The following is a 144,179-nucleotide window of genomic DNA, read 5'->3' on the forward strand; positions in this document are numbered from 1 at the left end:
TCTCTAGGGGGGGGGGGGGGGGAAGTTTTGTATGATGTGATAGAAGAGGAAAAAGGAGTCGATTAAGAAGAGATAGGGGACCCAGTAATAGAATCAGAATTTAAGAGAGCGTTGGAGGACTTAAGATCAAATAAAGCAGAAAGGATAGACAATATTCCATCAGGATTTCTAAAATCATTGGGGGAAATGGCAATAAAACGACTATTCACGTTGGTGTATGAATCTGGCTACATACCATCTGACTTTCGAAAGACTGTCATCCACACAATTCTGAAGACTGCAAGAGCTGACAATTTTGTGAATTACCCCACAATCAGCTTAACGCCTCATACATATAAATTGCTGACAAGAATAGTATACAGAAGAATGGGAAACAAAACTGAGGGTGTGTTATATGACGATCTGTTTGGCTTAAGGAAAGGTAAAGGCACCAGAGAGGCAATTCTGACGTTGCGGTTGATAACGGAAGACTCGAGAAAATTCAGAATACGTTCATAGGATTTGTCGACCTAGAAGAAGCGTTTGATGATGTAAAATAGTGCAAGATTCTCGACATTCTGAGGAAAATAAGGGTAAGCTATAGGCAGAGACGGTTAATGTACAATATGTACAAGAGCCAAGAGGGAATAATAAGAGTGGACGACCAAGAACAGAGTGCACGGATTAGAAAGTGTGTAAGAGTGGGATGTAGTCTTTCGTTCCTATTGTTTAATCAGTACATAGAAGAAGTAATGATGGAAATAAAAGAGAGGTTCAGGAATGGAATTAAAATTCAAGGCGAAAGCATATCAGTGATACAATTCGCTGATGACATTGATATCCTGAGTGAAAGTGAAGAAGAGTTACATGATCTGCTAAGTGAATGAACCGTGTAATGAGTACACAATGTGGTTTGAGAGTAAATCGAAGGAAGACGAAAGTAATGAGAAGTAGCAGAAATGAAAACAGCGAGAAACTTAAAGTCAGGATTGATGGTCACGAAGTAGATGAAGTTCAGGAATTCCGCTTCCTAGTCAGCAGAATAACCAATGACAGACGGAGGAAGGAGGACATCAAAAGCAGACTAGCACTGGCAAAAAGGGCATTCCTGGCCGAGAGAAGTCTATTACTAACAAACATAGTCCTCATTTTGAAGAAGAAATTTCTGAGAATGTACGTTTGGAGCATAGCATCGTGTCTGATAATGAAACATGGACTTGACTGTGGGAAAACCGGAACAGAAGGAAATCGAAGCATTTGAGATGTGGTGCGACAGATGAATGTTGACAATTAGATGGACTGATACGGTAAGGAATGAGGAGGTACTGCACAGAATCGGAGAGGAAAGGAGTGAGTGGAAAACGCTGACAAGGAGAAGGGACAGGATGATAGAACATCTGTTAAGACATCAGAGAATGACTTCCATGGTGCTAGAGGGAGCTATAGAGGGCAAAAATGTGGAGGAAGTCAGACTTCGGAATACATCCAACAAATGATTGAGGACGTAGGTTGTAAGTGCTACTCTGAGATGAAGAGGTTGGCACAGGAGAGGAATTCGTGGCGGGCCGCATCAAACCAGTCAGAAGACTGTTCGCGGATGATGCTGTTGTTTAATAGAAAGGGTTTAATGTCGCGAACTGTAGGAAGAAGGAAGGAAGTATGGAAGATTAGGGTTTAATGTCCCGTCGACATAGAGGCTATTAGAGACGGAGCACAAGCTCCTATTGTGTCATGGCTTTGGAAAAAAGTCGGCCGTGCTCTTTCAAAGGAACCATCACGGCATTTGTCTGGGGAGGGTTAGGGAAATTAGGGGAAAACCTATATCTGAGAGGCCGGCACGGATTTGAATCTTCGCCCTCCCGAATGCGAGTCGAGTGTGGTAATCCTGCAGGAAGACTTGCAAAGAGCCATCGTTTGGTGTAGTGACAAGTAGGTTACGCTGAAGGTAAACAAATGTAACATACTGAGTACAAAGAGTCGAAGATTTCCATCACTATTCGATTATGCTATTGGGGGCGTATCACTGGACATAGTAATAGCAATAAAATAGCGGGAGTAACCATCTGGAGCGCCCTGAAGTGGAATGACCGCATGAAACAAACAAAATGAAAAACAGGTTCCCAGCAGAGATTCATTGGAAGAATGTCAAGCAAATGTAATTCAAGCGCGAAGTAAAGTCTTAACAAACACTTGCTCGACCGCTCCTTAGGTATTGCTCATCGGTGTGAGACACTTAGCAATTTCGATTAACAGAAGAGATGGAAAGGATAGAACTAAGAGCCACCAAGAGATCGATGCAATTTTGTCATATGATATGGCTGTTATCTGAAGACAAATGTTGATGGTGTTGGGACAGCAACCAACCACAAATTCACTTTCAGTTCCTTTATTCTAAGGGTACCGTTACCGGTTTAGAATCGTTATGATTCATCTTCAGACGGTTTACATGCTTACAATATATGGTGCGTTTTTTTTTACAGATTAATTGCCATAAAATACAAATAATACATAATTATAAGCACACCACACAGATGGTGCGTTAAAGATTTTTCATTGGATGTGACTTAGGTGAAATGTCGGTTTGGAGTGTTCGTTTTCATGTCATTCGTCCAACAGATGTGAATACATTCCCACTGCATTCTTATTGTTGCACACGTAAATTTTTCTCACTGAATACCCCTCTCCTGAAAAAATGTCCAAAAATTATTTTCCACCCTTCAAAGCAAATAATATTCCTACGACTATCTGCAGATCAAGTCACAAATTTATATGTTACTATAATTATCATGATGCTAAATGTAAATAAATAATGTTACTATATGTTACTATAATTCTCATGATGTTAAATGTAAATAAATAATGTACTGTTTTACCTATACAGTACTAAAAAAAGGAACAACTTTGTAATTAATGTAACAGTATCCGCTCAAAAACTCACAAAATCATTATCTCTCTGTACTAGTGTGAAAGGCGTTTCAGTTGCATAAGTGAATATATGATCTTTTTCCAAAGATAGGACATCTTCAAATTTTACGATATATTATAGCATCTTTGACACTCATATGTTCGTAAGCACTTTGAATGTATCAAAACATGTGGTGCGTGGTAGAAATCTTTTCTGTGACAAATCTAAAGTGTTCAGTGAAAAAAATTTACGTATGCAACGATAAGAATGCAGTGGGAATGTATTTACATCTGTTGAACAAATTTTATGAAAACAAACACTCCAAACCGACATTTCACGTAAGTCACAACCAATGAAAAATCTGTAACGCAGCCATCTGTGTGGCGTGCTTATAATTATGTATTATTTATATTTTAAGACAATTAATCTGAAAAAAAAACGCACCACATGTTGTAAGGAAAGCATGTAAACCGTCTGAAGATGAATCATAACGATTCGAAACCGGTAATGGTGCCCTTTGAATAAAGGAACTGAAAGTAAAATTGTGGCTGGTTACTGTCCCAACACCATCAACATTTGTCACAAAGAGATTCTTTTGTCGGCGCGAAAGCCTTACAGAGGTGCTCAACAAACTCCGTTGGCAGACGTTACGAGGCGATGTGCGTCGTGGACACGGATACTGCTGAAATTCGGAAAGCATGTTCTGGATTCCAAAGCCGTGTATCGCATAAACGCGGCTGCCGCATTATCAGTTCGTGTGCAGGAAACTTACGTTATCTTTGCCCGCGGCAGGCTCACATATTCAATAGGCGATGTCACTCTGTGGCGGGTGTTCGCTGATAATCGATGGTTACTCAGTGCGTACGAGAACACCAGAAATAAAAATGCAGGGGCTGCCTTCAGACTGACGTCGGAAACAATAAGAATTCGAGAAGAAAAGTGATTTGGTGGATGACAGAATTGTATCGCCAAGAATGCAGTATGGAAACAGACTTATCCACGAGAAGAATTTAGAAGTGGTGGAAGGTACAATTAAATATTTTTCGGTTGTCGTTACATGATCTCAAACAATTAAACCCGATGATGGAGCCGAAAATAAAAAAAGTAGGCAGCCTATTTCGAAAAGTTTTAGCTGTGAGGGAGGGTTCTTCTCTTTTGTGCAGGAAGCCAGTAAAGATGAACCTTTCTTTTTCAATATCTGCATCTGTAGCTTCATATTCCTTCCTTCCGCGCGTCCTCGCGTGTATTTTTTACGTAATAAGCTCTGTGCTTTGGATTCCACAACACCACTTTCGCTTTGTAGAGCCCTGTCAAGGCAAGACACGCCTCGCTGCTCATTTTTTTTCCCGCGAACTATCAGCGGAGTTACCGCCTGAACTGCACGAGCACACTGCGCGGGAAGATAGAACCCCTCCACTTCAGATCGCTGCGCGGCAAGTTCGAATGCGGCAGCGGCAGCGGCGAGCGACAACATAGCATCGACTGCACGAGGCACAAGTGGAACGCAGTCGCGGACGGCTGCCGCGCTCAGTGGATACGTGGCTCAAGAAGAATCGGACAACATATTGATTCCTCCCACATGGGATTCTCGAAATGACCACGACGAGAAAATGAGGGAAATTAGAGCTTCATCTACATCCGCAAGCCAACTAACGGTGTGTGGCAGAGGGCACTTTACGCGCCACTGTCATTACCTCTCTTTCCTGTTCCAGTCGCGTGTGGTTCGCGGGAAGAACGATTGCTGGAAAGCCTCCGTGCGCGCTCGAATCTCTCTAATTTTACATTTGTGATCTCCTCGGGAGGTATAAGTATGGGGAAGCAATGTATTCGATATCTCACCCAGAAACGCACCCTTTCGAAACCTGGACAGCAAGCTACACCGCGATGTAGAGCGCCTTTCTTGCAGAGTCAGCCACTTGAGTTTGCTAAACATCTCCGTAACGCTATCACGCTTACCAAATAACCCTGTGACGAAACGCGCCGCTCTTCTTTGGATCTTCTCTATCTCCTCTGTCAACCCGTCCTGGTACGGACCCCACAATGATGTGCAATACTCAAGTATAAGTCTAACGAGTGTTTTGTAAGCCACCTCCTTTGTTGATGGACTACATTTTCTAAGGACTCTCCCAATGAATCTCAACCTGGCACCCGCCTTACCAAAAATTATTTTTATATGATCATTCCACTTCAAATCGTTCGGCTCGCATACTCCTAGATATTTTACAGAAGTAACTGCTACCATTGTTTGTTCCGCTATCATATAATCATACAATAAAGGATCCTTCTTTCTATGCACTCGCAATACATTACATTTGTCTACGTTAAGGGTTAGATGCCACTCCCTGCACCAAGTGCCTATCCTCTGCAGATCTTCCTGCATTTCGCTGCGATTTTCTAATGCTGCAACTTCTCTGTATTCTACAGCATCCTCCGCGAAAAGCCGCATGGAACTTCCGACACTATCTACTAGGTCATTTATATATATTGTGAAAAGCAATGGTCCCATAACACTTCTGAGGAGTTTTACCGACAGTCATACATTCCACGTCCCATTCGCGAATGGAAAAGAGAAATGAATAAAATATGGCACAAAAAGTACCATCCGCCACAAACCCTAAGATGGCTTGCGAAGTGTAGATGTAGATAACGAGCGTCTTGTCCGTTCTGCAGCCCGTTACCCATGTCACGTGAATCATCACCCTAACCACAGGACCATTGTTTCCACAGCACAACACCTGACTCAAACTAAATGTATGATAAGCAAGCCTCTCTCCCATAATTTGGAAAGTAAAGAGATCCATTAACATATAGAGCAGTATTTCTGTCGCTTGCAGATGGGTGTTTATGAAGGGAAAAACAAGTTCCAAGGTAAATGCAAAGATTTTTGTTCAGAAGTCAGTCCATCACTGTTATGTGCGAGCGACGTTCAATAATTAATGCAACTCATTTTTTTCTCGGCCAATTTCGGTTGAGTAAATGCAGAATTTGCTGTCGGCTTTCGTCGAATATTCCCGCTTCCGATAGGTGGCGGCACTATCCGTAGCCTTCAAAATGGCGCCTGTAACGGCCGTGCGTTCTAAGCAGAGAGCTGTCACTGAGCTCTTTTGGCGGAAAACCAGAGCATTGCAGATATTCATATGCGCTTGCAGAGTATCTACAGAGACTTGGCAGTAAACGAAAGCCGTCGGGTGGGGCGTCTGTCATCATCGGAACAAGGTCGAGCAAATCTGTCCCTTCTCCCGTGTGCCGGCCGACCGCACCCAGCCTGTGGGTCCTTCATTGTTGGAACGTGCAGATACTTTCACTGTAGGCGATCAATGGATCACAATCAAACACCTCGCTGCAAACGTGGACGTCTCTGTTGGTAGTGCTCACACGCTCGCCCACCAGCTGGTTCAAAAATGGTTCAAATGGCTCTCAGCACTATGGGACTTAACATCTTTGGTCATCAGTCCCCTAGAACTTAGAACTACTTAAACCTAACTAACCTAAGGACATCACACACATCCATGCCCGAGGCAGGATTCGAACCTGCGACCGTAGCAGTCACGCGGTTCCGGACTGAGCGCCTTAACCGCGAGACCACCGCGGCCGGCCACCAGCTGGTGTACAGGTTTGTGTCTCCTCGTTTCATCGTTGCCTAACAAAAGACCCTGAAGAGCAACGAATGACCATCTGCAGGGTGGTCCATTGATAGTGTCCGGACCAAATATCTCACGAAATAAACATCAACGAAAAAACTACAAAGAACGAAACTCGTTTAGCTTGAAGGGGGAAACCAGATGGCGCTATGGTTGGCCCGCTAGATGGCGCTGCCACAGATCAAACGGATATCAACTGCGCTTTTTTTAAAAATAGGAACCCCCATTTTTATTGAATTTTCGTGTAGTACGTAAAGAAATATGAATGTTGTAGTTGGACCACTTTAAATCGCTTTTTGTGGATGGCGCTGTAATAGTCACAAACGTATAAGTACGTGGTATCACGTAACATTCCGCCATTGTGGACGGTATTTGCTTCGGGATACATTACCCGTGTTAAAATGGACCGTTTACCAATTGCGGGAAAGATCGATATGTTGTTGATGTATGGCTATTGTGATCAAAATGCCCAACGGGCGTGTACTGTCTATGCCGCTCGGAAACCTGGACATCATCCAAGTGCCCGGACCGTTCTCCGGATAGTTACGTTATTTAAGGAAACAGGAAGTGTTCGGCCACATGTGAAACGTCAACAACGACCTGAAACAAATGATGATGCCCAAGTAGGTGTTTTAGCTACTGTCGCGGCTAATCCGTACATCAGTAGCAGACAAATTGCGCGAGAATCGGGAATCTGAAAAACGTCGGCCCTGAGAATGCTACATCAACATCGATTGCACCCGTACCATTTTTATATCCACCAGGAATTGCATGGCGACGACTTTGAACGTCATGTACAGTTCTGCCACTGGACACAAGAGAAATTACGGGACGATGACAGATTTTTTGCACGCGTTCTATTTAGCGACGAAGCGTCATTCACCAACAGCGGTAAGGCAAACTGGCATAATATGCACTATTGGGAAACGGAATATCCACGATGGCTGCGACAAGTGGAACATCAGGGACCTTGGCGGGTTAATGTATGGTGCGGCATTATGGGAAGAAGGATAATTGGCCCCCATTTTATCGATGGCAATCTAAATGGTGCAGTTTTCCTACTTAATGTTCTACCGATGTTGCTAAAAGATGTTTCACTGCATGACAGAATGGCGATGTACTTCCAACATTATGGATGTCCGGCACATAGCTCGCATGCGGTTGAAGCGGTACTGAATAGCATATTTCATGACAGGTGGATTGGTCGTCGAAGCACCAATACCATGGCCCGCACGTTCACCGGATCTGACGTCCCCGGATTTCTTGATGTGGGGAAAGTTGAAGGATATTTGCTATCGTCATCCACCAACAACGTCTGACAACATGCGTCAGCGCATTGTCAATGCATGTGCGAACATTACGGAAGGCGAACTACTCGCTGTTGAGAGGAATGTCGTTACACGTATTGTCAAATGCAGTGAGGTTGACGGGCATCATTTTGAGCATATAGCACATTGGAACAACCAAAATAAAATGTTCAAATGTACCTGAGTTCTGTATTTTAATTTGAAAAACCTACCTGTTACCAACTGTTCGTCTAAAATTGTGAGCCATATGTTTGTGACTATTACAGCGCCATCTATCACAAAGCGAAAAAAGTGGTCCAACTACAACATTCATATTTCTTTACGTACTACACGAATATGTAATAAAAAATGGGGGTTCCTATTTTTAATAAACGCAGTTGATATCCGTTTGACCTATGGCAGCGCCATCTAGCGGGCCAACCATAGCGCCGTCTGGTTTCCCCCTTCAAGCTAGACAAGTTTCGTTGTTTGTAGTTTTTTCATTTGTCGCTTATTTTGTGAGATATTTGGCCCCGTCACGATCAGTGGACTACCCTGTATATTGAATTGCTTGCGCGTTACGAGGCTGTAGTGTCAATGTTTTGTTGAACATCGTCACAGGCGATGAAACTTGGATTCACCACGTCGAACCAGAAAGAAAATGGCAATCTGTGAAGTGTAACCACACCATCTCCCCTCGGAAGAAAAGGTTCAAAGCTGCACTCTCAGCCGGTAAAGTAATGACGACTGTCATCTGGGACTCTGAAGGGGTTACTCTGTTTGATATTCTCCTCATGGTGCAACTACCAGCTCTGAAGTATTTTGTGCTGCTCCCATAAAATTGAAGAAACATCTTCAAAGTGTTCGTTGCCAAAAAATGCGAACGAACTTCTCCTTCCCTGACAACGCTAGACCTCGAAAGGGGTTCACAGAACTTCATTGGGCTGTTCTTTCCCATCCGCCCTACAGCCAAGATCTCGCACCTTCCGACTTTCACCATTTTGGCCCAATGAAGGATGCGTTTCATGTATAGAGTGTGGATGAGCAAGAGGTTATTAATTCAGCAAGACGTTGGCTCCGACGTCTATCAGTAGAGAGGCACCAAGGGGGCGTAAAGGCCCTCCCAGTAAGATGGCATAATGTCGTCCCATTGAACGGAGTTTATGTTGAAAAATAGGGTTTTGAGAGTGGGAAATAATACGGTATACCGGAATCCTGAATGAAACCAACCTGCTTTCAGAAAAAAAGTGTTGCATTACTTATTGAACTCCCCTTGCACTTTGAAGAGATGTCATGTTAAAGCTAACATCCTACTCTATGTCAGAACTTACCAGAGTACCGTAAAAAGTGAGATGAACTGTGATTTTTTCCCTTGTACTAACGCCATTCTTTGTGCAAGGGCTCCACTTCAGTCTTTAATCAAATATAATCCCTAGAAATCTATCTTACTATATTAGTGGTACTTCATAACTGCAAAGCCTTATATCGTTCGACCTGATATAATTTGTTTTGTGGAAGGAACTATTGCGGATCTTTGTGAAGAATTCTGTACATCGCTATAATTTAATGTCTTATCCATTCTATCCGTTACCCTTGATGAATTGCTCACTGCCTCATGAAAACTGTTGGTCGATACCTAAATACAAAGCAAATCGTCAGCATATTAGACGATTTTCGAAGATGGAGGAATAATTATGGTAAGCTATATACAGGGTGGTCACGTACCTGAAAAGTTACCAGTATAGAGAAATTCAGTAAGATTTGGAAGTGGCCAGAAGTTGGTTCAAATATTGACGGGCGACCCTCTAGGTAAATCAGCCCAGTGTAAATAGAAGGAAAGGGAGATCGGTTTGAACTCTTTATCAAGTTGAACTAACGGGTAAAATAAAGAGAATTTAAACAATCATTTGGGAAAATCACAGTTTTGTAAGTGGTGGACGTGACAAGGCCATCCTGCGAAACATTTCTACATGCCTTCTCTGAGACCTACTTAGGATAGCTTCTTCGGAAGCTCACTCACGATGAAAATACAGCAACAAATAAATTCGACCTTCATGGGGATACCTACACTGAAACTCGTGTCAGTGGTGATGAGGCAGTCGTCTCAACAATGATTACCAAACTGTAAAGGACAACTAAAACACTTGGGAAGATTTACGTTCAGTAAACTAGATAAAGAGGCGGAAATGTTGTATCTCGTTTAGGGACACGAAACATTTAGCTCTGGAGAGGAGTAAGTACTGTAGAAGAACTGCGGTTCAGGCCAAGAAGAATGGTTGACCATGCGCCTGATGGATATGTACCTAGTAGAACAGTTCATGATGGTACAAGCCTTACAATCACTGTAAAGAAACTTCTGAAGAACCTGAGACTACTGCATAGTAGGTGTAAAATACAGCATGGGGCTGTAGATAGAGAGATGCTGAATAAAATGCGTTTGGTTGTCAAGCGGGCAATGCGTGAAGCTGTCGAATGACTAGCGTGACAAAATATTATCGAAGGATCCCTTATGAAACCAAGGGAAATTCTAACAATGTGTACTGCTGTTAGTGGCACCAAAGGTCCAGCCACTCATGGACGAGACACAAACTGAAACTGCGGGTAGCCAAGCAAAAGCAAAAATGATGAAATCTGTTTTCAAATGCTCCTTTACAACTGAAAATCTAGGGGAGTTGCTCCAGTTTATATCGCGCACCACTGCGAAGTTGAGTGATATAAATACTATTGTCATTGCTGTTGAGGTACAGCTGAAATCGCTAAAACTGATCAAAGCTGCGGCACTCGCAAAGTATTCCCTATCAGTTTCCATACTGTATTTCCAGTGCTTTAGTCCTTGTAATCGTAAAGTACCGAAGGTACCTTGAAGGAAAAGCTGTAAATTTGTGGTAGGATCTTATGGGACCAAACTGCTTAGGTCACCGGTCCCTAAGTTTACACACTATTTAATCTAACTTAAACTAACTTACGCTATGGACAACACACACACACCCATGCCCGAGGGAGGACTTGAACCTCCGACGGGGTGAGGGAAAAGTTGTGCCCAGTGGTTGGAAGAAAGCACAGACCATCTACAAGAAGAACAGCAGAAGTGATCCACAAAACTACTGTCCAATCTCCTTGACATCCATTTGTTGTAGAATCTTAGAACATATTATGGGCTCAAATGTAATGAAGTATCCCAAACAGAATGACTTCCTGTATGCAAGCCAGCATGGATTTCGAAATCATCTGTCATGTGAAACCCAACTCGCTCTTTTATCACGTGACATTCTGAAAGCCATGAATGAAGACAGTCGCGTAGAGTCAGTATTTCTTTATTTCAGAAATACCTTTTATTCAGTATCACACCTATGCTTATTATCAAAAGTGCGATCGTATGGAGTTTCAAGCGAACTTTGTGACTGGACTGAGAATTTCCTGGTAGGAAGGATGCAGCGTATTATCTTGGATGGAGGCTCATCGACAGATGTAGAAGTAACTCTGGGTGTGTTCTTGTTGTGTATTAATGACGTTTCGGACAAAAAGGATAGTAAGCTCAGACTTTTCTCAGATGATACAGTTATCTATAACGAAGTAGGCTTACTGTCTGAAAAAAGCTGCACACACATTCGGTCAGATCTTGATAATATTTCAAAGTGGTATAAAGACCGGCAAGATGCACTAAATGTTCATAAATGCAAAACTGCGCACTGAACAAAACGAAAAAGCATAATATCCTATGACAAAAATTTTACTGACTCACAAGTGGAATCGGTCAACTCATACAAATAACAGGGTGTGGCAGTTCGTAGTTATATGAAATGAGTCACTCAGGCACGGTCGTTGGCAAGCAGCTGATAGATTTCGGTTCATACGTAGAATACAGGGAAATGCAGTCAGTATATAAAGATTACTTACAACACACTCGTGCACCTTATACAAGAATACTGCGTAAGTGGGTGAGACCTGTGCCAAATAGAACAAGCAGGAGATATCGAACGTATACAAAGAAGGCCACAGGCTCATTTGAACCGTGGTAGAGTGTCACTCACATAGACACTGAAAAAACTACAGTGGCAGGCACTTCAAAAAAGATGCAAAATCTCCCGAGAAAGCCTACCCGCAAATTTTCAAGGATTGGCTTAAATGATAAATCTAGTAATACCTGTATTCTACACCCGTCTACATACCACTCCCGCAGGAATCGCGAGGACAAATTTGACGAATTACAATGCGCTTAGGGGCGTTCACAAAGCCTTTCTTCCCTCGCTCTATAGGTGAGTGGAACGGGAAGAATCGCTACTAGCTTGTACAGTGCACCGTTCGAATAAACAGCAAAAGTCGATGAAGTGTCTAGAGTCCCAATGTATGATCATTTTCATAGGATACGGAAGCTCTATTACGACCTCTCCGCAGTATACTGATATGGCAATTTTACAGCAGAATTTGGAATTTCGTGTGGCATGGAGAAAACTTCTAAAACGCATCATATCGAAGCCTTAAAGTTGAGACCATCTTCTCAGCACATTTGTCCTTCAATAAGAGGTGCATTTATTCGGGGACAAAATAATTTACCGTTCTCAAAAATTTATCAAAACTTCCAAGATACCGCGAAAATATTTGGCTCTTATATTTTCATCTGACGGCCTGGTGTTCTTTCAAATAAACGTGTATTTCATATTTTATATTTAGCTAACCATATCAGTCCGAAGTACTTGAGCCACACACTTTATAACAGCAAATGAAACATTTAAATTGCGTGGTTAGTCTGTATCTATCTCTGTTTACTACCAAGACAGGCAGCGAATCAGTGTGCGTAGACGTTTTCAAAAATTGAAAACATGGTAGCGGAAATTTTCGGAGCGAGTAACCGTTTCTCATGAAATTTCCCAACGCGATATGTGTCTTTACTATTGATTGAAATGATTTTACACGTATTAATTACTTTGGTACTGCAGATTATTGTTCTATTTGCAGAATCGTGCCTTTATTTTGCAATATATATTTTCAGAGCCCTTACATCACCTGAAAGCAGTACTTTTTTACTTTAGCAGTTGTGTCCGATGGCTGTTGGTTGCACTGCTGATGTATGAAGACTTTGCCGGGCGCAGATGCTGCCCTCCGATTATTTGGTGGAACTATAAACAAGTTTGAAAGAAACAAAAGGCGGTGAGGCTGTAAATAGTGTGTGTGAGTGTGTTTTTTCCGTTATGGTGTTATTTGCTTAAGTCGATAATGGCCATGGGGGTGAATAAAAATCGTGTGGTGCGGAAGCATCGTTCACTAAATAATCTGACATTACTGAGTGTTGCATGTCCAGTTTGTATGGGTATTTTGATAGAACCAGTGACATTGCCTTGTAACCACGACTTGTGTTTGGAATGTTTTGAGAAGTCTGTGGAAAATAACAGCTTGACGTGCCCTATGTGCCGAAAACGAATAGGGGGTTGGCTGCGACAAGCAAAAGACAAAAGTTTAGTGAACCAGACTCTGTGGAAATTGATACAGGAGAAATTCCCGCATGAAGTTGAGGCCAAGCTGAAAGGAGACGATGACGGCGTAGCGGACAGTACGTATATAACTGCTTCTTTACGTGATATCAGTGTCGTTTTAGATAGTTTTTCTAATTTTTATTTTTCTTAATTCATCTATGTTGTGCTTGAAAGACTCACAGTCGAATAAAATTAGCCCAAATCTGCTTAGTAAATATGGTTGAACTAGCTGTAACGCATATGTCATTAAATTTATACATTTTGTGGCCTTGAGAAACGTCATTGGCTTTATTGCGCTGTACATCTACTTTCTTGGTAAATGTTTATGGAGAAACTAATAACAAAGGAGAACAAAATTGTAACTCGCCAGGGACTGGGATACTTTTTGTAGTTGCATCTTGAATGAAAGTTGTTTCGAGTTCGGAATATTGTAGAATTTGCTGATTTTCATTTATCTTGACGTTCTCAGTGGAAGACATGGCCATATTATTTGGATTAAGACATGTTTGGTAGAAGTCTTCCTTGTTTATCTCTTTTATAACTCGATTTGAAGCTGTTGAGCAACAACAGCACTAATGGATTTAAGTTTGATAGGATGAGGGTTATCTGAATAACTCTGTGTAAATGTTTTTCAACTCTATAAAGGAAATTGTTTTTGGAACACCTGTGCTGGTGTATCCTTCACTTTTGGAATAGAACTGTTTCAGAACCTGTTGTGTGAGGCTTGTTCCTGTAATTAGTAACTTGTTTTAGTGGAGAATTGGAACTTTAACTAGAATATTAGAAATAAAGATTAACCCGCAGAAGACTTGGCTTGACGTGTAATAGGACTACGCAAATAATAAGATAGTAATATAGTCCATACTTTTGGAAGACTGGAATTTTCAGGACAGTGTTTGGAATTTGGGGTTCAAATTTGCATAGTATATTGCTTGTACAAATGGCAAAGGCTATAATGACAATCACATCTGTTTTTGCTTTTGATGAATCATGAATGTCAGTGGTGACATTCTAATGGGTTTTAGGATACTGGCTTTACTCAAAAGTGTTATTTGTGTGTTTCAAAATTCTAAATGTTTTTAATAATAAATTGTTACACAAAGTTTGCACTATTCTGAATTGGACATAATTTTCAGGAATATCTGCAATGATTCCACCTGTGTCACTATCTTCTGAAGGGGAAATTCGTGAGGAATTTGCTCTTGAAGTAAAGAAATATGAAGAAGAAATAAGAAGGAAACAGGAAGAAGAACAAAATGCTAGTTTAGAGCTTATAAGAAAGTTGCAGGTATACTACACTTTATCATTTTTGTACTAAGCCTGGAAACCTAATACATGATATTAGCTGATTAATGACAACTTCACTATCGAAAATTTAATGCTTCTATATCCATGTAACATTAAGAAGTACATAGTTTTTAAAGATCAAAGTACTGTATATTTTCCTGCTGTGTGGTTATTCAGTGCCTGAAAATTCTCATCAGTAGGTCTAATGGATTGATTCCAGTTCAGAAAAAAATCACCTGCAAGCTGTAGTTGTGGGATAAAGCAAATGTTGGCAATGCCCATTTATGTTGGAGGTACCCAATTAGAGCAAACATTGATCAATAAATTTTGTGGGAGAGAATGACGACAGGGAATAGTTAACACCATCACATGCTTGTCTTGCACAGTATTGCCAAAATACGTTGCTAGTTGTGAGAGTGAACACACATGTACTTTCGGATCATTGTTATGTGTACATTGTGGTAAAGACAGCAACAGGTATTTGAAATAACCAGTCTCAGGAATATGAACAATTAACATAAGTGATGGATAATTATGGCTGTCTTTAAGGAGTGACTATTTTCTTCCATGCATTTTATCTGCTGCCTGTGTTTCGAAGATTATGGTATCCAGAAATAAGACATCCAAAATAAGGACCAAAAAGGCAGTGCATCCACAGATGTGGTTTTAATGTCGATGGTTGTGAGTGTGACAGTTCGTCTGAAACTGCCTTTCTTCCTTACATATGGTTTAATACATTTACTTCTTAAATATTACAGCTAAACTTTAGGCTTAGGGCCAGATACATGTGCACAGTATTGAGCAGTTGTTAACAGTGTGCCTGTGCCAAGTTGGAGATGGCTAATGGGAGGATAGTGTGGAGTACCCTATGTTATGTGTTAGTCAGATGATGCCTTTATGCCAGAAAATGCAAATTACTTGAACTGTGTGGATGGTGACTGTCTTTTCATAATCTTTTTTTTTTTTTTTGCCCCTTGTTGAGATTTCTGTTATTGATAAGTGTATATCACCTGTGCTCTCTTACTATTGAATCAATTATTAACGAATGTGTTTAAAGTATGGGTTTTCAGAAGTTGTAGTGGCAGATGTGCAGCTTGGGGTCTAGGTTAGATTGTAAGGGGATAGCTGCTGATTTTGTCCACCCCCTGTATGCTCAGGATGGGAAGGGGAATGATAATGTGCTTGTTAAGTCTTACTTGAAGATATTAGCCTAGATTGTGCAAGACCTTAAAGAAGAACTTTTGAAACAGAATTTTGCAGCAATAATCTAGGTACTATGAACATAAATGCAAGAGGGGGACATGTAAGTAAGAATTTTTATACTCTCACATATTTTATATAAACAAAGATGAACTCCGTTACTGTGGACCTATTTGCACCTCTAAGGGGGGTCTCAGCCATTGCCGGAAACAAATTTTTAACGTCATCCAAAATGATAATGGGTAGTAACTTAGTTTCATTTCTCTCGTGCCCTGGAAACTGTTCCCTTGTACCTCCGTTTTCATTGTAGGAAAAAGGTCACATCTGGTTTGTGCAAAACCTTGGCCAATCTATTTTTGGCCGAAACACACACACACACACACAAATCGCTATAGACTAAGAGCTTTGTCATGGTGGAGGTGCCAATATGTCGATCACTGCACTACAGGATGAGCTTTCCACAGTGCCTCATCACAGTAATTTTGTCATTTGATGGTAATAATGATTATTAACTATGGCCCACCAGGGAATAAAATAGTGGTGAACTATTTCCTTCCTGCCATTAAAATAAAGTGTCAATGTTTGTACATTGATTACTTTCCTGGATCATGATGATGGAGCAGCCCTGAGCTGCCTCTATCGTTGTTAATACCCATGGTTTTTGGTACTGATCATAAGAAACATAATCTATTGTTCTGCCTTGTGTACAGCTGGATAATCACTGAATGTATAAAACACCACTTTCAAAAAAGAGCAGTCTGACCTAATTGATGCTTTACCATAAATTTCGCATGGTCAGCTAATTGAAAATGAAGTGTTCTTTTTGCACCTAGGGGGAGAATCCATCTGTATTACATCCTTGGCTGCAGAAAAGGAATTCTCATTACTTGTCACTCCTGTATAATATTACGAAAAAAGCTGTTAATGAACGAAGCAGCGTTATAGAAATTTCCTTGAAAGATGTTGCAAATAGATTTATGCAGATAGTCACTGCCAAGGTCATACTGTTAGCAGATGGAGGGTAAGGGCAACATACTGTCGGTGGTGAAAACTACAATACAGTCGCCTTCGTGGAGTGACCCTTCTCTGCATGTATTACATCTGTGCACGACTTTTACTATGCACTTGTTTATAATATTTTTGTGTTCACATTTTAGCATACCAAATTATGACAGAGTGCATTTTATATTTCGACAAGAGGGCAGAAGCGAACTTGTGGGCACCAGACCACTATTTTAATCGAGAAAATTCCTAGTTGAGTCATGTCATTATGCCATAAACAAGTGTGTGTACTGGGCTAAAATCATGTATGTCAGTGTTGGCCAGGACACATTTCCAGTATTGCTTCTATGATTGCAAAGTGTTAAATTTGCTTAGCCAGTGGGTGGATGGTTTTAACTAAAAAGTGAGAGGAGAATAAACTGTCTGTGTTTGTTTAGTTTTGAAAGTTTGAGCTCATGAGTTTTTCATAAGTGGAGTAGCTTGAGGTTATGGTTGTGGTTGAGACAAAAGACGTTAACATAAATTCATTGTTATATAGTTGTCCTCCATACCAGCTGGTGAGATGCCATCTTACATTCCTGTGATTACATATGATCTGTCTGTGCATAAAATTGCATATAAATTATGTAGTGCAGTTACAGTCTGGGCAGATATGTGAGGGACCAGCCAGTGTTGCCTTTGTTTAGTTTTCAAGTAATGCAAGATAATGTAGATACAAAATGAGTTGTTCTGTCATACACAAACAGGCCATCTTTTCTCTGTGGTATGTTATTTCTTTTATTTTCGACATCACAAATATCAAAGTATAACAGCAGTGTTAATGTGTTGAAAATGACAATACAGATTTCATTAGTAGGCCTCTAATTTTCTGGTGCTGTTAAATGACATAACACATTCAGTGATAGCCTGCAAGACACCTCATTTGGATTGACTCTACATACTAATTATGGACTGTTGAGTCTGACATGTTGACCATTCTATGTGTGGCTTATAGATTCATTTATTTCTGTGTGAAATAAGAGACAAAAGAATTATCAGAGACTCTTAAGGAGTGTTTTTTGCATCATTCACAATTAGCTGATGTGATATGTGCTTTGCCATACATTTTAAATGAGCATTAATTGACATTAAGCACTACAGGTTATGTTATTAAAACCTAGGTTCAGAGAGGGCAAGAGTAGGGGGGAGGGGGGGCTGTTGATTTATCATTCATTATAATAAAATGCACTGTAAGTGTAAGAAGGAAGAAACTATTGCTGTACCTTGCAACTAGGCCAAAACATGTCAAAGTCCCTTGATTTAGACTCTCTTCTGCAGTCAAATATTTTTTTTTGTTTTCCCTGAAGCACTTGAAATTTCCCTCTTGAGACTTCCTTAGCATGTTGCTGCCCAAGACTGTTATCTATTGCATTTCCAGACAGTGCATTAATTTTATATTAATTTTGTGTGTGCGTATTATCTCTTCCTTCTTTGTTTAATTTTTTCCTAAACAGATCTCTGAGCCCTCTCAGGCAACTTCTTTCTCCATTTCATTTTTACTGAGAATGGGTACTCTTTAAAATTTATGTGAATGACTGTGACTTTTCTGCTTTCACATTAGTCTACCTTTACCGATGAATGTTGAAATTTGTGTATAAGGTTTGATTTTTATGCAGGAGGAAGAAGAACGGAAAAGATTAGAGGCTACGAAATTGATCACAAAAGATGAAGAGATTGCCAGGAAAGTTCAAGAATCTGTAAAACAGGTAAGCCAATTAGTTGTAAATATTACTTACTCTTTTCAGTTAGCTATTTTCTAGGAAGCATTTCTAACAGTGATTAATTTTAGAAGAGAGTACAGTTTGTTACATTAAATTGAATTTTAGGAAACATTTCTGTATCTAAGCGGGCTTATTCATCAGGTTAATGTTAGATCTGGCACCCAAAGAAAATTTTACTTACTCTTAATAGCTACCACATTAACATTGTCAGTGCATGTTTAATAAATACATGTAAGTGTGTGTGGGAAGTGCTGAGAACTGAAATGTAGCACAGAGAGTTAAAGTAGCAATGAAATTTAGTCAAGAGATTTTCATACAAACAATCAACATCTATTGTAGTTGTTGGCCCCATTGTTTTGTGTGTAAGTGTTGTGTTAGTATATAGTTCTTTGACCCAAGACAATGCTTGATTCCATTCATACCTAAACAGAACCATATGCACTGTTCCATTGATCAGGATGGCCACTATGGTAGCAGCCACCACGGCCATAGCCTGTGTATTTTGGGACAAAGATGAAATTGCAGAAAGAACCTCAAACACTGTGATGATTAATAGCTTTTTTTCCACATTGCATATGTGAGGTGATGGAACAGAGAAATATGCCAAGGAATATTCTATTTACAAATTGTATTCACGATTCTGAAGTAATACTTAGTCTTGTTGGACTGCTAATAGGGAAGGAAAATACAAATATACACAGATGCTGTACCAATGGCGACAAGTTTAGCTCTGATTTTTAATTCTTGCTGCCAGAGACCATTACCCCAATTTGAGGTCTTTATGATGCGTTGTGGGATTTTAAAATGAGGTAGAATTTCCCATACTATTTGGAAATTGTGAATGGCAAATATACGCTTAGGTGACAAAAGTCACGGGATATTTCCTAATTAAGTGTAGGACCTCCTTTTGTTGGTGTAGTGCAGCAACTTGACATGGCATGGACTCAACAAGTCGTTGAAGTCCCCTGCAGAAATATTTAGCCATGCTGCATCTATGGCCATCCATAATTACAAAAGTCTTGCCGGTGCAGGGTTTTGTGCATGAACTGAAGTCTTGATTATATCCCATAAATTTTTGATGGGATTCATTTTGGGTGATCTGAGTGGCCAAATTATTTGCTTAAATTGTCCAGAATATTCTTCAGCCTCATTACAAACAACTGTGGCCAGGTGCATTGTCATTCACAAACATTCTGGGATCATGAAGTACATGAATGGCTGCAATTGTCTCCATGTAACCAAACATAACATTTTCTAATCAGTGGTCAGTTGAGTTGGACTGACCCAGTCCATTCCATGTAAACACAGCACAGACAATTATGGAGTCACTATAAGCTTCCCTGGTGCCTTGTTGGCAACTAGAGTGCATGGCTTTGTGGAGTCTCAAGCCCTACCATCAGTTGTTAAAAACTGAAATTGTGACTCTTCTGACCAGACATGGCTTTCCAGTTGTGTAAAGTCCAACCAATATGGTCAAGAGCCCAGGAGAGGTGCTGTAGGCAATGTCATGCTGTTAGCGAAGATCCTCGTGTTGGTCGCGTGCTGCCATACCCCATTAATGCCAAATTTTGCCATACTTTTGTAACAGATACGTATATCAATGTCCCACATTTATTTCAGTAGTTTTTTAATGGGGTGTTGCATATCTGTCAGCACTGACAACTCTACGCAAATGCTGCTGCTCTTGGTTGTTAAGTGAAGCCTGTTGAGAACTGTGTTGTTTGTGGTGAAAGGTAATGCCTGGAATTTGATATTCTCAGTGCACTCTTGACACTATGGATCTTGGAATACTCCCTAATGATTTCCAAAATGAAATGTCCCATGCGTCTAGCTCCAATTACCATTCCATGTTTAAAGTCTGTTACTTCCTGTTCTGCAACCATAATCATGTTAGAAATCTTTCCACATGCGTCACCTGAAAACAAATGATAGGTCCACCAATGCACTGCCCTTTTATACCTCGTGTATGTGATACTGCCGCCATCTGTGTAGGAACGTATTGTTATCTGCTGACTTTCATCACCTCAATGAGTGGCTGTGCAGTAGTAGTACAGCAGAGGAAGCAGCTGTTTCATTTATAAATAATACAAGTTTAGCTTTCTTTCATTTGCTCTTTTTGATGAAAACAATTTATGAATCAAAGCGACTTATAAAGGAGCCAGGGCAGCATTGGCCCATCTGTCGTCTCAGAAAAATTCATCTTCAGTATGTGTTTGTCAAAAATATTAATGCAGGTGTCATATTTTGTTCAGGTTGTACTTATCTCTTAGACATTATAGGCAGTCATATTGTTTCAGTCTTTTGTTCTAATCTGCTGAATTAACCAATCACAAACAATGAAATGCCAGATGCTGTTTTATCAATTACATATGTTTCTCATTAGACCACCCGATTGTTAGAAATGTGAAAACATCTACATCTACGTCCATACTCAGCAAGCCACCTGACGGTGTGTGGCGGAGGGTACCTTGAGTACCTCTATTGGTTCTCCCTTCTATTCCAGTCTCGTATCGTTCGTGGAAAGAAGGATTGTCGGTTTGCCTCTGTGTGGGCTCTAATCTCTCTGATTTTATCCGCATGGTCTCTTCGCGAGATATACGTAGGGGGGAGCAATATACTGCTTGACTCCTCGATGAAGGTATGTTCTTGAAACTTCACCAAAATTCCGTACCAACCTACTGAGCGTCTCTCCTGCAGAGTCTTCCACTGGAGTTTATCTATCGTGTCTGTAATGCTTTCGCGATTACTAAATGATCCTGTAACGAAGCGCGCTGCTCTCCGTTGGATCTTCTCTGTCTCTTCTATCAAGCCTCTCTGGTACGGATCCCACACTGCTGAGCAGTATTCAAGCAGTGGGCCAACAAGCGTACTGTAACCTACTTCCTTTGTTTTCGCATTGCATTTCCTTAGGATTCTTCCAATGAATCTCAGTGTGGCATCTGCTTTACCGATGATCAACTTTATATGATCATTCCGTTTTAAATCACTCCTGATGCGTACTCGCAGATAATTTATGGAATTAACTGCTTCCAGTTGCTGACCTGCTATATTGTAGCTAAATGATAAGGGATCTTTCTTTCTATGTATTCGTAGCACATCACACTTGTCTACATTGAGATTCAGTTGCCATTCCCTGCACCATGCGTCAATTCGCTGCAGATCCTCCTGCATTTCAGTAACCTCTCGATAAACCACAGCATCATCCGCAAAAAGCCTCAGTGAACTTCCGATGGCATCCACCAGGTCATTTAAGTATACTGTGAATAGCAACGGTCCTATGACACTTCCCTCCGGCCCACCTGAAATCACTCTTACTTCGGAAGACTTCTCTCCATTGAGAATGACATGCTGTGTTCTGTTATCTAGGAACTCTTCAATCCAATCACACAATTGGTCTGATAGTCCATATGCTCTTACTTTGTTCATTAAACGACTGTGGGGAACAGTATCGAACACCTTGTGGAAGTCAAGAAACACTGCATCTACCTGGGAATCCATGTCTATGGCCCTCTCAGTCTCGTGGACGAATAGTGCGAGCTGGGTTTCACACAGTCGTCTTTTTCAAAACCCATGCTGATTCCTACAGAGTAGATTTCTAGTCTCCAGAAAAGTCATTATCCTCGAACATAATACCTGTTCCAAAATTCTACAACTGATCGACGTTAGAGATATAGGTCTATAGTTCTGCACATCTATTCGATGTCCCTTGTTGAAAACGGGGATGACCTGTGCCCTTTTCCAATCCTTTGGAATGCTATGCTCTTCTAGAGACCTACGGTACACCGCTGCCAGAAGGGGGCAAGTTCCTTCACATACTCTGTGTAAAATCGAACTGGTATTCCATCAGGTCCAGCGGCCTTTCCTCTTTTGAGCGATTTTAATTGTTTCTCTATCCCTCTGTCGTCTATTTCGATATCTACCATTTTGTCATCTGTGCGACAATCTAGAGAAGGAACTACAGCGCAGTCTTCCTCTGTGAAACAGCTTTGGAAAAAGACTTTTACTGTTTCGGCCTTTAGTCTGTCGTCCTCTGTTTCAGTACAATTTTGGTCACAGAGTGTCTGGACATTTTGTTTTGATCCACCTACCGCTTTGACATAAGACCAAAATTTCTTAGGATTTTCTGCCAAGTCAGTAGATAGAACTTTACTTTCGAATTCGTTGAACGCCGATCGCATAACACTCCTCACACTACATTTCGCTTCGTGTAATTTTTGTTTGTCTGCAAGGATTTGGCTATGTTTATGTTTGCTGTGGATTTCCCTTTGCTTCCGCAGCAGTTTTCTAACTTGGTTGTTGTACCACGGTGGCTCTTTTCCATCTCTTACAATCTTGCTTTGCACATACTCATCTAACGCATATTGTACGATGGTTTTGAACTTTGTCCACTGATCCTCAACACTATCTGTACTTGAGACAAAACTGTCATCTTGATCCATCAGGTACTGTATAATCTGCTTTTTGTCACTTTTGCAAAACAGAAAAATCTTCCTACCTTTTTTAATATTTCTATTTATTGCTGAAATCATCGATGCAGTAACCACTTTATGATTGCCGATTCCCTGTTCTGCTTTAACTGTTTCAAATAGTTCGGGTCTGTTTGTCACCAGAAGGTCTAATACGTTATCGCCACAAGTCGGTTCTCTATTTAACTGCTCAAGGTATTTTTCGGATAAAGCACTTTAAAAAAATTTCACTGGATTCTTTGTCCCTGACAGCTGTTATGAATGTTTGAGTCTCCCAGTCTATATCTGGCAAATTAAAATCTCCACCCAGAACTATAACACGGTGGGGAAATCTATTCGAAATATTTTCCAAATTATCCTTCAGGTGCTCAGCCACAGCAGCTGCTGAGCCAGGGGGCCTATGGAGACATCCAATTAGCATGTCTGAGCCTGCTTTAACCATAACCTTCACCCAAATTATTTCACATTTCGGATCTCCGTCAATTTCCTTTGATACTATTGCACTTTTTATCACTATAAACATGCCTCCCCTTCACTTTCCAGCCAGTCTCTGCGGTATACATTCCAGTCTGAGTTTAGAATTTCATTACTGTTTACATCAGGTTTCAGCCAACTTTATGCCCCTAGTACTATGTGGGCGTTGTGATCGTTTATTAATGAGAGCAATTCTGGGACCTTTCTATAGACGCTCCTACAGTTTACTATTACCACATTAATATTGTTATTCCCTGTTGCATTTTGCCTACTCCTACCCTGCTGCGTCTCAGGAGGCATCTTGTCGGGCCTAGGGGAGGGAGCTCTCTAACCTAAAAAACCCACATGTGTACTCCACGCGTACTGCGCTACACTTGTAGCCGCTTCCTGCGTGTAGTGCACGCCTGACCTATTCAGGGGGGGCCTACATTTCTCCACCCGATAGCGGAGGTCGAGAAATTTGCACCCCAGATCTCCGCAGAATCGTCTGAGCCTCTGGTTTAAGCCTTCCACTCAGCTCCAAACCAGAGGACCGCGATCGGTTCTGGGAATGATACTACAAATAGTTAGCTCGGATTCCACCCCACGACCGAGGCCTTCCGCCTTCACCAATTCCGCCAACTGCCTGTATATGAACTGAGGATGACCTCTGAACCTAGACGGCAGGAGTCATTGGTGTCGACATGAGCAACAATTTGCAGTCGGGTGCACCCAGTGCTCTCTATCGCCCCTGGCAGGGCCTCCTCCACATCTCGGATGAGACCCCCCGGCAAGCAGACAGAGTGAACACTGGCCTTCTTCCCCGACCTTTCTGCTATTTCCTTAAGGGGCTCCATCACCCGCCTAACGTTGGAGCTCCCAATAACTAATATACCCCTCTCCCCGTGTGCCTGCTCGGACCTTGCTGAAGGAGCAGCCACATGTCCACTCACAGACAGAGCGGGTGATGCCACTCGGCCAGCCTCCACATTGACCCTCCGCCTCGTGCGCCGCGAACGCCGCTGAACCCGCCACTCCCCTTGGGGAGAGGGTGGCCCAACCGCGCCTGGTACCCGCGAAGATGTCTCGACAGCAGGGACAGTGGATGAAGCATGTAACACCATGGGGTGTACCATGCGACGCACCAGACTCCCCACTGCCGCTACACTCCGAGGCAGCTGCCTGAAGACAGCTGACCGTGGCCATCAGCATCCGTACACAGCAGTCACACATCCTGTCCATCCTAAGAAATCAATTTACTGTAAGAGAGTTAATCTCTGCTAATTCACTAAAGGCGGCTGATAGTTGACTAAACTGTGGTTACTAGACATTTCTTGTAGAAAACAATGAAAATAGCACTACCTATCTCTGGACTGTACTCAAAACAAAAACTAGCACTACTGGCACTATTGCTGACTAAAGGGACTCTCTCTGACTGTAATCAAAACAAGCACGAAATCTATGGGACACTATTACTAGCACTCGACACTTAAAGCTTCCTAAAAGCAAAAACACACGGAAGAAGAAGTGACAAGTAAGAAAAATACAGTTAATACTTAAATTAACGTAGCTCACTGCACAGCAGATGTGAAGCAGGCAGTTACGACGACACTATATTGTAATCAGTAGTTACTCTGAGGAGAAAAGTATAATGGACGTGATGTGTACTTCCTTGAAGATTGATATCCTCCTCTTCAAAAAAGGGAGCGTCTCGTAGCTTTTAATGACAACGTCCGTGTCAGCCTGTTTTATATTATAAGTTGTCAGGAGCAAATTATGTGTGTAAATCAGAGAACATTGTACAATGAGAATCAACTGAATGATGCAGGGCAATTGTCAAGACATTGAGCCCATATTCAGGAGGGTGAAGTGTGCTCTTCCCGGCCATCCCAATTTAGGATTTGTGTGGTTCTCCTAAATCATTTCAGGCACATGCCAAGATGGTTCCTATCTGTAAAAGCATACTTCTCTATTATCTGTGTGTGTATGGTTTGAACTATTTAGTTTCATTTACGATGACAATGAAACACATATCATTGTTGGATGATCCCTGGCTGAATAAATTCAATCAAATCAACATGTAAGTGCCAGATTTTTTTATGAACAGGAGAACACTCATTATATCAATATTGTGTTAGGTGATTATTGTAAAGAAAAGATTAATTTAATGCAGTGCAGTTTTCAGATACCTCAGAAGAAAACTTCAGATTTTACAAATATGCCTTTGGTTATTGTGTGAATTTGTCCTGATATTTGAGACAGTGTTTCTTCTGTGGCAATTGGAAACAACAATCTTTTTATGACACCTACTAGCTGCTGCCTTGTAGTTTCTGAGAGATTTTCCCAGGTGGTGGAAGTGTTGGCACAAAGATAAATTTTAATGCACGTGAGAAACTGAAACTTTCGACAATGAGATGTAATAAAACAGTGCAACAAATGAAGATAGCCATATGATTATTGCATTATCTGCCTTACTGGAATGGGGAGACTCTGTTGCCTGTACATGGGGCCCATGTGCACAGATCAGAGATATGCATGGCATAGCATTCATTGCATGTGTCCGTTGCCTCTTTGCGAAACAGCTGGATGGATCTGCTGAGCTCAGAAAGTTGCAAAGATGTAAATGTATGTTAACTGGCTTGATAAGCCAAGTATCGGATAAGAGTAGGGTGAAAACTTTCCACCTCAAATATGACTTATGGCAAATCAATAACAACTGATGATTGTTTTACTTTATTTGAAGTCATTTATCAGAAAAATGGTGTAAAATGAGTTGTTAATCAAAATGGAATACAATAATTCATTTTAAAAAAGGCTGTTAAGGTATATTCACTGACAGGCAGTAACTACATATTTTGAAGGAGTTACAAACGTCTGTGTTAAGATTTTCTCAGGGCTATTGTCATGGCATGCAAAATTAAGTTACAGTGGGGAAATAGAAACAACAGTATTTGGGAAAGGATAGATTGCTAATCACTATATAGAGGAGACACTGAGTCTTAGACAGCCATAATGAAAAAAAACTCTATACATTATGTTAGACCTTGTTCTGAAGCGAAAACACACGCACATTCACAACATTCACATTTTGTGTGTGTGTGTGTGTGTGTGTGTGTTTTCTACTCCGGAAGAAGGAATTTTGTCTGAAAGCCAAAATGTAAATCAGTCTTTTCATTGTGCCTATCTGTGACTCGTTGTTTCGTCTGTATGGTGGGTAGCAATCTCTCTATTTCATAATATTGTTGTTATTCCATCCAGGGCATTTGGGGGAAATGGAGGTGGCTACCCTAACGACTGTTTGGCACAATTTGAAGAACTTCATTGTAGTGTAAGCACAAGTGAGCTTTGAGTCAGTGTATCTCTTGGCAACTCCTGTTGTGATGACTTGTGTCAGGTGTTGTTGGTGGAACCTGAAACAGAGTTTCTTCTGTTGAAGTTGCAAGCAAAACAATCTTTCTTCAAACATCTTATAGCTGAGAGACACTTCTAAGGGGAGAAAATTGTCAACCCTGACATTTCTTGAAGGTTGTATACAGTTTATGCATAAATCACTTCTTCACTTTTTGTGTTGAGACTCGAATTTTTTTTGCACTTGTGTTGTTAGCATGTGGATTTCCAGAATAGTCCCACCCTTCCTGAGCAGTTGCTCAGCATTCATTGGAGCCCCCAGGGTGTTTTCAGCAAGCCCTTAAAAACCCCATTTGTAAACAAAGTGATGCATACAACCAAAGAAATGACTTTTGAGTTCTTCCTATCATGCATTTCGTATGTAGTCTATGTAACACTCTCCACAGAATAGAATCTGAGTTTGGCATCAGTTTTTGATATCATTTCATGTCAATTCACTGATTTGTGAACTAAGTTGTTTTAAGAGTTCCAAAATGTGTTTTTTTTTTTTCAGTTTAAATTCTCATCATTATGGACACACAAGAATTTTGAAATTTCCAATCTATGTATTATTTCCTCTCCGTATGTTACACTTATCATTGGTGTAGTACACCTAGATTTTTAGAACTGAATGTACTGTGTCTTTTTAAAATTGAGGGTAAGACCATTCTCAGAAGACCAATCAATTATACTTTTGACAATATTATTTACCATTTCTTCTGTTTCTATGTGTATGCTTGTATTGATTACAATACTAGTCTATTTGTAATAAGAACTAATTCTGCTTGCTGTATATTTGATGAAAGATCATTTACATAAATGAGGAACAATAGTGGACCTAAGACTGAGCCTTGAGGAACCCCATACGTGATTTCTCTCTGGTCAAAATTACATCAGTGGGCTGTATTGGCTGAATTACTAAGTACAACTTTCTGCTTTCTTTTGGATGGGTATCCCATTATCCATTATGTTAGATGGTGGTAAGCAAGCAATTAAAGTATGTCTTTCCTAAGTACCTGAGGGCGATTATTAATTCAAATTTCCGGTTCTGTAGCAAGCAATACAGCTTCAGAGAAGGATATCAGTGATTCAACCAATTTTTAGCAACACTCAAGTTTTTACAGAGGCATTAATCATATCACTAGTTGATACTGTTTTAATAGATCTTGCAAACATATTTAACATTGTGTCTCATTATAAATTAATTGGGAAATAGCAAATATTGTTATTTACAGCAGAGTTATGCTCTTTATTTGAGGATTTCTGAAAAGACAAACCCAAACACTTAGATTAGGGAACAAATTTTGAGGTGAGATGAAATCAGGGTAATGTCAGGGGCCATTGCTCTTCCTCACTTAGCTCAAAATTCAATATGGTCCTAAAGGCAAACTTTGTACAACTTTGCTTAATTCGCTTAGAGCAGCATATTGATACTCATCCCTACATGATGTCTTAGAGGCAACACTGTTTTAAAGTTACTTCTTGTTGAATTAGTGTAGAGTTGCCACTTGTTCGTAATGTAGAGAAAATTTCTAACTATCCACACTTTTAAGGAAAAAATGGGGTGAATATTTATTTCCTGTACTGTACCGTAAAAAATTGTTAACATGGGTCTGTAGGTTCTCTTCATTTGTCTTAGAGGAATGGTACTGTTAAATACTGAGGAAGAGCCACAAGTTGAGGAAGTTGTTCAGTTTAGATTATGGGGAAGTTTGCTTCCAAATCTTTATTAGCATTCAGACTTCAGAAATGTTGTCAAGCATTACCAGATGTGGACTCGCATTCGGGAGGACGACGGTTCAATCCCGCGTCCAGCCATCCTGATTTAGGTTTTCCGTGATTTCCCTAAATCGCTCCAGGCAAATGCCAGGATGGTTCCTTTCAAAGGGCACGGCCGTCTTCCTTCCCCGTCCTTCCCTAATCCGATGAGACCGATGACCTCGCTGTCTGGTCTCCTTCCCCAAACCAACCAACCAACCAACCATTACCAGATGGGGCTGAGACTAGGTACAGATATAACTGGGCAGTGAGATTATGGCATCTAGCTGTTGGGATATTTGGAAAAAAGACATTAAAATGATAAGATGAAAAGGTACCTTCTTATGTAGAAATTGTTCTTCTAAAATACTTGATATGTTACTGGATTAAGGACTTACTTTAGAGAAACAGTTTCATTTCAGCATAAGAATCCCAGTCATTTTTTACAGAATCTTTAGTAAATCACGGTTTGGATTTTAAGAGTGTTACTCAATTGAGAATGCAATTTACACATTCACTCACCAAATGTTACAACCACTAAATAACAAAATAGCACCAGTTGGTATTTTCTGTGACCTATCTATAGTAGTTGACTGTTTGAATCATGTCTCCTGGATAAACTGAGGGTTGGAATTGATGATTTAACAAACCAATGTATAATGTCACACTTAATTAAGAGAATGCAGGAAGTTATGCTTAATATTTCAACCAGTGTAAGCAGGGGATATTCTTCTGGCTGGAGAGAAATTAATTTAAGGTTCCATAAGACTCGATCATCAGTCCAGTATTAGTCCTTGTATATGTAAACGATCTTCTGTCGAATGTACAACAAGCAGAATTAGTTACTTTTGCGGGTGACAGTGGTATTATCATCAGTTCAAACACACTTACTGCAATGGAATAAGTGGTAAATAATTGTCTTAAAATTATTGTTGAATGGTTTTCTGCAACTGATCTTACTCTCAATTTCAGAAAGCTACAACCTATTCAGGATTGCACATCTAAAGGTACTATGCCGATGACAATTGTAACACATGGAGGAAAATAACTAGAATGGAAACATCAAAAATTTTAGGTGTCCATATTGATGACAATTTAAACTGGAAAATATAGATTTTGGAACTCTTAAAACAATTTACTCCAGCCAGATTTGCACTTAGATTCATTGCAAATCTTAAGGCAGAGACAAATCAGGCAGCTGATATATCTTTTGTATTTTCACTCAATAATGTTGTGTGGAATCATGCTGTGGGGTAACTCAACTTTAAGGAGGAAGATGTTTATGGGTAAAAAAATGTGCTGTAAGTATAATATGTTTTGCTTACCCACAATTGTTTCGTATGCATATGTTTAAGGAGTTAGGCATTTCGGCTGCACAGTATATTTATTCCCTCATGAAGTTTGTTGTAAATAATCCACTGAAGTTCAGAAGGAAACCTTTCAGTACATTAAGCAATTTGACATTTCTAGGAATATCTTTTGCTAATGTCAGATTGTGGAAATTGTAGGCCTTTCCTAGACAGACTGATAGCCCATTTAGTGATGGCCATTTGGTCATGGCACATCAAAAGATTTGAAATGCTTCATATGTTGGCTTTCGCACTGGCCATCATGTCAAGACACCATCAGGGTTTTTCAGGAACAAGGCTTTGACAGCTGTCATTGTTGTCCATTGTTGATCATGTGCCCCCTAGCTAATTTTCTCCCAATACACAGTTATGTTCTCATCCTCCATCGTGTTTTCATTAGGTGGTGATAGAGAAACATACAGCATGTACGGCCTACATTACATTCCATAGTGTGATTTAATGATCATTAGCATGTGGAATTGGTTATCACAACAATCATAGTCAGCTTTACATAGCCGATGAAAGTAATTCTGGAAATAGGCATGGCACAGAGGAGTGGCTTTTTCCTTGCCTTTCTTTGTTGTGCAGTACAGCGGTAAGTTCAAAACCATGGAAAGGAGAAGTACCAACAAAGGAATGAAATGCGTGCTTCATAATCAAGTGCCTTTTCTGACTAATTTCAACTAAGATGGTGGTGTTTTTTGAGCATCAATTGAATCTTCTGTTAGTTAAAATTACCTTTTTTACATTTCCGCTCTTATCTAATGAATGCGTGATGTACGGTCTCTTTGGAGCAGTTTGACCCTTGGGAAAAGGAAGGGGAGGGGAGGGGAACTGTCAATTCTCTCGGACATAATAAGTTTTCTGGGTCTCCTACAAAAATTATTTCTTGTGACATGACATACATCCAAATTCACAGACTCAGTTATATGAAAAGTGGCAGTTGTAGATCTTTTCCCCATCTCCTCTGTTAGGTAAAGTCCTGTGGACACCCAGGGTAACAGTGACTATTGAATTCACAAAACTTCTTGAGTAAATTCAGTTGGAGAGGATTCATTTTTTGTAAGAGTTCTTTTAGTGGAACTAAATGTGGTATCCAGTTATTTTGCTGCTTGACTTACGTGGTCATTCCACATTTATAGATCCCTTTCTAAAGCAACTAAAGATCTGACATTTGTGACTGATTCCGATGACTTCCTACCCAGTTCAGTCGAACAGTAGGTGATACTCCTGTGTATTTTGAAAATGAGTTGCTATTCCTTACTCCAAGTGCTGATTATTTCTTGATTGTTTCAGAGTTTTACTAATGCTATTGTATATAGTTGTAACAACTGCCTTACTTCAATGTGATATGCTCACATATTTGATTTTGAAAGTGTCTTGGTAGATTCTGCTTTTGTTAGGAAATCCACTATTAACAACTAGTCTGTAATGTGTAAATATATATTTGGTTTGTTAAGTTGTAAGATGAGCTGAATCAAGACATTCTTGAAGTCAAGAATGATGTCAAATTGGGTGCCACTGTATGCATCCTTCTGAATCACACGAATGAATGGAGCAAGCTGAGTTTCCGGTGTTTGCTGCTCATACAGTCAGTGCTGGTTAATCAGAATTGTCAATATAAGTCTGTAGTTTCTCATGTGTACCTCATGATGCTTCTTTAACAAGTATAACTTGAGCACTGAAAGTTACCTGGATGCACTGTTACTCCAACAGCACTTGGTAAAGACTGCTGGAAAGGAGTCCTCTACTTCAACAAAATAATAAATATGTTTCATTATTAACCCAGGTTAAATTCTAGAAATAACAACATTCTGACTGAATTGTATTTTCTTTATTAGTGTGTCTGACTCGGGCTTTGTGCTGCCATTAGTTATCATAATTTTTATCGTAATTGGTATCTCCAAAATAATAAATTCAAGTGTGTGGGTGTGACAGTTTTGTGCAGCAAGTAGGTATTCATTTTATAAATTTAGCATATGAGGTATTTGTCTTCACAATTTCACATTGTCCATGTAACAGGATTCTTTCTTGTCAAAGCTTAAAAATATATGCACTATAACTTTATGCTTGCCTTTGAAACAGTATGATTGAAAAAGAAAACTTTGTCTTATTGCTCTGACTACTTACCTGTAGAATAAAGAAAGAAAGACTAATATTAGTGTCTTATTTCATAGCAAATGGTTTTTTGTCTGTGGTTTGATAACGAAGTTATTGTTATAAGGTAATGCAGTCAGTCATGTTAAAGACAGACTATCAATACAGTTTTTTGTTAATTTATAGGAAGAAATCTTGGAAATGGAGCGTCAAAAAAGGCAGCAGGCTGAGGAAGATGAAAAAATAGCGAGGCAGCTACAGGAACAAATGATGGTGGTTAGTAGTAGTTCATATTGCTTGGATTTTGAAATAAAGGATATTCTCTAGGTTATAGTACACGTTCAAAACTTGTTGTTTATGAGAAGATATATTTTTCTTTCTCAGTTTCTCCCCTGGTGTTATACGAACTGGTATCATTACCAGTGGTCCCGGAACGAATAAATAGATATTCTCTCTCTCTCTCTCTCTCTCTCTCTCTCTCTCTCTCTCTCTCTCTCTCTCTCTCTCTTTGCCCACATATAGACACAAAGTAGGACTTACAATACTCTCTAATGTTAAGCCTTGCAGGATTTCTCACTAGCTAAAGACAGTGGAGACCCTCTGGAATACAAAGAAGATAGTTGGCAGAAATACTACAACTACCGCTACTACTACTACTACGACACAATATGAATGAAACAGTGCGCAACACTGGTGTAATATTCTACAATACATATTATTTTACAAACTGGTTTTCATGTGTTACATCATTGTTGGTTCTATAGACAAATATATGGGGTTATAACATTTTATGGCATCAAAGATTTTAAACTGGTGCATTTGTGGAGTATCTCATTTGGTTTCAAAAGATGAAAGTTATTAAGGTTTGATTCAAGGTTAAAACTAAAAGAATTATTTCAGCAAAATTTGGTGTAAAAATATGTTGTTTTTGTGCTGGTAGTCTTCAGTGCAGAGATTGGTTTGATGCAGCTCTCCATGCTACTCTATCCTGTGCAATACTTCATCTCCAAGTAGCTTCTGCAACCTACATCCTTCCGAACCTGCTTAGTGTATTCATCTCTTGGTCTCCCTCAAAAATTTTTACCCTCCACGCTGCCCTCCAGTACTAAATTGGTGATCCCTTGATGCCTCATAACATGTCCTACCAACTGATTCCTTCTTCTAGTCAAGCTGTGTCACAAATTCCTCTTCTCCCCAGTTCTATTCAATACCTACTAATAGGTTATGTGATCTAATCTTCAGCATTCTTCTGTAGCACCACATTTCGAAAGCTTCTATTCTCTTATTGTCTATACTATTTATCGTCCATGTTTCACTTCCATACATGACTACACTCCATACAGATACTTTTAGAAAAAACTTCCTGACACTTAAGTCTATACTCGATGTTAACAAACTACTCTTCTTCAGAAACGCTTTCCTTGCCATAGCCAGCCTACATTTTATATCCTCTCTACTTCAACCATCATCAGTTATTTTGCTTCCTGAATAGCAAAATTCATCTACTATTTTAAGTGTCTCACTTCCTACCCTAATTCCCTCAGCATCAGCCATTTTAATTCAACTACATTACATTATCCTCATTTTGCTTTTGTTGTTGTTCATCCTATATCCTCCTTTCAAGACACTGTCCATTCCGTTCAACTGCTCTTCCAGGTCCTTTGCTGTCTCTGACAGAATTACAATGTCTTCAGCAAACCTCAAAGTTTTTATTTCATCTCCATGGATTTAATTCCTACTCCAAATTTTTCTTTTGTTTCCTTTACTGCTTGCTCAATATACAGATTGAATAACATCGGGGAACAGCTACAACCCTGTCTTACTCCTTTCCCAACCTCTGCATCCCTTTCATGCCCCTCGACTCTTATAACTGCCATCCAGTTTCTGTACAAATTGTAAAAAGCCTTTCGCTCCTTGTGTTTGACCCCTGCCACCTTCATAATTTGAAAGAGAGTATTCCAGTCAACATTGTCAAAAGCTTTCTCTGAGTCTACAAATGCTAGAAATGTAGGTTTGCCTTTCCTTAATCTATCTTCTAAGATAAGTCGTAGGGTCAGTATTGCCACACGTGTTCCAACATTTCCAAACTGGTCTTCCCCGAGGTCAGATTCCTACCAGTTTTATGTAAAATATGTACCTTACATAAAATGTAATAAATTAAATAATGAACTACATGGCAAAATACAACAGTTGTTCCGAGATGAAAAATAATTTTAATGATATGCAGAAAACTTTTGACAGATTCAAAGATTTTGACAGAACAAGGTAATCTTGTCCTTAACAGATCCAGTATTACAAATGTGTAAAATATTACAAGCAAACTAAACAGGTAAGTGAAGGTCAATATTGCCCTGCCAAAATGGCCTACATAGAATCTGCTCCAGTTGAAAGTGATTTTGTATAGTTCACTCTTTTACAAAGCTGAAGTGCTGTCTTTACCATTGAGCAAAAAGTGTCCATGAGTATTGTGCACGTAAAAATAATGTTTTAAAGTCCCTGGATTTAAGCTTTCTGACTACATACAGAGAGACTTTTCCTAAATATGGAACTGTGCACAGTTTACAAGGGAAGTCAGATCAAAATGAGACAGCTGGGTAAAGTAGGGAAGATGTATTTTTAATTTCAGAAGTAATTGCCATAACTGTTAATTCATTTACCTACTGTGAACCCCGATGGTTAATGCATTCATGGAAAATTGTTTGGGGTTACCTGTGGAACCATGATTGTACCCATAAGTGCAAATTTTTGTTCAAAGCAAATCGACAGTCATGAATACCTTTCTTCAGGGCTCCAAAAATACAGAAATCCTCTATTCAGTCCTGAACTCTTACCATGCGATATCTATATTTTTCGGAGCCCTGAAGGAAGACCTTAGTGGCCATCAATTTGCTTTGAACAAAGAGGTGGACACCTGGGTACAATTGTGGTTCTGTAGACAGTTGCAAACATTTTACCATGAATGATTTAACTATCATGTATCACAGTGGAATAAATGTATTAACAGTTATGGTGATTACTTTTGAAATAATCAGTTTACTTAATTTTTTTTTTCATCTGTGTCATTTTCATTTGATGGGCCCTTATATTAAAGTTTTGAGGTGGTTGGTCGAGCACAGGATAAAGAAGAGAGGAGACTGTTTTTTAATTTATTTATTTTCTTAATGGGTTACATCAAAGCAGGAGAGTAGCCATTGCTTGATGCTATGTGTTTAATTGTTTTCAGTTCACTTTGGAAGTTGTCTGGGTATTTGACAATGTATCACTGAATGAAAGGCAGCATTAGGTCACTTCTGGATGTTGAGAATTGACATCTATTACAAAGTCAGTGGTGGCAGGCTTCCTGTAGATCTTAATATGTGAATGTGGCCTCTAATATCTATGGTTAGATCTAAATAACTTATGAAGTTACCCCCAAAATTCATTGTGAATTTGATATTGTTCTGGTTAGAATTTGGCTCCTTGAAGAATGTCTGAAGTTGTGTGGTATTTCCCATCCATAAGCACAGCCCATCATCAGCATACATCTGATGCTTGCCTGCTTTATTTCTTCATTGATAATCCTCGGTGTTGATGCACTGCGTTATTACTCTGGCTGAAAAATAGGGAGTGGAAGTTCAACAGTGACTACTGTAAATGATGTAGCCGACAGTTGCACATTTGCGTTCCACAGTTCTTTACTTTCACTGTTCACAACCCCCCTCCCCTATATTACACAGTTATATGGCAAGTTCACTATTGGTAAATGATAAGCATCATTAATAGCTTGCAGGCAAAAATTGGTGTACTGCTACAATAGTTTGCTGTTGAACATCTATCAGCAGTAAATACCTAACCACACAGCTCAGTTTTTGCAGAATAATAAGGTACGTGTGACATACTATTTCTCAGATAAATTGAGCAGACACTCTCATTGTTTTAACACACGGCCTATTTGTGTTACACTAATTCCACTGTTAAGTTAATGCATTATTGTTACCCTAACCGATACAAACTTCCCTTTATATATTCTCACAAAAATAGGTACAGAAACTATACATTGTTTTTGTTTAAGTTACAGAAATTACACGTAACAGAATACATCAAAAATTTCCTCCTTTTTTAGTTTCTTCTGCCACCAAGATTATGCCAAATTATTTGTTTAAATAATGAAATTAACAGATATTGTTATATAAACAATACTTTGACATACCTGGTGATTATTTTGGAATTAATTAAGGGCTGGCTTTGCTAAAACATTTTCGAATGGAGCCAAATAAATACTTTAAGAATTCTAGTAGTTCTTTTCCCAAATATTTATAATTAGTACAGAATTTATATTTGTTCATAAGTCAACAATAGCATTTAAAGTCACAAAACAATTACTGATTTCACCCTATAACAAAAGTATTAACAAAGAACTCAAATTAGGAAATTGATTACTTACACAAAACTAAGCACAAAATTAGATCTGGTGTTATATTTCTTAGGACCGAGGGCCAACCTTTCACTTTTATGAAAATGGAGATGATACTAATGTATGTTAATGGTAATTAGTCAAAAATGAATAAATGAATGTAAGGAGACAGATGGCAAAACAAGAGAGGATGTAAAGAGATCCCAGCTTGCTTCGTCACATACCTAAACCTGCATCTAACTGCAATATGGCAGGGGTGAGTAGTGGATTAGATGGTGGTATCTGATGAACAAAGGTACCCTTTCTGGTAGATGATGTGAAGCAAGTGAAATTAATTCACTGGCAACTACAATGATTGAATAATTTACCCCCTGAACAGGAAATGTGGGCTAGTGAGACTACTTGCAGAAGTGTTTGATGTCCTGTTTGCTGACAGTGACCATGTCTTGCAGGGGATAAGTAACTATAGGAGCACATGCTCCCCACCCTCCTTCCTTTTCTCCTCCCCCTCCCCCCTACACACACACACACACACACACACACACACAGGAATCACTTTATAAAAGGCTGAACCCAAATGTAAATGATGAGAATGCCAGAAGGGAGAGTAATGATGATACAGCTCACTACATGGGACCTTGCAGATTAATCTTTAATGTTACTTGGTATGATTACCAAGTTCGCACATAGTGAAACAACTTTGACTGGGTACTGAAATTCCTTGAAGAGGAAAGACTCCGAGAGACTATTGAAACTCATAAAAATGATGTGCACTTGAAATGAGCAATGGCGGGACAAGAGAATTTCCCTTTCATTGTACAAAATGTGATGTGCAGCCCAAGAATGTTAAAGTTCACCATTTCCTGTGTTATTTCTACACTACCTCATTCCTTAACTTGAGTACTCCAGTAAGTCAAATCCAATACAATTCAGATCACTTTGTAAATTACCCCTCCTACTCACATTCTCCATTTTTCCTTTATTTCTGTTACTGTGGTTTCTGCTGTTGTGTTAAAAAATTACTTTGAATAACTGCAGTTGTTTCACTTACCTGTTTAGTTCGCTTGTAATATTTTACCTGTTCGTAATATTGGACCTGTTAAGGATAAGATTATCTTTTTCTATTAAACCCTTGCAATATGTCACCAAAGTGTACTATGTATTGTTAAATTCATTTTTTTTCTCAGAAAAATTGTATTTTTCCATGTTGTTCATTATTTAATGTTTCACATTTTATCCAAGCTACATATTTTTTACATCGAATGTTACTGAAATAATTCTTCTAGTTTTAGCCCTAAATCAAACCTTAATAACTGTCGTCTTTGGAAACCAATGAGATACTCTGCAGATGCGCTAGTTTAAAATCTTTGACCCAAAAAATTTCACAGGCACACCATTTATCTTTTTGCCTGGTAATGGGATAAAAGCCGAAAACTGGTTTCAAGAATAATAAATGTTTTAGAATATCACACCAGTGTCTTGTGGTGTTATAAAATATTATTTATGTAAATATCTTATCAGGAACCAATGAAACAGTCAATTAATGTGATTTAAATAAATATTAGGGGATGTGCATTGGGCTTCATCATGGTAGAACAAATGAAAGTGTAGCTGTGATGAAGAACAAATATATTGTATCTAGCCATTGTCATACCTCTCAAGTATGTTTGTCTTGCTCAGCCCTTCTACTTTTCTTGTCTGTTAAGGTTTCTATTGGCTTATTCTTCTCAACATTAATTCCGTGGGAACTTTGTCATCGAGAATCATAGTGCTAATCTTATCTTCAGATCTAATGGGACAGAAATATCGGGCATGTTGAACAACAACTTGGGAAGCTCAGCAACAGTGTCATAAATTTCTCCCTCCTCCTGCCTTGTTTGCTTTGATTGATTTTGAGTAATAGCCGTTTGTGAAATCTCATTCAGATTGTTCAGATTCCTCTTTCCTTTTACATTTTAGCAAAAGCAGGCTCAGTTTTTCTTCTTTTCTTGAAAGGTAATTGTATAGTTTTGGTAAGGTGCATTCCTCTGTAGTAACCTCGGGTAATAGCTTTAATCTGTGTGAATGAAGTAAACTAGTTCAGCAGATCCATTATTAAAGTGCATTGTTTGTGCTTTCAAACTAGGAAGTGCAGACCACAATTCAAGTGCAACAAAAGTGAAATTAATTTGCATTTGGGTGATTACATGACATGCACTTCGTTATGTTCACAAAACATTCCTTTGTGTGGCGGAATTTTAAATCTGTTTTGACAACTTATTGTCCAAATAGTATGGATTACAGCAGATGTTATTGAACCTATAGAAAATAGGAGATTATACAAAAACACACCTGATGAACAAGGAAAAGCTTAATACAGAAGACGAAGGAATTTAGTCAATGGAGAAGCTAGGAAAACAAAAGAAAAAATTCTTGAGGATATGTGCAGGGAAGTGAAAGAAAATATGCGAAACTGAAAAACTGATTTATCCTACAGAACAGAAAATACACTCTCAGGCACAATAGAAATTAAGAAATTGCTGTTTGGTGAAGACATGGTGAAGAATACAATGAGGAGTTATATGCTGGAATACTCTTTCGGAGGAAGTAATGGGAAGAGAAGAGCAAGTAGATGAAGATGACAAGAGAGATGACATTCTGCAAGAATAATTTGACAAAGCTCTAAAAGAACTATGGGACAACAAAGCAGTGGGTATTGCCGACATCCCTGCAGAACTAATAAAAAGTGCTGGTTACAGTATGAAAATGATGCTGCTTAAACTTATCAGGTCCATCTAGAATACCGGGGAGACATTGGCAGACTTCCAGAAATGCATCATTGTTCCTATACCAAAGAAGGCAGCAGCTACAAAATGTGAACAGTACTGAACTTCAAGCCTAATATCACTTGCATAAAAAATTCTCTTAAAAATAAGAGAACTCAAGAGAAGGTGGATGATATGCTGAGTGATCAGTTTGGTTTCAGAAGGGGATTGGGGACACTAGAAGAGATTCTGGCACTGAGACTCCTTACCAAAAAGCAATTACATAAAAATAAACAAACTTATATTGCCTTTGTAGACCTGGAAAAGGCATTTGATAACGTTATCTGGCAAGAGATGTTCAGAATGCTGAGGAAAAGTGGAATGATGTACAAAGACATCTGTCTGATACCCTGTTGCTCTAAGAATGAGGTGGCAGCGATTAGGAACTGTCACTAGAACACGAAGCAAATATTAGAAAAGTGATAAGACAAGGACGTGCTCTCTCTCCTCTTATGTTCAATGCTTACATCCAGGGAGCTATAGACCAAGTTCAAGAAACCACTGAGGTCGGAATCAAAATTAATGGGCAGAAGATAGACATGCTATGTTAAAGCAGATGATTGCTGTAGTCATGGAGACAAAAGATGATCTAGAGGAAGTCCTCAGAACAGTGGAAAGGATTCTGTGCAATCAGTATGTAATGAGAATAAATGAGAAAAAGACTAAAGTGATGGTATACAGTACAGAAGCAGAATATGAACCTCTGAGAATGAGAATCGGAAGGGAGGAGATGGAAGTGACAGAGGAATTTACCTATCTGGGAAGCAAAATCACAAGCGATGGTAGAAGCCAGAAAGAAATTGTGAGCGGAATACAGCAGGCCAAAATTACATTTAATCTGAGGAAGAACTTACTCACCAGAGTCTGAAAATAAAGAAATGTATCATGAAAGGTTTTGTTTGGAGTGTGGCCCTATATGGGTGTGAAACTTGGACAATGGGAAGAGAAGAGAGAAGATGGCTAGAGGCTCTGGAGATGTGGTGCTATAAAAGGATGCAGAGACAAAGTACCAAATAAAGAGGTGCTTAGAAGAGCACAGGAAACCAGGTCTCTGTGGAGGCACATCCAAACAAGAGAGACAAATTTGTAGGGCACATCGTACTAAGACACAACAACATCATTGGAACAATTGCAGAAGGAGGTACTGAGGGAAGGAATCAGTGGGGGTGACCAAGGATATCATACATGCAGCAGATCGTGAATGATGCTGGATGTAACAAATACGTGGAAATGAAGAGGAAGGCAGACAGAAGAGAGGAATGGCCTCTGCTGCAAACCAACCTCAGGGTTGAACACTAAAAGAAAAAGAAGAAGAAGAAGAAGAAGTAGTAGTATGAGTCTTTAACAAATGTCAAATCATACTGTAAAATAATTTATTTTTACTTATGTGGATTTGATTCAGAGTTTTAAAGGTTAGGTCATTAAACTACACTGAGAGTGTGGCGAAGATGCTGGTTACTCAATCTTCAAATCTCGAAACTAATTTTCTCCCTTTTTACACATAACAATTCACCCTAGCCAGATTACGCTCCCATATTTTATTTACTCAGGCTTGTCTGACATTCGGCATTACCCCCAAAGGCCTCACACTTAAAGTTCCCATCTCTGGCTGCAATTCTTCTTTCCATCAGTCCTTATACCAGTTCCAAACAGCACAATCCATAGCCCTCACCCGTCTAATCCTTCACCTATACATAGACTCGGCCAATGAACACACCCGTCAACTCCTATCCCAAATCAGAGTCCTCAATCTTTCCTCTCCCACATCCACATCGGCTGTACATAGCTTCCTCCTATAGGCCAACCGCAAATTAGAACAGCATGCCACCCTCCACCTCAAAAAACTATCCAATCTCCTGGTTTCCCACCTCCGGAAAGGCAACTCACTCACCCTCCACAACCTTTCCAACAAACCTCAACCTCCTCTCATTGCACACAGACCCAGTCTCTCCCGTCTACTCAATCTCCCACTTCCAGCTCCACTCCCCCCAAAACCTCAAAATTCTAGTCAACGCAATCTGGAACCACAACACCCCAATTCAGTAGTTAACCTTTCCCCCAAACCCCTCTCCCAATCTGAAACCTCTGTCCTATCCAAAGGCCTCACCTTCAGCCCCCACTCCCAGGTTCAACCAAACTGCCCTTGTCAATTCCCGGGACTGGATCAGACTCTGAATGTGGCTCTCCAGCAGGGATACGACTTCCTAAAATCCTGCCCCGAAATGAGATCCATCCTTCATGAAATCCTCCCCACTCCACCAAAAGTGTCTTTCTGCCGTCCACCTAACCTTCGTAAGCTCTTGGTTCATCCCTGTGAAATCCCCAAACCACCTTCCCTACCCTCTGGCTCCTACCCTTGCAACTGCCCCCGGTGTAAAACCTGTCCTATGCACCCTCCCACCACCACCTACTCCAGTCCTGTAACCCGGAAGGTGTACACGATCAAAGGGAGAGCCACGTGTGAAAGCACCCACGTGATTTACCAACTGACCTGCCTACACTGTGACGCTTTCTATGTGGGAATGACCAGCAAAAAACAGTCCATTCGCATGAATGGACACAGGCAGACAGTGTTTGTTGGTAATGAGAATCACCCTGTGGCTAAACATGCCTTGGTGCACAGCCAGCACATCTTGGCACAGTGTTACACCATCCGAGTTATCTGGATACTTCCCACCAACACCAACCTATCCGAACTCCAGAGATGGGAACTCGCCCTTCATTATATCCTCTCTTCTCGATATCCACCAGGCCTCAACCTCCGCTAATTTCAAGTTGCCGCCGCTCATACCTCACCTGTCTTTCAACAAGTTCTTTGCCTCCGTACTTCCACCTCGACTGACATCTCTGCCCAAAGTCTTTGCCTTTACAAATGTCTGCTTGTGTCTGAGTATGTGCGGATGGATATGTGTGTGTGTGTGTGCGCGAGTGTACACCTGTCCTTTTTTTCCCCTAAGGTAAGTCTTTCCGCTCCCGGGATTGGAATGACTCCTAACCCTCTCCCTTAAAACCCACATCCCTTCGTCTTTCCCTCTCCTTCCCTCTTTCCTGATGAAGCAACCGTTGGTTGCGAAAGCTTGAATTTTGTGTGGGTTGGTTTTGTGTGTCTATCAACATGCCAACGCTTTCGCTTGGTAAGTTACATAATCTTATATATATATATATATATATATATATATATATATATATATATATATATATGTAAATAAAATAGAAAGAAACTTCCACATGGGAAAAATATATCAAAAACAAAGATTCCAAGACTTACTAAGTGGGAAAGCGCCGGCAGACAGGCACATGAACAAAACACACACACAGAATTACTAGCTTTCGCAACCGGTGGTTGCTTCTTCAGGAAGGAGAGGGAAAGACGAAAGGATGTGGGTTTTAAGGGAGAGGGTATGGAGTCATTTCAATCCCGGGAGCGGAAAGACTTCCCTTAGGGGAAAAAAAGGACAGGTGTACACTCGCGCGCGCGCGCGCGCACACACACACACACACACACACACACACACACACACACACACACACACACACACCCATCCGCACATACACGGACACAATGTGTGTGTACGAGTGTACACCTGTCCTTTTTTCCCCCTGTGTATGTGCGGATGGATGTGTGTGTGTGTGTGTGTGTGTGTGTGTGTGTGTGTGTGTGTGTGTGTGTGTGTGTGTGTGCGAGTGTACACCTGTCCTTTTTTTCCCTAAGGGAAGTCTTTCCGCTCCCGGGATTGGAATGATTCCGTACCCTCTCCCTTAAAACCCACATCCTTTCGTCTTTCCCTCTCCTTCCTGAAGAAGCAACCATCGGTTGCGAAAGCTAGTAATTCTGTGTGTGTGTTTGTGTGTTTTGTTCATGTGCCTGTCTGCCGGCGCTTTCCCGCTTGGTAAGTCTTGGAATCTTTGTTTTTGAGATATATATATATATATATATAATCTTGATATTTAAGTAAATAAAGAGTAATAATGCATATAAATGTATAGCTGCTGCTGTTTTCACTTATAATGATATTATGAACAGAATATTTCCAGATCCAGTTAATTAATTAATTAAATTATAACAATGTGATATGGTATATACCACTTCCTTGAAAACTTCTTAGGTAGAAGTGATTGGTACTGATATGTTTGAGTTCAAGAATTCAAAGAGGTCATGTGTGAATGCACTAAATGCTGAAATGCTATTTCATAACTTTATTGATGATTGGGAAACTACAATTTTTCCAGGTTCTTTTAGGACACAAAACAAAATTTACAGTTGAGAAGTCAATGAAACATGTCATCTCTTAGAGAAAACATCAAATGGTGTAATAGCATAACGCTGTTAATGAGTATAAAACTTCTTTTGTTCAACATTTATTTATTGTTGCATCACATTAATGTCTCGCTCTAGAAAACAGACATTTTGCTGGGATAATATGTAGACTGAGTTGTATGATCTGAAAGAGTTGCTGTAATAGAAATATTTACTTTTCAGGGACACTCTGAAGTACTGAAACCAAAATCGGCCAAGAAGGAAATCAAGCATTCTCCTTCAACTTCAGGTACTGCCTATGTTAAAGGTCCTATGGATTCATTTGTCTACCAAGTGAAACAAGGTACTCCAGACAACACCAAAGATAGTAAATGTAAGATGAAGACATTTGGAAGAGAAAGTAAGTCTTTTTCCTATTTTTGTATTTAATGGTGGTTTCAGTGCATGTGGAGTAGCTTTTGCTTGACTGTGTTTTGTTAATTATACTTTTACTGCTGATTAAAAAGCAAGTCTAAGAATCAGTTACACATGCAGAGAGAGTTTTTTGGTAGACATCAGACATGCAGTAACCTCTAACTCCAAAGCTGCCACCTCCTTTCCTTATAAACATGAAGAATTGTTTACTGTAACAGATGGCGCACTTCGGCACCTGAAAGTCCATCTCTTGCAGCTTTGATATTCCTAGACAACGCAAGTGCATGCTAAGTCAGGGTGTATCCATCCTGGGACCACTGGGGAATCTGGGAAAAACCAGGAATTTTTTACAGTTCCGGGAATTTTTCTTTTAGTTTTCAATTACTTTTTTTGTAATTGTGACTGATAAGAACTGGTACTCTTAACAACGAATTTTGCTACTGCAGAATAATACAGCAACAATGACACACAAACGAGAGGAAAACACCAAAATAAAACTTAAATTGCAAAGAAAATGTACCGTTTACAACAACAAAACACAGCGCTCACACAAACGTCTGCCGACAGCAAATTGTGTCAAAGGCTTTGGGATGAAAACTATGACTTCATAAGAACAAACTGCTTTTCATGAGCATGATGTCACAACTGTTTACATTAGTTGCATTTGATCAGTTACCAGTGGGCTCATGTTTGTGCACAGAGCTGAAATCATATGATCATCGCCTTCTCTCCTCCTGGCTACTTGACGTGTTACTGTTAGCTTTATAAGCTGTAGCAGCAAGCAGTCATATGCCTGTCAGAAAAATTTTTGCAGCACTCCTAAGCTGCAGATTCACACATGCACATAGCAGTCAGACGTAACGGGGGAGGGGGGGCTGCAGCAGCAGTTTCCACATGACTTATGTTTACATTTTGTGATATTGCTGTTTTCTCTTTGTTTACAGTTCTCATGTCAATTGAAAACTAAACAGATTTCTATGACTGAGAGCTATGAAGTGAAGTAAAATAGATTCACGTAATTATAGAAGACTAAAACATGTTGTTAATTTCAGTTTTCTGATTGTATTTTCTATCCATGTTATTGACAATCAAGCATTAATCGTCTTGCAAAACAACGAAGTTATTTTCGTTGGTTTGCTAAAGAAATTTGGCTTTTATTGATCTGTTCTGCAGAGGGACCCTATTTATTTGAAATGAAATGTTTCATTTCACACTGTTAGCTAGTTTCAACTGTTCGCTGAATTTCAGGTGTACTTTTTCACCTTCTGGCATGTATGGCATAATGCCACAATAAAGAACCAAACATGAGACAATACAGTACTGGTACTCCAAAACGATTGGCAGCCTGAAAACCACATTGGAAAAACTGGCCTACTTCAGTGTGAATCTGGACACATGAATGTGCACTTTAAGCTGAATTGTGCATTTTAGTATGGTGTATGAAATTCTATGCTCATGGAGTATTACTTATGTGCTGTTTGTAATATCTCTTAATAGTATATATGTACCAACATATGTAGATGTTCATTTGAAGATGGCTAAACAGGCAAATTAGGTCAGCAGTATTGAATAAAATGTTTTGTTTCAAATGTTCACATCAAAAAATGTTTTGCGTAAACTCGGCTCCGAGAGTTCCAGAACCTGTACAGAAAATTGGAATAGATATTAACGTAAACATCATTTCCGCCCTTTTTATTGCTCATGAAAACCACACATTGCCTCTTGTACCACCATACAGCGAGACCTCCAGAGGTGGTGGTCCACATAGCTGTACACACCAGTACTCTAATACCCAGTAGCAAGTCGTCCTGCATTGATGGAGACCTGTATTCGTCATGGCATACTATCCACAAGTTCATCAATTAATTGCTGGTCCAGATTGTCCCACTGCTTCAATGACGATTCAGCGTAGATCCTTCAGTCATTGGTGGGTCACATCATCCATGAACAGCCCTTTTCAATCTATGCCAGGCATGCTCGATAGGGTTCTTGTCTGGAGAACATGCTGGTCACTCTAGTCGAGCAATGTCATCGTCCAGAAGGAAGTTATTCACAAGATGTGCACAATGGGGGCGCGTTTTGTCGTCCATGAGATGAATGCCTCGCCAATATGCTGCCATCCACAGTCAGAGGATTGGCTGTCGGACCCCCTTCGTCTAACAGGACTGCTCGTGCATGGTTGTTTACATTAGAGATGGAGGATCTGCTCCTGAACTGATTCATAGAGTTGAATCTTTCAAAGGAGTGAACAATCAGTGATTCAGAAAAAAAGAACAGTAGCTCCAAACGTTTTCCACGGCAGAGAGAGAGAGTGTGTCAGAGCAGATCAGCGGGGCCTCTGATGGTCAGAGCACACTGCATGCCACACAACACAGCCAGCGCTGGCCTGTGCCCTGCTTCTGCCTTGACAGCATTGTGCAGTGCCCCATTGGATTTTGTGTTGCACATATGCCGTGCCGTCTCTGTGCTTCCTCTGCCGTGTGCAGTGTCTGGCGCACCTTAACTTAGCATCGCACACCGTTGGCAATCGTTTGAGTCCCATTTCCTGCCCTCTGGGCTGTTGATGCGAGCAACAGGACAGAGAGCCTCCTAGTGGAGAACATAAGAACTACTTGCAACAACCTGCTCCCAAGAGAACGGACGATTTGTCTCGGAGCAGGTTACTGGTGGCCGTTCACCACTCCCCCCACCCTCGGAACTCGCCCACTCAACTCTCACCCCACCGTTCTCAACTCTAGCCAGAGCGTTGAACGAAGCAACTCAGGTGTCACTCTGGTCTCTGCGATCTTAGCTCACGCAGTAGTACAGCTCTCGGCTCGACCTGCTTGACTCAGCGCCTCTGCATCGGAGTTCGTTTCTAATATAAACCTATCGGTGATTTTTCCTTCATTGTGGACTGCAGTCATACTGTACTTTATGAATGAAAATGCAACCATTTGATTAAGTTTCATTATTACTTCATTTCACACTATCACTGTTTAGATGTGGAGGTTTGTTTTGCAAGGCACTCTAAAGTGTCGTTATCAGCATGCTATTTTAGCTTTGTAGCCATTATCACGTGCAAAGGTGAAATATTTATTACATATCTGACATGTCTGATTGATTGTCACAATGTTACTATCATTCAGACATGTCAGATATTTTATGACTATTTCATCTTTGACCATGATAATGGCTACAAAGCCAAAACCACGATAGTGCAAAATAAATCAATAATCAAAAACTTTGTCATATCATGGAAATTTCAATAAACAATACAAAATTCTGCCTCATTATCTGTGTTACTTCAAAATAAGATCAAGTAAGATCAAAATACAGGTACAGTATTGGAATAAACCAAGTTTAAAGGGCAATGGGCCTTCCATTTATTTTCTATTGTGAATGAGTGGTGAGTCATGAAAAAGAGTTAGTTCATTTCAGGGAGTGAACAGTTCTGATCCGATCTCTGAAAAGAACAGTTTTGCCCATCTCTAGTTTACACCTTTGGGCGGGATTAGTGACATCTCTGAACAGTCAAAGGGACTGTGTCTGTGAGACAATATCCGCAGTCAATGTCTCTCTTCAGGAGTTCTTGAAACCGGTGTGATGCAAAACTTTCTTTGATGCGTGTATATTGACATTACAAGGTTTTTCGATCACAAGACGTGTTTCAACACGTGTCTGATATCCCCTCTAGGCTTGAAATTATTTCTTAATTTGTGTGGTTTACATCTTAAATTTACAGAATGCCATTCTTTGGTAAATTAGCGGGTGGCAGCACACTGTCTTTTATCATTGTAACTTCTCATAAGGCCATATACTTACTCTTGGAGCAGAATGTAAACTGCCAGTTATAGTTTTTTGACTTCACAGATAAATTTGTTAATCTCTTATATCTTTTGGAAACTCGTGAAATATTTATTGTCCTCAGTTGTGCCGTATACAAGCAGCTTCTTTTATCTTTTTTTGTATTTGCAAGAAATTTGTATCCCTTCAGACTAGATTTTGCAGTGCTGTGTGAATGTAAACCCGACTGGAAATGCTATATAACAGTTTGGCAGAGTAAAAATAAAAAAAAAATCTACATTGTCATCGCATTGCAAAATATTTGGATACTTTGAGTTGTAAAGAATAGTCATGCCAAGGTCTGCTTTCTTATTTTGCATTCTTTATGTGGATAGGATTTGATAAAACAATTGCCCCAAGTACAATGACTCCATATGTCCTCTCTGAATAACATGCTGTGGTGCTGCACAGGGTCACGCGATGTGACTACTTGTGAAATTCCAAACAGAAATATGATGAAAGGCATATGAACAGAGCAAACACCTACATCATAGTAGCTACACAGGCACAGTGGCTGTTTTCTGGCTCTCTCTGACAACTGTTCAAATAAACCTATTTCTAGCAGGTCATGGAAAAATATTGCAAATGGTCGTTTGAGAAGCATTACTTTCAAAGTAAGTTTCCTTTTATGCAATATGAATTATGTTAAGAATTAGGATGTGCAATGAATTTCTTAAATCTGAGGATTTGACTCACATTCAAAACTTTACACTTTGAGGACCAGCCATTTTCAGGCCCAGAAGACCAGCCATTTATATCAGTATTTAAAATTTCACTGGCACATTTGTGTTTGGTATATCTGAAAGGATAACACTCGCAAGAAAGGAGCTGTAGTATATGTGAAAGCTTATTTTTGCTTGTAGCTATACTATATTAATAATTTAAACCATTAACTTTTCCTATTTGTGTGTTTGCACTACTTAATAGTGATGTTGCTATTGGCTGACTACACCACACGTCTTACGCTCTGAATATCTGCTGTCATTAACTGGCAAGATCACATGACATCAGCTATGATTGGCTGACAAAAGCATATTGCAATCTGGAATTCAGTGCTTCAGAAACTTGTGTGCTGTTTTGGTGGTATTTGTATTTATACTTTCGTAATAAGAAAATACACTGTGTACGTGTTGCTGCCCATCAGAGATTTTCCAAAACACTTTTCTTTTTCTTTTTTTTTTTTTTTTCCATCGTTTAGTTTCCTAAAGTTCTACGAAGTTTGATGACAGTGTATAAAACCTTTACCATTCAAAGGGTTGATAAGTTTTACAGCTCCGAGGGAAAGTATATTGTAACTTAACACAGAAAATGTGTATTTTCACCCAGGAAGAAGTATATTTTTGATTGGGAAATATGGAAAAAATCCAGGATTTTTTTGTTCTTGTCTGCCTATACATTCTGTAAGTAGATAGTCTTACTGTGATTTCTACTGGTATGTAGTAACGACATGTGAATTCCGTGTCATATCCTATGTTATTTTTAACTGTATCAAAGCAGCTGATTGCCACTTTAAATTGTTTAGAGGCACAGGTTTTTTGTTTTATCTCCTGTGATGTAGTATGGAAACTAATACAGATTACATTTTTAATTTAAGCTTTTATACTATCCTGTTGTAACTTGGTGGCAAAGTGGTAGACAATGGATGCAAAAGTCTGGGGTTCACTCTCGTGTTAGTCCTGTGATTTATATCTTAAACTTAGCTCTTAACCCACATCTGGGAAAGTAAAAAGTGCAGAGCTGCTCCATGATTCAGAACCGTCCTTAGCTGCATGTCCCGCTGTAATTGGTTGGGTCAGTCAGGCCTAAGGTTGGCGGAAGGCCTTGGATTACATCTACATTCACATGATTACTCTGCAACTCACACTGAAGTGTCAGATATTTCATAGAATCATTTCAGACTACCAGTATTTCTGTTACCCTTCCACACACTAACTGCATATATGGGAAAATGAGCACCTACATTATTCCATCTGAGTGTTGGTTTTTCTTATTTTATCTCAGTGGTTACTTTTCCCCATGTAACTGGGAGTCAAAATGTTTTGGCATCCAGAGGACACAGTGGGTTAATGCAATCTCATGCGAACATCCTTCAGCAACAAAAAAGCCTTTGTTTTCATGATTATCACCCAAACTTTCTTTCATGACAAAAAATAAAGACATCTACAGCTGTCCTTATGATTTTATTTTATTCTGTCGCTAACAGTTTCAACGCTTCATTGCGTCATCTTCAGGCTGTTTTTGATCAACTGGCAGTTGATGGTTGGAGTGCTGACGCATTATCTGCGTATCCAGTAATTCTGGCAACTGATGGGTTATGCATGGGGATCATATCAACCTGTACCACATCAAAAACAGCCTGAAGATGGTGCAATGAAGTGTTGAAACTGTTAGCTACAGAATAAAATAAAATCATAAGGACAGCTGTAGGTGTCTTTATTTTTTGTCACGATAGTAAACGGCTGTCGTCCCAGAGACCTCTTGCTAAAGGGATGGACATACAAAATTTCTTTATTTTATCCATAACGTTCTCCCCCCTATTTTGTGACAGTATACAATGAGCTCCCCTTCTTTGAAATTTTTGCTGTCCCCTGTCAATCCTATCATCTGGTAGCAATCCAATACTGCTCAGCAATACTCCAGAAGAGAAAGGACAAGCACAATATTAAGTCTCTTTAGTATGTGTTCTGCCAATGAAATACAGTTTTTGGATGACCATCCTCACAAAATTTTCTGTGTGATAGTTCGAATTTAAGTTGCTTATGATTGTAATCCCTAAGCATGCCATTGAAGCAGTGGCATATAAGATTATGTAGTTTATCATGTAACCAAAGTTTAACAGGTTTCTTTTGGGTACTCATCTGGAGGAACTTGTAAGTTTTATTGTACAGGACTAATTGCTGATTTTCAAAGCATGCAGACATCTTGTCTGAATAATTTTGTAATTGGTTGTGACCTCCTTTTACTAAAGTGGATTACTTCTATTTCCTTTCTTGTGTATTGGTGTGATTGTGTAACTTTCCAGTCTTCAGGCAGGGAGCTTCCTTCAAACAAGCAGTCATATATGATTACTAAAAATGGAGCTATTTCATCAGTGTACTCTCACAAGAATCTGGTTGGTATACAGACTGGAGTGGGACTTACCTTTAGTGAGTGATTTCAGTTCCTTCACTGCACCAAGGACATCTACTTATAAGTTACTCATGTCGGCAGTTGTTCTTGATTTGAATTTTGGAATATTTACTACATATTCTTTATTGAAAGAATTTTGGAAAACAGTGTTCAGTAATTCTGCTTTAGTTGTGCTGTTCTGGTAACATTGCCATTTCTATCAGACAGTGAATGTATTGATTGTGTCATGCCATCGGTATAGTTTACATATGACCAGAAGTTTTTTGTATTTTTTTTTATTTTTGCTCAATTTCAAGACAGTTTCACTATAGAAATATTAAAGGTATCTTACATTGAAGTCCATCCTAAGGTGGGATGATCTGAACATGTCACTAATCTCAGATTTGCATTCGGGCATGCTTTTTATTTGCATCCAAACTGGTGTCCTGTTTGTGTTTTGTGTACCATGGGGATCTATTCTGGTTCTTATTAATTTACATGGTATAAAATTTTGTCACTTTGTCAACACAGTTTGTTTTGAGTTTGAGCCACGTTTTGTCAACACTTGCCCAGTTAGTATGGAACCAATGGAAACTGTTGCTTACAGAGGCATCAAAGATTTTTTTAAAAATTTGGTTGTCATGGTATTTAACCTCACTACAGTGATCTTGTGGTCAATAATTCCTGTATCCACCATGGCACTCCCAGTTTGCTCAAGATTATTTGTTGCTAAGACGTCGTATTGCAACCATTTACACTTCATGTGGGCTCCTGAAAGAAACTACAAAATAATTTTCATAGGAAGCATTTAATACAATTTCAGATGTTTTACATCTACCAACAACTTCAAACATGTTTTTTGCAAATTTATTGAGGGTAGGTTGAACTCTCCACCAACTATAATTGTTGTGCTGGGTACCAATCCACACTGACTCAAATTTTCCGTGAAACTTTCAGCAATTTTATCATTTGAGACAGACGCTCGTAAAATGAATCAGTTGTTAATTGGACCTGGTTGCTGAGTGTAATTTCTATCCATATTGACTCACAGAAACTATCTACTTCAATTTCAATACAAGTAAACTATTTCTAACAGCAACAAACATGCCACCATCAACTTAATTTAATCTGTACTTTCTGAACACCATCAGGTCCTTGGTGAAAACTTTGGCTGAACTTATCTCCAGCTTTAGCTAACTTTCAGTGCCTTAAAAACTTTTTTGCTGTGTTTTATAGAGCGTTTGGAGCTTTGTTCTTTTTCAACAGAGCAACTACATCTTAATAATACTGATATTTTATATGCCCATCCTCATCCTGTGTTTGACCTGCTCTCTTTTAGACTGCATCCCTGTTTCCCCATATCCTTTAACCTAAAATCGCACCCACTCCACTCCACAAAGCACACAACCTCAGAATCTGTGTGGCCACCTCATACATTTAGCTAACCCTGATGTATTAAGTAGATCCTCCCACCTCTCCCCCATATAGCAAATCAAGAAATCTGCAGCCTACACAGTCAGGTATCCCTCTGGGTCTCTGGTTCAGACCGTCTACTCAGTTGTGCACGAAAGGTCTGTAATCAATGCTTTTGATGGTTAGCTCTGCCTTCATCTTGCGAGCAAGACTGCCTGTTGTTACCACTTCAGGTGGCCACTGCAAACCGGAGAGGATTACTTCTGATCTGAAGTGATAAACATTGTTGGCACAGACATGAGATACTACATGCATTTGGCTACATCCTGTGTTCTTTGTGGCATCTGGAAGGAGCCATTCCACATCTTGGATGACTCATCCTGTTATTCACACAGAGTGCACAGTGCATTTCTTCTCTTCCTTGGCTGTCTATCCATAAGGGGCTCCATTATGCGCCAATATTAGAGCTCCCACCACCAATAATTGCTCGCTCTGTGAATGAATGCCCTGACCGTGCAGACTAAAATGCTTTCTTTGAAACAGGACAAGAGCTGCAGCTGGCTCAGGATCATTATCAGGAACAGATAGCACCTGAAATGCACTTGTAAGACAAAGTGGGGAGGCCTTTTGAACCTGTAAGTCTTCTGCTGCCTGCCACACTTCGACATGTCTCTCAGCCCTACATGACTGAGGGGTGAGCCCCAGTGTGGGCTCTAACCAGGCAGACAACAGCACTGGACAGATTGGGGATATGTGGCACATGGTGGGCATCACTTGGATCCCCACATGCTATCTCCTGCAGTGATACCTATTGGCAACAAAATCAAACTATATGACCGAAGCCAGCACTGCATGGAGCAGTGAGCAGAGGACGCGAACTCGGCTAGCATCCAAACACAGCATTCACAGTGGACTAAGCATGTTGCTAAAGATGGTGTAAATATACACTACACAATTAATATCTGTTGTTTTAGACCTCATAAATACATGGACAAACAACATATTAATCATCAAACTTCAAAAACACAGACAAAGCTGAATAAATCACTTGCTTGTACTTAGCTCATAATTTGAGAACAAACAAACTGTTTTTCTCTTTGTGTTGGGTAGAGCACCAAGGCATTCTAGCCAACCTTTGTGTTGATAGCAGCTTTTCCATTTTACCATATGGTGCCAGCACAGTGATAATATTTCAGTAAACACTGATGGCCTTAAGCAAGGGAACAGCATAGCTACTTCCAGGTTTTCCCTTAGATGTCCTCAACATCTATTCATTAAATGAAACCGTTGTCTACAGTCCAGAGAGACATGTGAGTGTGAAATGTGTTCAAGCTATAAAATTCAGCTCTTCCAACTCACTGAAGCAAAGGAAAAGGCAAACATTGGTCAGACTAGTGGTACTCCAAGGCAGAGTGGGTGCATGGAAGATCTTTTGAAAGGATGTTCACATTTACAGTAGTGAGGAAATACTCAACAGGATTTGAGTATATTACCTGATATGTAGAATAAACTAACAAAATTTGTGTAGTAGCTTGATCACTATATTTACACTACCTATAATGAATTCATAGTGAAAAGAATTTTGTGGCAAAACCATTTTTGTTCTGATTACAACTGTGTGATAATAACATTCTTTGTCTGAAATATTTGATTTTTTTCCTTTGCTGTGTTGTAGAGCGAAGCCGCAGCCGAAGTAGTGACAGCATTGATAGTGAAGACAGCATTAAACAGGAGCTGGTGCACTTTAAGCCTATTAGAATTGTTCCTCGTACACCCCCAAAGAAGATGCCAGGTAAGAATACTGCACATATGAAGTAGCTTTGCTTGAAATCCATGGCTGTTGACTGCAATAGGGCACAGTGGAGGGTAATTGTCTTCAGTTATATTTTGCCAAATTACTGTCTGTGCAGTCAAATTACATCATAGTATTAAGATGAAGAACAGAGGCCAAAATGCTTTATAAGGCATTGTATAAATATTGTGAGCACACTTTGTTGGTTAGGTACTTGTTCCAAAGATTATATTCATTATAAATGTTATGATGGGGAAAGGTTCAAACATACCTACCTCGCCCCCCCCCCCCCCCCCCCCAATCCCCCGTTGCGCCCCCAACCGCCACTTCCTCCCACACCGACACAAAATGAAAATTGTGTGTGTATGTGTGTGTGCGCTCGCGCATGCACATATATATATGTATGTATAATGTAAATGGACAGATAAAAAAATCTACTCACCAAACAGTGGCAGGGTACACATGCACAAAAGGATATAACTTTCACAAGCTTTCAGAGCCAATGGCTCCTTCTTGTGGCAGAAGAGTTGAAGGAGAAGGAAGAGGGTTTAAAAAAAAGCTCTAGAGAGGTTTAGGGAAAGGGAGACAGTTCATACGTTACCCAGAACCCCGAGACTTACTGGACGAGATGCGAAGGAAAGATGGATTGTTGGGAACTGCACGAAAACCGGAGAGCTTAAAGATGAAAGACAGAGTAATATGCAAGACAGAGATTACTACTAAAAATCATGCAAGAGTTAATAAGAATGAAAAGCTAAGCGCAGTGTATATAGCAGTGGTGGGAGGGGGACAGCAAAAAATAGGCGAGACAGAAAATGAAAGGCATAGAATACTGAAATGGAGTGAAGAAAGGAGTAATTATTGTGAATAAATGCTGAGATGGAAGGCATTAACATAAATTAAGACTAGTTAGGTGGGCAGAACCAAGGACATGTTGTAGTGCTAGTTCCCACATGTTGAGTTCTGAGAATCTAGATGCCACATGTGGTGAAACAGGCACCGAGGTCATGACTTCATATTGTACAGCATGCTCTGCAACAAGATATTGTGTGTTGCATGTATACACCCTCTGCCTATGCCCATTCTTCCTGGCAGATAACTGGGTGGTAGTCGTGACAGTGTTTACATAACAGCTGGTATATGACGTGTCGTTTCACAGATGGCTCTCCATTGGATAGTGTATGTTTTGCCAGTTACAGGGCTGGAATAGGTGGTGATAGGAGGGTGCATAGGGCAAGTCTTGCACCAATGATGGTCACAGGGGTAGGAGTCACAGGGTAGGGAAATGGATGCAGAAGGAGCATAGGGTCTGACAAGGATATTGCGGAGGTTGGGAGGGCGATGAAAAGCTATTCTAGGTGTGGTGGGCAAAACATCAGACAGAATGGGTCTCATTTCATAGCATGGTTTTAGGAAGTCATGGCCTTGTAGAAGTAGATGATTCAAGACCAGGATGATACTGGATGACAAGTGGTATGCTCTGAAGTTGTTTGATGACAAGTGGTATGCTCTGAAGTTGTTTTGCAGAGGGATCAACAGTATGAGGACTGGATGTGCTGGCATGGGAAATCTGCTTTTGATCTAGGCTGTTAGGATAGTTAGTTCCAGTGAGGGTGGTGGTGTATTGCTGTAAAGAGTCTACATCTGCATCAGAACAAATACGTTTGTCTCGAATGCTACGTATGTAGCTACGCACTGGCCATTTACCCAGTGCCCCCCCCCCCTCCCCCCCATCTAAATAACTAATCATTCCTAGTCAAGAGTTCTCTGTAGTATAGATGTTGCTAACAGGGAACATCTTTAATCTCCATTTTAGTTCTTCCTTTTTTTGAAGGTGTAACAATTGCATTTGATACACTACATATAATAATATAGCGTTTTCAAATGTAATATTTCCATCCATCTGGAGTTAGGTAATAACCAATAGCTGGTGATACTTTTGAGACAGAAGGATGTTGGAAGTTGCGAAGTGACATTTGATGTGTCATGGCTGCAGAGGCTGAACACACAAGGGTTGGATTCCTTTCTTGATACTTGCACATCTTACCAACACCGGATACTGTATTTCATGCAAACAATGAACTGTGAAATTTCACAATAGGAGCTCTTCTTAATTATGTGCATTTGCTAACTTGAAAGTTCTTCACACAGAGAATCATAATTTTGGTTGTTGTGACCTTTCATTGTTTAACCTTTTCATATGCTCTTTGTTCCTTTTAAGGTGAATATTTTTGAAATTGACATTCTAATTACCATACTTGTGATGAATCATGAGATGTCTTGTGCTCCATATGAATTTCTGCAGACATTGGGGTTTATGTAATGAAAATTTGTGACAGATTAAAACTGTTTGCTAGTAAGACAAAAGTACATGTTAAATACAACATGCAAGTTAAAGGAATCTGGAACTTCCATATGCCGTAATCTTAATAATTTACACAGATTTATTACTTAATTCTTTGTATTTGTTGAAATTGTTGTGAATATTAGGGATTTTATTAATTACAAAGAATTATTATAGCACTATGTTTTTTCTGTAATTGGAGGCTTACCAATGCGATGGTTGACATTGATGCTTTTAGTAGGAACAATTTTATTTATATATGATACATTTCTCTCAAATAGAAGCGTGTTATCAGTAAAATAGTGTAATTTCACCAGGGAAATTATTTTGATTCTTTCCTGTTTGTCCAACTGTAGTCATGACTCATTAATAACAGTTGCAACAGAAATTATAGTTAGAAAGCAAAATATTGAAGTTTGGTAAAAGTAGTTATCCCTGAGTATGAAAAATGTATTGACTTCCCAAATGACAATCAAGCATTGAACTATGTCAAATTTCCCTGATAAATGGCGTTTGAGTGCTGGACATTGGGTAGTTATAATATTGAGAGAGAATGGGATCAACGATTTGTCTGTAAAGAAGCGAATGTTTACACATTATCTGAACAAGAGGAAACAGATAAACTATACAAAAAGCATATTTTTGGAGATACAGCAAACATAGTGAACAATACCCTTACGCCCAGTAACATAATTAACTCTTCTATAGAGAATCATTGAAAGAATGTATCCAGAAGGTTAGAAACAATTTTTCTCTATTGTAATGACAAAGTGACGTTCAGTAATGAAGCATACGTTGTGTCAGCCATGTTTAAGTGGTTAATTTATTTTTGTGTCTGTGTAAATTGTAGACTGCTAGAAAACAGAATTGTGTCATATAACTTTGTGATAAAACCTGTCTTAGATGTGAGAATAGATTGAGACGGGAATGTAAGAAAGGCCAGACTGTTAAGTAAATAAACTGGATGATCTGTAGGTGTAATACCAAATAACTAACTTGAAGAGAAAGAGATGCTAAAAGTAGATGTGTGTCACAAGCAACATGGTAAAACATACTTATCCAACCAGGCATAATGTTGCAAATTCAACACTAATTTTCAATTACAATTTTGTGACTCACAAGTCGTTTCCACTATAAGCCTTATACTCCCACTGTAAACGTTACTACACATATTTATCAAACAAATCACATTTTTGAAAAGAAAAGTTGATACTCACCATATAGAGGAGAGGCTGAGTCACGGATAGGCACAACAAAAAGACTGTCACTTTCGGCCAGTAAGGCTTTCATTAAAAATAGGTTTGTATGTGGATGTACCTGACAGATGGCAGAGTCCTTCTGCCAGGTAACCCTCGCAGTTCAAAACAACAGTGGTGGAGCCTTTGTCCGCAGGTAGGGTTATAAAGTCAGGATCAGTTTTTAGATGGTGGACTGCAGTTCTTTCTGCGTATTTAAGATACGTTTGCATGTTGAGAGGTTTGGGGAATGATGGTGGGGCAAGATTTAAGGTTAAGAAATTGTGGGAAATTAATGGGGCGATTTGGGGACAGTGGGAGTGGATCACAATTGGATGGAGGAGTGAAATGAGTTAGGCATGGTTCAATATTGGTCTTTGGTTGAGTCTGATTGGTAGGATTGGTGGCGAAAAACCGGGAGAAGGAGAGAAGGTCTTTAACAAGTCCAGCATGATTGAATTTGGGAGTGGGGAAAAATATGAGGCCTTTGCAAAGGACTGATATATCTGTGGGGCTAGGTCTTCTGGAGCAAAGGTTCATGACTGTGTTTTGGGTCCATTTAGGTTCTGGATTCTGTGTGGTGGTGTGAGGGAGTGTTGGAGGATGGAGTAAATATAGTAGGTCTGTGAGACGGGTTGTCAGCTCTGAGGGGACGTGGGGGAGGTTTGGAGGTTGTTGGAGAGGTGGTGGACAGTGGTACCCCATGGCAGGAGTAGTAAGTGAGCAGGGTGGAGAGCTTTGTTAGGTGGCATTGTATATGTTGCTCTAGTTCGCGGAGGGCAAGAGTTTCAATGTTTCTTATAGGTTCTAGGAATTTGGAATTGCGTAGCAGGAGAATTTTGCAGATGGGGAGAAGGTACTGTAAGGAGGTTAGGGCTTGGTTGATATGGTTTTACAGGACTATGTAGGTGAGGGCTAAGGATTGGTTGAATCCAGATAGATGGAGGTCATTGTGGAAGGAGGGATTTTGATGCTAAGGCATTTGGGGGAGAGGGGGGGGGGGGGTAGATTTAATGAGCCAAGCAACAATGCAGGAAAAGTATGTGGGACTGTGTTCTGGCTATGGGTAAGGAAACTTTTCTGTATCGACACAGATGGAAGGAGGAGGGATCCATGGTGGTGGAAAAAATGCAAAAAATTATGTAAATAATGTAGAATTATGTCAAAAAAATCGCAAAATTGCACCCAAATATGTGGGGAAAAATCATGAGAAGGATGAAATGAAAGCAAAAGGTGGAGACAAGATGAAATGTGAAGGAGTCAGTGATAGCGAAAGGCGAATACTCACTAAAATTAGCATGACGTCACAATGAGATTGAAAAAAAGTGGAAGTCAGGACATCATTGTCACAACAAAGTCAGTCTTGGAATGTCACATTTTCAGAAATATCAGAGATTGTACTCCATTTATCTTTTGGTAGAATGCCTTTTCACTTGTAACTGATGTACCGCAGCAGTTTAGCAAAGTATATTGTGTTATGGAATTCCAGGCAGTGACAAATATATGAAGAGCATGTGGAATGCTCAGGCTCATTATTTCTTACCTTTCAAGCAATGAAATTGACTTTTGCACCACTGCTACCGAAAGTGGTGCCAAAGCTTGTGGGTTTCTGTAGTGGGATCATGAGCTACCATTCACACAGGATGGCACAAATTCGACATAGTTGCACAGCTTTTAATATGGCATCAAGTGAAATCAAATGGGCTGATATATATGTCATAGTGCAGGTTATTCATTAGAACTGTAACAAGAATTAAATGCAAGGAAGATGAAACTTAAATGTTCTATTTTAAAACATATTTTCCAAAGGGATGAATCGGGTACCACAAACACATTTATAAGAGGAATAACATTCAGAGATGAAGAGACTATCTGCAGTGAGAAACTAACCAACAACTGGCATGTAAATATCATCTGCAGGCACGCCACTCTTCTAAGATTTTAGAATCTTGTTGTATTCCTTGATATAGGCATTTCAAATAACTAATTTTTAGTTTTAACAGCTGCCACATCATGTTCGGGGGCGATTTCCTTCACATAATCCACCATTTATACAATGATTAGTGTCACAAATCATGAAGTTTATATGACTCACTTTTTTGGTGCAACAAAAATTGCTCCGCGACGACAGTGACAGAATGCTCATGTTTCAGCGTACTGCAACCAGAGAGCAGTGGTGGAAAGAAAGTAACAACAAAATACAACCAAGTTGACTTTTTGTGGCATGACAAAATTTGTCTCTCTCAAGTAGCACCACTAAAAACTGAGAATTTACACGTGCAGCTGCATGCAACTCAACAACTATGGTGACACTTTTGTAGCATGTGTGAACCCAGCTTAATAGAATGTGTTAAGCTCACCTTCAGAGGCTGCAGAGGAGTTGGACCGTTTGGAGGAAGGACTACATCGTTATATTTCTCATAAATTAATTTTCTCTGGGACGTACAGGGCACTGGACAGTAAAAAGCACCACTTGCCTCCCTACTGCACCCATCTTGTCACCTAAATACGTGAAAAAGCTCACAAGAATTTACGACGTCATCCAAACAATACGAGTGAAATTTAAATTTTTCAATTATAAGCTGAGGCATTGTCACTTCCATCGCTATTTATGTGCAAATGTGTTACAATCTTTTGTTTATTTTTTCTAATTTTATGGTATTTTACTCATTTAATGAAACATGTTTCAGGAAACGAGTTATGAAAAACATCAATGTGGCAGTTGTTGCAATTCTTCCAATAGTTTACACTTTCTATGACCACAGTCTCACTTTTTCCACTTACAGTTTGAAATGGAAGTTAATGACATCTCTTAAGCCCCTATTACACAATGCACCTAAACCGTTCACCTATGCACCAGCACCTCAAGCGTGCAGATCTGTAACTACAGGTTGGATCACGTAGACCTATTACACCATCCACGTGGGATATACCTGGTGCACATGTGCAGTAGATGGTAATAATGCATGAAACGCAAATAGAACAGTCTTATCTCTTGTAAAGTCGTTCGTTCTACACAAGGGGGACCGTGTGACATATTGGAATGTCATTTGTTCAAATTATTTATGTGAGCTCAAGGTTCCTATTAAAAAGAAATTGTTTTTTATCATTATTTATTAAGTAATTGTTTTTCTACTATGCAGGTTACTACTGTCCTGAATTACAGACTTCAAAAGTTAGTTTTATATTACTACACCTGGGTAGGAAACAGGTACATATATATCTAAATTTACATTTTGCACATGGAGGACCCACTGTTTTTGGAGCTGTCGCCCTGGCAGTGACAGTAAATCTTTGGATTAGAGAAGAATGACGACGAAAACAAAAAGTCAGACGTTGTTGAGTTCGATCCAGGCTGAACAGAAGGAACGAAGGCAGAGTATTATATTGCTTACATAAGGACTGAGGCACGTAGATCTGCAAGAATTTTGGAACTTCGTGAGGGTGGACATGGTCTGCTTCAAGAAGCTGCTGTCTGTGATGGAATATGGAATTAGCAAGTGTGTGACAGTCATGAGGGAGGCTATCTCACCTTCTCGAAAGTAAGAATTAATTCATATGTTTATATGTATCGTGACCCTACCAGCCTAGATCACTGATAAAATACCAGTACATGCCGTGTTATGTTGCAGGTTGGTTGTAACATTACATTTGCTGGCAACTGGGGAATCTTTCAAGAGTGTCTTTTAACCACAGAATAGCATGGCCCACCTTTTCAAAAGTTTTTGTGGGTATATGCACTGCAATTTGCAACACTTTAGAGGACCAATACTTAAAGGTACACTTGGTTATTTTTCCAAGTTTGGAAAATAGAATGCAATGTGGAATGCGCTACTCAGTTTTGCAGTCCTCATCTGTCGCACTGGGCGAAACTGCATGGATTTTCTTGCTATCGCTGCCAGTTTTTATTTTCTGGCATGCTGAAATAAAGTGAGAGATGCAGTTGAATCAAACATGAACTTTTGTAAGCTAAGGCATTACGATACAAATCGAAAATCACCATGTAACGTTAAGTGCTTATTACTCAGAAAGGAACGATTGCCAACATACCATATTATGTATAGAGGACAATACCTACACCTTTCCCCTTTGTATGCCTGAATTAAGATGCTTAACACCTCTTTGCTCCATCTCATTTCTATAATATGAAGTAATCAAAAGAAAGAATGCTTTCACAATCAGCTAGGGTAAAAGAAAGTCTACTGGTAATTTGCATTTTGCATTTATGAAAATCAACCTACTGAAAAAATGCGGAAAATCCCAAATGCAAAAATCTAAAATTAGCTACTAGCCACCGAACGATAAGCTAATAACAAGCGGAAAACACTGCAGTCCCCTATCTACGCATGAGCGAATTATCGCTGCCTAGTGCGCATGCACAGATTGACAACAGTTTAGAACTGCTCTCTACTCTGGCGCTAATTTTCGTAGTTTCCCCCTTTCTACCGCTAGGTGGCTGTCGCAATAGGCCAGTAATGTTCGCGGCAGATTGTCATGTGATACCCACTTTAAAATGATCCAACCAGCCATTCAATGCTCTGAAATTATCAACACTGATCTTCATGGCAATTTTACAAGCCTTCTTTTGGAGTAGGTTTCTGTTTATAGAATTGTTGCCACTTAATTACTTGAAACCACTTTAAAAGAACATCTGTCACATCATTGAACATAGTTACACAAATGTTCTTCCATTTGGACCAACAGAAATCATTTGCTTCAACATTTAAGGCCGCTTCCATATTTTTGAGTATGCTGCACATGTAGAAGGTGCTGACTCATATTTCCTAGCTGTGTTGGAAAGTTTTCTCTTAAGTTTGTCAGCAACATCACAGGTGGGATTTATGGGACAGGTGTTGCATCTAGGTCTATTACAGGGGTATGAGGCATGAGATAAGGGATTGAGAGCCGGGGTTGTGTAAGGATGGACGAGTATATTGTGTAGGTTTGGTGGATGGTGGAATACCGCTGTGGGAGGGGTGGGAAGGATAATGGGCAGGACATCTCTCATTTCAGGGCACGACAAGAGGTAATTTTTCTTGTGAGTCAAACTGCATACACCATCAGAATATAAACAGAGAACACTATAACAACACTTTGGATTATCTTTGAAATTATTTAAAAAGATAATCAAGTCTTAAACCCCCCTTCTGCCCCGGAGTGATGTCTAAAAGTAACCAAGTTGCTTGTATCGTTTTGAATGTGTAATTTTTCTTACAACGAAGTTCATTAATATTGTGATGCAATGGCTTTGTTAATAAGTGTGCTAGATTTTTTATATGTCAAAGTGTATCAAATGTCAATTCTCCAGTACTTTCTCCCTGATGAAATAATGTTGTATGGCAGTACATTTTGTTCATGATTTCTCTATATGTTTCTTGAAGTGTATGATTGCTACTTGATTATCACACCACATTCTCCAGTCAATCCTGTCAGGTTAAGACTTTCACTATTTCTCTCATCCATACCACCTCTCTTGTGCAGGCTGCCACTGACCTGCATTCTGCTTCCATTGTGCTCAGTGCAACTGCAGTTTGTTTCACAGTCTTCAAGTACACTGGAGATCCTGCCAGTAATATTACATATCCTGTAACACTTTTGTGATTGTTTATACAAGTAGCCTAATCGGCATCAGCGAATGCTTCAAGTATTTGACCAATGAGATAATATGCAAGTTTGTAATGCGCTGTTTACTTTGCGTATCTTAGTACTGTTCTTGCTGCGTGCCAGTGGTTTGTATTAAATATTAAACAATATTGTGACAATTTTGCCTCTGAGAAAGCTATGTCTGGTCAAGTCCTCTGTGAAAGGTAAATGAGTCCACCAACAAGCTTACGATATGGAAGATTTTTATCTTTCACGTCACATTTCTTGTTGAAATTCAGCTTCATTTCCATTGGGTCTTGGTGCCATTAACATTTTGAAGTCCAAGTCTATCAAGTAGTTGATTAATGTTGCCCATCTGAAAAAGCCTAATTGCTCTATCTTTGCTTTTCTCAAATTTCACTCCTAAAATGTGTGTCACCATGTCCACATACTTGATTTCAAAGCAGATTTTTAGAGTTTTTACCTTTTGCTTTTGCACTTAGCTTGTGCACACATGGATCGATATCATTTTGAATATATCCCAGTTTTTCTGGTGAGTTATTTAAATGATCAGATAAACTGTTTCAAAATTTTTAACCAGAGCATAAATCTCGTTATAGTTGACAACTTATATTTGACTAAATCCCTTTGTGACTAAAAAGGCTTTAAAAATTGGCTTCTCAACAACTGTATTCTTTCTAAATACCGATCTGTTCTTTACGGGAGTTAACACCAGATGGTTGCTCAACCAGTTTCAAAGCATCTTGAGTTAATTTCTTCATTCATTACAACTATCCACTCCACTGCTTCATCAGAATTAACTGCTTCATGACACCATAATGTTTCATCACTTTTCCTTCCTCATATTATGTGCGTTCATGTGTTCATGCTTTTGCACGATAAGCCTTCTCTCTGGAATGAAGTGTCATTGGATGACATTGCTTAAGCCTGATTTTTCTTTTCTTTTTTTTTTTTACTTCCTTTCCTGGCCTGCAGCTATTTTATGAAATTTCAGCATGTTCCACAAGTTCCTGATTACCTTCTGTTTCTTCCAAATTTTCCCCCTAACCTGAAAAACCATATAATTCCTCTCCAGTGCTGGAATCTCCTCTTTCAATTCGTAATTCATCTTCAATACTTGGAAATGTTAATGCTCCATCAGTTCAATAGATTCTTTTTGTTTCTTATTTTCAGTTAAGCATTTGCCATTCAAAAATTCTTTGAATGTACAGTCCCTGTAGCCACTGTTATGTTGAGAATATCCTGCAAGGATACCTTTTTCTACCCTTGTGGGTAATTTAGAACAACATTTTTGTTTGGGAACGTGAACAAAAACATTGCATCCTATCAGATTTAAATGTCTCACACTAGGCTTTTTACGTGTCCACAATCCACGTGGCATTTTTTGTTGTTGTGGCTATTTGTAATACGATTTCTTATGTTTATCACAGTGTACATCAACTCTCAGCTCAGCCCAAGAACTCTTCAGTAAATTACTTTCTAGTAACTGTGACCTTACCATATTCATTAATGTTCTGTTGAGGCTTTCAGCTACATTGTCTTACTGCAGTGTAATTGTTATTTCATGCCGAATTCCTTCAGATTTGCAAAACTGTGACAATTTGTGTGAGCAGAACTCTAGGCAATTGTCCGTGTGAATTCTCTTCAAGTGTTTCCTGGTTTGTCTTTCTGTTTGAATCATCCACTTCAGGAATTCTTCAAATACTCCATCCTTAATTTTTAAGAAATGTACGAATATTTATCTGCTTTCATTGTCCATGATACTCACTAAATATCTACTGCCTCCAAAACTTGGCACATTAGTAGGCTCCATGAGATCATCATGAACAAGTTATAAAGTGTTTGTTTGTTCCTTCAATTTGTAATAAAGTTTTCAGAAACGGTTTTCGTGTCAATATACCCACAAACATCCATCACATGGGTGTATTTCACCTTTATCTTCACAATCTAATCCAAGGACTGCGTCCTTTCTTATCATTTTGTTTATTGTACACTTACTGACACGCATCATTCAACGATGCTAAAGTCTAGAGATTTTGTGTTGCATTCATTGTTTCTCAGTATGTTTATTGATCTGTCAACTGCACGTGGCTTTGTATTTATGTAATGTAAATGACCTTTCTGCTGAGTATTAATAAGCAGTCTTCCAGCGTCGTCATAGCTCCTGCAACCTAGAAAAGAACCTTTCCATCATTTACAATGAGCTGCCTCACTGATAAGATCCTGTGGTCGATCTCGAGCACAAGTAGTGTATTGTCTGCTACGAATTCCATAGCCAAACCTTCGTTGCTAATTATATTTGCCCTTACTGTACATTTCCCCACAGCTTCTGTTTTTCTGCCACCAACTAAGATTATGATCACAGCTAAAATATTTTTGTCAACAGCTGAAAAATAATTTTCATTTGAAGCCATGTGATGAGTTTCCCTGTAATCTGCTATCCAATTATTACCATTCAGTGTAATTGTGCCACAGACAGCACTCATACTACCAACGCCTAGCTTCTTTTATTCTTTTTGAATTTACCCTTTTCAGGACAGTTTTTCGATATGTGACTGACTTTGTGGCAGTTGTAACAAACAAAACTACCTTTCCATGCTGTTTCTCTCTGCGTTTGTTTCTGTCATTTGTCACGTTCCGTAACTGTCATTGTTCAATACTTTTGATTACCAGCATTAGCTTTCAGGGATGTTGCTGAATGTTTATCTTCATTATATTCATGATGTGTAGCATATTCAGCAAGAAGACACCTTTAATTGTAGCACACTTAAAATCATTATCTGGCAAATTGCACAAAGCTGTAACTACTGCATCTCTTTCCTCTGGATTCTTCACAGAATAGTCATTACTAAACCTGCATCCTCAGTTTCATCGCCAGTGTTCGGGAGACGTAATATAGTTTTGTATATCAATTGGAGATAATTTATGAGTCACAATTTTTCATTTTTAGTGAATATAACTATGTCTCTGTTGCACAGTGCAAAATTTGCTATCCCTTGGGGCCTATAATTTTTGAAGTTCTTTGCATACTTTTGTTGGATTTGACAAACTTCATAGATGAATTTGCTGCCTGTTGCATTTAGAAAGTACAACTTTTGGTTGTGCCTTCAAATCTGTGCACGTGTTAATATATAAAATGTGTACAGAGCCTTTAGATGAGCTAATTGACACAAACAGTTTCCTATTTTCTTCGTTAGCACGACTGGACCCATAACCGTTGTTTTAGTGGAATAAAATTGTTGTATTACACACATTATTTAAAATTATTTAATTAGAGAGACAAAAAATCCACTCACCAAGGAGCGGCAGAACACAAACACATAAAAGACTGTTGTGATTTACAAGCTTTCAGAGCCAGTTGCTCCTTCTTCAGAAGGGTTGAAGGGGAAGGAAGAAGGATGAAGGAAAAGGACTGGAAAGGTCTAGGAAGGGGGGTAGATTTCGAAGTCACCCAGAACCATGGGTCAGGGGAGACTTACTGTGCGGGATGAGAAGGAAAGACATTATTTTTATTGAGCAAAACAGCAACAGAGCAACACACTAACAACACTTTTATTGCCTTTTTAAATAAAGTCAATGATGATCCAATTACATCATAAAATGGAACGATTGGATTAACACTTACTTTACAATAAAAACATAATATATCCTTTTGTTAAAAGGCAAAACTAATGTGACACATGATGTTATTTATTTATTCCTGTGTTCATTTGTTTCTCCCCCCCCCCCCCCCCCATCTTTGTCAATAACTTCCTCCTCCCCTTATGTTGCTCTCCTCCTCCCTCCTCTCTCTGTCCATCTCCTGCCCCCTCTCTATGTTCATTTCCTTTCCCTCTGTCCACCTCCTCTTCCCCACCTTCCTCCCTCCTGACCCACCCCATCTTCTGACATTGAGCCTTGTTTATCGGCGTTGCAAAGGAAATCTTGATGGGGAACTGAAATACTTAAAGTGAATGGGTAAATCAGTTGGGCTCATTGGTATGTGGGGTACGAGAGAAACCTCTACAGCTGCTTGAGCTTGCTGGATCTGTAGGTTTCAATTATAGTAGTTCTTATGGTTTTAAACTGCGAATGGGTAGGATAACAAAGTTTCGGACGTTTGAGATTCTATAGCAGTATTCTAATCATACGCCATTCAGCCATAAATACAACCTTCCTGCTGTCTCTTTTAACCGACTGCAAGGAATAAAATGAAACAGTACATTTTTGTGTGAAGTTGTCTAATAACTTAAATGCCTCAATATTATAGTTAAAACTGACTTCATGAAAGGAAACTAAACTGCACATTTTCACACAACAATATTTTCTTTCTCTCATTTGGTTTTAACAGAAAACCTGCATATTGTTGTTTAAAAAAATATGTAGGCTTTGTCAGCCTGACTGAATGTTTATTAGAGCATAATGAAACGTGAACTAAATGGATCAAGGACTTCTTGAGATTTTCACTAACAAAGTTGAACTATGATTTTTTTTTCATATAGAACTATAGATTTTGTAAACATACTTATACACCATATATAATAGAAAAATAAGTAGTCCATGTCTGTCCGAAGATGTGTAAAAATTGGAAATCAGTTGGTCAAGAACTTAACAAAATTCTTTTTCTTAACAGCAATAATAATGTTCATTTGTCCATCTAAAAAGAATTAAGGTATTTAGTCTGTCAAGTGGAGATATTTTCCAAGTCACTCAGCATCCCCTTATAATAACTGAGCAACAATAAAACTGCATCATCAGCAAACAATCTGAGAGTGCTCTGATTATTGGATTAATCATTTATAGTATGTATACTGAAAATATTGTTGAGAGTGCACTGCTAGTTCCTGCTACTAATAAGGTGAGTATACTGTTCGCTTGTTACATATTTTTATGAGCTCCAAACAATAGTGACGTATTTTCAGTTATCTGTGAAGTTAATTGTTTATTTTTGTAATTTCTTTCATGTTCGAGTGTTTACTAGGCACAACCTTTTATTTCAATAACAGTGTAGTGTACAGTACCGCCGTTGCTATTGACTGTTGTATTGACTCTCGTATCTTGTAGGCTTTTGTTTGTTTGGTTAGAACAGCTCAGAGTTGGTTAGACTGTCAGTGAGAGTGCACCGGTAGTTCCTGCGACTAATAAGGTGAGTACACCGTTTGCTTGTTACATATTTTTATGAGCTTCAAACAGGACCGACTGCAGTAATGGATAGGAACTGTGATTGTTGTGTACAGATGCGAGCTGATCTGGCGATCCTTCACTCACAGCTTCAGGCTGCGTTGGCTTCCATCACAAAGCTTGAGGCTGTTGCCAAGGGGCATCACTGTGGGGGATCAGACCCGGCGATGCGAGCACATCCCACGTGTCCTCTGATCGATCCACTGCTGTGACCTCCCCGGGTACTGCCTGCACTGAGTTTGACCCCTCACCCATGGTCGTGTGGGAGATTATTCCAAAGTCTGGCAGGCAGTGAAAAACTTACCGAGGAGCCGATCGTAGGGCTTCCCCGGTTCATTTGATGAACAGGTTTCAGGCGTTATCTGTGACTCATGATGTCCCGAGCTGGATGCAGTCGTCCACCCTGTTCCAGAGTAAGCCACTCGGCCCGTATGGTCTGGGCATTCACAGAGGGTGGGTTTGCTGGTAGTTGGGAGCTCCAACGTTAGGCATGTAATGGGGCCCCTTAGGAACATGGCTGCCAAGGAGGGGAAGGACGCCGGTGTGCATTCCGGGGGGAGTCATTCCGGATGTGGAAAGGGTGCTTCCGGGTACCATGAGGAGTACAGGGTGCAGCCAACTGCAGGTGGTGGCTCATGTCGGTACCAATGACGTGTGCCGCTTTGGATCGGAGCAGATTTTGTATGCTTTTGGGCAGCTTGCGGAAATGGTAAAGACTGCCAGTCTTGCTTCTGAGATTAAGGCGGAGCTCACTATCTGCAGCATTGTCGATAGAACCAACTGTGGTCCTGTGGTGCAGAGCCGAGTGGAGGGTCTGAATCAGAGACTCAGGTGGTTCTGTGACCGTGTTGGCTGCAGATTCCTTGACTTGCGCCATTGGGTGGTGGGTTTCCGGGTTCCACTTAATAGGTCAGGAGTCCATTACACACAGGAGGTGGCTACATGGGTAGTGGGGGCTGTGTGGAAGGGACTGGGCGGTTTTTTAGGTTAAAGGGTCTGAGGGAACCGCATAAGGGGTGTCCATCTAAAAGTGGGCAGGTTGTAAGGTAATTGTAGAAACAATTGGTATTGTAGTTGTAAATTGTCATAGCTGTGTTGGGAAAGAACTAGAGCTCCAAGCCCTAATAGAAAGCACTGAAGCTCAAATAGTTGTAGGTACAGAGAGCTGGCTAAAGCTGCAAATAGATTCAACCGAAATTTTTTCAAACGATCTAACAGTGTTTAGAAAGGCTAAATTAAATACAGTTGGTGGTGGAGTATTTATTGCTGTCAGAGGTAGTAGCAAAATTGAAGTAGATAGTTCATGTGTAATAGTATGGGTAGAGGTTATACCTGACAATCGGACTAAACAATTAATTGGATCGTTCTACTGACCCACCCCCCCCCCCCCCCCCCCTCCTCCAACTCAGAAGATATAGTTGCTGAACAGTTCAAAGAAAACTTGAGTCTCATTTCAAACACGTATCCCACCCATACAATTATAGTCGGTGGTGAGTTCAGTCTACCTCGATATGCCGGAAAAGTTATACGTATAAAGCCGACGGCATGCATAAAACATCATCCGAAATTTTACTGAATGCTTTCTCAGAAAATCATTTTGAACAAGTAGTTCATGAGCCCACTCGAAGTGTAAATGGTTGCGAAAGAATACTTGACCTTTTAGCAAAAAATAATCCTGGACAAATGTGAGTGTTGTGACGAATACAGGGATTAGCGACCACAAGCCAGTTGCTGCTAGGCTGAATACCGTAATACCTACAACCATCAAAAAGAAACGCAAAGTATATCTATTTAAAAAAGCTGATAAAAACGTTCTTAATGCCTTTTTAAGAGACAGTCTTCACTCCTTGCAATCTGATCATGTAAGTGTAGAAAAGTTGTGGAATGTTTTCAAAGAGATAGTATCTACAGCAATTGAGAGATATATATCACATAAATTAATAAGTGATGGTACTGATCCCCCATGGTACACAAAATGGGTCAGATTGTTGTCGCAGAAGCAACGAAAAAAGCATGCCAAATTCAAAAGAATGAAAATCCCCAAGATTGGCAAAGTTTTGCAGAAATTCGAAATATAGCGTGTACCTCAATGCGAAATGCTTTTAATGATTTCCACAAAGAAATTCTGTCTCGGAATCTAGCAGAAAACCCAGAGAGATTCTGGTCATACATAAAGCACACCAGTGGCAAGATGCAATCGATTCCTTCCCTGCACGATAACAACGGTGAAGTCACTAATGACAGTGCCACTAAAGCAGAGTTATTAAACATGGTTTTCCAAAACTCCTTCCCCAAAGAAGACGAGAGTAAATATTCCTGAATTCCAATCAAGAACAACTGCGAAGATGAGAAACATAGAAGTAGCAAAGCAGCTTAAATCGCTTGATAAAGGCAAGGCCTCCAGTCCAGATTGTATACCAGTCAGGTTCCTCCTAGGGTATGCTGATAAAGTAGCTCCATATTTAGCAATTATATACAACCACTCGCTCACAGAAAGATCTGTACCTAAAAACTGGAAAATTGCTCAATTCACACCAATACCCAAAAAGGGAAGTAGGAGTAATCCGCTGAATTACACGCCTATATCACTAACGTCGATTTGCAGTAGGGTTTTAGAACATATACTGTATTTGAACATTATGAAGCACCTCGAAGAAAAAGATTTATTGACATATAGTCAGCACGGATTCAGAAAATACCGTTTTTGTGAAACACAACTAGCTCTTTATACTCATGAAGTAGTGAGTGCTATCGACAGGGGATGTCAAATTGATTCCATATTTTTAGATTTCCAGAAGGCTTTCGACTCTGTTCCTCACAAGCGTCGTCTAACCAAACTGCGTGCCTATGGAGTATCGCCTCAGTTGTGCAACTGGATTCGTGATTTCCTGTCAGAAAGGTCACAGTTCGTAATAATAGACGGAAAGTCATCGAGTAAAACAGAAGTAATATCCGGCGTTCCCCAAGGAAGTGTTATAGGCGTCTATTGTTCCTGATCTGTATTAATGACATAAGAGACAATCTGAGTAGACGTCTTAGATTGTTTGCAGATGATGCTGTCATCTACCATCTTTTAAAGTCATCAGATGATCAAAACAACTTGTAAAATGATTTAGGTAACGTATCTGTATGGCGCGAAAAGTGGCAGTTCACCCTGAATAACGAAAAGTGTGAAGTTATTCACATGAGTACTAAATTTGACTAAATTTAGATTATGTGATAAATCACATAAATCTGAGGGCTGTAAATTCAACTAAATACTTAGGAATTACAATTACAAATAACCTAAATTGAAATGATCACATAGATAATATTGTGGGTATAGCAAACCAAAGACTGCGGTTCATTGGAGAACACTTAGAAGGTGCAACAGGTCTACCAAAGAGACTGCTTAAACTACGTTTGTCCGCCCTATTCTGAAGTATTAATGTGTGGTGTAGGATCCGCATCAGGTGGGACTGACAAATGACATCGAAAAAGTACAAAGAAGGGCAGCTTGTTTGTATTATCGTGAAATAGGGGAGATAGTGCCACAGACATGATACGTGAATTGGAGTGGCAATCATTGAAACAAAGACGTTTTTCGTTGTGACAGGATCTTCTCATGAAATGTCAATCACCAGTTTTCTCCTCCAATTTCGAAAACATTCTGTTGGCATTCACCTCCATAGCGAGAAAAGATCATCACGATAATAAGAGAAATCAGAGCTCGCACAGAAAACTTTTAAGTGCTCGTTTTTCCAGCGTGTCGTTCGAGAGTGGAATGGTAGAGAGACAGCCTGAAGGTGGTTCATTGAACCCTCTGCCATGCACTTTATAAGTGAATAGCAGAGTAAGCATGTAGATGTAGATGTAATGCGTCCTTGCAGTGAAACCAGTGTTATTTTCATTTGCCATCCAGTTTAATGTATCGTGCTCTGTTCTTGTGGTCTTCACTCCAGAAACTGGATTTTGTGTAGCTCTCCATGCTACTCTATCCTGTGCAAGCCTCTTCATCTCTGAGTAACTACTGCAACCTAACATTCTTTTGAATCTGCTTAGTGTATTTATCTCTTGGTCTTCCTTTACAATTTTTACTCTCCGCACTTCCCTCCAATGCTAAATTGGTGATCCTTTGATGCCTCAGAAAGTGTAGTACCAACTGACCCCTTCTTCTAGTCAAGTTGTGCCACAAATTTCTCTTCTCTGCAGTTCTATCCAGTACTTCCTCATTAGTTACATGATCTACCCATCTGATCTTCAGCATTCTTCTGTATCACTATGTTTCGAAAGCTTCTATTCTCTTCTTGTCTAAACTATTTATTGTCCATATTTCACTTCCATGTGTAGCTACACTCCATGCAGATACTTTCAGAAAGGACTTCCTATTCTCAGTGTTAACAAATTTCTCTTCTTCAGAAACGCTTTCCTTGCATTGCCAGTCTACATTTTACATCCTCATTTCTTCGACCATCATCAGTTATTTTGCTTCCCACGTAACAAAAGTCATCTACTACTTTAAGTCTCACTTCCTAACCTGATTCCCTCAGCATCACTTAATTCGACTACATTCCATTATCCTTGTTTTGCTTTTGTGGATGTTCATCTGTCCAGCTGCTCTTCCAGGTTCGACAGAATTACAATGTTGTTGGCAGACCTCAGATTTTTTATTTCTTCCCCTTGGATTCTAATTCCTAGTCCAAATTTTTCTTTTCTTTGTTTTACTGCTTGTTCAATATAAGATTGAATAACATTGGGGATAGCCTACAATCCTGTCTCACTCCTTTCTCAATCACTGCTTCCCTTTCATGCCCCTTGACTCTTATAACTGCCATTTGGTTTCTGTACAAATGGTAAATAGACTTTTGCCCCCTGTATTTTACCCCTGTCTTCTTCAGAAGTTAAAAAGAGACTATTCCAGCTAACATTATCAAAAGCTTTCTCTAAGTCTACAAATGCTAGGAACATAGGTTTGCTTCCCTTAACCTATCTTTTAAGACAAGTCGTAGGGTCATTATTGCCTCGTGTGTTGTAACATTTCTACAGAATCCAAACTGATCTTCCCCGATGTCAGCTTCTACCAGTTTTTCCATTCGTCTGTAAAGAATTTGTGTTAGTATTTTGCAACTGTGACTTATTAAACTGATAGTTTGGTAATTTTCACACCTGTCAACACCTGCTTTCTTTGGGACTGGAATTATCATATTCTTCTTGAAGTCTGAGAGTATTTTGCCTGTCTCATACATCTTGCTAACCAGATGGTAGAGTTTTGTCAGGGCTGGCTCTCCCAAGGCTATCAGTAGTTCTAATGGAATGTTGCCTACTATTGGGGCGTTGTTTTGATTTGGGTCTTCCAGTGCTCTGTCAACTTCTTCATGCAGTATCATATCTCCCATATCATCTTCATCTGTGTCCTCTTCCATTTCCACAATATTGCACTCGAGTACATCAGTCTTGTATAGACCCTCTATATACTCCTTCCATCTAGTTGCTTTCCCTTCTTTGCTTAGGACTGGTTTTCCATCTGAGCTCTTGATATTCACACAGGTGTTTCTCTTTTCTCAAAAGTTCTCCTTAATTTTCCTGTGAGCAATACCTATCTTACTCCTAGTGATATATGCTTCTGCATCCTTATATTGTCCTCTAGCCATTCCTGTTTAGCAAATTTTGCACCTCGTGTCGATGTCATTTTTGAGACATTTGTATTCCTTTTCGCGTGCCTCATTTACTGCATTTTTATATTTTCTCATTTCATCAATGAAATTCAGTACCTCTTCTGTTACCCAAGGATTTCTACTAGCCCTCATCTTTTTACCTACTTGATCCTTTGCCGCCTTCACTATTTCATCTCTCAAAGCTACCCATTCTTCTTTTATTGTATTTCTTTCCCTTGTTCTTGTCAGTCATTCCCTAATACTACCTCTGAAACCCTTCAGAACCTCTAGTTCTTTCAGTTTATCCGGATCCCATGTTCTTAAATTCCTACCTTTTTGCGGTTTCTTCAGTTTTAATCTACAGTTCATAAACAGTAATCTGTGGTCACAGTCCACACCTGCCCCTGAAAATGTCTTACAGTTTAAAAGCTGGTTTCTAAATCTGTCTTACCATTATGTAATCTATCTGAAATCTTCCAGCATCTCAAGGCCTCTTCCATGTATACAACCTTCTTTCATGATTCTTAAACCAAGTGTTAGCAATGATTAAGTTGTGCTCTGTGCAAAATTCTACTAGGCAGTTTCCTCTTCATTCCTTACCCCCAGTCCATATTCACACACTACTTTCCCCTCTCTTCTGTTTCTTACTGCTGAATTCCAGTCCCCCACGATTATTAAATTTTCATTTCCCTTAACTATCTGAATAATTTCTCAGATTGCATCGTGCATTTCTTCACTCTCTTCATCGTCTGCGGAGATAGTTGGCATATAATCTTGTACTACTGTGGTAGGTGTGGGCTTTAAGTCTATATTGGCTATAGTAATGCATTTACTCTGCTGTTCATAGCAGCTCATCTGCATTCCTATTTTTTTTACGCATTATTAAACCTATCCCTACATTACCCATATTTGATTTTGTATTTATAACCCTGTTTTCACCTGCGCAGAACACTTGTTCCTCTTGCTAACGAACTTCACCAATTCCTACTATGTCTAACTTTAACCCATACATTTCTGTTTTTAAATTTTCTAACCTACCTGCCCAATTAAGGGATCTGACATTCCACACTCTGATCCATAGAATTTTTTATTCCTCCTGATAACAACTGGGTATCATAATGGGGGACTATTTTACCTAGAGAATATTTTACCCAAGAGGATGTCATCATCATTTACCCATACAGTAAAGCTGCATGTCCTCAGGAAAAATTACAACTGTAGTTTATCCTTGCTTTCAACTGTTATCAGTACTAGCAAAGCAAGGCCATTTTGATTGATGTTACAAGGCCAGATCAGTCAATCATCCATACTATTGCCTCTGCAAGTTCTGAAAAGGCTGATGCCCCCTTCAGCAACCACTCATTTGTCTGGCCTCTCAACAGACACCCATCCATTGTGGTTGCATGTACAGTATGCCTATACATATTGCTGAGGCATGCAAGCCTCCCCACCGACAGCCAGGTCCACAGTTTATGCTCTATCAATCAAAAATTCTTCAAGAGAATAGTTTTATAATTGTTTAATTGTTTATCGACCAGTGGTGTTATTGAGTACCTTTAACATATCTATGAAGACCTTAAAGGGAATGACTTTTTGTGTCCATCGTGGCAGTTTATGTGAATCTGTGGACTGATATGGTGAATTGAGATTTTTACTAGCGAAATATCAATATTATACAGGGCTGTAATATTTTTCTTACTGATATAAGCAAGCTTGAGAGTAGCTTAAACAGTAACTTCTTCCCATTCAGTTTATTCCATTGTATGTTGGACTTAGATGATTTTGATTTATTGTGGCAGTACAACTGGATGAAAAGGAAACTTGCTGTCATAATTGTTTTGTAACTTATAAACGATAATACTCATTGTCTGTCTGTACACATGGTAATCATATTTAGTCATACAGGAGAATGCTGTATCAAACTGCATGATCATAGAAGCAAGTATATTTTACTATGCCCCTGTCTTCATGCATTTGTCATCGTATTGCAAGGAATTTATGTTGTACATATACAGTTAATTGTAGAGTCACTTCTTGATGATGATTATTGACTTTGTGGTTAAACGGTGCCTCTGGTATCAAGAAGAGTGTAGTTGAGTTTACAGCTGCATATTTCCATTTCAGTAATCATAAGTTACTTTGCAATCTTCTTCTTCCTTGCATTTTCCCATATTCTGTGAGATTAGCATTTGTTATATGGTTTTGGCAATGTCAGTGACAATTAGTGGCCATATGCTCTTCCGGATGCTATCACTCTTTCTAGGATGGAATTTGTGTATGCTAGGTGTCTGTGAGTGGAATAATTTCTTGTTCAAGTGTGAGAATGTATTTTAAATGTTTATGTAACATATATCTGAGTGGGATGTGCATACTAGCCTGGTAATTACATAGCTGAATGTGAGAAACTACCTAAAAGTCACAACCAGGCTGGCTAGCATGTCAATCGTCATTGTTAATTCGTGAGGTGGATTCGATCTGGGTTCAGGCTCACCTCCCCAAATCCTGGAAGCAGCATGCGAACATACACATCTATCTGGGTGGGTGAGGGCTAGTTTACAATGACACCAGTTAGTTCTTAACATAAGAGAACTTGTCATGTGGATTGTTGCTGTTTTACACCAACAACACATTCTTTATTTGTTCCAGATGGTCGTATTTTTGAGCCACGAGTTATTGTAGCTTCTCCCCTGGGTATAAATGATTTGTGTCGTGCAGTGCGGAGAGGAAGTAATCTTAATCCAACTGCAAGGTATGTTCTGTTTTTTCCATATACTACTGCTGTTATTATTGGTGATGTTATTATGTATTAATTTGTTTCACATCAGATGAGTACCAAAGTTCGCATTCTGACCACACAATATTTTATAGGAGATATAACTAGATCTTATTTACTCATATGGAGATGGTTTGCAATGGTTTTATAGCAGATTTTTATGACTTTTCTTGATTGTGGCATTTCAGGTGTACTGTTTTAGTAAATTACCTCAGTAACAGTAGCTGTGTAAAACAGTTCTACTGAATAATAATGGCACATTTTTCTTCTCTCACATTTGTGTGTGTCTAGATTCATTCTTCCAGCCACTCACCAAGCAATTTTTTGTATGTGTAACCAAACAAGGAAATTATACAATAAAAATTGAAAATCTAAACTCCAAGTTGGGTGAAACTGATAATTACAGGGAAAAAGGCAACAGAATTTTGTTATTTCCGTTATGTCACAAGAGGATCCATTTTGTTAAGAGAGGAGGAAAGAATTTCACAATTGGAGAATTCTATGAGAAAAAGGAGGCTACTTGAGTCAGAAGTCATTGTCCAGTGAGACACACCTTATGAAAGTGAATGAAAATTGCACTGCAGATTGCAATAAATGATTCCTGAATCCAACCAAGACAACCTTGCACACATTCCTGTCTGTAACTTTTATGTTTGTATGTATGGTTTTTACGACTGAAGGATATCATCTATATTCTAGTAGCAGAAACTGAAACAAATTAAGCAACAATGTCAAATAGTAGTGAGATCGCATTCTTCTTATACACTGCTATTTTTCAGATTTGATGATATTATGTTCATACTCTTTAGTCACCATATCATATGTAACATATGATAATTGGTGCTGATATCTTTGACTCATTTTATCTATTCATGTATGGAACATCCATCACCTACTCAATGTACACTCCTGGAAATTGAAATAAGAACACCGTGAATTCATTGTCCCAGGAAGGGGAAACTTTATTGACACATTCCTGGGGTCAGATACATCACATGATCACACTGACAGAACCACAGGCACATAGACACAGGCAACAGAGCATGTACAATGTCGGCACTAGTACAGTGTATATCCACCTTTCGCAGCAATGCAGGCTGCTATTCTCCCATTGAGATGATAGTAGAGATGCTGGATGTAGTCCTGTGGAACTGCTTGCCATGCTATTTCCACCTGGCACCTCAGTTGGACCAGCGTTCGTGCTGGACGTGCAGACCGCGTGAGACGACGCTTCATCCAGTCCCAAACATGCTCAATGGGGGACAGATCCGGAGATCTTGCTGGCCAGGGTAGTTGACCTTCTAGAGCACGTTGGGTGGCACAGGATACATGCGGACATGCATTGTCGTGTTGGAACAGCAAGTTCCCTTGCCGGTCTAGGAATGGTAGAACGATGGGTTCGATGACGGTTTGGATGTACCGTGCACTATTCAGTGTCCCCTCGACGATCACCAGAGGTGTACGGCCAGTGTAGGAGATCGCTCCCCACACCATGATGCCGGGTGTTGGCCCTGTGTGCCTCGGTCGTATGCAGTCCTGATTGTGGCGCTCACCTGCACGGCGCCAAACACGCATACGACCATCATTGGCACCAAGGCAGAAGCGACTCTCATCGTTGAAGACGACACGTCTCCATTCGTCCCTCCATTCACGCCTGTTGCGGCACCACTGGAGGCGGGCTGCACGATGTTGGGGCGTGAGCGGAAGACAGCCTAACGGTGTGCGGGACCGTAGCCCAGCTTCATGGAGACGGTTGCGAATGGTCCTCGCCGATACCCCAGGAGCAACAGTGTCCCTAATTTGCTGGGAAGTGGCGGTGCGGTCCCCTACGGCACTGCGTAGGATCCTACGGTCTTGGCGTGCATCCGTGCGTCGCTGCGGTCTGGTCCCAGGTCGACGGGCACATGCACCTTCCGGCGACCACTGGCGACAACATCGATGTACTGTGGAGACCTCACGCCCCACGTGTTGAGCAATTCGGCAGTACGTCCACCCGGCCTCCTGCATGCCCACTATACGCCCTCGCTCAAAGTCCGTCAACTGCACATACGGTTCACGTCCACGCTGTCGCGGCATGCTACCAGTGTTAAAGACTGCGATGGAGCTCCGTATGCCATGGCAAACAGGCTGACGCTGACGGGGGCGGTGCACAAATGCTGCGCAGCTAGCGCCATTCGACGGCCAACACCGCGGTTCCTAGTGTGTCCGCTGTGCCGTGCGTGTGATCATTGCTTGTACAGCCCTTTCGCAGTGTCCGGAGCAAGTATGGTGGGTTTGACACACTGGTGTCAATGTGTTCTTTTTTCCATTTCCAGGAGTGTATATGCTATTGGACTCGATGATGATAATTACAGTGAAGCCTTTCATAGCAAGCATAATTCGTTCCATAGTCTTACTCATAGTGTCAAATACGAAGCGAAACAGTTTGTCCCATATAAGTTAATGTAAAATATGATAATATGTCCCATCCAGAAAAAGTACTAAGTTTTATCTTATTCATCCCATTTATTAAAAAAAAATATATAAGCTGTATTATGTACTTTATTATTCATGATACATAACTAATTCTGTTTTACCAGGAAGCTATCTATAGTCATTTGTTTCTGCTGGTGTTTCTACACTTGCCGAAAATGCAACACATCATTATTGTCAAATAAATGTGTAGTTTGTGTAACCACTGCTTTATTAGAATGATGATTTTCAGTATCCGATGCAACTGATTCCCATACTTTCAACATTTCTCTTATTGCACAAGAAGATCGCTGGTGTGCTGTTACTGCCTCCTCCTCCTCCTCCTCCTCCTCCTCCTCCTCCTCCTCTTCCTCTGATCTCCTCTCCACAGCTTATTGCTGTGAAACATACTGCAACTCCATAAGCTCTTCTGTGGTCATTTCTTGGCTGTGATGTTCAACAAGCTCATAGATATCATTGTTATCCACTTCTAGTCCCATGCTCTTGGCCAAAGACACAATCTTGTTTACTATAGGCTCCACAGGTACTGACTCAAATGCCTCAGAGTCAAATCTGACATTGCACTCCAGACAAAGCTTTTTCCAAGCAGAAGGGAGTTCTTTTGATTGTCTTGACGCAGCCAACGATGTCAAAGTGATATTTCCAAAACTCTCTGAGGGTGAGATGGGTAGCTTGAGTCAACTCAAAGCAATGCTCAAAGAGTGCTTTAGTGTAGAGCTTCTTGCAGTTAGAAATAACCTGCTGGTCCGTAGGCTGGAGTAATGGAGTGGTGTTGGAAGGCAGAAATTGGATCTTGATGAACTGAAATTCTTCAAGGAGGTGATCTTGTAGGCTTGGAGAATGCGCAGGAGTTTTGTCGTAACAAGCAAGACATGGGGTGGCAGATTCATCTCGAGCAAATAGTTTTTCACCAAAGGACAAAACACTTCATTGTTCCAGTTGCAAAAAGGACCACATGTCACCCAAGCCTTGATGTTGGACTACGCATAACATTTAACCTGCTCTTCTGGACTTTACACCTCTTGAAGAGTCATAGAGTTTCTGTATGGTAAACAAGCAGCAGTTTAATTTTCAAATACTGCTTGCATTGGCGCAAAATAGCAGTTAAGATGGTCTTTCATTGGCAGTGCATTTGCCTCTGATTTTATAAAGGTAAGCATCTTTTTCCACAATAGACCCACCTTGTCACATTTAAAATCCTGTCGTTGCAGATAACCCTCCGAATTTATGGACGTCTTGACATTGCTGATGAAGTTCCCTGCTGCTTTTGTGCCAGAGCTGGCTGCTTTGCCATGCCTCACAACGCTGTGGACACCGGTTCTTCTCTTTAACGTCTCGACCCACCCATGACTTCCCTTAACCACTTCTTCGATCCCTGATGGTCCTGGTGTCTTCTTAACCAGCTTGACAAAAATCATTCTCGTCTTCTCACAAACGATGTTCTGATGAATAGCCTCACCTTGCAATTGCTTTTCATTTATCCATATAAGGAGCAACATTTCAACGTCATACAGAATACAAAAATGTTGTTGATATACTCTTGTCAATCCCTTTGAAGCACCTGTCTCCTTAATTCTGTCCTTGTTCTTGAGGATAATGCAAGTAGTTGATGTAGACCAATTGTGCGTGTGTGTGTGTGCGCTAAATCAGCAGTGCTCACACCGCTTTTGCGTTTTTCAATGATTTCACGTTTAATTTCTAAGGTCATTTTCTTTCTCTTACGGGCTGTCATATTGCTGCTTTATCTTTGGGTACATGTCAATGAACGCTATTAAAATTTGCACACCAAAACCACTGTGAACACAAATTTAGAAAAACATGTGATCACTAGCTGCACCAAGGTGGTAGTAGTAAGAGTGCAACACCCAGACTGCAGTATGTGCTAAAGACAGTGTCCATATTTGCAGCTGACAATGAAAGAGGTTCGTGTGTTGAATGTTTACCCTGCCATCTGCAAATGGCTGGTTACGTCACACTAAATTGTCACCACTTGTTGCGTGAAACATTTCTCATTATGGAAGGTACTCGTCAAGCAAGATTCCATGGTACTGTTAGGCTTTCAGGAGTGGACATGTGCAGATAGAACAAATGAAGAAACTTCGTGCCATTTTCAGTCACCCACAACTATCAGAACAGATAGAGTGGTGTGTTTGTGAATTCCAGTCTCTGTATTGTCCTACAGTTTTTATGCTCCACCCTTCCCTCTAGTGCTATTGAAGTTATTATGTGCTGTCTTAATACATCTTATCATTCTGCTCCTTCTGCTTGTCAGTGTTCCCACATATTTCTTTCCTATTCAATTCTGTGGGTAAACTCCTCTTTTTCAGTCGATTTAATTTTCAAAATCCTTCTATACCAGCACATCTCAGACACTTCAGTGTTCTGGTTTTCCAATTTTTCCATGGCCATGGTTCACTTACATACAAGCCTATGCTCCAAATGTACATTGTCAGGAATTTTTCTTTCATTATGGCCTATATTTTATACTAGTAGACTTCTTGTAGTGTGGATTTAACTGTTCTGCTGCATTAACTAGGTGTCTTACAATCTTAAAGTTCTTAAAATAAAAGAAAATGATATAGATGATAACAAACAACCAACAGAAGATGGAGTTCAAACATACTCATTCAAGAGCATTACATGACCTACTGGAATAACACATGAAAAGATATACGATCAATTTGGAAAGGAGGAATTGGTGTGTTACATTGGTAATGAAAGTGATTAAATATTGATTACATTTTAATGGCTAAGTGGTACTCGAGGTCCTCAAGTGCTCTATACATCATGGACCATCCCACTGTTTTGTATCTACAAACAGATAATCCCCCCTCCCAAAGACTCTGTGAAAGTTGTTTCTGATAGTGTCAAGTTGAGACAGGAACTGTAATCAGTGATTACAGAGAAATTAAAACAGTAATAAACTGTGAATAACACTAGTGCCTCAATTGAGACCTGGTGGTGTTGAACATGATGGTCTTAAAAAAGTCTGTAGAGCATGACACTAAACTACAGGCCAAATGACATGAGTGATTGAACATATTGTTAATATTTAAAAGACGAAAAAGGTTTTACTCAGAATATCTCTTGCGCCCTGCTTGACTGTAGTTGAAACCTGTTCCCTTGGGATTTTTTTACGACAATGTTCTCACTAACTGAGCAATCCAGTCCTGACTTAAGTGTCTTCTGCTTTCCAAAAACTCACAGAAGCTTTCATGTGTATTCTGCTAGACTAACACTCATGGGAGAGAGAATGTTGAGGAGAATGATGTACTGACAGCCTAGATATTATTTCCTGAATGAATATTTCATACTGCGGCAAAATATTTATTGTTAATGAAGCTTCCTGGTAAATTGAAATAGTGTATTGGCAGGGGTTTGAAGCCATACTATTAAATTTTATGAGCAGTGCTCTATCTAGGCACAACTTATTACCTACATTCACAGTTCCAGTTTCAAACTCCACAGAACATCCTGCATTTCTTGCTGGACTAGCGCCCCTGGAAGAAAGGAAATCGCTGAGAATGACTTGCAAAATAAATGGGCCTGGGTTTGAATGTGCAAAATTCCAAGTTACAAAACAGCTCTGAGTTTTGCCTAGCTGGTTGCTTCAGTTTGTTCAGAGGTCGGTGAAAAGCAAGGATAATGATGTATCAGATTGTTGACAGTTTTGGCTCACTGAAAATGATAGTATAGATTCCACCATAAGAAACGGAGCCATATAGCCGAATGACAGGAGCAGGAGAAAATGCAGTATGTTTGTTCTTTAGCATGCTTTCCAATACCCCTCCCCCTTCTCTTCCTCCCTCCCTCCCCCCCCCCCCCCATCCCATTTGCATTCATGTGTGTGTGTGTGTGTGTGTGTGTGTGTGTGTGTGTGTGTGTGTGTGTTTGTGTCTTTTCTTGTAAGATATCATACGTATACCTCTTTAAAGACGTGTGTGTAGATCGCTTCATCGTATGTGCCATAAAGCTCCTCACTTAACGCAGTTTCCTTTTTTATGTTCTGTACCTTAAATAATTCATGATTATTTGAAAATAATGTGGGTGTTATCTTTTGTAGGAAATTGGCTGAGAACTTTATGAAAATGCAGAAGAGGCCATATGAATGTACTATCACACCACCTACGGAAGGACACATATCAAAAAGTGTTGGTACAAATCAGAGTTCAGCATTCAAAGGTAAGCACTATTTTAGTTGTTATGAGAGAGTTAGTTTATGAATGCTGAGTCATGTGCTCTTACAAATGAAAGTGGCTTGATTGATACAACTTCTAGAAGCAAGTTCATTATTAATGTTGTAACAGGCCCACAGGAGTGTCATGGCAAATGGTGTAATATAGAACACACACAGTTTAATAGATGAGTGTGTGCCAGACTCGTGCCACTACCAGATGAATGCAGGGTGCCTGACTTTTTGCCATGTCCGTGTCTGTCCTGCTTACAATTTACAAATGTTTCTGCTTTTGTACCTAGGAAAATAGGAAATGATGCCAAATTCCAAATTTATTTTCTTCAGTTTAGTGGGAAAAAAATTCATATATTTATTATCACAGCAGTGGTGATTATAGGACAGGTATGTTCAAAGTAAACCATGGGAAAGGATCGTTAGTGAAATATCTCGGGCAGGTGCAGTTATAGGAGGTCATTTAATTTGTTTGTGGAAGAGAATGAAGATATAGTACTAAATAGAATTGCATAAGGTGATTGTCTGTGAAACGTTTCTGGAAATCTCTTTTCTGATGTGCTGACTTCTAATATCAGATCCTTGCTATATGTGGTTACATACAAACTTTGCTCTGGAAAGACAATGCTCCACTTGGGCTATGTAAGAAACTACTAAGTGGATTACTCAGTTCTACAGGATTGTTTGTAGGTCAGTGTTGGTTTTGTGGTTTTGGTTGTGTGTTCTCAATAGGTTGGGTGCTGCACAGTTTACTTAGAATGTACACCATCATGAATGCTTATAAAGTTCTGAAACAAAAAATAACTTGAATCATCCCAACGATTTTATACATGTCACAAGTTATTGAACCATTCAGCACCCAGATCTTCAACATTGACATACCAAAAGAACATTTTACAGACATTTTCCTGGGATAATCCACTGTTAAATATATTAAGATTCTCATTAGTTAACTGTCTATGGCAAGACATGTCATTATGGGTTTTGTGAGAGGAAGAGCGGTCTTCTTCCAGCGAAGCTTTAAGTTCCAGAGGTGTGAATGTGCCGCCAAACAGTACTTTACTGAAACAACTTTCTTTTAATAAAATGATATTACATTGTTCTAAAGATCTTTTCTTTAATACCCTCCCATCACAATTGCAGTCATGCTCCACAATGTCAACTGATAAAAATAATCCATATGCATTAAAAACAGCTAACAAGGCTGTGGACTGGAATTATAAAAAGTTGATAAAGATGTAGCAGGAGCTTCTTTAACCCTGACATGCACTCCATTGAAGCTATCAGGAGTCTGCTGGATTGTATACTTTTTAGTAACGACGCAGATGTTCTCATGTTGCCATAATTCTTCAAATGTAGTGTGTCCTCGGAAAAATTGGAAAACGAATACCTATTCAACTCTAAACACCTGAAGGCTGACGGGGGAAACACACCGTATGTCCGTCCAAGACAATCAGAAATTTGCCTATTGGAAGAATTGAGAAAATAAAGACACTATTTTGGCTTAAGTGCTGAAACCCAATAGCTTCTGAGAAAATGACTGTAAAAGGTTTTGACACCACTTTATCAGGCTGCTTGCACAGTGTTAAACATAGTGAACTGGGTAGTTCAGTGGATAAGAGAACCGTTTTGAATTTTTATGTCCTGTGTCCAAATTCAATTTTATGTTTCTTTTTCTTTAGTTGCAATGGAAGTGCGTGACAAAATTTTTTTATGACATTGTTAAATATGATGAAATAATTGGCAAAAGAAATCTTACTAAGAATCATATGAAAAATAAATTATAGAATCACAAATTAACAGCACATATGAATGAACCCCCGATGAACCATGGACCTTGCTGTTGGTGGGGAGGCTTGCGTGCCTCAACAATACAGATAGCCGTACCGTAGGTGCAACCACAACAGAGGGGTATCTGTTGAGAGGCCAGACAAACATGTTGTTCCTGAAGAGGAGTAGCAGCCTTTTCAGTAGTTGCAGGGGCAACAGTCTGGATGATTGACTGATCTGGCCTTGTAACACTTACCAAAACGGCCTTGCTGTTGGGGTTCTGCAAACATCTGAAAGCAACTACAGCCGTAATTTTTCCCGAGGGCGTGCAGCTTTACTGTATAATTAAATGATGATGGCATCCTCTTGGATAAAATATTCCGGAGGTAAAATAGTCCCCCATTCGGATCTCCGGGCAGGGACTACTCAAGAGGACATCGTTATCAGGAGAAAGAAAACTGGTGTTCTACAGATCGGAGTGTGGAATGTCAGATCCCTTAATTGGGCAGATAGATTAAAAAATTTAAAAAGGGAAATGGATAGATTAAAGTTAGATATAGTGGGAATTAGTGAAGTTTGGTGGCAGGATGAACAAGACTTATGGTCAGGTGAATACAGGGTTGTAAATACAAAATCAAATAGAGGTAATGCAGGATTAGGTTTAATAATGAATAAAAAAATAGGAGTGTGGGTAAGCTACTACCAAGATAGACATGAAGCCCACACCTACTACAGTAGTACAAGTTTATATGCCAACTAGCTCTGCAGATGATGAAGAAATTGATGAAATGTATGATGAGACAAAAGAAATTATTCAGATAGTGAAGGGAGACGAAAATTTAATAGTCATGGGTGACTGGAATTTGAGAGTAGGAAAAAGGCAGAGAAGGAAACATAGTAGGTGAATACGAATTGAGGGTAAGAAATGAAAGAGGAAGCCGTCTGGTAGAATTTTGGACAGAGCATAAATTAATCATAGCTAACACTTGGTTCAAGAATCATGGAAGAACTCTGGAGATACTAGAAGGTTTCAGATAAATTATATAATGGTAAGACAGAAATTCAGGAACCAGGTTTTAAACTGTAAGATATTTCCAGGGGCAGATGTGGACTCTAACCACAATCTATTGGTTATGAACTGTAGATTAAAACTGAAGAAACTGCAAAAAGGGTGGAATTTAAGGAGATCGGACTTGGATAAGCTGACTAAACCAGAGGTTGTACAGAGTTTCAGGGAGAGCACAAGGGAACAATTGACAGGAATGGGGGAAAGAAATACAGTAGAAGAAGAATGAGTAGCTCTGAGGGATGAAGTAGTGAAGGCAGCAGAGGATCAAGTAGGTAAAAAGACGAGGGCTAGTAGAAATCCTTGGGTAACAGAAGAGATACTGAATTTCATTGATGAAAGGAGAAAATACAAAAATGCAGAAAATGAAGCAGGCGAAAAGGAATACAAACGTCTCAAAAATGAGATCGACAGGAAGTGCAAAATGGCTAAGCAGGAATGGCTAGAGGCTAAATGTAGGGATGTAGAGGCTTATCTCACTAGGGTAAGATAGGTACTGCCTACAGGAAAATTAAAGAGACCTTTGGAGAAAAGAAAACCACGTGTATGAATATCAAGAGCTCAGATGGAAACCCAATTCTAAGCAAAGAAGGGAAAGCCGAAAGGAATATGTAGAGGGTCTATACAAGGGCAATGTACTTGAGGGCAGTATTATGGAAATGGAAGAGGATGAAGATAAGGATGAAATGGGTGATATGATACTGCGTGAAGAGTTTGACAGAGTGTAATGTCTCTTGCAGCAGTCTCTCCACGATATTTTCAGAAATTTTATAAATTATATAACTCAGTACATATCTCGAAATATCTCTTCTTATCTTACTGATTCCTAAACTTTAATATATGATGATTGTCAATGCAAAGTAGTTTCAAGCCCTATTATTCCTTGGAGTGTCCATTTACTCCATGGAATAGCTTCTGTGCTATCTATGTTTTCTCTTATGAAAAGAATGGAGGAGTGCTTGCCGATTAGCTGTGAAAGAAGGAGGATGTATGTGTATGTATTGTTGAGCTAGTCACCATCTTGATGAGATTCTGTATGAGAAGGAATTTAATACATGAACTAAACTAAAGTAAGTGTGTTTGCGTATTATTTAACTGATTATTATTGACAGTGTCTGCTTACTACGCTGTATTGCACGGGATCAGTGGGGAATGTCTGATTTACTCTTGACGATCCTGCCATTTTGTATGCTCAAGATATCCAGTTACTTCAAATAAATAGGCTAACATGGTCTTACCAGCAGATCTCCTGTCTTCCCGATGTGATCACTGAAAGTTAATAGTTATTGCAAATGTTTTCAGGAGATCGACTGACAATTTTTGTCGCACCGAGACTTCAAAATTGCTTAACTGCTTTATGGAATTTAAGTTAAGCCCAATTTAATCAGGATAGAACTGTGTGAATGTGATAAGCCTTCTTTGTGAATGAAAATTCCCTTAACATACACATGTTTTTACTATCCTGATCAGTGAAGCTAAATCAGGCCGGTGTGAGAAAGGTTTTCAATTTTTTGATCCCACAAAAAAATATTAAATTTGGCGACCGTGACAGGAAGTACGCAGTTCTTGTGGTGCAACAGTAGAAAATTTTTGTGCAATAGAAGCGCAACGATAGCTGTGCAGTATGTCGTTAATCAGAGGACTTTCAAAAACTTTGCAGCCGTCTCTCCTAAAAGTGTGGTGCACAAGTACCCCAGCATTGTATTATCATGAAAAAGTATTGGATCACTACGAAAACCCAATAAATGTGGGATCACTGGACAAGAATGACAACAGAGTTGGGACCGGGTTGGTTGGTGCTCCGGCGTGATGTGATGAATGACAGTGGCATGTAAAGTGCCCTTCGCCACACACCGTTGGGTGCCTTGCGTAGTATAAATGTAGCTGTATTTCACCTGTCTCATACATCTTGCTCACCAGATGGTAGAGTTTTGTCAGGACTGGCTCTCCCAAGGCTGTCAGTAGTTCCAATGGAATGTTGTCTACTCCTGGGGGCTTTTTTCGACTTAAGTCTTTCAGTGCTCTATCAAATTCTTCATCTACATCCTCTTCCCTTTCTATAACATTGCCCTCAAGTACATTGCCCTTGTATAGTCCCTCTATATACTCCTTCCACCTTTCTGGTCTCCCTTCTTTGCTTAGAACTGCGTTTCCATCTGAGCTCTTGATATTCATACAAGTGGTTCTCTCTTCTCCAAAGGTCTCTTTAATTTTCCTGTAGGCAGCATCTATCTTACCCCTACTGAGATAAGCCTCTACATCCTTACATTTATACTCTAGCCATCCCTGCTTAGCCATTTTGCACTTCCTGTCAATCTCATTTTTGAGACATTTGTATTCCTTTTCACCTGCTTCATTTTCTGCATTTTTGTATTTTCTCCTTTCATCAGTTAAATTCAGTATTTCATCTGTCTCCCAAGGATTTCTACTAGCCCTTGTCTTTTTATCTACTTGATCCTCTGCTGCCCTCACTACTTCATCCCTCAGAGCTACTCATTCTTCTTCTACTGTAATTCTTTCCCCCATTCTTGTCAGTTGTTCCCTTATGCACTTCCTGAAACTCTGTACAACCTCTGGTTTAGTCAGTTTATCCAGGTCCCATCTCCTTAAATTCCCACCTTTTTGCAGTTTCTTCAGTTTTTATCTACAGCTCATAACCAATAGATTGTGGTCAAAGTCCACATCTGCTCCTGGAAATATCTTACAATTTACAACCTGATTCCTAAATCTGTGTCTTACCATTATATAATCTATCTGAAACCAGTCAGTATCTCAATGATTCTTCCATGTATGCAACCTCCTTTTATGATTCTGGAACCAAGTGTTAGGTATGATTAAGTTGTGCTCTGTGAAAATTCTACCAGGTGGCTTCCTCTTTCATTTTTTCCCCCAATCCATATTCACCTAATATGTTTCCTTGTCTTCCTTTTACTACTACCGAATTCCAGTCACCCATGACTATTAAATTTTCGTCTCCTTTCACTATCTGAGTAATTTCTTTTATCTCATCATACATTTCTTCAATTTCCTCGTCATCTGCAGAGTTAGTTGGCTACTGTTGTAGGCATGGGCTTCGTGTCTATCTTGGCCACAATAATGCGCTCACTATGTTGATTGTAGTAGCTTACCCAAACTCCTATTTTTTTTATTCATTATTAAACCTACTCCTGCATTACCCTTATTTGATTTTGTATTTATAACCCGGTATTCACCTGACCAAAAGTCTTGTTCCTCCTGCCACCGAACTTCGCTAATTCCCACTATTTCTAATCTACCTGCCCAATTAAGGGATCTGACATACCCCGCTCCTATCCGTAGAATGCCAGTTTTCTTTCTCCTGATAACGACGTCCTCCTGAGTAGTCCCCGCCTGGAGATCCGAATGGGGGAATATTTTACCCAAGAGGACTCCATCATTTATCCATACAGTAAACCTGCATGCCCTCGGGAAAAATTATGGCTATAGTTTCCCCTTGCTTTCAACCGTTCGCAATACCAGCACAGCAAGGCCGTTTTGGTTAATGTTACAAGGCCAAATCAGTTAATCATCCAGACTGTTGCCCCTGCAACTACTGAAAAGGCTGCTGCCCCTCTTCAGGAACCACACGTTTGTCTGGCCTCTCAACAGATACCCCTCCGTTGTGGTTGCACCTACGATATGGCTATCTGTATCGCTGAGGCACCCAAGCCTCCCCACCAACGGCAAGGTCTATGGTTCATGATATAAGAATAGGATGCTTAAAGGCGAATCTGTGCTTTTCGACACTGAATCTCTAATAATCTCTAATTTTTGAATCAAAGTAACTCTTAGTGCAATATTAATTTAAAATGTGAGTGTAATCGACTTCGTAAGTTGTGTCTGAAAGAGAAACATGTGTCACATGAAATGATAATTAAATCAAAACCCTAAGCTGTCAACAGATGTCATCGGGGACAGTTGAAAATGTGTGCCCCGACCAGGACTCGAACCCAGGATCTCCTGCTTACATGGCAGATGCCTAGCCATCTGGGCCACCAAGGGCACAGAGAATAGTGTGAGTGCAGGGAGTTATCCCTTGCACGTGTGCCCCTGCCCATTGCCCTCATTACTCGCGGCAGACAATCTTACCGAGTCCCGTAGGAGTTCGGGCAATGCATGTGCATCCAGCACAGGAGGAGGAGGTCAATGGCCAGTTAGCCTTAACTGTATGAAGATGGTATCAGTTATTTTGGATGTTGTGGTTGGCAGGAGAGCTAACACTGTGTTACTAGAGGAGGCCGAAAGGCACGCGTTTTAGCTCACGCAGGCTGGTGTGAGGTCTGGAACTGGACAAGGAAATTAGACTTCAGAAAAACGGACGTAGCTGGTGGAATACTTAACTTTAATCCATTAATGACGAATGTCGGTTTTGACGGTACATAGTTCACAATATCAATAGTAACTGATAATGGCGCCTTGCTAGGTCGTAGCAAATAACGTAGCTGAAGGCTATGCTAACTATCGTCTCGGCAAGGCGTATTTAGTCAGTGAACCATCGCCAGCAAAGACGGCTGTACAACTGGGGCGAGTGCTAGGAAGTCTCTCTAGACCTGCCGTGTGGCGGTACTCGGTCTGCAATCACTCCAGTTGTATAACTGATTTCTGTGTGTCCCACTCTCAAACAGCATGCATGTAAAATGAACACTTAAATCTCTCCCTGCATGCTTTGATTTCTTTTATTTTATTGCAGTGATCATTTTTCATTATCTAAGTGGTTGGCAACAAAATATTTTCACATTTGAAGGAGAAAGTTGGTGATTTAATCTTCATGAAAAGACCCTGCCACAACAAAAGATGCCCATATCCATGACAGCCTCTCCTCTATTTTGTGATAATGCAAATCCTTTCTGATGTGGGTCCCACACTGTGCAGCAATATTCCAGAGGAGGACAGACATGCATAGTGTAGGCAGTCTCTTTAGTAGACTGGTTGTGTCTTATAAATGTTGCACCAATACATCAGTCTTCGGTTAGCTTTCCCCACAACATTATCTATGTGATTGTTCCAAGAAGTTGTCTGTAATTGTAATCCCTAAGTATTCAACTGAATTCACAGTGTTTAAATTTGTGAGATTTGTTGTGTAACTGAAATTTTGTAGGTTCATTTTCGTGCTCATGTGGATGACTTTACCCTTTCCATTATTTAGAGTTAGTTGCCACTTTTTGCACCATATAGATAGCTTATCTAAATCATTTTGCAATTGGCTTTGATCATTTGATGTTGTAATGAGATGGTATTTGACAGCATCATGTGCAAAGATGGTTGCTCAATCTGTCTCCCTAAATTTTTCCTATAGATTAGAAACAGCAGGAGGCCTATAATACTTTCTTGGGGAATACCAGATATCACTTTCGTTTGACTCAATCACTGTCCACTGATTACTACAAACTATGAGCTTTCTGACAGCAAATCACGAATCCAGTCATATAACTGAGGTGGTATTCCATAGGCATGCAATGTGGGTATAAGACACTAGTGAGAAATGGTGACAAAAGTCCTCTGGAAATATATATACATACGGAATCAGTTTGAGATCCTTTGTTGATAGCACTCATTATTATTTCACGTGAATAGAGCTAGTTATGTTTCACAATAACATAGTTTCTCAATCTGTGCTGATTGTTTGTCAATCAATTGTTTCCTTCGCTGCAATTCATGATCTTCAGACTCAGTAAATGTTCTAAAATCCTATTGCAGATTGATGTTATTGATATGGGTCTGTAAGTCAGTGGATTACTCCTATATCATTACTTCATTTCTTGAGTAGTGGTGTGACTGGTACAACTTTCCAGTCTGTAGGTACAGATCTTCTGTTGAGCAAGTGGTTGTATATGAATGCTAAGTGTGGAGTTACTGTATCAGCTTACTCTGAAAGGACCCTGCCTGGTGTGCAGTATGGACCAGAGCACTTACCTTTATTAACTAATTTAAGCCACTTCACTACACCGAGGATATCTGCTTCTAAATTATTCGTGCTGGGAGCTGTTCTTGATTCAAATTCTGGAGTATTTACTATGTCTTCATTGGTAAAGGAATTTTGGAAAACAGTGATGGGCAGCTCTACATTAGTGGCACTGTCATCAGTAACATAACCATTTTGAGACAGTGTTTTGTGGTGGAAACTATTAAAAATGTATTGCATTGCATTAAATTTCAAGCTCCAGTAAAACATTGCTGATCTTGAATACTTTAAGTCTTTTAAATTTGGGATGCTTTTTTCATTGCTTCGGCTACAGTGTTCTCACCTATTTTCTGTACCAAGGGGTATCAATACCATCTCTTATTAATTTATTTGATATGTACCTCTCATATCCTGTTGATACTATTTCTTCGAATTTACGCCCAGTTTGGTCTACACTTACATAGTCAGTTTGGAAGGAGGTGGAGACACTCTTAGAAAGGTGTCAACCAAATTTTTAGCTGCTTTTTTAGTAGACATCTTTTTGCATTTATTATAGGTGGATTTGAATGTTGGTACAACAGCCTTGTTGTCTTTAATCCTGATATCCATCATGATGCTCCCTATTTGCTGTGGATTATTTGTTGCCAAAAGGTCACATATGTTTTTCCAACCATTTACTCTTTGAGTGGTCTCCTGAACTAATTACTCAAAATGATTTTTGGAGAAAGCATTCAGTACAAATTTGGACAATATTTTATGATTACCATTGGCTTTGAACATGTATTTTCCAACATATGAGGGTAGACTGAAGCTGTCATCCGTTATAACTGTGCGAGTGGGTGTATGGTTTGAAATGAAGCTCAAGTTTTCTTTGGACTGTTCAGCAACTGTATCATCTGAGTTTTGGGGACAGTAAAAGGTACCAATTATTAATTTATTTAGGTTGCCAAATATAACCTCTACCCATACTAACTCACAGGAAATATCTTTATCAGTGTCACTGCATCATAAACTACTTCTAACAACAATAAACACTCCGCCATAAACTGTATTTAATCGATACTTTCTGAACACCATTACGTCCTTTGTAAAAAATTTGGATAAACTTGTTTCTGAATTTATCCAGCTTTCAGTACCTATAACGATTTGAGCTTCAGTGTTTTCTATTAGCACTTGAAGCTCTTGTTCTTCCCCAACACTGCTGTGACAATTTGCAAGTACAATACCAATTGTTTTGCTAGGTATACCCTATTCCTGATGTTTTCCGTGTACCCTTTTAGGCTGAAGACTTTTCTATAATTTCTCAAGACCCTCTAACCTGAAAGACTGCCCAGTCCCCTCCACACAGCCCCTGCTAACTGTGTAGCTGCCTCCTGTGTATAGTTGCCCCCTGACTTATCAAATGGACCCAAAACCCCACCACACCATTGCATAAGTCAAGGAATCTGCACCCTACTGGTTACAGAACTGTGCATCCTCTGATTCAGACCCTTCTGTCTGCTCTGTACCAAAGGTCCACAGTCGGTCCTGTCTTCATCCCCCAAGCAAGACCCTCCTGCGGGTTCGGGAGTAAGAAGAGACCCGCGGTATTCCTGCCTGTCGTACGAGGCAACTAAAAGGAGTCTCAAATGTTTCGGCCTTATGTGATGGTCCCTTGTTGGGTTTGATCTCCGTATCTCAAAATTCTTCCGAAGAGCGCGCCGACTGGAGAAGGGCGCCCTACTTGGTGCATTGTGTCCATCTTGCGATCAGAACTTTCGCCAGCTTATTTGTCGTTGCATTGCAGTGCTGCCCGCTCTCCATCTTTTGGGCATGGATACGTTCCTGCGTGCACTTTCCACCTTGCGCTGTGCAGTGCCACTTTCTGCACTTACGATGACTATGGACCACATGTCACCTAACATCCAGCACGGTAGCCAGTCCGTTGTGGTGGGGCCGCCATGTACCCTGTTGGTTGTAGCCCCCTGACAACACAGGGATTGCTCTACCGATGCCTGCTCCATTAACTCCCCATACATGCCAAGGAATAAATGCCCGTCTCCCTGGGGCTTCAGGACTCCCGGCAGTGGCCATCCTGCCAGGTGGCTATTGCTGCGGCTGGGTGACGCCCGTGGGGACGGCCCTTGCCGGAGTAGGTGGCATCAGGGTGGATGACCCGCAATGAAGTGTGGTACATCATCTCTCGCTGGCGGCCAGCTGCCAGCAGACTCTGAGCGTTCCAAAGCTCACTTTAAGGCTAATGTGTATGACTCCAAATCGTTCCCATCCCTGGCCACACCATGGGAAGAATGAAAGGCTATGAATGACAGCGAAAGGTATTCGCCCCGGTATCTCGTCCGTGCCAGAGCTGACAGGGAATTGTTTGTCTCTGTGAAGCCTCAGTTCTTTGTAGAACATTTAGAGGACAAGTTCGGGGAGGTGGAGGGCTTGTCCAAAAAGCGGTCAGGCTCAGTCTTAATAAAAACAGCATCCCCTGCCCAGTCACGAGCCTTGCTCGCTTGTACGAAGCTGGGGGATGTTTCTGTTACTATCACCCCTCATAAAAGCTTAAATATGGTCCAGGGCATTATTTTTCACAGAGATCTTCTTTTACAGTCCGATGACGAGCTGCGTGCCAACTTAGAGCAACGAGGTGTGCATTTCGTCAGGCGCGTCCAATGGGGTCCGAGGGATCATCAAGTTGCCACCGGTGCCTTCATCTTGGCCTTTGAGGGTGACACATTACCTGAGAAGGCCAAGGTGATGGTCTACCGTTGTGATGTCAAACTATATATCCCTCCCCCAATGTGGTGCTTCAAGTGTTGGAAGTTCGGCCATATGTCTTCTCACTGTGCTTCCACCCTCATCTGTCGCGATTGTGGTCAACCATCCCATCCTGATACTCCATGTGCCCCACCTCCCATGTGTGTCAACTGCGGGGAGCACCATCCCCCTTGCTCGCCGGACTGTAAGATTCTCCAGAAGGAGCAGAAAATAATGGAATAAAATACCCTGGATAGGCTGACCTACACTGAGGCTAAGTGTAAGTTTGAACGACTGCATCCAGTACGCAGAATGTCCACTTATGCCGCCACTGTCGCTCCTGTTACAGTTCCCATAGCTGCACCACACCCTGTTAGCTCTCAGAGCCAGTGAACCACATCTGCCCCCTTGATGGTGGGTCCCCCAGGGGCTCAGCATTCACTTGCTGAGTACGGGCTTGGCGACCCCGGGGTCCTGAGCTGGGGATTGGTCTGCGCCGCCAGTGTCCTGTCACCGTAACCCCCGGACATGCTTCAGCGACCACCGTACGGTGCGGCAGTGAAATGTTGTGTGCTGCGGGGAATGGTAATCTTGGCTTGACTGCCTGGATTGCGAGGAAGGCCAACCTCTATAAAAACTCCTCAATCTTTCGGTGTGCTCCGCGCCTAGAAGATGCATGGCGGTTGGGGTGGAACAGTCGCAAGCGGGCAACCTCTGGGGCACCTGCCGCACCCCAGTTGTATAAGGCTTACCCAGGCACGCGGGGCTCTGTCTGAGCGGACTTTTAGTTCCCTAGCTGCTCGTGGGACCGCAATGGACCCTTCGACCTCTTACATTTCCCCCTACCAGTGGCTTGGGTGGGCCGCTGGTAGGAAAACACACCCCATCGAAAAAGCGGCTACGCGCTGCAAGTCCTCCAGCGCCTGGTGTTGCTAGAGATTTAACAGAATGTAGTAACGGAGCACATGCTGATAATCAGAATGTGTTTTTGATTATTAAAAGGAAGGAGGGTAGCTTTGAGAGGGTTTCTCCCTTTTACATCCACAAGGGTCTTGAGGGAATTGCAGGAACACTGAAATCTGTAAAGCAACTGCGCAATGGGACTCTGTTAGTTGAAACTTCTAGTTCCCGTCAAGTCGCTGCCCTTCGGAAAGCAAATTGTCTAGGAGAGTACGCTGTCGAGACCGAGCTCCACTCCACTTGATTTATAGTAAGGGTGTTGTGACGTGTAGGTACTTGGTGGATATCCCCATAGACGTGTTAAAATCTGAGTGGGCTGACGAAGGAATTGTTGACGTGCAGCACATTATGAAACGAGTCAATGGGGACCTCGTCAAATCTGACTCGTTTATTCTCACGTTCAGTTGCCCGAGACTACCAGAGCATGTTAAAGCGGGGTTTGCCCGTACGGCCATATTTCCCCAACCCAATGCGCTGTTTTAAATGTCAGCGCTTTGGGCATACTACGTTGGGGTGCAATGGGATAGCCACTTGTGGTAAATGTGGTCAGCCTGCCCATGACGGAGCCGATTGTTCATCGCCTGTGAACTGCGTGAATTGCTCTGGGAGTCACCCTGTCTGGAGCCGGATCTGCCCCATCTATCTCGAAGAACGGAAGGTACAGGAGATTAAAACATCTAAGCGCATCTCCTATGGTGAGGCCAAGAAGCTCTTTAAGGCCATGCAACCTCTTGTGTTTTCAACATCTTTCGCTTCCGCTCTCAAAAAACCGGTACAACTGGCCACTGTTGCTACGCAAACGGAGGTTGCTAGTGTTAGCACCAATACCTGCGCTTGCCAGTGCACTTGTGCTGCTGCGGTTGTTTTGCAATCTGCGGCTCTCCCCGCTACATCGGACAAGGCCGTGGTTGCTGACATTGAGGTACTTCCTGCCTCTCCCCATATGGCGCCTTCTGCCCAGGCGAGTCAACCTCCAACTGTTGACAAGGCTCTGCATTCCAAGCTCCCCAAGACAAAGCCTCAGAAGATGAAGGTTCTGCCACCTGAGGAGACTAGTCAGCATCGGTCCGATGACGTCTGACATCTCCTGTGGGTCGTCATCGGAGCTTATGGACATTGATGTCGATCGGGGGCGATCTTCTCGCCCCAGGAATAAATCTCCGGCCAGTACGGTCTCTCCTCCAAAGCATAGAGGCAGGGTGAAAGTTCAGACACCCTGATCACTGGCTCCCATATTACGCATGTGGCCGAATTACAACTCCTTATACGAGAGTACCCCTTGTGCTTATGTCTCCAAGAGACACATTTTCGGGCCACTGATTCTCCTTCTTTATGGGGCTATACCGTATATCGAAAAGATGATCTGACGGGGCAAAGGGCGGTGTTGCTGTTTTTGTCCGTGACATGCACCCCTCATCTGAGCTCCCTCTCGTCACCGACTTGCAAGCAGTTGCAGTTGACATTCTTGTGGGTTGGAGGCTCACAGTCTGTTCAGTTTATTTACCACCTCCGGATGCGATAGACTCTGAGGCTCTCACGGGCCTTATTAGCCAACTCCCCCGCCCATTTCTTCTTCTGGGGGACTTCAACGCTCATAATGTCTTATGGGGCTCTCCGACTACTTGCCCCAGGGGTCGCATTCTGGAAAGCGTCATGATGTCTGAAGAACTGTGCCTCCTCAACTCTGGTGCTCCCACTCATTTCTGTACTGCTTCCGGGTCGTCATCAGCTATTGACCTTTCCTTTTGCTCTCCAGCACTGTGCTCTGTGGGAGGCTGCAGCTGACCTCCATTCTAGTGACCACTTCCCCCTCTGGATTCGCCTCCTGGATGAGGCTGTGGCATTACCAGTGCCGCCCCGGTGGCACCTCTGCAGAGCAGACTGGACACTTTTCAGACAACTGGCTGTTTTGGAACACCATGCCAGCGTCCACGAATGGGTAGACTATGTTGCAGCCGTGATCTCACATGCTGCTGAATTGTCAATCCCACGGTCATCCCAAGAGGCGTCCTGTCCCTTGGTGGACCACTGAGTGCCACTCAGCCATCCGCGCCCGCCGTGCAGCACTGCGCCGCTTCAAGTGCCGTCCCTCAGCTGACAATCTTGCGGCCTTTCGGGTGGCAAGGGCCAGAGCGCGGCGAGTGATTAAAGAGAGCAAACGACTGTCATGGCAATCGTTCTTGAACTCCATCTCTCGCTCCACTAGTTCTACGAAAGTATGGGAAGCCATCAGGAGGATTTCCAGGAAACTCAGCCAGGTCCCTATCACGGCATTGCTGCATCAAGGATGTCTCCTCACGGCGCCGAGAGGCATTGCCCAGACACTGGCCATGCATTTTGCGGACTCTACCGCCACTATTAACTGTGATCCAGATTTCTGCCGCTACCGCACTGCCATTGAAAGGGGTCACTTGGACTTCCGGTCTCTAAATTCTGAACCCTATAACTGCCCCTTCACAATGTGGGAACTGGATTCTGCGCTGTCTGTGGCTCATGATACTGCACCTGGTCATGATCAAATCCGGTACAGCATGCTGCGGCACCTGTTGCTGCCATCCAAGGAAGTTCTCCTGAACTGTTTCAATATGATATGGTTATCCGGCACGTACCCTGACTCGTGGAGGGAGGCGATTTTGATTCCCCTCCTCAAACCAGGGAAGGACCGAACACATCCCAGTAGTTATCGGAGTATTGCTTTGACGAGCTGTGTTGGGAAGATGTTGGAACGCATGGTCAACCGCCGCCTGGTTTGGCTGCTCGAGACCAGGCAGCTCCTTAGCCCCTCTCAGTGTGGCTTTCGGAGATGTCGTTCCACTATAGACAACTTGACCCTGCTTGAGGCCGCCATCCAGCAGGCCTTTCTACGTAACCAGCATTGTCTAGGGGTCTTCTTTGACATTAATAAGGCGTATGACACTACTTGGCGCCGCCTTATCCTCAATAAACTCCATGAGTGGGGCTTTCGTGGCCGTCTCCCCATCTTCATTCGGTCCTTTCTTTCTCACCGCCTCTTTCGGTATCGGGTTGGTAATGTGCTATCGGATTTGTACGTGCAGGAGAATGGTGTTCCTCAGGGCAGCGTTTTAAGTGTCATCCTCTTCGCTGTCGCTGTTAACAGTATCACGTCCACTATCCGGAGTGCTGCCCAATGCTCCTTGTTTGGGGACGATTTTGCTGTTTTCTGTTCTTCCTCCAGTCTTGTCACTGCTTACGATAAAGCGCTTAGAGGCATGGACTGCAAAGACGGGTTTTACCTTTTCTGCAGACAAATCTGTGTGTGTTCATTTTAATCGTTCTCGGCGTCTTTTTACCTCCCCTGAATTGCGTCTGAGGGACACCGTTCTTCCTTTTAGAGACACTGTGAGGTTCCTGGGCCTCACTTTTGATTCCAAGTGTTCGTGGTTGCCTCACCTTAAAGACCTCAAGGTGCGGGCCCTTAAGGCACTGAATATTTTGAAGTGTCTGAGCCATCGGTCCTGGGGAGCAGATCGGGCGCGTCTGCTGCAGTTTTATAGGGCTTTTGTCCGATCGCGTCTTGACTATGCTTGCACCGTGTGTGGGTCAGCAAGGCCTTCGTATCTGAAGATCCTTGACGCAGTACACCATGAGGGTATCAGGCTGGCCACTGGTGCCTTCCGTACCAGTCCCATCCCCAGCCTGTGTGCTGAGGCAGGGGAACCGCCGCTCGCCATCCGGCGGAAACTGCTCATGGTGCGACGGGTGTGTCATTTCCTTGCCTGTCCTACCTCCCCTGCGTACCCTACCGTTGCCCGACCGCCTATGGAACGTCTCTTTTCCAGTCGTTCCAGGGCAACGAGACCATTTGGGATTCGTGCCAAGCATTTGCTTGAGTCCCTTGGTGTAGAGCGTGTGGCCCCCCAACGACAGGGTTTTACTCGCCTGCCTCCCTGGTTGCTCCAGAGGCCCAGCATCCTTCTAGACTTGTCGGAGAACCGGACGAACTGCACTCCGGCGTTTGTTTTTACCTCCTTATTTTACGATATTTTAAACCAGCATCTGGACCATGTACCTGTATTCACAGATGGCTCTAAACAGGGGGACTCTGTTGGTTGTGCTGTTGTTTTCCCTGATTGAGTTGTCAAGTTACGGCTTCCTGTGGCATTTACCATCCTCGATGCCGAATTGTTTGCAATCTTGTGGGCATTGGAGCAGATGAGATGTGTTCCCAGTTTTAAGTTCCTCGTCTGTTCTGACTCCCTGAGTGCCCTTCAGACCATGCAACACTTGTATCCAGCGGATACGGTCGTCCAGGACATCCATGATGCCCTACTCCACCTGCAAGAGCAGGGGAAGGAGGTTTCTTTCTGCTGGGTGCCGGGGCACGTGGGTATTAGGGGAAACGAACTGGCGGATGTGGCAGCTAAAGATGCATGTTCCCTCCCTCATGTTGTTGAATGTGCCGTCCCCCTCCATGCTGTAACCTCCCTTTTGCGTTTTCGTGTTATGCATCAATGGGAAGTGGAGTGGCTGGCAGTTTCTGACAATAAGCTGCGTCTGGTAAAGGCCACTACGTGACCATGGCGTACGTCCTACCAGTCATACAGGCGGGATGAGGTTCTCCTCGCTCGCCTCCGCATTGGGCAGTCCCTTAACGCATGGTTTTTTACTCCGGCGAGAGGACCCCCCAATCTGCAGTGCTTGTGGCGTCCAGATTACTGTCCGCCACATTTTACTTGACTGTCATTTATTTTCTGACCAGAGGGCGGTGGTTTCTTTGCCACCGGATTTGCCCTCTATTTTGCAAGACGACGCAGCGACTGTCGACTGTGGTTAAGAAGACGGTTTTATGTCCTGTCCAATCTGTTGCCACGGATTTTAGAGAGTGGGTTTTAATGTGCTGCTGGGTGACTGGCTCACCCAGGTTTTAGGTAAGAGGTCCGCCAGTCACGATTACCTCCTTGTTTCCCTTCGGTTTCTGTTCTCTTTTCCTTGTGTTTCCTTTCCTTTTTTAGTGTGTTTCTTCTCCTCTTGTTTTGCCTCTGTATGTGAGCATTTGGAACTGCGTCAGGCCTGTGTCTTTTAGCTGTTCTCTTTGTTTGGTGTCCGTCTTCGTCCCTTCATCGCATGTGTTCCTGTTTCTATACGTTTGGGCGCTGATGACCATGCTGTTTAGCGCCCGTAAACCTCAAACACACACACACACACACACACACACACACACACACACACACACTTGATGGTGGAGGGCACTTAACTCCCTGTTGCTCCTGCTCCATCTACTTCAGGAGCAACGCCGCCCCCCCCCCCCCCCCCCCCCCCCCAACTATCGGGGACATCAGTTCCCCCTTCCCAGCCGGAGAAGCATACGGCTTCTTTGGCTCCTCTCACCAGGACGGGGTCCCTTGGGGATCTCCCTTCGCAAGTTCCGACCGGCACAACAGCGGCCACCCGCAAGTGGCTGAAACAACCACCAATCCCTAGTTGTAGGGCCTCATGGTCGTCGTCGTCCGTCCTTGAGACTGACCCAGTGAAGCCCCCGAACCTGAATCACCGAAGGCACAGTGAGAGAAGCAGAAAAAGAAGAAAGTCCCCAAGAAAACGACATTGCGGTGGCACCTGTCCCACTGCTTCATACAAGCTCTACGTCTGAGGTTGAAGTGGAGATTCTGGCGTCTGCTGAGGACCTCGATCTCGCTGGTCCCTCAGACACCATGGATAGTACTAGCACAGGTGCTCAATTGGAGGCAGCAGGTGACCCAGTGGCGTAATCTGCCTTCCCAGTCTCTTCACGCCTTTCTCAGTCGTGGACAATATCATCCTCCAGTGGAACTGCAGTGGTTTCTTCCACCATCTAGCTGAGCTCTGACAACTTATCAGCTTTCACCCTTTCTTCTGCATTGCTCTTCAGGAAACTTGGTTTCCCGCAATGCGAACCCATGCCTTCCATGGCTATCGGGGTTATTATAAGAACCAAGCAGCTTATGAAAGGGTGTCTGGTGGCGTCTGCATCTATGTCCTTAACTCTCTTCACTGCGAGTGTGTTCCTCTACAAACAGCTTTAGAAGCTGTGGCTGTTCAGGTGTGGACGCCACAGGCTATTACCGTCTGCAGTCTTTACCTTCCACTGGATGGTGATGTCGCGCAGCATGTCCTGGCTGCGCTGATAGCCCAATTGCTGCCACCTTTCTTGTTACTGGGCGACTTCAACACCCATAACCCTCTGTGGGGTGGGTCAGTGGCAACAGGTCGAGGAGCCACCGTTGAGCACTTATTGGCGCAGCTCGATCTTTCGAGTTTAAATCATTGTGCCTTCACACACTTCAGTGTGGCACATGGCACATACTCCGCCATTGACCTTTCGATCTGCAGCCCTAGCCTCTTACTGTCTGTCCAATGGAGTGTGCATGACGACCTGTGTGGTAGTGACCACTCTCCGATCTTTCTGTAACTGCCTCGGCGTCAATCTTCTGGGTGCCCCAGCAGATGGGCTATGAATAAGGCTGACTGGGACTTGTTCTCCTCCATTGCCGCTATTGAGCCTCACTCTAATGACGACATTGATGCGGTGGTTCACGCAGTCACCACCAGCATCATTACTGCCGCGGAGGACAGTGCCTTGGTGGTCGCCTGAGATCGCTGAAGCGATTAAAGATCGCCGGCGGGTGCTCCAGCATCACAAGCTACATCCCTGCATAAAACACCTCATCGCTTTCACACGGCTGCGTGCGCGGGCCCGCTGCCTTATCCGCCAACACAAGCAGGTGTGCTGGGAGTGATATGTGTCGCCATTGGCCTCCATGTCACTCCATCGCAGGTCTGGGCCAAGATTCGATGCCTCTATGGCTGTCGAACCCCTGTCAGCGTCCCAGAGCTCTCACTGAATGGCGCAGTTTGTACTGACTTCGACGTCATTGCAAACCTCTTGGCAGAGCATTTTGCTCTGAGTTCCGCTTCTGCGAATTACCCCCTGGCCTTCCGCTCCATTAAAGAGCGGAATGAACGTCGGAGCTTTTCGTTTCGCCCCCACCATCCAGAATCGTACAATGTTCCATTCAGTGAGTGGGAATTTCGCAGTGCCCTAGCCGCTTGTCCTGATACCGCTCCTGGGCCAGATCGCATCCACTGTCAGATGCTGAAACACCTGTCAGTGGACTGCCAGCGATGGCTACTTGACCTTTACAACCGTCTCTGGGTCGAGGGTGAGTTTCCGTCGCAATGGCAGGAAAGTATTGTTATCCCCATTCTGAAACCTGGCTCCAACTCTTTGGAAGTTGACAGCTACTGTCCCATTAGCCTCACCAATGTTCTTTGCAAGTTGCTTGAACGGATGGTGAGCCAGCGCTTGAATTGGATACTGGAGTCTCAGGGCATTCTGGCTCCATCTCAGGGTGGATTCCGTAAAGGCCGCTCCGCCGTCGACAATCTGGTGAGCCTGGAGTTGGCCATCCGTGCTGCCTTTACCCGCCGTCATCACCTGGTTGCTGTCTTTTTCGACATGTGGAAGGCGTACGATACGACTTGGCGGCGTCACATCGTTCTACGCTTCATGGATGGTGTCTTCGGGGCCCTCTGCCGCTCTTTATCTGAAATTTTCTGTCATATCGTACCTTCCGCGTGCAAGTCGCGGCTTCCCATAGTTCCTCCCGAGTCCAGGAGAACAGGGTACCACAGGGATCTGTCCTCAGTGTCTGCCTGTTTTTAATTGCAATAAACGGGCTCACTGCAGCGGTGGGAAATTCTGTCTCCGCTTCCCTGTATGCTGACGACTTCTGCCTTTACTATAGCTCTATTGGCATTGCAGCTGATGAACGTCAGCTACAGGGCGCTATCCGTAAGGCGCAGTCTTGGGTTGTAGCTCATGGGTTCCAGTTTTCGGCAGGCAAGACCTGCGTTATGCATTTCTGCCGGTGACGCACTGTTCACCCGGAGCTGCGGCTTTATCTTGATGGCGAACTTCTTGCTGTGGTGGAGTCACATAGGTTTTTGGGGGTGGTTTTTGATACCCGGTAGACTTGGCTGCCTCATATTCGGCAGCTTAAACACATATGTTGGCGGCATCTAAATGCTCTGCGATGCTTGAGCCACACCCGCTGGGGCGCCAACCGATCTGCCCTGTTACGGCTATACCAGGCATTAATCCAGTCCCGTCTGGGTTATGGGAGCCTGGCTTATGGCTCAGCATCCCAATCTGCGTTGCAGTTGCTGGACCCAATCCTCCACAGCGGGATACGCCTTGCCACTGGTGCTTTACGGACCAGCCCTGTGGACACTGTACTTGTGGAGGCAGGTGTCCCTCCACTCCGGTTACAATGCCAACAATTACTGGCTGCTTATGCTGCCCATGTTTTTAGCTTGCCCGGGCATCCAAATTATTGTCTCCTGTTCCCGCAATCAGTCGGCTATCTCCCAGAACGTCGGTCCCAGTCGCCGTCCACATCAAATAGCTTCTCTCCGTGCTAGGGGCTTTCCCTGTTCCATCTCCTTTCCGGGCCCCTCTGCATACACCCCCATGGTGTGTGTGCCTCGCCCTTGCCTTCGGCTGGAATTGGCACAGGGCCCGAAGGACTCAGTCCCTCCGGAGGGCCTTCCGCCGCCGCTTTTATTGCATCTTAGTCACGTATCAGGGCTCTGGCGTGTTTTACACTGACAGTTTGATGGTTGCTGGTCATGCCGGTTATGCGTTAACTCTAGGGGACCATTCCAAACAACATTCATTGCTGGCTGGTTGCAGCGTTTACACTGCTGAGCTGGTCGCCATCTTTTGAGCCCTCGAGTATATCCGCTCCTGCTCAGGTGAGTCCTTCGTTATCTGTAGCGATTCCCTGTGCGGTTTATGAGCTCTCGACCAGTGTTTCCCTCGTTATCGTCTGGTGATGGCTATGCCGGTGTCCCTGCATATTCTTGCCCATTGCGGCTGATCTGTGATCTTTGTGTGGACCCCCGACCATGTTGGGATACCCAGCAATGAAAATGTTGACCGCCCGACGAAAGAGGCCACCAGTAAACCATCTCCGGAGATTGGCCTGGCCTCCCACAGACTGATTTGCGGGCAGTCTTACGCCGCGAAGTTCTCTTGCTTTGGGACACTGAATGGCGCAGTCTGCCCATGCCAAACAAACTCCGTCCTATCAAGGCGACGACGGGTGTGTGGCGGTCATCCATGCGAGCTACTCGCAGAGATTCAGTTGTTCTTTGTCGGCTCCGCATTGGCCACACCCAGCTGACACACAGTTATTTACTGCGTTGGGAGGACGCTCCTCTATGTCGTTGCGGGGTGGCTCTGACAGAAGCCCACATTTTGTTGGCCTGCCCCCTTCTAGCTGTGGTCAGGTAGACATTTGCGCTGCCTGATACCCTCCATGCCCTTTTAACTGATGACTGTGCCATGGCATGCTTAGTTTTATGTTTTATTCGGGCAGGGGTTTTTTATTATTTAATTTGAGTGTTTGTTATGTTTTTTTTCTGTTGATTCAGGCCTTTGGCCTACGATTTTAAACTGAGTTTTTAATGTGGCTCTCAGTGGTTGGCTTCTCCTTTTTTTGTTCCTATGGTCGGCGAACCACTGTCACACTCTGTGAGATTTTATTTTGTTTTGTCTGGTCCTTGTCTACGTTTCTCTTGTTCTGTGTCGTCTGTCTACTACTCTGTTAAACATTTTTTATTCTCTGTGGGTATTGTTAGTATTTGGAAAAGGGACCAATGACCGTCGCAGCCTGGTCCCTTGAATCCCCCAAACCAACCAAACCCAAGCAAGACTGGCAGTTTTGGCCACTTCAGCTAGCTACTTGAAATCGAGAGAATCTCTTCTGATCCAGAGCGATGCACATCGTTTGTATATGAGTAGCATTCAGTTGGCTGCACTCCCTGCTCTTCATGACATCTAGAAGCACCTGTTCAACATCAAACATTGGAGCTCCCTACTACCAATAATCTGACCATCTGTGACTGCCCAGATCTTCCATCCCAGGAGGCTTCCCCTGAAGAAGGGAAAGCGGCTGCATCTAGCTTTATCAGATGCAGGTAGTATTTGACACCTGTTCGCCATATGACCTAAGGAGGTCCTTTGGTTGCCGCCTGGAAAGTCTTTCACTGTCTGACCCACCTCGGAATAACCTCTCACTCGAACATGGCTGAGGGGTCAGTCGGTCAGTAACAGTGGTGAGCACACTAGTGGACTGATGGAGGAACTAGTGTGTTGTGCTAGATGTCCTTTTTTTCCCCTTTACTGGCCCCCAACAGTGATGACCATTGGCGCATGGAGCTAAGAGTTAAGGCTCAGCAACTCAGCTCACAGCTGAACACAGCAATCACAACCCCTGTCCATACTAAAGATGGCAGAAAGAAACACTAAACAGTCAGTAAAATATGGAACTGTGCCTGATGAATACACAAACATGCAGGCAGTTTAAGAATTACAATGAAGGGAAAAAAAACCACAGGAAAATCAAAACAAGCTACTTCTTATTAAAGGCTGTGTCAACTTACAAACAAAACAATAGGCTCTGATGCACCACTGCAGGGACTTAACAGTATTCATTCTATGTTTATCCTGTAAGAGCTAAGACAGCACCTCAAATGATCTTTCTGCGTTATCATCCACTGAAGATGATATCTTGTATATACAGCTGTTCTTTCCTGCATTTTTTTTGCTTGTAATTTCAATAGTCACAGTTAATTCAGCAATAATATCTTTCGGAAATGGTGTTCTGATTTTACTTTCCATGTTTCAAAATGTCTCTGATTTGGTGTACCGCTTCTGACTGTACTATCATCATGCTGTCGAATGGAATGAGTATCTGAAAATAGGAAACAGCAGTCAGTAGTTCAACAAGTCCGAAACGTTCGGTTTTACTTGCCAATTTAGTGGAAGGAAGGTATGTTAGCATATTCAGAGCATTTTCCATTAATACAATATCTTCTGGCTGTAGGACCTACCAGTATGTGAGACTAACAGAATACTAGATTTGGTTAAATTAGTTTAGACTAGAAACACCATGTTTGCTGTGTAGTGAGCAAACAACAGCATGGCCTAATTATTATTTATTTATTTTTGATGACTGTATCATCCACCCAAAAGTGATAGGGATGTGTTGTGGTCTTAAATTGAAGACTGATTTGATGCAGCTCTCCTTGCTGATCTATCCTGCACAGGTTTCTTCACAGTAATGAATGGGGGTTTTGATATATTCTCATTTTTTTCCGACTAAATGTCAACTAGCTGCATATGTTTGTTGTTCCAAGATCAATTTCAGTACAGACATATAACATGAAAGCAGTTGAATGAGACACGTGTACTTGGTAGCATCTATCACCTCTTTCTTCTGTAACATTTGGAAAGTGTCCAGGAGTTTCTGAAATTATTGTGGTCCATGATCACTCAACTGCTGCTCACGTGTCAACATGGAGGCTGATCAAACCTGACACCAAGTTACATAAGTCTCACTCAGTGATGTTCCAGATGTGCTCAACAGGATTGAGATCAGGTGACTTGAAGGGCCACACAAGCATCTTTATGTTTTGAGGAGTGCTCCTGTGTCGACAAAGGTGTTCTCTGAATTGCGATAGTAATAGTTTACCCTTGATAAACTAGCATTTGAGACAACAGTGAAGCCGTCCCTGCCTGTCCCCCATGGCTCTCTTCTGCAGCTCAGATTCCCCCTCCCCTCGGTTTGTGTGTGTGTGTGTGTGTGTGTGTGTGTGTGTGTGTGTGTGTGTGTGTGTGTGTGTCAGCTCCAGCTCTCAAATTTAAAGCTGGCTGAGACCTCTACATGATTTAATAGTTAACAAGGGCAGCAAAGAAATTGTTAGTTCTGTATTCCGTGAGAAAGTACTATAGAATCATCAGGAGAACATTTACCCTTTTTGTTGTTTCAATAAAGCTTTCATTGCTATGAAAAATATTATTTCATTATGTTTTTAATCATTTAAGCTCTTTTCTACTTATTTCAGGAAGAGACTTCATCAGGAAACTGGACCCATATAATGCACAGCTTGAAAGAAGTGAACTGACATCTGGACCAGAGAGGAAGAAACTATGTACAGACACAAAAGGTTTTGATCACAATACTGCTGTCTCTGGCTTTTCATCCACAGCATCTGCAAACAGACCTGCTCCACAGGCCGCAGATATTGCTAATACAACAATTTCAACATTTGTATCATCTTTGGACTCTGCTGTTAGTCCAGTTGAAGTGTGCCGTGGAGCTGAGGAGGAGGATCTGCAGATGCCTGATATTTCACATGTAGCATGTAGCTATGGTGGAAGCTGTGAGAGCCCAGCAAAAACAAGCACAGATTCAGGAAAAATATCATTATGTGAAGAAGATTCTACAAAAATGCACTTCACAAATGAGGCTTCTAAAAAGATTGCTGATGGCGAAAAAAGAGTTCACGAAGCATTAATTTATCACAATAAAAAGAATGAGAATAGTCTCACTGTAAATAACAACAATGTTGAAGTAGAGACAGAATCTAGAGACGATGCTGTGTGTGACAGTGGCATCGAAGATGAGCGTGTGGTTGTTGAACAGGCACGAATAGAACAGCAGATACGCCAGGAACAGGAGGACCTGCAGTTAGCAATGGAACTACAAAGGAAATGGGACATGGAATCGAGAATAGTGGATCGTAGGAAAGGGACATCGAGGGCATACGAACTCCGTAGTACGTCAATATCGGAGACTGTTACCAAAAAAGGAAAGAGCGTAGTGAACAAAGGGGCAAGGCAACGCACACTTCAGGAAGCATTCCACAGAGGTAACCAACGGTAAGCAGTCATTTTTAATGGTAACTTAGGTTTTCTCAGTGGCATTCAGTTCAATATGTGGTAGATGTAGTGGAAGACTTGTGTATAAACTGTTTAGCTGTTACTTATTTGTCCATATGAATTACATTTGTTTTTTTTATTCTCATACATAGTTGCCTGGTGTAACATAGTACATGCTGTTTCTGAAACCACATTTCCCTTCAGTGTGACATTTTCTGCCATATTATCAAGCTTTTAGATTGGAAACTAATTTAGTGCTGTGTAGTCTTATGCTGTAATGAAACTTCCTTTCAGATTAAAATTGCATGTCCAGACTGAGACACAAAACATATCCTCTTTCCTGTCATGAGCAATGTTCCAGAGGTTTGCCATGTGTTTCCCAATGAAAAAACCTCTGTTTTGAAATCATGAGAGAAATTGTTAGCCATGTTGACACTGCCCCAAGTCTTTCAGTGTGTGTGTGTGTGTGTGTGTGTGTGTGTGTGTGTGTGTGTGTGTGTGTGTGTGTGTTTTCCCCCCTCTCATCCTTTCCATATCTCATCCTTTCCATAGCTATTAACAAGTAAGCAATTTTCTGCTGTATAAGTGTTAGCTCATTGTGCCGTGAACCATGACCTTAAGTCTACCTTCATTATGTCTTCAACCATGGCCTTCTGCCATTACAACAAATGTCAGCAATGGTGCATCAGTGGCTAAGTGCCAGACTGCAGATCCAAATGCCTATGATATGAGCCCCAGTTAGTACTAGGTTTGTTATTATTTGCACCTCTGGCAATGTTGTTTATATAAAAAAAAGGTCAAGTTGCACTGTGACTTGGTGTTCAAATTAAATGGTAGGTCCCCTTATAATGGGTGGATAAATCAGCTCAGAATACGGTGGAAGACAAGGGCAAACAACTTCCCATAAGACCATGGCTAGTAAAACAATGTGGTGTTCAAACCAACCACTGGGGTGTTCACTGCCTTAACTGTTATCCATAGCTGACCACTAGTGATTTTACAAATAATTTGTTTGTCTGTATGTATAAACCTGAATCTTCTTGGAATTAGTGTCATGCTCAGATATTTTGGTTTCAGGTTGATTGCCCATTCTGGACATTAGATGGAGACATGAAGAAAATTTTATTATTTGACTGATGTGTGTTTATTGTAATTTAATATTCCTTTCTATACTAAGTTTTGCATTTTGTTGTGTCCTCTTTTATATATTTCCTATGATTATTTTGAGTTGTAAAAGCGATTTTTAATGTGACAGGGTATTATTTATGATATTTTATGAAATCTGTCACAGAGAAATTTTATATCAAGATATTTATAGTCACTTTTTAATTGTGTGTGTTCACAACTGGAGAAGCTACAAAGATATTATCAGTGACCAGTTTATGATATAAATATATGTGTGTATGACCTCTGTTCAAGATTTTATGTAATGGTGTGTAGAAGGGATCCTGGTCCTACGAATAAAAAAAAAAAATAGAAAATGAAAAAAGACTATTTGTGGTTTACAGTAAATTTTTCTTGTGTGCTCCTCAGATATCTTAAAAACTATTAGAATGTAAATTTTAGTGGGCTTATCATAGTACAGGAAAGAGATTATTACTTTCCTTTCACAATCAAATAAGATATTTCAGTGAAGATGTGGTATAACATTTATGCAAGTTAACCCCTCCACTGAAAAATTGTTGCAGATTGCTGTGAAAGGTATGCATGGATTTTAGTTATTTCAGACTGTTTATATCAGATGAACATGTTCCTCTGCAATTGTACATCTGCATTCTGAAGAGTGTGAAGAATGAATGCAATTGTTTCCCCAAAAATTGTTTAAAAGGCAGTGTTTGTTCAAGAGTGCCTGGTATATTAGAGAGAGAGAGAGAGAGAGAGAGAGAGAGAGAGAGAGAGAGAGAGAGAGAGAGAGAGAGAGAATTATAAATATGGAAAATGAGTGCTATAATGTTGATATGATATTTGCAGTGTGTGGTGCTCAATGTGACAGATGAGTGTACTCTGTTAACTTAAGCACACAGTATGACAAAATTGTCGACTGTATTAAAGATGAATGGAAGTGTTTGACACACTATGGCTAATGAAAAAGACACAAGGGACAGCTTCTGATCTGCAAAAAGAACTGAAATATTTGTGAACTAATTAATTACGTAATGTCTGACAGGGAGAAAGGAGATAATATAATGTGAATGATACAGTTGGAAAGACAGTGGTATTTCCACATAATGTATCACACTCAGGGATATATTACATTTTCTTCATACAGAGAACAGAGTTGTTTGTTATGTAACATTAGAGGGCTCTATCAATTTGAGGCTGGTTCAAATCAGTCACAGTTATTCACTTCTGCATATATTCTTTCTTTTGAGTTACTAGTTTGATATCTCATTTGTATAATTCATCTCATATTTCCTCTTGATTAAGATAATACACATATACTTAGCTTGGTGTGTTCATTTTCTTATTTCTCTCAATCAGGAATCTTTTATCTTTTTATCCAGTGGTGTTGAGGTGAGGCACGTAAAGAATACCTCAATATTCTCCAGAACTTTGCTTCATAATAGTACCATACACCTGTTACTAGTCATTGAGTGTGACTGCTATGTTGCCATATGTATGTAACTAATTTGATGGCAAGGTTGTTAAATTCAGTGACAGTAAATTTTTGATATGTGAGGAGAATGGAGGTATAGTGCGTGAGTGAGTGGATATGCTCAGTTGCTTCTGTGCATATATGTTTTAGATGTTAATATAAAAAATTATGTTTTATTGTTACTATTAATGACTAAATAGAAGATTAATAATGTTGCCTTGCAATCAGTATTGTGATATTTTCTTTGTGGCTTCTACAGACTGTTTAATTTGGAAACAAATTCTAAATGTGTGTATTGTATACATGTAAAACATTCGAAATGTAAATAAAAGTATGCCTTATGTACAGAATGTATATAGGGATTTGTCTTATTTCTGTTCCTTATATTCTTTAATAATTTTTGTTGTTCTGTGTGGTCTTTGTGATAAAGTGGTGGTAGCTGGCTTATGGTATTTGGTGCCTTATTAAAGTAATGGTTGTGACCAGATAGCTTGACAGATACATTATGAAGAAAAGGAGCTGAAAGCATACAGTGAAACATATGAGATTCAAAATAATGAAGTTTAGATGGGTAGATTACACAACAAATGAGGTACTGAATCGGATTTGGGAAATAGAAATTTGTGGCACAATCTGAGTAAAACAAGGGATCAGTTGATAGGACAGATCCTGAGGCATCAGTGAATCTTCAGTTTGGTATTGGAGGGAAGCCTATGGGATAAAAACTGTAAAGGGATACCAATGCTCTAATACAATAAACAGGTTAAAATGGGTGTAGGTTGTAGTAGTAATGTAGAGGTGAAGAGGCTTGCACAGGATAGATTAATATGGACAGTTGCATCAAATCAATGTTTTAACAAAAGAAAACAACACACATATAAGATGACACGCTGTAAAAGAGGATTATCAGACTTGGATAGGATGACCCAGTACAAAATGAACAATTAACTAAGCTGAAAATGAAACAATGGAAACTCCAGGTAGGAATATCAACAATGTTGGAAAATATAGATTGCTACTTACTTTGAAGAAGACACATCAAGTTGCAAACAGGCATAATCTAAGTGTCTTCTAATTGTACCTGTCTGCAAGTTCACGTGTCTTCTTTGTGGTAAGTAGCTATCTGTCTTCTCCTACATTGTTGTAAACTAAAAATAAAGTGGAGTTCCAGGGGCTGGATGAAAAAGAAAGTTTAGAAACAAAACATGAAAGACTTGATTGAATGAGGCTGGGAAGAAGGAGAAAGTGTTTAATTTTTCAAATGTTGGTGGAAGTGTTACTGTCTCCACAGCACTGTTTGACTTATATTCAGAGCATATTAGTCAGAAATGGAAACAAGAAAGAATGGTGGTGTTATTGGCAGAGATCAAAAGAACAGAGATTGGAATGTTAAAAGAATTAAATAATACCTGTGTATACGCGTGTGCGATTTTTGTTTTGTCTGTGTGTATTAGGGTGGCGGATGGGATCACTATAGCCACTCCGGACGGAATTTTACCATCTATTCAGGCATGGGTGGAGCTATGCTAGGTTTGTGTGTTGGACCAGAAACATGATTTGAGTTGCTGTTAACACTGTAAAGGCAGGCTTTGATTGAAAGTTTAGATAAATGGAACAGATCAAGCTCAGTGTATCCTTAATGTTAAGCTGGTATTAGAATCATATGTAATCGTTTGGATAATTGTAAAGTACACTTAATTTGCTCTCAGTTGTGCAGTTATTGACACAATTGTTGGGTTGCAAGCTGCTTAGTTCAGAATGAATTTTCACTCTGCAGCAGAGTGTGCTGATATGAAACTTCCTGGCAGATTAGAACTGTGTACCGGACCGAGACTCGAACTCGGAACCTTTGCCTTTTGCGGGCAAGTGCTCTACCAACTGAGCTACCCAAGCACGACTCACGCCCCATCCTCAAAGCTTTACTTCTGCCAGTACCTCACCTCCCACCTTCCAAACTTTACAGAAGCTCTCCTACGAACCTTGCAGAACCAGCACTCCTGAAAGAAAGGATATTGCGGAGACATGGCTTAGCTACAGCCTGGGGGATGTTTCCAGAATGAGATTTTCACTCTGCAGTGGGGTGTGCTCTGATATGAAACTTCCTGGCAGATTAGTTCATGTTGTTGTGTGTCACTTGTACAAGTGGGAGTGTGTATATAGAATGCTAATGTATATAACTGAAGACAAAGCCTTCTAATTGGGTGCAGGGCTGATGTCATTTATGTAAGTGGTCAAACAAATCACTTAAGTAGATTTGTCACTAGCCTGTTAGTCGGCTTTGACATAGTTCTATTGGAGGAGGAATCGTGCCTGCCTCTCGTGCAGGAACCATTTCACTAAACCTATGATAAGACAGTGTTCTGTAAAATGTGGACTTTGAAGCATGATGCAACTTTTAATACTCCTTTTATAATGTGTCACATGTTTGATAAGTGGCTCTCAGGTGATCAAAAAAGAAAGGTGGTCCCATATACCAAAAGGTTGGAAACACACTACAGTAGATGGACTGACAGATGGTGCTGTTAATTGTGTATGAAATGGAGGAATTGAGAAATGAATCTAGCAATTCTGCAGAAGAAGTAAGAATGTTATGCCAGAATGAGGAAGGTGAAGGAGGTATTGAGCTGAAAAATAAAATAGGATGTGGAAGAAACAAATGGTAGCATTATTTTATCACATGTATTATTGTACTTCACACATTTTTAATTTTGGATCATTATAAGGGTTTTTTGTTGGTGTCTCAGTCTTTCCATGAAGTTTTGTTGTACCTTCCCTTCCTCTGTTGTACAAGGCACATTTTTAAAGTAACTACCACTTTAAAATTAAATAAAAAGCAAATGTTGTAGAAGAAGAAGCAGCGAAGCGCATGTGCCAAGAAATTAAAAAGTGCATACATGAAGCAGCATTTGAAACACTGGGGCAGAAGAAAAGGAGAAGAAAAGCAGCCCCCACAAGGGTGGATCCAAAGGATTGAAGAAATGACAAACCTAAAAATGACGATGTATAATTATTGCTCGAGAACAAGGGACAAACAGGACAACACCATGTTAGAATGAACAGAGAAGGAAAGAAAAAAAGAAATAATTTGGTATAATAAATGGGAGGAAGTCGATCAATGCACTGGGGTACACAAAAGTGACAGCAGTATGGAAAATTGTTGCAGGGCTGAGGAAAGAGTTGAAAGAAAGAGCAAACCTGCTGAGTATCAGTCTGATAGAGTGGGAGAAGAGTTTGAAAGACTCACTAACAGAAGGTTAGAGTACAAGAAAATAAAGTGGGAGATGAGAGAGAACCAGGATGTTGAAGAGGTAGAGAAAATAACTGCAAAAGAGGTGCAGAGGACAGCTACACAAATTAAAATGGTGAAATCACCATGGTCCGGAAATGTATCAGTAGAGTTAGTGAGGTACAGCCCACTTAATAAATGTATGTAATGTTGGGAGAAAATTCCAGAGAGTAAAACTTAGTGTGTCTAAGCTGAACACACAAAAAGAAAGTAAGTAAGTATGTAGCAATGATTGTTGCATAAGTGTCACGTGTTCAATTCTGGGCTGTAGAGGAGGATTTTAAAATCTAGAATGGGGAAGATTATAATTGAAATGGAAGAACAAAATGACTTATGAAAAGACAGGTCATGTATATGACATCTTTACCTTAAGAAAGACATGGAGATTGGAAAGGAATCGAAGCAGTCATTTGGCTTCATGGATCTTGAGGAACCATATGACACAGTGACATGATATTGTTTGAGGTTCTGTGATCAGGGGAACTATCAAAAATTTATTTAAGAAATATTATAGAGCTGTGCAAGTCAGCAGAATATCTCATTAAAGTGGGGACAGTGATTTCTTGTGTGACTTTCAAAATAACTAAAGAAATGAATTAAGGGTGCTATCTGTCGGTCTCACTTTTTAAGTTGTATGTGCGGATGACACAAGATCTTTGGCTTGGAAAGTGTGTGGACATGGGAACTGAAGTGAGAAACTAGTGTATGCACACACTTCTCAATGCTGCTGATCAGGTTGTTGCAGGAAACAATGAAGAGGATTTATCTCGAATGCTGCTTAGGAAGCTGTTGGAAGAATACAGAACTAGAAGTTTGAATATTAATAAAATAGAAAGAAACTTCCACATGGGAAAAATATATCAAAAACAAAGATTCCAAGACTTACCAAGCGGGAAAGCGCCGGCAGACAGGCACATGAGCAAAACACACACACAGAATTACTAGCTTTCGCAACCGATGGTTGCTTCTTCAGGAAGGAGAGGGAAAGACGAAAGGATGTGGGTTTTAAGGGAGAGGAATGACTCCTTACCCTCTCCCTTAAAACCCACATCCTTTCGTCTTTCCCTCTCCTTCCTGAAGAAGCAACCATCGGTTGCGAAAGCTAGTAATTCTGTGTGTGTGTTTTGTTCATGTGCCTGTCTGCTGGCGCTTTCCCGCTTGGTAAGTCTTGGAATCATAGTTTGAATATTAATTTTGAGATGATAGAATATTAATGTTGTGGAGAGGAGGGAAGTAACTTGGACATTGGCAGGCATCAAATTAAATGTGTAAAAAGTTTAATTATTTGGGTGGTTTCTTATCACATGAAAGATGATGTGACAAGGATATCCAATAATGTTGGATGTCCAACAGGCAGGGAAGGGCCGTTATCCTTTACTTTGGTCCTCAAAAATGATTTTAAATGTTAAAATGTTTGTTGTTGTATTCTTCGACCCTGACCCAAAGCGTGATTTGATGCTGTTCTCCATGCTACTCTATCCTGTGCAAACTTCTTCATCTCTGAAGAACTACTGCAACCTACATCCTTGTGAACCTGCTTACTTATTAATTTCTTGAGCTCCATGTAAATTTTTTACTTCCTCCACTTGGTGATCTAGTGATATCTCAGAAAGTGTCCTACCAAATGATCCCTTCTTTTAGTCAAGCTGTGCCTCAGACTTCTTTTAACCCCAATTCTATTCAGTACCTCCTCATTATGTACATGGTCTACCCATCTTATCTACAGCATTCTTCTGTAGCACTGCATATCAGAAGCGAACTGTTTATTGTCAGCGAATGCAAGGCTACACTCCATACAAATACCTTCAGAAAATTCTTCCTAACAGTTAAATCTACACTTGACAGAAAGGCTTCCTGACATTTAAATCTGTACTTGATACTTAATGAATTTCTCTACTTCAGAAATGCTTTTCTTACCATTTTCAGTCTACATTTTATATCTGCTTTACATCAGCAATCATCATTTATCTTATGCTTCACCAGATTTTTCTTTGGTCTCCATTATTGCTTGCTCAACATAGAGATTGAATAACATTGCAGATAGGCTACAGTGCTGTCTCACTCCCTTCTCAACCACTGCTTCCCTGTCATGACTGCCGACACTGCCATCTACTTGCTGGGCAATTTGTAAGTGGCCTTTCACGCCCTGTATATTGCAGTTTCCCGTTTCATTCCTTCCCCCATGCAATATTTTCCTACTGTTTTTCCTCCTGTTTGTCTTCCTACTACTTAATTACAGTCCCAATCACAATCAAATTTTCCTCACCATTAACTATCTGGATCATTTTCTTTATCTCATTATACATTTCTTCAATCTTGTGGCACTAGCTGGTTATAAACTGTGGTGGGTGTTGGCCTTGTGTCCATATTGGCTATGATAATCCATTTAGTATCCTGCTCATAGTAGCTCACCTGCATCCCTATGCTCTTAGTAATTATTAGACCTTTTCCTGCATTACCCCCATTTGATTTCGTATTTATAACGCTGTACTCACCCACCAGAAGTCCTGTACCACTGCCCGTCAAACTCTTTGTTAATTCCAATATATATTACTCCAACCTGTCCATTTCCCTCTTTAAATTTTCTAAACTTCCTACATGATTAAGGGCTCTAACATTCCACTCTCTGACCTGTAGCATGCCAGTTTTGTATTTCCTGACAAGACTTCCTGCTGAGTAGTCCCCACCCAGAGATTCAAAGGGGGCTAGTTTACCTCTGTAATATTTTACTCAAGAGGATACCATCATCATTTAACCATCAGTAGAGGTGCATGCACTTTGAAAAAATTACAGCTGTAATTTCCTCCTGTTTACAGCTGTTTAATGAAGCAGCAAGGCTCTGTTGGCTGAAGTTACAAGGCCAGATCAATCAATCATCTACACAGTTGCCCCTGCAATTACTCAAAGGGTTGCTGCCACTCTTCAGGAATCACAGAAACCAATGGATCTGGCCTCACAATGGATAACCCCACACTCTACACCAAGGTCCCCATTGTGGTTGCATCTACAGTGGCTCAGCTATCTTAATCAATGAGGCACACAAGGTTGCCCTCCACACCTCCACCATGGCAAGGTCCATGATTCACGGAAGGAGGAGGGGGGGGGGGGGGAGGTTAGAATATGATTATACAAATCAGTTGTGGAACCAATAACAAGTTGTAGGTGAGTGTTGATAATTCACAGAAAGAAATAAAATGAGACTTCAAGCTTTAGAAATAGACCTTAGAGTAGGGCACATAAAATTTCCCCTGTTGACTATGTAAGAGACCCATTATAGTATTACAGATAGAACAGAAGAAAGACAGCTAGGATGAAACTTCCTGGCAGATTAAAACTGTGTGCCCGACCGAGACTCGAACTCGGGACCTTTGCCTTTCGCGGGCAAGTGCTCTACCAACTGAGCTACCGAAGCACGACTCACGTCCGGTACTCACAGATTTACTTCTGCCAGTATCCGTCTCCTACCTTCCAAACTTTACAGAAGCTCTTCTGCGAACCTGGCAGAACTAGCACTCCTGAAAGAAAGGATACTGCGGAGACATGGCTTAGCCACAGCCTGGGGGATGTTTCCAGAATGAGATTTTCACTCTGCAGCGGAGTGTGCGCTGATATGAAACTTCCTGGCAGATTAAAACTGTGTGCCCGACCGAGACTCGAACTCGGGACCTTTGCCTCTCGCGGGCAAGTGCTCTACCAACTGAGCTACCGAAGCACGACTCACGTCCGTAGGAGACGGATACTGGCAGAAGTAAAGCTGTGAGTACCGGACGTGAGTCGTGCTTCGGTAGCTCAGTTGGTAGAGCACTTGCCCGCGAAAGGCAAAGGTCCCGAGTTCGAGTCTCGGTCGGGCACACAGTTTTAATCTGCCAGGAAGTTTCATATCAGCGCACACTCCGCTGCAGAGTGAAAATCTCATTCTGGAAACATCCCCCAGGCTGTGGCTAAGCCATGTCTCCGCAGTATCCTTTCTTTCAGGAGTGCTAGTTCTGCCATGTTCGCAGAAGAGCTTCTGTAAAGTTTGGAAGGTAGGAGACGGATACTGGCAGAAGTAAAGCTGTGAGTACCGGACGTGAGTCGTGCTTCGGTAGCTCAGTTGGTAGAGCACTTGCCCGCGAAAGGCAAAGGTCCCGAGTTCGAGTCTCGGTCGGGCACACAGTTTTAATCTGCCAGGAAGTTTCATATCAGCGCACACTCCGCTGCAGAGTGAAAATCTCATTCTGGAAACATCCCCCAGGCTGTGGCTAAGCCATGTCTCCGCAGTATCCTTTCTTTCAGGAGTGCTAGTTCTGCCATGTTCGCAGAAGAGCTTCTGTAAAGTTTGGAAGGTAGGAGACGGATACTGGCAGAAGTAAAGCTGTGAGTACCGGACGTGAGTCGTGCTTCGGTAGCTCAGTTGGTAGAGCACTTGCCCGCGAAAGGCAAAGGTCCCGAGTTCGAGTCTCGGTCGGGCACACAGTTTTAATCTGCCAGGAAGTTTCATATCAGCGCACACTCCGCTGCAGAGTGAAAATCTCATTCTGGAAACATCCCCCAGGCTGTGGCTAAGCCATGTCTCCGCAGTATCCTTTCTTTCAGGAGTGCTAGTTCTGCCATGTTCGCAGAAGAGCTTCTGTAAAGTTTGGAAGGTAGGAGACGGATACTGGCAGAAGTAAAGCTGTGAGTACCGGACGTGAGTCGTGCTTCGGTAGCTCAGTTGGTAGAGCACTTGCCCGCGAAAGGCAAAGGTCCCGAGTTCGAGTCTCGGTCGGGCACACAGTTTTAATCTGCCAGGAAGTTTCATATCAGCGCACACTCCGCTGCAGAGTGAAAATCTCATTCTGACAGCTAGGATGGTTTGGAAATGTCAAGAGAACGAAATTAGACAGATGGCCAAAGAGAGCACTTCCTTGGTAACATCAAGGAAGAAGAAGAGGAAGATCACATAAAGGACGGCTGAGAGTTATTCAAGAATGGATGGAGAAAAGAGGATAAGGAAGAATGCTGAGGTTGAGACATTCGGTGACAGTTGACGGATGCTGCGAGTTGATGGATGCTGCGACATCTCTCAGACCCCTGTAACAAGAAGAAAAACACAATACCATAACAACTTTATTTTTGTGTTAATCTACTTTTCAACACAATTTCCACCTATATTAAGGCACGTATCATAGCAAATGACCAGCTTCTAATATCCAACCTCATAGAAACCCCTGACTGATCTGTTAACAACTTCTGTGCTGACGTACTGGCATTGTCATCTTCTTTGTATCACTAACTGGCAAGTACAATGTAAAAGAACAAGAGATAGGCACTGTGGCACTGGGCCAGAACTTTACAGAGGTTTATAAAATTGTTCCCAGTCATATGACATGATGAGATATGAACTGTAATGAACGGGAGTGGGCTGCAGTGAAACAATCCCTCTGCTCATCTTGACATAACTTTTGTTTTGGATTCCACAGTGCTGTTTCTTTAAGATCTTGCAGTAAAATGACTACACTACCCTGAGGCAAAAATTGACAAGTGAAACATCCTGTCTATCCCAAAACATAGTGTATTAAAAACAAAGATCCCATGACTTACCAAGTGGGAAAGCGCTGGTAGATAGGCACAATAAAAAACACACACACACAAAATTTCGAGCTTTCACAACCCACGATTGCTTCGTCAGGAAAGAGGAAAGGAGAGGGAAAGATGGAAGGATGTGGGTTTTAAGGGAGAGGGTAAGGAGTCATTCCAATCCCGGGAGCGGAAGGACTTACCTTAGGGGGAAAAAAAGGACAGGTATACACAAGCGCGCGCGCGCGCTGCGCGCGCGCGCGCACACACACACACACACACACACACACACACACACACACACACACACACACACATCCACCAACATAGTGTTAATGATTTCTTGGTCTGCAATTGATTGCTGGAACTTCAGTTTTTTGGGCAATGTGTAATGCCTCCATTCCAAGGACTGCTGTTTTTCGGTGCAAAGCAATTAACCCATGTTTCGCTACAAGTGATAATTTGGCATAAAAACTACTTCCTTTTGAGACAATACCTCTGGAGAAAAACCATTGCATTGGTTAAACAATTGGTTTTGTGCAATTCCATCAGCATTTCCAGAATGCTGCGTGCACACAATTTCTAATACTGTAAGTGTTACAGTTTCACACAGAACATTTCTTGAAACACGAGGAAAGATATGAGATGATTTTGAAGTTGCATAGCACCTGTCCTCTCAGATTTATGAATGTTTTGCACCAGATCATAGGTAAAGAGGGCTAATTGCCCACTTCATTACTCATCAAAAATATTGGGGCAGTCACTATTGAATGTTCTAATTGTTCGAGCACTCACAATGTTTTCTTGACACAGATCACTAATTTGTCAATGAATTTTGGCAACTTTAACATATTTTGCACTTAAGAAAGGCTTTAAAATGTGTGTTTCACAATTGGCAACATTTTCAGTTGTCAGTGATTTTAAACAAGTATCAATATACATTCATGCAAGTGAGAGCTAAGCAACGATGGTCTCATTAAATCACCTAAAAGCAGCGTGGACTCTGCATGGACATACAACTGTGCCTGGCATGTGCCCAGCTGTCATCAAATTTGACATCAGAGACTTTGATCCAGAGAACATCCATGTGAAACTTGCAAACAATGATCTGATATTGGACACTGGCTGTAACAATTGTGTGACACACAACAGAATGATAGCTTGACAACTCATACAAACATATCATTTACCTCCAAACGTTTATTACACTGCTATATTTTTGCATTTCTCAGCAGAAGGTATACTCACTATTACTCCAAGAGTACCACAATGACAGCTACTGCACACCATGTCGCAGACAGCTTCAGGTCTTCCTAATGATGTGCCATCCCAGCTGCCTCAGCCTCTGCCACTGCCTGCACTAAGCGAATCTCTGCACGGCTGCTCCTGCTCACCTCAACATTTGGCACCATATCACCTATACAATAGGAATGCTGTGGGCCAGTCTTTAATGATGAATTGTCCAATCATTGCATGCTTTGCAGCTGGTCATGGCGTGGTTGGCCACTTTCATCGTTTTGGACCAGCACCAAGAAACTGTCCAGCCATGTCCTGCTCAGCAGCTGTCCACATCAAGCAAATCTGCGTGTGACCCACCGGCTTGACTGTGCCCACTGACCATCACTCTCCCCAGTGCTCTGCACAGTGGCGGGAGTAGGGCTCTATGGGGACACAAACAATAATAGTGCCCCTGACCGGCGAACACACACAGCTGAGTACAATATTTGGATAGAGCCCAAAGAAGGCAGTGTGGTTTAGAACCTTGTACCATGTGAATGTCTTGTATGTCAGGTTATGTATAATAAAGTAGTAATGTCTTGTCTCTGTTATTGTTGTGATTCCTGAACCTAATAGAGGATGCTCTACAATCCATTCCAGAGATTAGGCGACAAATCCCTGTTCACCTGTATTCTGGTTGACACAATGACATAAAAAGAATGTGACAAAATGTTGAACATAATAGATTTTTAAATAGTGCCAGGAGTTTTACATTTTGCTTGTTTCACAACAATATGTGATCTCGGTTTCTACATACAGTGTGTGCACAACAAGTCTTCAACAAGATTTCATTTTTCAATGGCGATTGCCACTTTTTCTTCTGACTAGCCTGAGCAACTTGTGCTGCGTATTTAACATCTTTTAATCTAACTGGAGGAACACAGCTAGACATAAGAATAATTATAGGAATAAAGCCCAGTCACACATCACTACTTGTGACAAATGCACTGTTTAGACACAATACGCCAACATTACCCAAAAAAATCCCGCAGTAAAATTTGACTCCCTTTACTGCCATTTTGTACCTTTTAATGAATAGAAGCCTGAAAAAGGATATCATTACAGAGACAGTCACCTAATGAGCTTCATAAAAGAAATTTTTTGTCAAATGTAGGTACACCTACTGACAGCATCAAAACATTTGTGCAAAATATAAAAGAAAACAGTACCAGTTCTAAGTATGCTTGGGATCCCACACCCTGCATACCCACCATCCAGTCATACAACACAGAGTAAGACTTTATACTTCACCACCTGATGTGAATGATAGTATTGCAAGTGACACTGCCCAGCGAGCACAAATGTAATCTGTGTACCCAGATGATGCCACCTCAGGCTTTGACATCTCCGTGATACCATTATAACATAATCTAACCAATCAGATACCATACTCTGGGAATACAAGTGGGAGCCTTGCCAGTTTGTCACATCTAGTCCCTGGCGATGATGACAGAGACCACAATTGAAAGCTTGGGATCTGATACGAATTTGACACAGCAAGTTAAACAAGAACTTTCCTCCCAAGAACTTCACAGTGACGACTTCATACTTATAAAAAAAAAAACTGCTGTTGTTGTTGTGGTTTTCAGTCCTGAGACTTTGATGCAGCTCTCCATGCTACTCTATCCTGTGCAAGCTACTTCATCTCCCAGTACCTACTGCAACCTACATCCTTCTGAATCTGCTTAGTGTATTCATCTCTTGGTCTCCCTCTACGATTTTTACCCTCTACGCTGCCCTCCAATACTAAATTGGTGATCCCTTGATGCCTCAGAACATGTCCTACCAATCGATCCCTTCTTCTGGTCCAGTTGTGCCACAAACATCTCTTCTCCACAATCCTTTTCAATATTTCCTCATTAGTTATGTGATCTAGCCATCTAATCTTCAGCATTCTTCTGTAGCACCACATTTCGAAAGCTTCTATTCTCTTCTTGTCCAAACTATTTATCGTCCATGTTTCACTTCCATACATGGCTACATTCCATACAAATACTTTCAGAAATGACTTCCTGGCACTTAAATCTATACTTGATGTTAACAAATTTCTCTTCTTCAGAAACACTTTCCTTGCCATTGTCAGTCTACATTTTATATCCTCTCTACTTTGACCATCATCAGTTATTTTGCTCCCCAAATAGCAAAACTCCTTTACTGCTTTAAGTGTCTCATTTCCTAATCTAATTCCCTCAGGATCACCAGCATTTATCTGTTGTGGTTTTGGGATCTTTAATAATATGCTTGCTGTAATATCTGGTGTTTATTGTTTGATCCTATATTGCAATCATGAATCCTTCCGTCTCACTGTATATATTGCCTTTTCTTAGCCATGTGTTGGATGCGTCTTGATCGATGTGTGGCTGTGTTAGATGATAGGGGTGCTTGCCTGTAGTGTTTTCCTTTTCCAATTTACTTCCTTTGTATCTGTTGATGTTATGTGATCTCAAGAGTTGTTGAAGTGGTTATGAAATTGAAATGGTGTAGCCGATGTATTTATATGAGTGATTGCTTTGTGTATTTTGCTAGTTTCTGCTCGTTCTATAAAGAATTTTCTTAAATTGTCTACCTGTCCATAATGTAGGTTTTTTATATCGATAAATCCCCATCCTCCTTCCTTTCTGCTTAATGTGAATCTTTCTGTTGCTGAATGTATGTGATGTAATCTATATTTGTGGCATTGTGATTGTGTAAGTGTATTGAGTGCTTCTAGTTCTGTGTTACTCCATTTCATTACTCCAAATGAATAGATCAATATTGATATAGCATAAGTATTCATAGCTTTTGTCTTGTTTCTTGCTGTCAATTCTGTTTTCAGTATTTTTGTTAGTCTTTGTCTATATTTATCTTTTAGTTCTTCTTCAGTATTTGTATTATCTATTCCTATTTTTTTCCTGTATTCTAGATATTTATAGGCATCTGTTTTTTCCATCGCTTCTATGCAGTCACTGTGGTTATCCAATAAGTAATGTTCTTGTTTAGTGTGTTTTCCCTTGACTATGCTATTTTTCTTGCATTTGCCTGTTCTGAAAGCCATATTTATATCATTGCTGAATACTTCTGTTATCTTTAGTAATTGGTTGAGTTGTTAATTTGTTGCTGCCAGTAGTTTTATATCATCCATGTATAGCAAATGTGTGATTTTGTGTTGGTATGTTCCAGTAATATTATATCCATAATATGTATTATTTAGCACGTAGGATAGTGGGTACAGAGCAAGGCAGAAACAGAAAGAACTTAATGAATCTCCTTGGTATATTGTTTATGAACTTGACTGTTTAACAAAGAATGTTTCTGGTACGCCTTCATAAAACATATACTTTCATAAATATAGATACATGGTAGAGTCATGATTTGTAGTTCCTTGAAAACTTTTTTATATGATTCTCTGTGTGTCATACCTCTGATTAGTAAAAAGTGACTTAATAATGGAAGATCTGGAATGAAGTGCTACTTCAGATTTCAGGGAGACAAATTCAGTGAAAACAACTTGTTTGCAAATGCAAATAAGTCAACATATGTGTAGTTAAGTGCAACTAAAACTACAGAAACTGACAATATCACCCCTACACTACGTACTTCAGTTCTCAAAGAAGTAGGGAATCACAAATTCTGTAGTTTCATCGTCGATATACACTTGGACTGGAGGACTGTATTAACAAAATATGTTCAAAAGTAGGCACTAACATATTCTTGATGAGAAAGATGGGTTGTTTTTGTGTGTAAAGGGACCAAACTACAGGCTCATCAGTCCCTATGAGAAAGATAACGGCAGTAAACTTAGACACCCTGTTAACAATGTCCTGTGGTGTACTCTACCCTCATAACATTCTGAATTATAATGTGGGGAAACGCAGTGCATACGCATATTCAAAGGTTATTGAAGCTTTGGAAAAAGGCTATTACATGCATTGAAAACCTGACCCCAAGACAATAATGCAGAAATAAATTTAGAGAAATTAAGACTATGATTTTCATTCACTATTCAAATTTCCAACAATAATGCTTTTGAAACCAAATGGTATTGTACTTTTAAACTGAGACAAACATGATTACAAAATGAGAAAGCGGGATCATTATTTTCTACATAGGAGGCACCTCAAGCTAACAGAAAAAGATTCCATAATTGTTGGGCACCTTTTGTGCCATAAATTACCTCACAGAATAATATGCATTGAAAAGATATCAATTTCCAGAAATAAATTAAGAGGTTATTTAGTCTCTTTACCTCTTTTTGTTTGAGTAATCAGTGTTCTGACTACTTTGATGCAGATGTATTCCAGTCTCTGTCTCCACCAACAGTTTTTACCATCTACAGCTCCATCTAGTAACATTATTATTGATTCTTCTTCCCTGATGTTTGAACAGATGTTCTGTCATCCTGTCCCTTCTTCTTCTGTGTTTTCCACATAGTCCTTCTCTTGCTGACTCTGGGAGAACCTCCTCATTCCTTCCTTTAGTAGCCCACCTAATTTCAACATTCTTCCATAGCACCACATCTCAAATGCTTTGATTCTTTTCTCTTACTGTTTTCCCACAGTCCATGTTTCATTACCATACAAAACTGTACTCCAAGCATTCCTTTTCAGAAACCTATTCCTCAGGTTAGGCCTGTGGTTGATACTAGTAGCATTCTCCTGGGCAGGAATGTCCTTTTCGCCAGTGCTAGTTTGCTAGGTTATTTTGCTACTTAGGTAGCGGAACTCCTTTATTTATTTAGAGCTCGTATTATCACATTCATGACTTAGGACTTGTCAAAGTACAGAACAGTATAAAGTATTACATACACTCCTGGAAATGGAAAAAAGAACACATTGACACCGTTGTGTCAAACCCACCATACTTGCTCCGGACACTGCGAGAGGGCTGTACAAGCAATGATCACACGCACGGCACAGCGGACACACCAGGAACCGCAGTGTTGGCCGTCGAACAGTGCTAGCTGCGCAGCATTTGTGCACCGCCGCCGTCAGTGTCAGCCAGTTTGCCGTGGCATACGGAGCTCCATCGCAGTCTTTAACACTGGTAGCATGCCGCGACAGCATGGACGTGAACCGTATGTGCAGTTGACGGACTTTGAGCGAGGGCATATAGTGGGCATGCGGGAGGCCAGGTGGACGTACCGCCGAATTCCTCAACACGTGGGGCGTGAAGTCTCCATAGTACTTCGATGTTGTCGCCAGTGGTCGGCGGAAGGAGCACGTGCCCGTCGACCTGGGACCGGACCGCAGCGACGCACGGATGCACGCCAAGACCGTAGGATCCTACGCAGTGTCGTAGGGGACCGCACCGCCACTTCCCAGCAAATTAGGGACACTGTTGCTCCTGGGGTATCGGCGAGGACCATTCGCAACCGTCTCCATGAAGCTGGGCTACGGTCCCGCACACCGTTAGGCCGTCTTCCGCTCACACTCCAACATCGTGCAGCCCGCCTCCTGTGGTGTTGCGACAGGCGTGAATGGAGAGACGAATGGAGACGTGTCGTCTTCAGCGATGAGAGTCGCTTCTGCCTTTGTGCCAATGATGGTCGTATGCGTGTTTGGCGCCGTGCAGGTGAGCGCCACAATCAGGACTGCATACGACCGAGGCACACAGGGCCAACACCCGGCATCATGGTGTGGGGAGCGATCTCCTACACTGGCCGTACACCTCTGGTGATCGTTGAGGGGACACTGAATAGTGCACTGTACATCCAAACCGTCATCGAACCCATCGTTCTACCATTCCTAGACCGGCAAGGGAACTTGCTGTTCCAACAGGACAATGCACATCCGCATGTATCCCGTGCCACCCAACGTGCTCTAGAAGGTGTAAGTCAACTACCCTGGCCAGCAAGATCTCCGGATCTGTCCCCCATTGAGCATGTTTGGGACTGGATGAAGCGTCGTCTCACGCGGTCTACACTTCCAGCACGAACGCTGGTCCAACTGAGGCACCAGGTGGAAATGGCATGGCAAGCCGTTCCACAGGACTACATCCAGCATCTCTACGATTGTCTCCATGGGAGAATAGCAGCCTGCATTGCTGCGAAAGGTGGATATACACTGTACTAGTGCCGACATTGTGCATGCTCTGTTGCCTATGTGCCTGTGGTTCTGTCAGTGTGATCATGTGATGTATCTGACCCCAGGAATGTGTCAATAAAGTTTCCCCTTCCTGGGACAATGAATTCACGGTGTTCTTATTTCAATTTCCAGGACTGTATTTACATCATGTACAAAAGTCTTGTAATTGGTATCAACACATCTTTGTAACAAAAACATTATCCTGCTTCCATACATACAGATAGAAGAAAAGCTTTTGAAACCCGTTGGTTGATTTTATTAAAACTATTAAGTACCAGTACTTTAGTTAACTAGACACAGTAACATACAGCACAGAAGCTAGGTGCATAATTATATACATACATGGATGAAAGAAGTTTGGTTTTCTCTAAGTATGGTTGATAATTATGAATTTATGTTTAGAGAGTTATGAAGTATACCTACAGATTTGAGCAAAATCCCAGGTATTTGTTAATGCTGTAGGAGCTGTTGTTTATTAGTAGATTTTTTAGTTCTTTTTTTGGATGTATTACTGTTTGGTATTTTTTTTTATGCAATCTGGCAATGCACTGTACTGAATTTTTGATTTGTAAACAGCTCTGTCCTGATATCTTGATTTTCTGTGCACATCTCTATGATTGTCATAACTTCATGTACTTCACAATCACCAGTTCTGGTGTTAAGTTTCACACTCTTCTCATTTCTGCTACTACTTAAAACATTTGTCTTTCTTTGATTTACTCTCAAACCATATCCTGTACTCATTACACTTTCCATTCCATTCAACAGATCCTGTGATTCTTCTTCACTTTCACTGATGATAGCAATGTAAGCAGCAAATCTTATCATTCGTATCCTTTCACCTTGAATTTTATCCCACTCTTGACCCTTTTTAAAATTTCATCATTTGCTTCTTCAGTGTGTACATTGAACAGCAGGGGTGAAAGACTACAACCTTGTCTTACAGCCTTTTTAATCCAACTACTTCATTCGTGGCCTTCCAGTCATATTGTTCACTCTTGGTTCTTGCACATATTCTGTATTATCCATCTTTCCCTACAACTTACTCCAATTTTTCTCAGAATTTTGAGCAACTTGCATAATTTTACATTGTCAAAAGCTTTTTTGAGGTCATCAAATTCTATGAATGTGTCTTCATTTGTCTTCAGTCTTGCTTCCATCACCAACCACAATGTGAGAACTGCATCTCTGGTGTGTTTACCTTTCCTGAAGCCAAACTCACAGTCATCTAACTGTTTCTAGATTTTTTCCCTATTCTTCTGTGTATTATTGTTGTCAGCATCTTCAATGTATGAGCTGTCAAGCTGACTGAGCAACAATTCTCACACTTGTCAGTTCCTGCAGTCTTTGGGATTGTGTGGATCATGTTTTTCCAAAAGTCTGATGGTTTATCACCAGTCTCTTACAGTCTGCACAAGATGACACAAGTATTGCAATAAATAGTATGTCGAGTGTAGTTCTAGAAAGATCTGCTAATGATATTTTCGTGGATATTAATAAATGGTTTAAAGCCAACTCACTGACATTAAACTTCGAAAAGACTCCCTATATGCAAAGTCAGAACTTGTAAGAGGTTTCCACCCAGCATATGCATAAATTACGAAGAAGAGCAGATAGATGAGGTTGACAGTCTTAAATTCCTGGAATTACAACTCGATAATAAATTCAGTTGGGAGGAGCACACAACAGAACTGCAGAAACCCCTTAACAAATCTGTATTTGCAATTCGAGTGTTAGAAGACATAGGCGACATAAAAGTGAAAAAGCTTGCATACTTTGCCTACTTTCATTCCATAATGTCATATGGTATAATATTTTGGGGTAGCTCTTCAAGTCAAACAAAAGTTTTCAGAGTCCAAAAGTGTGTAATACGTATTATTTGTGGAGTAAACTCACAGACGTGTTGTAGAAACCTCTTCAAAGAACTGGGTATGCTAACTACAGCCTCTCAGTATATTTACTTCTTAATGAAATTTGTCCTAAATAATATATCTCTTTTTGCAACAAACATCTCAGTTCATACATACAATACCAGGAACAAAAATGATCTGCACAAGGACTTAAAAGCACTTACTTTAGTTCAAAAAGGGGTGCACTACTCAGGAACACTCATCTTCAATAATTTGCCAGCAAACAAAAAAAATTTAGTTACAAATAGAGATCAGTTTAAAAGGAGCCTGAAAGACTTACTAGGGGCCAACTCCTCCTACTCCATTGACGAATTCTTTTAATAGAAGCAAATGATGTGTTGTATATATTTATACTATTAGTACTGTTATTTCAGCTTAAAAAAAAATTAATAAGGTGACATGTTCCACATCCACGAGGATCTCCTCAACACGGATCTATGGAACGAAAAACTAATCTAATCTAATCTAACCATGTTAATGATGATTCTGTTGCCACTTCCTCCAATAACTTTAGACATTCAGATGGAATGTAACCTATCCCTTCTGTTTTATTTGAGCTAAAGTCTTCCAAAGCTCTTTTAAATTTTGATTCTAATACTTGATCCCCTACCTCTTCCATGTCAACTCCTGTTTCTTTGTATATCTCATCATCAGACAAGTCTTCCCTCTGAAAGAGGTCTTCGGTGTACTTGTAGGAATGTTTCATTACCTAACTTGTAAGCTGATTACCCAATGGTAGAGCAAGGTGTAGTAGGTGCCGCACAAAGAACAATGTTCACACATGGTCAAGGAACACATCAAATTATCAATTATGCAACGAAACACAAACAAACACATGAAATAATATCGAAGTTTACAAGTTCTGAACAATGTCACTTGCTGGGGTGGTTGGTGTCGAAAAAGGGCATGGTGTGGTAGGAAAGCTGGACACTGAACGAGGTAGCAGTATCGGTCCCAAGTTTTACCAGCAAAACAATATTCCAATGCGAAGTGCAAAATTAATAGCAGTTATAGAGGTGGCATGGTGCGGGTGTCTCTCAAAACTTCATGGTATGCATCACAATGTGGCATGTCCACAGCTGTGCAAGCGTGGGGCAGGAACCATAGTTGACACTGCAAGGAGAAGAAGGAAACTGGTTGAGGTCAGCTGATGTTTCTCCACGGACTCAGCTATTGATTTCTACTTATAGCCAGTGAATGTAGTGTGCAGGTATCTGGTCACATCGTGGGATCGACAGCAGGGGTCAGAAGTAACATGTGAAGGGAGAAACTCGCTGCCTTAGCAGATAGCCTTTACAAGCTAGGTGTCATGGAACTGCTAAAAGAGCTATGTGACTAAAGGCCACCACACAGCCACAGCCCCCCCCCCTCTCAGCCCCCCCTCCAATCCCCTACTCCATCCCTCACAAGAGTGGAGTTCGGGTGGTGAATGAGGTGGTGACAGTGAAGGCTAGTACCCGTGGGTTGAGCATTTTGTATCTGTGATGAGGATTTGGATAGCAGTGTTGGTGCTATTGCCAGTCATGCAACGAGGGCTGGCTCTGGACTTCAGGGCATGGTGTGAAATGGAAGGGGTGGCCAGCTGTCACAAGTGCTGGTCCACTGCATGACAGCCAGCAGTGGTGCAGTACTGGTAGCTCATGTGAGTAATGGGTCGGGGGGGGGGGCAGGATCAGTTGCCCTGAGACTGTGTCCACAGCTGTGCACACAGGGGTGGGCAGGCATTGGGCACTGTTGGCAGCATTGGGTTGTAGAGGCAAGAGCTCATCGTTGTTGCTGGTTGGCAGTGAGGAGAGGTTGACAGCCTGGGGACCATGTTTAAGTGCACATGCCAGGCACTTTGGGTGTGAATTTCCAGTGCCTCAAGTGCAGGGATGGGCAGTGGCAGCTCTGGGCATGGTGCTGGGAGCACACGAGATAATAATGTGGTGGAAGTGCCAGCAGCTGCTATGCAGCATCAGTGGCATAGTCAGCTGTTGACAGTGGTGGAGGGGATTTGCTGCATGAGATGTAGGCAATATAGGGACAGGGGTGTGGGCGTCCTTCACATTGGGGGGGTGGGGGGGGGGGGCTGGTGCTGTTGTTGTCAGCGGCTGGTAAGTTGGTATCTGTGCCGGTGTAGCATAGTGTGTCTCCTGTCTCTCATGGTGTCCTCAGTCATAGTATGGCTGGCACCTAGGGGGTTTGATGGCTGTTTTGCTTGGTGTGCTATTGGTGTTGGTGGCACTGTTGAGGGTACTGGCAGTGTTGTTCAAGGTTGCAGCAGCATGCATCTGCAGGATGTGGACGGGGATGGTGGTCAGCCTGGGTGGATTGAGATTGGCTAGCATATAGGCAGGCTTGAGCAATTTGACTGAAATGCCAGTAGGGGTGCCACGGAGTTGTAATGTAAATGTCTTGAAGTTCCACTTCAGAACCCATTGGGGCAAGTAGTGTGGATGAAGCAGGGGCTGATGGGCACTGATGCACAATACAATGTATGTGCATGATGTAAGGTGACTGTGAATGAATTCCTTTTGTTTGTCATGGTGCTAGGGTGGGGAATGTTGTAGGTAAACCATGCAATTTTGCAAGACAGTAACAAACTCAGGTATGACATCATCTGTGAGCAGGTGCGCAGGCTCTGGAAAGTTGCCTGGGATGGCGAGCAGCTGGCATCTAACAAGGCCAGCTTTGTGAGCAATGCAGATGCTGAAGATCACTTGGTGCATTGTAGCAGTCCGCCTGTTAGTGTGGCATGTGAGAGTGGCCCTCAGAGTTTGGTGGAGTATTCCACTATGCCGTTGGCGGCCAGATGGTAAGTCGATGTCAGGTGGAGGTCAGTGCTGCAGAAGTCTGTTAGCTCATGAAAAAGAATAAATGTTAACTGGTGTCCACAGTCTGTAGTTATGTGCTATGGACATGTGAAGACGAAGGTGGTGGCTACCATGGTGGTTGTGATGTTGGGTATTGGCATTGCATCAGGTCAGCTGATGTACCTGTCCACCATGGTGAGTAGGTAGCAGCAGCTGTCGGAGGAAGATAGAGGGCTGACAAGGTCCATATATATGTGGATAAAGTGATATCTGGGAAGAGAGCGAGGGGTGGGGGGAGTGCGTGTACATGGCGACCGACATTGGCATGCAAGGGAATTGTGGTCTCAGGTCGTGGCCCCACAAAATGCTGCATCATCAAATTGGCAGACACGAACACACCAGGGTGTGCCAGGTATGTAATTGGTCAAATGTGGCCTTGTGGAAGGCAGTGGCCAGGAAATGGCGCAGTGAGCCAGTGTATACATCACACTGGATGCTGTTGTCTGAGCCTGGAACTGGCCTTCTTTGAGGGGGAGAGTCTGGTAATGGGGTCTAGGTAGAGGTGAGCGAGTTCTGGGTCATGCTCCTGGGTTCTGCTAAGTTCCTCAAAGACCATGGATGAGCTAATGGTGCAGGTGTGGCCGAGGCAGTCAGCAGCAATGTTGTCAGTTCCGGCAATGTGATGTATGCCAGCAGAAAATTTGGATACGAGAGACAGCTGCTGGGATTGACATCAGGAGCCCTGGATGCAGTCATTTGCAATGACAGACTTCATGGGCCTGTGTCAGTAAAGAGCATGAAGTGATAGGCCTCCCACTTATGGGCGAAAATATTTGATTGGCTCATAGATGGTGAGGAGCTCTATGTCGTACGCACTCCAGCATTGCTGAGCAGCAGAGAGCTTGCTGGAGAAGAAAATAAACAGCTACCAGGTGCCACCAGTGTGCTGCTACAAAGTGCCGTGGGTGGCCGTCTAGCTGGCGTTGACTACATCAAGAGGGGTGGTGGGATGGGGGTGGACAAGCAAGGTAGTGTCCACCATGTCACACTTAGTGGAAGAGCCACTGTCTTCCATTTACAGCATCTCTGGTACTGGCTCATTCCTGTTTGTATGGGCATTCCTAAGATGGTGGCAGAAGTTTAACATGCTGAGGACGTGGCAGAGTTCCTTGAATGTTTTTGGGTGTGGGAAATGGAGGATAATTTGTACCTTGTCTGGCAGGGGCCATGAGCCAGTGGAGGAGATGACATGGCCCAAGAATACCACCTCACTGACACCAAGAACACACTTTACTTTGTTGATGGTGGTGCTGGCACCCTGGAGGTGTTTGAAAATACTGTGGGTAGGCAAAACAGTCGGGAAAGCCTGATAACATGCCACCCAAGAAATGCTGCCATTTTTTGGCAGTATTACAGAGACCAAATAACATAAAAGTGCTCTCTCAGAGCCCACATCGCATGATGATATTGGGCTTGTGGATGTCCTCAGGTGCAACCAGCATCTGGGTGAAAGCCATGACACAGTCAATCATGCTGAAAAGTTTAGCTCCAGCCAGCATGTTATTGTAGCTGCATAAGAATAGCACAGGGTATTGGTCAAGGATGGTGCATTTGTTTCACTTCCAGTAACCAATGCATGGGCACCAGAAGCCATCCTTCTTCTTGACGAGGCTGTGAATGCTCAAGATCTCTTCGAAGGTCTCAGCATACTGGTGGCGAGCAGCTTGTCAAACTCAGCCTTGGCAATCTTCAGAGTCTGTGGTGCAAGACACCATGTCTGGCAGGAGACTGGTGGTATGGGGATAGTGTTAATGTAGTGGACAACTGAATGGCAGACCTCCCGAGGCGCACTGCACGGGCATGTGAGAGCAGAAAATTGTGACAGTATGTTGGCATAGGAGCTGGAACACACCACCTGATTCACATTGAAAAGAGTGGGAAAACGAATGGTGTAGTTTGTTGATCTTCAAGTTTCACTGTCAGTGAGGCGCTGGCCTGCAATGTCAGAAAGCAGCTGGAATTCCTGATGAAGTCTGCTCTGATAATGTGGCCAGTGATATCAATGATGATGAAGGTCCATGGAAGGTCCATTTGCAAGTTCAGGTCATGACGCATTGATGTATACAGTAGGTGGCAATGTTGTTTGCTCCCTTGAGGAAGATGGGTGAGGTGGTGACAGGGTTCCAGACAATCCGGCACCTCAGGTGCATCACTCTCTTTATACAACCTATATGGACTGCAGTAATGTCTGCAGGTGGTGTGCGTTCTTCCAAGAGCTCCATGTAAGTTACCAAGTTCCAGGTGTCAGTAACAGCTGCAACTTCACAGAACGTCAGAGGCAGCAATTTTGAACAAAGGGCATGTACAGGTTTTCAAAAGGAAACTAAAATTGTTCCTCATCGTACAAACTTTCAATAAAATAAATGAATACTTAGATTTATGATGTACCAGAGTGGGGGAAACTACCTAAGAAAAGCACTCCCTTAAAGGTAAAGTGTGATGCTGTTACTTGTAGTTTAACTGAGATTGTGGTGATATAATGTAAATTTATCTGTTTCATTACAAGAAAATGTGAACTCCCACATATCCCACTCTCTTAAGCATTCACTTAAACCTCCTCTTAAGGGATGCAGTTAAAACTTGTATTCATTCAAACCATGACCATGAAGAAAATTTACTTCCTTATATATGTCAGTAGCATAATAATATGCACTGTCACTTATTCGACTATTTTAAACAATCACTTAAACTGTTTTTGGCATAATGCAGGCTTTAATACTGCATGAAAGTAATTGTTCTTATAAAATGAACCAATGTCTGTGCAATGTGATGTATAAATGTTAATGTACTACTGTAATTGCATCAATTGACTTGTCCTATATTACTTGTAGACTGGCTGTATAACATGTAATCAACAGGACCAAATAAATAAATAAATAAGTACAGCTGCAGTAGGATGTGCTGTACAATATTGTTCACGGCACATTGAAATTTCGTCTGCTTAGTGCTTGCTGGGTGCCTAAGAATCTGACAGACAGCCACAAGGGACAGGGAATGGTGGCAATCTTGGATTATTTAATGCACTATGCTGCAGAATGGTTTGATTCTCTGAAAGGAATTGCATCTGGTGACCAGTCACGGGTGTACCATTACAAGTCTGATACCAAGCAGGTCTCTATGGAATCGAAACATGCTGGTTCTCCAGTATGAAAAAAAATTCAAAGTGACTCAGTCTGCTAGGAAAGTGCTTGTGACAGTGTTTTAGGATATGCATGACGTGTGTTGCAGTCCACATTAAAACTTTGGTTAGTTGAGTTGTGCCCTTCATGGCAGACGCCACAACCTTAATGCTGACGGTGTCACACTTCTTCATGACAATGCTTGCACCCATGTTGCTGCTCATGCTTCAGTCATCTTCTTCCTAGCTGATTGCTGCTGCTCACTTGCTACAAACTGGACAAAGTACAAACAGCAAATTATGTTCTGGCAAGTTAGTGCAACAGCTTGTTGAACTGAAGATGGTGGCAAGGTGGACCATTGAGATTTTGTGTCCTGATGATAATATCTTCTAGCTAGAGACCCGACATGAATATCACAAATTAATATGACGGGAAAGTTTACAGAGCCACAGCAAATGATGTTGCTCGCACAATCAAAGTACAAAAATTAAAATTGCTCTAAGGGTGGAGAGATGTCGGGCTTGCATACCATTGGTGCTGTGGGGTCCCACTGTGATTCACATGTAACTAGCAACACAGTTCATGGTGTATTGTTTAAACAGCACGACAAGCAAGTTAGAAAGAGTGCTCATTTTTATTCCTCCCTCAGATGCCAGGAGGCAGGAAGCTAGATGCCCACTTGCGTCATAGAATTATCGAATTGTCATACTTAAATCGTTATTAGTTGTTGATCTGTGTTGCTGGGAATGTGGGGATAGATATTTACATCTCCCTAATTGATGATCTGCAGAAATTTTGCAGGATAGCTGTGACATTTGCTTTACAACCAAGGGAGGATTTTTAAAACCTGTGTAATTATTCCTTGCCACTGGCAGCAGAACATGCTTGATTTGAGCAGCTCTTTGATGACCCAAGCGGTTCAGTGTAAAATTATCGGTACTGAGTGAACTATAAATCGTTTGATGAGGCGACTGTCTATCATAACTCATTCGTTGGAATGATGATGAAGGCTTCTGTGCAGCTCATTACTTTTAATCCAAGTCTGTGACATGGATTACATAGTCTTTTGACCTGATACTCACAATGTTTGTGCTGTGTCCAGAGTCTTCATGTCCTTAAATTAAGGTGCAGACTATAACAGTTTAGTGCACCTTCAACTTTATGACTAGCCCTCGTTATGTATTCAAGGAAAGGAGTCCAAAAGATAAATAAACAATTCGAATTTTGTCTCATGTTTTGTCAGGGTTGATGATTATAATGTTCTTGTGCACAGGATATCAAATTGTTAGGTCTTTAGTGCGCAATACTTCGACAACATAGCATGTTATCATCATCAGTGGAGTGTTTAAGTCTTCTTGGTCGTATAACAAGTTTGAAGTATTTGTGTTCTTGGCTTTGGACCTCCGCTGTTATAGTTGTTTGGCCAATACACCTGGTGGTTATAAATAAAGAGCAGCTGCTCACAGAAATCCAGAGTAGGCTGCACTTCCCATATGGCAGCGAAATTTCGGTGGATATTCTAATGTGTTACTGCAGAGCCGAATTACGTTGGGAAAAAAATTGGTTCCAATTTTGACCACCAGCTGCAGCAAATCTGATGCTGTGAATGGAAGAAAGGTGTGAGGAAATGTTTTATATAGAGTGCTTTACGAACAGGATGTGTCTAGAAAAGGTGAAACAAGTGAGATTGGCATAATGGTGATTTTATTACTAACCACAGCTTACACAATCTTTTCAGTAACAGCTCAGCAGACATTTGCAAGATGCTTTCAGCGCCAGATTTGCATTTCGTGACCAAAATTTCGCATTAGCATATCAACTAATTTTCAGCGCCATACGATAATTATGGCCCATACTCGACGTCCGTGAGCAGATGCACTTTAATTATAATCATCCAGTATAATGTACCACACTGACACAGACTGCTGTAAATTCCTGGCTTGCATAAGCCTAAAGCCTGTTTTACATGAGAAACTGTCTGGGTAAAATTGACTACTCGTTAGTAGGGGGACAAGGCTGGTATCGTCCCACATTGTGGGTTGCTTACGTTAGGGGCAAACCGATTTTCTCTTTTGATTGACAGGTTCTTAACCTATTGTTCTGCTAAGAGGATTATGACCCACTGGGGACAATCCCTCCCTCCTACTCCTTCATCCTTCTGGGAACTCCCTTCGCCGATACAAGCACACTTTAGATATCAATTTGATTGACTTGTTAATTAAATTGATCAGTTAATTAAACCCACATCTGGGAAACTCCCAGCTCTCTCCTCCTCCCCCCAGCCGGAAAAACACTCAATTGATTGGCCAGTTGGAGGGAAATCGATTTCAGTGTATGGAATATTGTTTAAACAATTTAGAGAATGTGTGAAATATCGTTTATTTAAACAATTTATAGGATAAAAGAGTGTGTATGAAATATAGTTGATTAATTTATTCAAGGAATTTGGTGGGTTATCGATGGCAGTGTATGGAACATCCTTTAAACAGTTTAGATGGTGTATGGAAATTGTTTATTTAAACAATTTACGAGATGCAAGGTGATGTATAGAATACTTAAACAATTTCGATGCTTATTCATTCCGATCGCATAAGGAAACTTAAACATATCTGAAAAACTTTCTCACATCTCGCCACGCGCGCAGGTTACCCTGGGACGGGACGCACCAGAGGGATTTTGGAACGCCAGTGGTCTCGCTGCACCGTTGTCGACTGTTGACTGTCGTCTCAAGTGGTCTGTATGCGTGAATCAACTTGTTGGATACCGGAGCACGCGAGAGACGCTTTCTTTCCAAAGCAAATATCTAATTTGGAAATCGGTCCAGAAATATCGCTTAAGTTAATAAATAATTTCCAGTCACATGATTGTGGCGCAGGGGATATAAGGCGGATGAGGTAGATATTTCACACACACAAATTGACGATTTCACAAAATTAGTAGCAGGCTGACTCGAAATACACTCTTTTTTTAGAAAAAGATCGTTGCTTTCCGCCATGGGTTCTAAACTGCCCTAGCCTTCCTGGCGCACTTCCTTGTGGTGAATTTCACGAATTGCTCCAGGAGTTATTAAATCTGGTGTGGAAGACGCCACAAATGTTGCTACAGAAGGTGTGCCACGGAAATATTAACTAAATTGTTAATATAGCGTTTAAACAGTTTGCTTCACACAGTTTAAAACTGCTTGAAATAAAGCAATATCGACAGTGTATAGTAGTTTGCATACACAAACAAAAGTGTTATGTTTGTGACGAGAAATTTCATTAAATAATCCAAACCTATTACTGTTTGACGTCACGTCTGGAAGCGATGATGTATGAAAGCATAGTTGGAATTTCATATTTCGACAAGAATTTACACCATCACGATTATAGAGCTCCCGACCACTACAGGTCTGCTAAGTGTATTTTGTATTTAAAGCGCTATAGAATTCCTAAGTTGGCTTGTTCTCTCCGCTAGACCAGGACGAAGAAGGAGGGAGGAAAGGGTCTACCATGTGATTCAATAGTAGCACCAACAATAAATACCTGTGCAAGACAGAGTTAACCGAGTGGTCTAAGGCGCTGCAGTCATGGACTGTGCGGCTGGTCCCGGCGGAGGTTCGAGTCCTCCCTCGGGCATGGGTGTGTATTTGTCCTTAGGATAATTTATGTTAAGTAGTGTGTAAGCTTAGGGACTGATGACCTTGGCAGTTAAGTCCCATAAGATTTCACACACATTTGAACATTTTTGGAAGACAGTCCACTGTGATGTATTGCGAAGCACTAAACACAACATGCTTAAACCATCATGCAGTCCGTAGTAATACACTGTCAAGGCTAGATGGCAGAGATTGCTGAAACACACATCTTGCGCACTCAAGTCCCAATGTCCACATGAAGCGTCCTACTGGCGCCAACGCTCAGAGGTCAGTCAAAACTACTGCCGCAGCCACAGTCTCAGTCTTGGACCTGTGGGTTTGCCAGAATACACCATCTCTGGCCATGGAGGGCATCTGCAGATGATTAGAGTGGTAGGAATTCGGATATTATCAATGCATCCAACACAAACACACATTAATTTTGAGTCTTCTCCCACACAACACACACATTCGATTCTGTCGCGGTCACCCAGCACATGGCCACGTTGCCAGCCCTTGCTGCTGTGTGCGAGATCAGATAGGTCGGCGCATCCTTTGTACCCATCAGACGCTGAGCTAATCCGCAACTTCCGGTCGCCGAAGCTTCGTGACCGCCCTAACAGCCGGCCGCGTTGCATTGCGAAACAGGCAACTGCAGCTTGCACTTATACAGTAGTTCTAAACAATTCCACCCCAGCATAGACCCACCAGTTTAAAAAAATCAACTTGACCCAATCTGAGGCAGCAATGTTGTTGACCATACAACTCGAATTTCTCACGTGAAATGTAGATTTCTCCCTTTTACACGAGTTATTTTCGAAGACAGAGAAAAACGAGGCAGGTACGCATTCTCACATCACTATAGTATCGTTACTTGTTGTGAAAATCCGGTAACAGTATGGCGTAGGCTACATTTCCTCTTAAGTATTTTCTCATCAGGTAGGAAAAAATCTTGTCTTATCTGTTACGTCATGCATCACAGGAGCAGAATATTAAACTCATTTTTAGCTTATGATGGAGTGCTGAGATCTACCTCTATCACAGGACGCCTCCTTACTTTCGAACTCCCTTACAGGAGCCAAATGCCTCACCACATAGGCTTTAAAGTCTTTTAAGGTAACAGCACAGAGAAGTATCACTTTACAAATTCGTTAACACATCCGATTTTATTACGATAGTCGTTCTCCCTGCGTAGGTGAGAGATTGAAATATCGCTAAAATACATCGCGTCAAAGAAAAAAAAAAAACGCCAATTCAAGAATCATATCTGCTATACTGTAGCCACCATTTCCACCCACCTGGCGGCACATCAATGATAGGCTAATTAATTAAATTGATCATTAGAATCACATTGCATGGCGAGTAATTTTTTTCCAGCAATCGGATTACACTCACCAGGTAGCTCAAATGAGAATCCCTGGAGGAAAGATGATGTTCTTCTCCAGGAACACTATTGAGAACCGACCTTTGAAGATGACCGCAGAAGGATTCTACTGTCAACAACATACACTTCGCGAAAGGACCGCTCTATTAAAAACATGATCACAATGACTATGTTACTGTCACGCTGCATAAAAAACGGTCTTGGTTCTACAGACACTCACAAGAGACACTGATAGTATTACCGTTTCCGGTAGAAATGCTGTCTGTGATTTGTAATCAAGTCTATCCATTCAACCACTTACTTGCGTTTGGTCCTATGGAGAGGTCTTAATGATTACAGCCACTGTTGAATCGTGACACACTCATGTCTCGAAACGAGTCACCATTTTTCGAACCTATCTGCTACAACAAAACGCCAGCGCGGTATTTTAGACAGTCCTTCTGCACCTTTTAACTGTTCCTCAGTCTCCGACCCATCCTCCCTGCAGCTTTGTGCCTGTGATCATACAAATTTAAGTCGGAACTGAGCAGAAGTCGCAAGCGCTATATCTACCAGGTTCTGCAGACCATGGAGAGCTGAGATCATGGGATAGGACCGGGTTTTTACTGTGTAGTGGAAATGGGGACATGTTGTAGCTCCACCAACCGAGTACAATGCGCAAGGTCAGTGCCAAACGAAGTTTTCTCCTGCAACACGAGGTAGTAGGAAAGACAGTACAAGTAGTTGTGGTGGTGTTTGTTATTGAGAAAATTAGGATGAGGATTTTTCAACAGCATTGCAATGTGTCTCCAAACTACATACAAGTACTTAAGTCTGAAAGAGACCTCCATCCCTCAGGGTGCATTCATGTCTGTCACCCACACATTCTCTCTGTCATCGTTATTTTATGCCATTCAACAGAGCTAAACTACGGACTATACTCCACTAACGTCATCCGAAAGAGAACTCGATACGATATTACTGTGTCCCTCTATTCAGATATATCGAAAACAAATATTGTCCGTGTCCTGGCATTGAACATTTGTGGTGATCCTATTAAATATATAGGTATTGGTTCCCTGGAGCAGGTGAAGTTCACTTCGACAGACCAGTGTAGAGTTTCGTCCCCTGTACTGTAGGAGAACCATATCCCACAGACTATCAGTCACAAGAGAGGGTATCTGTGTTGTTTGAGACATTTTTTTTTGCTGTAACGTATCCAAGTAGTGTATGGCTAAATCTACGTACACCACCATCATTTTGTTTTTCCACTATTCGAGGTAGTTGTCAGGTGCTAAACCAACATTAACACATTTCGATCCATTGGCTCTCTCAGAAAACTGGACATCAAACTGTGTAAATTATGCTGTTGCTGATTCCACAATATGCAGAACGATTGAAATAAAAGACAGGGGCAGTGTTCCTTACTGAAAAAAATTCGAAAGACATTGCATTATATGAAACTGGAAGAATTTTGCAGCGTTGTGGAGCGTTTCCAAACAGCTGTCCAAGCGTGACTGATGACTTCTACATCTACAGTTATCTTTTACAGTGATGTGTTAGCAGATGTGTAGGTGTCCCATTTCTATTGACCCTTCATTGATGACATCTACGTTTAAAGTTATCTTTCACAGTGACGTGCTAGCAGATGTCTAGGTGTCCCGTTTTGATCGATCCCCCATACTGTAGTCATGTATACGATCACTGTTTCGGCGCAGGCCATCGCTGGAGGTTATTGCTCTCAATAGGATATCTCCATCTGAAACAAGTGATGCCAATCAATCATTATGCGGTAATCAACAACATACCAGTGGACGGTTGAGATGGAAAAGACATCGTCGATGTACTGTAATAAACATCACAGTTGACACTGTGGTCAATTTTGGCAATTTTAGCAGTTTTTCCGTAATTTCAACGCCAACCAATCACACGGCAGCATGCTTCACAATTTGTTTATCATTGCTAAGCCATCCTTCCACTACTTTGCGAGCACCATGTACTAGATTGCGAATGTAGATAGACAACTGTGCAGTATGTCCATTCATTGTTAATTCTCAAACATACATATGCCAAAGTATACCAGACAGCGTTCTAGACCGATCTAGATATTTCTAGCACTTCGATCGTAGAGCGTAACTTTCGATTATGATTATGATTGTCCATCTTTCCTGATACAGAAGGAAGTAACAGAGCATTCTTGAATCCCTAGGACAAAGTTAGAAATAGAAATATCTCCTCGCATTGTATTTGACCAGCCCTTCTTGAAACACTGTCACCGATCTTATTTGCAGCTGACTGGAAGTAGGTGGCTACATTCCACGTCTCGCATAGAAACTAAACGAGCCGAGTCCGCAGTTGGTGTTCCGGCTCCCATCCAAGTGCACAAGATTTCTCAAATGGCTCTGAGCACTATGCGACTTAACTTCTGAGGTCATCAGTCGCCTAGAACTTAGAACTAATTCAACCTAACTAACCTAAAGACATCACACACATCCATGCCCGAGGCAGGAATCGAACCTGCGACCGTAACGGTCGCTCGGCTCCAGACTGTAGCGCCTAGAACGACCACTCCGGCTGGCCAAGATTTCTCCAGATGTGCGCATGTCGGGGAGGTTAGCACTCCTTATCGATGTATGATAGATATGAAAGTGTTCTGATGATACAGCAGACGGTTAAGAAGAAGAAAAGTTGTGGTTTTTATACATGATGGAGCTTCAGACAGACGTAATTTGAAGCAATTTACGTAAATCAACTGCACTATCAATCCAAAAGAATTGTTCTAATGTCTGGGGTCAGTACCAAGAAGGTATTGGGAAGAAGATACGATCGTGGAACATAAACACATACATTCCTGAAGCTATGCGGTTTTGTACTTAGGGCGGTGCGGCTTCCGACCTATTAGTCGTGGGGAATGCAACGCTTATTAATCCTTTGTAAGAAATATATTCCCAACACATGACATACATTCTTCCTGCAAGTTTCTCTACGATGAACTATGGTGACAAAATGTAGAGTGATAAAACTACTACGTTGCACACCAAAGAAAACATCGACTCTTTGTAACACAAACATTAGATAGATTTCCAGAGGCCTATGATACTTGCTGTTTACGAAGTTCAAGTCCGATGACGGTTCGGAAATTACGATATGTTTACAACTATCCCATAAAATGATATTCGACAGCCGAAAATGTATATGCAGAAACAGTGACATCTTAGGAGGAAATAAACACCATGATCAGTAGTCAGAGGAGATGTAACAGTCTTGCCGCAGTTTACCACTGCCCCTCGTAACCTTCCTCTTGCACACAGAACTCATAGCCCGACGTTAGGATGTAATGCTCATGTGTGGAATACTATTGCCGTTTCATCTTGACACTAGAATGCCTCCTATTAAGGTGTACGTGTATGTAGGATCAGTCTAGTCTCTCCCTCCAGAACACACATTTTTACTGATTTTGTCCATGGTTTTGTTCATGGTATTTATCTCTAATATTATGTATTCTCAGTCACTTTCCCTAATTTTAATAGGTTTCGGCGATTTTACATATTTCGTGGTATTTCACTTAGTTTTTACGTATCTCCCATCAATTTTCGTGATTATACCACGTTTTCTCCCATCTTTATCGATTTTATGTAGTTTTCCATATTTTCTCCACAGTTTTCCCTGTGTATATGGACATATTGGTGGCATGGCCATGTAGTGTTTGATTTTATACAAGAATGTTGGGGCATCTTATACACCAACCTACTAAAAAGACCTAAGACTTGCCGTCGCCCTGATGGTTCGCGGCGCTTTGGATAGGAAGAACATCAAAGTATAGTAACAGTCACTTCGTACCTATATGAAATTGAAGACTCGATTTACGTCCAAGATGGGCAGAGAAACGGTCTACTTCATATACGCCGAAATTTGA

The 144,179-nt window shown here is 41.3% G+C and overlaps 1 protein-coding gene across 1 annotated transcript; it reads left to right on the top strand.

The window, feature by feature from the left end:
• The first annotated feature begins 3,035 nt into the window (after nucleotides 1–3,035).
• Nucleotides 3,036–111,590, top strand: LOC126335343 (E3 ubiquitin-protein ligase RNF169-like). Its single transcript, XM_049998527.1, has 11 exons — nucleotides 3,036–3,222; nucleotides 12,845–13,359; nucleotides 14,419–14,570; nucleotides 18,427–18,516; nucleotides 32,228–32,317; nucleotides 43,719–43,896; nucleotides 53,932–54,048; nucleotides 76,671–76,773; nucleotides 83,333–83,451; nucleotides 107,824–108,640; nucleotides 109,718–111,590. Exons 2-11 carry the CDS (start codon nucleotides 13,026–13,028, stop codon nucleotides 109,740–109,742), a joined length of 2,025 nt encoding a protein of 674 aa, XP_049854484.1. The 5' UTR covers nucleotides 3,036–3,222; nucleotides 12,845–13,025; the 3' UTR covers nucleotides 109,743–111,590.
• Nucleotides 111,591–144,179: the final 32,589 nt, after the last annotated feature.

Source organism: Schistocerca gregaria, chromosome 2, assembly GCF_023897955.1.
Source record: "Schistocerca gregaria isolate iqSchGreg1 chromosome 2, iqSchGreg1.2, whole genome shotgun sequence".
NCBI classification, from domain to species: Eukaryota; Metazoa; Arthropoda; class Insecta; order Orthoptera; family Acrididae; genus Schistocerca; species Schistocerca gregaria.

Excerpts from the sequence above, each read along its gene's own strand:
- LOC126335343 (XM_049998527.1), top strand. The coding sequence starts at position 13,026 with ATGGCCATGGGGGTGAATAAAAATCGTGTGGTGCGGAAGCATCGTTCA. Across the intron at positions 18,517-32,227 it reads TTCAAGAATCTGTAAAACAG|GAAGAAATCTTGGAAATGGA; the intron begins GTAAGCCAATTA and ends GTTAATTTATAG. Across the intron at positions 76,774-83,332 it reads AATCTTAATCCAACTGCAAG|GAAATTGGCTGAGAACTTTA; the intron begins GTATGTTCTGTT and ends TATCTTTTGTAG.